Raw genomic sequence first — 121,896 nt, 5'->3', positions numbered from 1 at the left:
TATTATTATTGAATTAAATAATAATGGTAATAGAATTAATTGGTATTTTTGTATGAAGTTCATAAATGGTGTATTTTTTATTTGGTAAGATGTCATGTAATAAAGGCCATTGTTGTAAATATATTGTATATCATACATATGTTTGCATTATATATTATTACAAAGTAAATTTGTAATAATATAAAAAGTATTTTTTAAATAGGTCCATTTAAAATAAATGATTAAAAGGAACAAATTCTAATCAAATAAAAAAATGAATAAATTAAATTTAAAATGTATTTATTTATTATTTTTTTGCAAGTAGTCATGTCGATACATTTCCACTTCGTGCCAAGGTCCTGATAACCCTGTTGCTGGTTATTTTGGGATGATTTCAGCATGGTCTTTCAGTGCTGCATTCATACCATTTGCGAGTGATAGTCAAACATCTCACTGTCTAGATTAAAAATCTCACAGATTGGTTAAGAAAGCATGCGTGCGTCCTAAAGCGCCACTGCCAGGCTGCAGATGGAGGGTGAGGGTGGTAACAATTAACTACCCATATCAGTATCTATTTAGCCCTGCAGGATTACATCAGTACACACTGTCAAAGCAGTGACAGACACGCTAAAAAGGGGACAGCTGTGTTTCCACGCTGCAGGTGAGACAGGTGTGTGCCGTGTAGCTGCTAATTAGACTGCCTTTTCCTATTCAGTAATTCGGTGGAAGTAGCACAAGATCGATGGGCTAAAAGTGGCTCTTTGATCCTGGATAGAGGGATGCGGGGAGTCCTGAAATCAGCCTCAGGGGACCACACACAGCTTGAGGGACCCCATCAGCACCAGATTCTCATCTCCACCCTCTTGTAACGGCGTTAAGGAACAGCGCTCCACATGTCAGCGGGTTTATCTACTGCAAATGTGACTGTCTTTAGAAGTAGAAAGCTTGCAGAAGCGCTTCTCCTGCCTTGTTACTGGTGAAGCACTGTCTGATGAGGAGAAATGAGATGACAAAGGTGTTTTTTTTATTCAAAAATTCAGTATGAAGAAAAGAACAGCAAAACTAAAAGAACATTGATACAGAAGGCATTTACAACAGCAGTTTTTTGGTTTCGTGGAGAAATGAAAGATACAGAGACGACATGTTCGATGCTTACAGACACAAAGGTTGGGAACAACAGCTAAGGCACAGAGGTCCCCTCCGACTGAAGAGTTTAAATAAATTGTGCAACAGTTGCTCAACAAAACATTCCAGCACAGAGAACGGCAATCTGGCGTAAGATTCTCTGAAAGGCAAAAATGTTCATTAAGAGCCACACTCAAGACTTGTACAGCCCTTCACAAACCCTTCACGTGAAAATTTTGACGGTCTATACAGTGCCAATCAACACACCAAAACCTGACCCACTTAGACACTTCTTTTTAAAAACAAGGTTATTTACAACACTTTATGAACATCAGTCCAATACAAAAAAAAAAAAAAAACTTTACATTGTCATTCCTACCAAAATAGCTATAGTACAGAAGAGATGACAGAGATGTGGTAATAAATATCATTTCAATGTGAATGTCAGATTAGATATTTCTGTGAAGGTAATGTGAAAGAAAGAGGTATGTTGCTGTACTTGTGAGGTTAGATTCGCCCACTGCAGAGATCTTAAAACATTTATGAAGAAATGTTGTCTCCCCCCCCCCCATACAATGAAAGTCAATGGGGGCCAGTGCTATTTTGAAGCCTACTGACTTTAATTACATTTTTCAAAAAAATCTTCTTTTGTGTCCCACAGAAGATGGAACAACATGAGGGTGAGTAAATCATGACAGAATTTTCAGTGTTGGATGAACTATCCCTTTAAAGGTGAAGTGTGTAATTTGTATAGCAACAAGCAAATATTATTAGACGTATCTGACTTCATGAGGCGCTGCACAGGCCAATCAGCTTCTTGAAGTAGTGCATGCCAGTTAGAAAATATGTTCTTTGACTTATGCCATTAAGCACTATGAGAACAATTCATGAGCAGTGTTCACAGTCTGCGCAGCTTTGTTGATGACACAGCTGTTACAGAATGGGCTTAGATTCAGCAATGAGTGTTTATTCTTCAGACACCTTCAGTTGCTCAGAAATCTTTTTTCGTAACAGTAAAAACTCTTTATGTTATATTGTGGCATATTTATCAAAATAAAACTGTTTTTAATAGTATATGCTTATGTTGAACACAGGCTCTGTATTAAGCAGTACATATAAAGTATTGAATGAAAAATGTTTCTGTTTCTGCATGAAAATGACTGGAACGTCTATGTAATTGACTTCACTTCATCTGTAATAACGTACACAAACAGAGCAAGCAACATTACAGGAAGCAGAAAGTGTCTGACTTGACGTCTTTTTTAACTCATTCCCTGACGACAAGCGGCAAAACGGTTAAATCAAGCCGAAGTTGAACACATATCGTTTTAGGCCACGCTCCATCTCTCACCCTGCCCCAAACTAAAGCAAACAGAGCAGTTTTAGCAAAAACAGTGTTTGCACTCATTGGGAGGAATCTGCACACAGAACTGGAATAAGAGATTATTTGAACATGACACACTTCACCTTTAAGCGTAAAACGGTTCTTAACATTAACATTTAACTATCCAGTGGCTGAAACCTCACTTACAGCCAAGATCGTAAGTCAGAAGTCAATGAGATGTATGTGAATAGATAATTTCATATCGTTTCTCTTTTAAGAATATCAAATAATTTGCACTTTCACACGTACAGTACGGATGTAACACCACTTAGACAAGCATTAGACGCTCTATTGAAAAATTTAAATAACAATGCATTCCCATTTCGCACCCTGCTGGGAACATATGAATGACAAGAGTGCTTTATTGAAATTTTAAGGTCGCATCCTCCTTTGGATCACATGACAGCAATGACATTTCACTGTTTGCTCACCCCGGGCGGGACGCCACATCTCTGAGGACCAGATAACAATCAGATTGCATACAAAGTGATGTCTAGGCCAGGGTCACAGAGTCCCAGAGGAGACGTGCTCCTCAAATGAGAGAGTGCAACAAGCCACACTAGCCCAGTTTAAATATGGAGTCGTACATTTGCAATGTAGAAACATAAAAGGTTTGTAAAAATGGAGAAAATGTTGGTCCAATGCAAACTGTAGAGTCCAGCAAGCTTGCAATCTTCCTCACTAAAAATACATCTCAGTCAGATCTGAGAGGCCACCCTATCATTATTATGGATGTGAGTAATCCGGACGGCCCAATCTGGAAAATGTGACGTCCAAACGGCGTACGTGCAGAGAAGAGACTGAGCCCAGGAACTTTAGGAACCATGTTGAAATTGCATGGATGCTACCAACCAGTTTTTGTTCGTTTGAGCAATATATGGCGAAAGTACCAAACACTGGCTCGTATAAAAACACTAGAATAAAGAAAACGACAAGCAGCATGACTGGAATCTCAGTTCTTGAGGTCATTTAAGATCATTCATCCAGTTAGTTTCCCAATGAGCTCGACGTTTGTCAAGTGAACAGATGGACCTCAGGTGGAGGGGCAGGAAGGTCTTTTTACTAACGCCCGTACTAGTACCGCATCTTGTGTTTATAGTTGTAATATGTTTGGGATGATAGCCTTTGTAAATAAAGGCAGCTTGTTTACAAAAGGTATTGAATGAGCTGCAAAAACAGCATATAGACATTAGTCATTGACTAAAAAATATCTATTTCATTTATATAAACACATGAATAAATAGCCAACTTACAACCCAACTCAGCTACCCAGTACCTCTGTTCAGGGGAAAGGAAAAATTATAAACAATAAAAAGGCAAAGAAATTACATATTTTTCCGTGCTGCGCCAGCACAGCTGGCACCTTCCATTTCAAGTTTCGACAGTCTGAAGAGGAACGGCATACAAGCAGAACGACACTTCAGACCGTCTCACAAGATACTCGAGACTCTCTCGCTCACAGAATTGCAGCTCGGTATCGTGCAAGTTTTGACCTCTCCACAGAATCCTTTCCCTTTGGACCATAAAGCGAACTAATTGACTAAAACAACTTAATCCTGTATTGACGCCTGATTAGAAAAGTTAGTAAAACACAAAAACAAAATTGCTAGCTAAACAATTTTGCACTTCTGTTCATCAGTAAGATGTTTTTAAGACAATAATACTTGTATTAATCTAGGATGCATTAAATTGATTATAAGAGACAGTAAATACTTTTGTAATGTTATAAATTATTTATATTTTTAAAAAATGCATCAAGTTTAAAAAAATAAAAAATAAATTAAATAAAATAAAAAGCAGCACAGCTGTTTTCAACACTGATGGTAATAGGAAATGCATCTTGAGCACTAAATCAGCATATCAGAATGATTTCTGAAGGATCATGTGACACTGAAGACTGGAGGAATGATGCTGATAATTCAGCTTCACCATCAAAGGAATGAATGACATTTTAAAATATATTACAATAGAAAAAGTTATTTTAATTTGCAGTATTTCATACTATTACTGTTTTTACTGCATTGTTGATCAAATAAATGTATCCTTGGTGGGAATAAGAGACTTCTTTAAAAATATCACTGACATTAAACTTTTGAATGGTAGAATGCATCACCTATCACATTACATAACTAAAGCTAAAAATGCTCAAATAAAACCTTTCCTGTTCTGTTTTCCGTTAGCTTGCAAGCTCTCCAGCCTTCGCATATCTCTAGCCTATAAGCCTGTTAGTTTAGCATACCACTAAATATTTATCCTTCCAGATTAGCAACTGATCAATTATTTGTCCTTTTTTATTATTTGTAGCTACCCTCACTACAAAAGTATAACCAAAAAGGCCATTTTGATTATACAGAAGAGTGATACATTTTTGAACAGACTAACTAACTGCGACCTCTTTGCCTCCAAAGGTCATAGAATTCTGTGGAGGTTGGCATCTTGCACAACACTGGATCTCTTTTACTTGTCAAAAGCTCAGTTTTTATGAAAACCAGATGTTTTTCAACCAATAACTTATTAAAACTAAACAGGAGACTTTATTAGGGGAGTTTGAAGGCTTTAAATGCCTGTTTGACTGCATTTGATCCAATGAAAGCCTTATAAAAATGGAACTATTTTTCTAAAAACTAAAGAAACACACAATGTTGTGCTACAGACAGTTATATATGATCTCAAACATTGGTTTTAATAAGGTATAGGTCGAAAAACACTCCTTCTATCTATTCATTTATGTTAGGTGCAAGTGTGTTTGTTTTTAAATATAGAGGCTTACTATACAAACATACCTTTTGGTCTTACAACCAGTGTTAAGGTCCATTCTGTGCTTAAAATCCCAATCCCAGCATTCAGCTGTAACACCTACATTTAGGCATCACATGCTGCTTCCAGTTGACAAAGATTCAATCACAGTAATCAAAATAAATTAAATATAGAGAAGCCTGACAGCACTCACATCACTAGAGCACTCGGAGTTTGAGAGGGCACACATTTAAAAAATAAAATAAAATCATCAGAAACTTCCCAGCGTACACTTTCGAGGCCCTTTCTTGCGTTTGGGAGAGGGCCGTTTTGCTCATATTCACATGAGCGATGCTGGAAAATAAATAATAAAAACAAAATGGCCTAAGAAATGAAAAAAGGCGAGTCTTCAGGGCAGTGAATGCTGCTACCTGATTCGTCCGTTGGTTTTGGGTGGGCCCAGTTGGGACTTTGGGTCCGGGCTGAGAGAGCTCCACACCGTTTCCCTGCAAGTCTGCATGACCGGACAACCACTGGGGCCTGTTGAACACAAGTCCACAGCCGACCACACCTCGCCCACTAGACTGTCCACCCAGCGCTCCAGCTCGTTCCCTGTAAGCTCTGCGTTGTGTTCAGCCGCTTCGACCTGACCCAGGTGCACCGGGATGTTGAGGATGGGGTTCAGGCCGTGGAAGCTCTGCTCCATGTAGCTGTTCTTGGCCGGCCCGTTGTGCGTTCTCAAAGCATCCTCTGTGAGAGAGAGACGGAAAAAGAGGGTTTTTTTCCATGAGGATGCACGAGGACTTAATGCAAGCAAAGCAAAACTAGGATTATGACTGAATTCGCTGGAACATTTTTACACATGAAAAATAAAGAACAGTCCCACTGATTTCATTTAAAAAAAAAAAAAAAAAAAAAAAAGAGATGACTTTTTGCTTTTTCTTCAGCTATGGGAGTTATAAAACAATGTCATTCATGGATTTATATTTGCGCAATGAAATTTAAAGCTAATGTTTGTTAACTTAGGATAATGTATTTAAAATCCACATTAGCTTTATGTTTTGTTTGTGCTGAATTTGTGTGTTTAGCTGGTGGATGGAAGGCTATTGGTCATATGTCAACGAGATTATTATTTTTGTCTGGGTACAAATCTATATATGTAAACCAATGTTATATCAGAGTTATTTACACTGCTGTTCAAAGGTTTGGGATCAGCAAGGCTGTATTTATTTGATCAGAAAAAAATACAGAAAACCCCCCCCCAGCTATATTTTGAAATATTAATGCAATTTCTAATATTGGTTTCCTAACTGAATATACTCTAAAATATTTATGTTATTTAATAATTATGTTTTATGTTATTTTTATTAGATCTTCTTTTAAATATTTTGCAAAGATGCAATTAATTGATCAAAAGTGACAGTAAAGACATTTATGATGTTACAGAAGATTTCTAAGAAAATCTCCAGCCACAAGAAGCTTCATGCTGTAACTTAACTTTTACTAAGTTTTAATACATTAAGTCTCTTTTTGAGGGCATGAAAAAAAAGAGAGAAAAAAAAAACATGCAGATGGGATTTTACAAAATCTCTGTGAAAATGGCACAAAATATCTATACTTTGTTTTATTTTTAAACGCATCTAGACCACTAGTCTGCATCACATAATCTAACACCAGACGGCTAAAAACAGCTCATTTAACTGTTAGGACGGAGGTAAAGCTGTGAATTCCTCGGGCTCCTCACACTTCTCTCTCCAGCCGCCCTTCACAGATCACCCTCTGTGTCTCTTCCTGACCCCCCTCTCCAGGTTGGCCCACCTCCTTTCCAGAACATGCCATATTACACTCACAGGAAGTGCATGGATAGGATGGCGTCGTTGCTTACAGCGTGCCGCCCGACCTGGGCCGCATAAACACACTCCATAAACTTTTATTAGCTGTGGGTGCAGATGCACGGCGAGCAAAAGAACTCGGGTCCTGCCGTAGACATTAATCATACAACAGTCTGGTAAATCACGTGTGTTTATCACCCGCCCATTCCCACACCGAACCGCAATCACAAGCTCTTCCTCATTAGGAGCGTTTTGAGGACAGATCCGCTGATGACCGCACACCACTCTTATTTCGAAATGTCCCTAATGGGCTAGAGATAGCAATCGCAGCCCCTGCACTGTAATGTTTTGGAGTTTATTCCAATGAAAGGTGACCCGGCATGGTGTATTACTCATTCGTGACTGTGAGCCGGGGCTATATATAGGCAAGCAAGCGGCCCAGGCACAGAGCTAGACGTGAAGGCAGAAAGTGCCTTTGAAAGCAGGGGGGGTGGATGACCTGAAAGGTTGAAGCAGTTTAATATACAGTGTACCATAGTGTCAGACTATGGTCTTCAAAAAAAAAGCACCCGAAATGCAAGAGTATTAGTCATTACATCTGGAGGAAGGAGCATTTCTCATTCTGCTTTAAATATACGAGCCTGGAACAGCACATAAATCAAAGCTTCAAACGCGGAGCATTTTCTCCAGTGATATTCTATGCTACGATGGCCAGTTTAGTTGTTTGTTGTGGAAGTGATGTTTGTTAACTTGGACTGGAGAAGGTATTTTAACATCCACATTAGCTTTCAGTTTTGTTGGTAGGCCGTGTATGTCGTGCTGGCACAGGTGGATTGGAGGTTATCTATTTTTGGAAAAATATTTTTAATCCAGTGTTTATATACTATTATAGTTTAATTTATTACATATGTTAGATTTTGAATTAGCTATTTATTTTCATTTTAGTTATTTTATGTCATTTATATTATTTATATATTTTTTTATTTTTCTGTTTGGATTTAATTTAAATTTTATTTTAGTATCAGTAAATAATATTAGTCACCGAGGGAAACTTTCTAATTTAAATCTTCGGTCTCACTTTATTTTAAGGTCCAATTCTCGCTATTAACAAACCATTAACTACGACTTTTGCCTCAAACTCTTAATTTGCTGCTTATTAATATTTAGTAAGGTAGTTGATAAGTTTAGGTATTGGGTAGGATTAGAGATGTAGAATATGATCATGCAGAATATGGGCTTTATAAGTACTAATAAACAGCCAAAATGTTAATAATAAGCGTGCTAATAAGCAACTACTCTATACAAAAGTGTTACAAAATCTTTTTTTACATTCTGTCTACATTTTTCATCAAATATTTATGTCATTATATTTCAGCTTTATTTCATATGACAAAAACTATTTTTAATACATCCTTTTAAATTAAATAGTTTAATAGTTAATTTTAAATTAAATTAAACGGTTATAATATTAAATAGTTAATTTTAGTTAATTTAATAACAATAAGAACACTATTGTAAAGAGTAGCGTTAAGAAGTTTAATTAATTTTTAGGGAATTTTTTTGTTCATACAGTATGGTTTGTTTCAAAAAATAGGTTGTTTACATACAGTGTATTCTTGTCTTCCTTTTTTTGATGAAAAATGTTTTTAAATACATCTTTATTAGTGATTTCTTACACTGAAGATTCTCACACTTTGGAATCAGATAAACCGAAAAGAAAAAAAAGAAAAAGAACAATTAGTTTGTGAATCTTTGTGATCTTCAGTATGTAGTGCAACTCTCACCTTGGCGTATAGGCAGGTGTTTGTGGTGGGTCATGGGAGTGATGAGAAAGCGCGTCTCCGCCACAGGGCTCCAGTGGTGCAGCACGCGTACGGTCCACATGCCGGGCCGCAGGGGCAGGTTCAGCGGTGGCCTGTAGTGAGTGAACTCAGCACTGGCGTCGATCAGGATGTCGTAGGTGGCAGCGATGACATTGGTGGGGTCAATCCACACCACAGTCACAGTCACATTTGACCCTTTCCCCCATTTCTGCATTCCCACAGGCTCGTCCATGGGTCCCATCAGATTCCCATAGTTCCGGAATATCCTTTCCTTAGCATCCCAGTCTGTTCCAATCTGATGTTTGAGAGAAAATATCCCAAAACAGATATTTAATGTGAAAGTCAAGAGCAATCTTTTAGCCTAATAAACCTTCCCAGCCCCGTGATTAAGGTTCAAGTACCCCTTTATTGACACAAAACAATGTTCCCATTTGCTCTGGATATCATTTAACATGAAAATTAATTATATTTAAGTCACTTTTAAATCATTGATAAAACAATTCACATATAAATCACAAACACATAGAATACTGTTCAAAAGTTTGGGATCAGTGAAATGTTTTAATATTTTTAAAAGAAGTCTCTTAAGCTCTTAAGGCATTTATTTAATGAAAAATACATTAAACCAGTAATATTGCATAATAGTACTACAATGTAATGTTACTACATTGTTAATGTTACTACAATGCTGTTTTATTTGAATATATTTTAATATGTGATTTATCAGAAATCATTCTAATATGCTGATTTGCCACTCAAAAAATATTTATTATTATTGTGCTGCCTAATATTTTTGTAGAAACGTGATACTTTGATGGGTCACACTTTATATTAGGTGGCATTAACTACTATGTACTTACATCAAAAAATAAGTACAATGTATTATTATTGTATTGTACTGCAAAACACTTTTGCTGCTATTGAGGTGGGATATGGGTGAGGTTAGGGACAGGTTTGGTGGTGTGGGTGGGTTAAGGTGTAAGGGATGAGTCAACAGTGTAATTATAAATTTAATTTCAGAAATTAATTACAGATGTAATTACATATAGGTATTTTTAAAAATATAAGTACAATGTGAAAACATGTATGTACACAATAAGTGCATTGTATCAAATGATTAATTTAAATGTAAGTACATAGTAGTTAACGCCACCTAATATAAAGTGGGACCCTTTGATGAATATAAAACTTAAAAGAACACAAATTTATTTGAAATAGAAATCTTTTTTAACACTGTACATTATAATTTACTTAAAAAAGGAAACGAAAAATCATTAAACTCAACATAATCTGAAAATAATTGTTATGCTATTATATAAATATATTAATATTTATTTTATTGTTTCATTACATTTCTCATAATATTATATAGTTTTAACACAGTTTTCAACACGTTTGCATAGGTTTAAGTAACATCTCTTCAAGCACCCCCTGGAACCTGCCAGAGTACCCCTTGGGTTAACATACAACCCCAGCTGGGAATCACTGAACTAAAGAAAACTTGGAGAGGCAGAAACAGTAAAAGTGAGGCAGGAAGAGAACACAGTCCTGGGGGCTCTGAGACAGAGTGTGCCACTCTTGATGCAGAGATGTGTCAGTTCACTCCAGATACTGCCCAGGCCCTCATTGCTATGGAAGCTGTACAAACTTTCTGTATCCTTAAAATTCAGTCCCTGAGCTCTGTACATATCGGTGGCTCCCTAAGAGAGGCACATACAGCCAAATGAATTGCACAAGATCCCATCGAAAGTAAACAGATGGCACCAATTGGGACAGCCAGTACCAGCAGAGATGAGCATAATTGCATCAACCGATCAGCAGTGCCCAGTGTAATGTTTCTCCCACTGTGAGGTAATTTGACTTGTGGGATGGGGGGTGCTGGTGGCTTGGAGCCGTATAACGTTAGCTTCCTCTGGCCACTCTTAGAAACAACAGAAATTTCTACCGAGGACGTGACAGACAGCGGGAGTCTCTTACGGTTGACCTGTCCCATATTCCTCCTCGGCCGTGCCCTCACCTCAGTAAAACACAGCAAATCAATTTGATCATTCTAAGGGGAAGATGCCTGAGACCCAGCTGGACTTGGTTTAAGCACTTTACAGCTCTACTGTCTTGTCTATGGGTGTCCCCCAAGGACGGATGCTGGGAAATGACATCCAGGCAGGCTTCAAAATTAACTTTTTGCCACACAGATGAATTAGGAACATGTACTAGTCATACATTTTTATATATATAAAATACATGATATACACTACCATTCAAAAGTTTGGGGTCTTTAAGATTTTTGTCATGTTTTTGAAGAAGTCTCTTCTTCTCATAAAGCCTGAATCTACTTAATCAAAAATACAGTAATATTGTGAAATATCATTACAATGTATAATAACTGTTTGCTATTTTATTATACTTTAAAATGTAATTTATTCCTGTGATGGCAAAAATAAAATTTAAGCAGCCTTTACTCGAGTCTTCAAATGAAAAATATACATCTGAGAAATTGCATGCATCACAAAACAAAGATTTTTATATTTCTTTTTATTACTCAGATTATTATTATTATTAACACATTAAACATTAAATATTTTAATTTAAAATAGAGAAAAGTGATGGTTCACCTTTAATTTGAATTGTTTGTCAGTTTTATCAGCAGAGGAAGTGTATAATTATAATAAACATTTTTTTTTTTTTTTAACTAGTTAGAGATGTTCATATGCAGTTTAAAGTCATCTATCCACATCTATCTCCTGTGTCTGAAACCAAACATGTACCCTTGGCTTCCAACAGATAAACTGAGGGCAGTTCAGCGTGAAGTCATTATTTTATCCCCATACTCGTGGCAGACAAATCACTGATTACGCCAAAGGGCAAGATGACAGGTATGGCGCTGCCTGACAGCTAAATCAATGAAGAACGCCTGAATTATTGGTTGTTTAACGGAGTATGTCAAGCACAATGTGCAGCAGTGTAAGATTGCCAATAATATTCGGAGGTCAATTTTCTCAGCAATGCATACATTCTGAGGGTACCGCGGGGGCGATTCAGCACCTATAGACTGCCAAGACATTTTTACTGCAGTGAGCCGGAACAAAATACGCATTGTCTTAAAACTTTTATTTATGAAACACTGCATGATGGGATGACAGTTTCTGTTCATGAATAAAAATGACCAACAGAAAACACATAAATGTGCTACCCATCATCCGTGAACTATTGGCATAGACGAAAACATTTCCTCTACAGCGTGTGCGTTGTTATAAAGTGAGCTTACTAACCTCTGCAAACTGCAGTCTGTTGAAGGTATTGGGTGGATTAGTGAACTTGAAGAACTGTCTGGGCATGACCCAGGTCTCCAGGGTTTCCAGTTTGCTGGTTGCCAGGTTGGTGGCATGATGCCTGACCAGGTATCCCTGGAATTCATCAGACAGGAAGTAGATGTGGACAGACACAGGATGTCCCATGGCAAAATACCTAAAGACACAAAAGAAGTCATTTAACCCTCATTTAACAAATTCACAACACTAGCATTTAGGGTCCAAAATGAACTTTCAGCCACATTTGCCAAAGGGGCCTTCATTGGGGATTTACATTTTTTTTTTTTTTCTTACTGGTCATGTTATTAATTTATATGAGCATTTAGAATTTTTTCTGAAAATATATATTTTTGATGGCTTAACTTGAGGAATGTTCCACATTAGATATTTCCACATAGATCAGTTTACATTTTTCCTTGTATACACTACTTTTCATTAGCTCGAGGTCTTTTGAAAGAAAGTAATACTTTTAATCTTTAAGAATGCATTCAATTAATCAAAGTTAGAGTAAAAGGATGGTCCAAAAGAAAAAAAAGTTTCCCTTCCTAAAATAAACACTATTTTCACAAAAATATTAAGCAGTGCAACCATTTTCAACATTGTTCACAATGAGAATGTTTCATAAGCACCAAAGCAGCATATTATAATGATTTCTGAAAAATCATGTGACACTGAAGACTGAAGTACTGGCTGCAATTTTTTAAAAACTGTAATAATATTTCACAATATGACTGTTTTTACTGTATTTTTGATCAAATAAATGCTGTGGTGAGCATAAGAGACTTAAACGTTTAAAAATGTTTTGAATGGTTGTGTATATAAATATATATTTTTTTATAAAATGCTAGACCGTTTGCACTGTAAAAACAAATACAGGACTTCCTTAAGACCAGTTATTCGACCAGTAACTGTCAAAGTTTCTTCTGGCTTTGATAACAAGCTCTTCACTTGGAAAAAAAAGCTGAAAAAACTTCTGAGCAACAAAAACCAATCATTTTGTATTCTGAGTCAAGTTTATTTTCTCTAGACGTGGGGTTGTAGAGAGGTGAGTGAAGCGCTGGGCTGAGAGACACTGAGACAGACAGACAGAAGGAGGAGCAGCAGGAGCTGATAGAGACGCAGGCGGCCATGCGGAGCGGACGGCTGCTCTCACGGCGATCTCCACCCTGAGCTCCGTCGCCGCACTCTCATCAGTATTCCAGCACAGGCTGGAGGTGCTCCATCCCAGCACCGCTCGCCTGACAAGCAGAACAGCAAATATTTACACCGGTGCGGCCGCCCCCGCCTCCTCCCCGTCCTCTGTCACCGCAGGAGGTGGGCAGCACGCAGGGACTAACAGAGCAGCTATTGAAGCGGCCCACCTCAGCCTCTCACCGCTGATGTCACAGAGGGCTGCGAAAAACAGAGCGCTGCCTCACTCGTGGACCCCGAGCGCCACCACCCAACCCCCACCGGCCAGCAACAACCGCCTCCTTGTGTTGACGAGTCCCTCTGCAGGGTCCAAATACTGTGGCTCACTTGTCTGAACGCAGCGGCGCTCTCCTCGCACAGAACCAGCAGCGACGCCAGGCATTACTGCACTGATAAACACAAACACAGCAGCCAGACTGACAAACTCTCTGTCCGTCCGTCTCTCTCTCTCTCAGTAATGACAGATGTTTGGACAGCTGAGGAACTTTAGATCTGCTGCGAGTGAGATCAAACAAAGCTGCGCTTCCCTCGGCAGACAGCACAAATGAGTGTGCACTTCTTCAGCTTTCAGAATAGCCAGAGTGCCAATATACACAAAAGATAATTACTATGAAAAACCCACACTAACAAAAACATGGACACACACAAATGTTAGAGGAACAATTCATTTGAAAATGATGAAGTTTTAAACGATATAATTTATTTAGAGCGGTGATTGGTGGGATGTCAATCAGAAAGGATATTCGCAGAATCATTACACAACTGAAATTCATTCAAGTCAAAAGTAATCTGAAATATTTCTTAATGGAGAAATACAAATAATGGAGTACGACCGTAATAAAATCAACTAATTAAATTATTGCTAAAACAAAATGGACAGTAAATTAAACTAAATTCAAAACATATTAAAACACAGCGGGCTGAAAATGTATGAAACGAAATACCAATGATTTAATATATTTATTTAAATATAAATCAAAAGTAGGGTGTAGTACTGACACTTTTGATTAAATGAGAAGAAATCACTTTTAAAAATGATCGAAAATGTACTTTTCTATAGTATTTCACATATTTTTTTCTTGACAACGTTAAAAGATTCCTTGTAATTTTGGTGCAAATTCATCTGTCACTTGTTAGAAGCTAGCCAAATGAGATGTCATCTTGAAATCCTTGAAAATCACGAATAAACCGACTGAAGGTAAAACAAGTGAAACAGGTTCTCTTGCAATGAGGATTAAAAAACAGTTTGTGTTGACTATAATGTGGAATTATGAATTTCGATTGCAGAGCATGAAACCATCTTAATTCAATTACCATCAACCAGTTTAAGTCGTCTCGTGATTTTCAGTGTAAAATCTGGGTCCTGAAGCAAACCCACTGATTTTCAGAAAGGTGCAAGCTGCTCTCTTCCATACAACAAAAGCCAATGGCAAACCACAAGCAGGTCAAAACGATAGACTTGGAGTTTAGCTCCAACCCTAATCAAACACACCTGTGCAAGCTCAAAGTCTTTAGGATCCCAAGAAAATCACAGGTAGGTGAGTTTGATCAAGATTTGAGCTAAACTCTGCAGGGCATTGGCCCTCCTTGAGGAACACTGATCCAAACACAAACAGCACTTCAATGAATCGTACAATATACTGCGTACTGACCTGCAGCTGTTGTCACTGGTGTCACCCTGTAACGAGTTGGCAGTCCGTGCCAGACCCAATCGGGCGAAGGCATGATAGTAAGTGAGATGTGCGTCAGACAGGCTGTGAATACCATCCGCTTCATCAAAAACATTCTCCCAGTAGGTCTTGAGACCTGGCGCGCCCTGGGGCACACTCCCGAACAGGAAGGCATCCAGCTGATTCACTATCTCTTGATTTACACTGGCTTCAAACTTCCTTGCGAAGAATGTGGGCCTGGTGGTTTGCTGATGGAGACAAAGACAGAGAGAGAAAAAAATTGAGAGCGTGAGTGTGAAGACAAAGAGACGCTGATAGACAAGACAACCTGCTGAGACTGTGAGAAGCAGGAAGAGAAAGAGAGGTAGTGACAGAGCGAAGAGACGGAAAACCGAAAAGCGTGGCACACCATCCAGTGTGGTGTGCTAGAAAGGGGGAAAAGCTAAAAGAATCAGAAACGGAAATTCTCCAGAGATAATTGAAGGCAAAAAAAAATAAAAATCAAAGTGGCATATGTCTGGCATGAATCGGTGGTGTTGCTTTTTATTCACATCCACCTCGCCTCCCCGCAGACTAACATGTGTAACAGATAAGAAGAAGGACGACATCTGTGAAGAACCAAAAATATCAAAAATCTGCATGCTTGAAATAGTTTTCAGGCAACATCAGACCCCTGACAGACATCTTTCAGGAGAACGTCCTAGAAGATGGAAAAATCAAAACACGAGTCACGAAGGAACAAAAATTCCCAACAATTAAGATTCTGTCATCATTTACACATCCTCGTGGCTTTACAACCCCACATGGCTTTCTTTATTCCGTGCAACACCAAAGAAAAAGCTCAGAAAAACTAGAGCAGTATGATTTGTAAGCAAATCATTTAAACCGTTAATAGACCTTAGCCAGGGTAGCACCATAAGGAAAACAATACTGTGAGGGATAGAAATGCAGTGCGTTTAATAGATTGTACTGTTATTTAACAACATATTCAGCTGACAAAACATCTTTCCGAGAAAAAAAAAAAACTCCATAAAACAATACTGAAAGTTGTGAGTTATGCGATCTAGAACTTTATGTTTTAAAAACTGTTGTTAAATTCAATATAGCACTAAAGTCTACTGTGAGTGTGAACTACATTCAAATGATTCATTGGAAAGATCTGATTCAAAAGACTGATTCATAAACAAATCATTCAGACGGTTAAACTGGACTGATGTATTTATTTGAATATTGCTCATGGAATAGATATCGCAGCTCGTGATTCTTTTTATTATTATTATTGCACTGAAAAAAAGTGACCAGTACAATTGTTTAAAATATTTCCTTTCACGAGTTTTCATTTAATCAACTATTTTTTTTCTTTTTAAAGTCAAAAGATGTGAGAGAAAGAGAAAGCATAAAAAAAATATAATAAAGTGATTCGGAGAGGCATGTCGAGAAAGCTCTTTTATATGGGTTGGGCCTTTATAGGGTGAGGGGTGAGAAATGCTTGGATAAAAACTGAACTGCCATGACACATTTCAAGCCTCCCTTCCTCTCCCATTGTCTGTTTTCTTCAGAGCTGTCTGTGAGAAAGGAGGTATTGTCACAGAATAATAACTCAATACTCACTATGGGCATGCCTTCAGTGATAATGACCCACTAAACGCTCGCAGACCCTTCCCCCAGCACAGGCCTGAACGAGTTAACCGCAGGCTCCGTGAAAGGACTCCATTATGTAGAGCAGTTGTGGCTGTAAACATTTAGCGATGCTCGAAATATGCCGATGATGGTTCTGGGTTTCCAGCTCTTATTTAAAACAGGAAACGCTAGTTATAGATCAAACTGGGCCAAAATAACTTAAAAAAAAAAAATTGTACTTTAATTCAAATATATGAACATCAAGATCCACCATTGTGGATAAATGGAAAAATAAACGTGGTTTAATCATCTGGTTGGTTTTGAAAAAAGCAACAAGTGGCAAATCCGCCTGATGTGGCACACGGTGATGATGTCATGGTTTGGCACACAAGCTCGCAGTTGGGAGTTTATGAGGAAACGGCCTGCCGAACATGGTTTAATGTGAGACCATACCGCAAGCAACACGACATGGAGAAAAACAGGCAGAGAAAGAAAATGCAAAGTTGCAGTTCGGAATGGAAAAAATACAGCACAGCCAGCTATGTGAAAATCACCAGGCTGGGAATGACAACTTTAAAACTCATTTCGAGCTCCGTTTACAGTAGAGAGAGTGAGTCACCGGGGTCGGGCATGACCACGTTAGGATCGACTCTGTACTGGAGGCTAATGAGAGACTTCCAGACCAAAGGTAGGGGGGGAGAGAGAAGCGAATCGGCTGCTGCGGTCAAGCTCCACAGCCTCATTCCACTATATTAGACTCGCTACCAGAATCCTTTTGATGAGAGACCGCCTCGCGATTGATCCTTCATCGTCCTTTTCTGCCGGCCAGAGTTAATTACTGATCCCCTGTGTAGGCACGAGTTAGAAAGGCTTTCCTTTAGTTGAGTCTCATTGGATTTCTAATCACGATTGAAATCGCTACTGACTGGAGAGCTTGTCTCACGCTATTAGGTGTTTGTTTAAGGTAAATTAAAGGCCTATTGTGCTTATTCAGACTAAACAGGACGCGGCGTAGGTCTCCTTCGGGCGTGAGGTCAGCGCTGTCATGGAAAAGGCTTTAAAAGTGTTTAACTAATAATCGAGTTCATCGAACTGTTCCTGTTGGCTCCGGATGAGGGCTGAGAGCATCGTGGGAAAGGTACGAGACGCTCACCTGGAAACGGGGAAGGTCGGAGGGCTTGAAGTCGTTCGGCGAGCAGCCGCACCAGTCCACGATGTGCTTGTATTGACACTTGCAGCCCAGCTTTCGATTCCAGTTAGTGATGCGGAGGTTGTTGTCCACCATGCTCTCGCAGTGCGGACTGTTCTCCAGAACCGTGTGGAAGAACGACTGCGAAGACAGAGAGAGAATCGGGGAGGAGGGGGAGGGGGATGATAAATAGGAAGGGACGGTGAGAGGTGAAGAGAAAGAGAAGAAAATAGATGACTAAGAGGTTGAAACAGAATAATGACATCTGATAAAATGAAGATGGATGTCTAACAGAATGGCCCTGTCAGGAGGTCTAGTGTGTTAAATGTCTACATCAGTAAAAAAGGGCCAATTGCCTTCTCAAGCCACAATATCCAATATCTCAGCGGTGAATAACTAGCCCTAGACAGAGCGAAGAATCCAATTTCGCCGCGGCACAGCAAAAAGCCCTTCATTAAAACTAACACATTGACACAGTCATTTCAAATGAGCAAACACGCAATGCAAATGAGCAAATAAAACTATGCAAATTCATCTTGCTTTTTGGAAATTTACTCAATTTATCATCGTAAACTTCAAACTCATGAATAAGTGAGAAATATTAATGAAACGCCAATCTAGTGAATTAATGTAGCAGAATCCTTGGAATATTGTGCAATGCAAAGCCATTGTCTCGATCATTATTATTGTCTTGTTTTTGAAGGAAAAAACATCTAAATATCCTTAAAACAAGACGCATATAATTCACAATGAAAATTGTGCAAGATATTTGTTTTCAGAGTATATATATTATTATGAATATAAGAATAATATAGTTTTTCTTACCCCATTTTTTTTTACTCGTTTTAAACTTAAACTCCACTCACAAATTCATTTAGATTTATTCAAAATAAGAAAAAAAAAGCAATAATAAATGTAATGCAAAATATATTCTCTATATAGTGAATTTCCATTGTTTTAAAGGGATAGTTCACCCAAAAATGAAAATTTTGTCATTAATTACTCACCCTCATGTCGTTCCAAACCCATAAGACCTTCGTTCATCTTCAGAACACAAATTAAGATATTTTTGATGAAATCCGAGAGCTCTCCGACCCTCCATTGACAGCAACACAACTGACACATTCAAGGCTCATAAACGTAGTAAGGACTAGGGGTGGGCAATACAGCCTCAAAATTATATCACAATATTTCAAGAATATTTGCGATAATGATATTTCTGACAATATACAAATAAATATGGAACAACGTTTTATTGGTGATTGCAGCTGGCAGGCAGCAGCATTTATTAGTGCAAACACAATGAAGGGCAATTTCCATCCTTTTCCAATGAGCTACTGTCATTGATGACAGACTAACTAATTTGAAGTGTAAATCTGTCATAAGGTGGCAGAAGCAGCATTATAGTGCAATTGTAGTGACCAGTGTTGGGCAAGCTACTTTAAAAAAGTAATTAGTTATAGTTACTTCTCACAAATAGTAACTGAGTTAGTAACTGATTTACATTATAAAATTAACCAATTACCAGGGAAAGTAACTATTGCATTACTTAAAAAAAAAAAAAAAAGTTCAAATGTGTCAAATACCTTGGATGCCTCCAATATTAAATGTTAAATGAATGAAATGGACACTACATGGAATAAATTATTATTTTTAAACATCGTACACTAATACAAAACAACAATTTAAAAATACTTATTTAACTCTGAACATTTTTTAACATTCAAGCAGACATTATACCAATAAAGCACAATTTAACTTAAGTTAGTAAAATAATATTTTGTGGCCATTGTTGAGACCCCCTTCTTGAATCAGGCTTGCAAATAAATGCAGTCTTGCTGAACAGAAGGGAATTCTTTTAAAACATTAGAAAATATTACAGATCCCAATTTGAACATTATAACGTTATAATAAATGTATTAATAGAGCTGTTGTAATTATTATCATTATTATTGTCTTTTTAATTTTATTTAACAGAACAACAGTAATATTACAATACTAACATTTATGAATGTTGATGGAGCTTTTATTTTGACAGAAACCCGCAGGAAGTCCTCAGTGCTTTTTTTTGTTGACAGCAGCAGATTTATAAATTATTCTCATTACTAATTTGGGAAGATGAACGTATCACATTGTCACATGGCTTGTAAAAATTCATAGAAGTGTTACTGAGCAACTAACGAGTAACAGTTTCAGTGCAGATTTCCCTCGCGGTTTGTACTTTGAACCCTGGCTAACGAGACAGCGGTGCGAGCTCCTGCAGCGCTGTTTGAATGCAATTCATACATGTGTTACAAGACATAACGTTCTGCAGTGTATTTAATTGTTTAAGGCCATTTTGCAATTTTAATCATCATACAGAAACCAGCAACAACCACCCCTTCCTCGTCTCATCGGAGACATGAGATGCAGTACTAAACGGTCTCTCGCTGTCGGTGCTTGTAATGATTTTTGCATCTTTCTCAGACAGTTTTAAGACTTCCACACTGCCGTCATGTTTGCTGCATTAGTGCGTGCCTCTATTTGATCATGTCATTGTTCGGTACAATTTATTCAGTCTTTTTGCTTATTCGGCTGAACACCGAAAAAGCTCTTTTTTTTTTTGCTATTTTCGGCCGAATAATTATTCGGCTGCCGAACATTCGGTACATGCCTAGTAAATATGTAATCAAGTCGCTATATCATTGACACTTTTTTTATCATGTAAAAATTTATACCGGTATTGTCGTGGACGGTATGATATGGCACACCCCTAGTAAGGACATCATTAAAATAGTCTGTGGTTCAACCTTCATTTTATGAAGCTACGAGAATATTTTTTGTGTGCAAAGAAAACAATAAAAAACGACTTAATTCAACAATATGGTGTCACAGTCCACTGATGTCACATGGACTATTATATCGATGTCTTTACTACCTTTCTAGACCTTGAATGTGCCAGTTGCGTTGCCGTCTATGCAGGGCCAGAAAGCTCTCGGATTTCATCAGAAATATCTTAACTTGTGTTCAGAAGATGAACGAAGGTGAGTAATTATTGAAAGAATTAAAATTTTTGGGTGAACTATCCTTCAAGAATGTTTAGATATTTTTTTTTTTTTAAAAACACATTTTTACTTCTTTGACATTCATTTTACATAATTTTGGTGTCTCACCTCCGCAGGTAAGAGTGTGTATGCGTAGAAACGTTTCATGTTGGTCACAAGGTCATCTTGAGAGTTGATGACGTACTCCACGAACATTCGGTTGAGCAGAAACCAGTCAGAGCCTCCATCCACAGATATGCCTTCTGGAATTTTCCTGTCTCCAAGTCGCCACATATGGGTGTCACACTCGAAGAAAAGCCGGTCCAAACCTTGTTTTCTGATGAATCTGTTGGCGATAATCAACAATGCAAATTACAAATTTATTTTTGTCGGTTATAAAAGGCACCCTTCTGTGCGACTGGCACGCGTTTGAGTGTCTTGGGCACCATAAGCCATCAGCGTGATCACACGTCAGCACTCACCGAGCGTTATCTCTCCCGTGGGACTTGATGAAATTCATATCTCTGTATTTGGACAGGAAGGCCACCAGCTGATCATTGGTCCTGAGGAGACATTGAAAAAATGTTGGAAGGGAAACCAGAAAACAAGTGAAAGAGAGAAAGAGTAACAGAGAGTTTGCTAATCAGGCTAATGAGCCACAGTGTAAATGAGCGCGGAGCACGAGGGATTCTGGGTGAGTCCAAGCTCACATACAGAGCCAGATTCTGCCCCTGATGCCAGCTGCCCGGTTTCATTGCCTGTCGCAATGCATTGCCTGAACGTCTGTAGTCATTTTTCCCCATACACACTCCTCTCACATTCGTTTTTTTTCACTGCAGGCTTCTGCTACAGAGGAAAGAACTTCACACTGAAGATAAAAAGAATAATAAAATCTTTATTTATCGCAATACCAGGGAAAGTGGAATTTGAGAAATGGCTTGCTCAAAGGAACAGCAGTCATGGCTAACATTTCTGGGGATCAAACCAGCAACTTTCTGGTTACTAGCCTTGACTGTGAACAAGACCCGCTAGAAAGTATGCAAATTACTGTTAGATAATAATTGTGAACATTCTTAAAATGAAAGTCAACGAGAGACTATGTTACAGGTGCCGTTCCATTATATTTCACTTTTAAATTCTTATTATAACCTCATAATTGAAAAGCTTACAAATTTTAACCCATGTGCTGTGGTGAAAATCCTTTACCTAAGTTGGTGTTCCCAGTCAAAAATGGCCACCTTTAAAAATGACTTAAGTCTGCCATTATGCTTTATGATCACAAAATCTTGGATTAAATCTTTTTGTCAACTTGTTTTATTTCAATTAGCACTGGTTTTATATTTCTTTTTGGAACTGGTTGTGAAAAATGGTGTTTTTTTTTTTTGGGGATAATTTTGGCAATGTTCACCCCACAAATGTGGTGCATAAGCTCAGATCATAAGGCCATCCGTTCCAAAAAACAAATACAAAACTTTTGCTAATTGAAAGAAAACAAGTTGTTTGATTCCAATTTTTGGTAATAATATAGCAAAACAAGAAATTTGCAAGCGATTTTTTGAAGGCTGGTCATTTTTGACCAGGAACACCACAAGTGTAACAAGGTCAGGAAAAAAAATTAAAAATAGAAATTGTTATATCTTGTAAAAATAAGTGAAGAAGAAAACGGTCCCCTATTTTGAAGGTAGCAAATGTTTGTTTGCAACCAAACAGTTATAAATAGCTGAGGTGAATTTGTTGATGTTTGCATGTGATTTTAGCTCCATAGTAAACGCTCTGTCATCCCGTCATCACTTGTACGATGTCGTCTAAATATCTACAGCCGCACACGTCAATCACACACTTACTTCATCTCACACGTCTCTTAAGTTTCAGTCGCTTAAGGCGCTATATTATCCTGTTTGTTATACAGCTACGTTAAACGTTTAACTGCTGTGGTAAAAAGATCAACACATACAAATGCACTCTGACCTACAGTGTGTCTTCCTGTTTGCCAAAGATCAGCACGGGAAACCCAGTGTGGCATTTGAAATGAAACCCTGCTCCAGTTCTCAGTGCATGTACAGCTGCCAGTCACTCCCTGCGCTGGCTAAACTCAGACCTCAGGCTATTAGAGTGCTGTATTCTGTAACCGAGCTACCAGCGAGATTTGAAATCTGACTGCAGTGCCGTCAAAACTGTGCAATAATAATGAGCAACAGTCCTAGGGGGAGGGAGCAGGGGAAAGAGAGAGACGGAGGGGATGTGTATGCTTCATTTTTGAGGTCTCTTCATGGTGTGCAAATTTTCTCTAGGCATGGAATACTTGGATGACCTGCTACAATTGCACAGAATGCAACCACGAGGACACCATACTGTATACCATAATGCAATGTGCCCAACTGGATCTCGATAGTGATGAATAAACTGGAAGTAAATTATATCCGTTTTGTACCACTTTTGACTGTGAAAAGTGTGGAAGGAGTACCAAAAAAAAAAAAAAGTATTTATTTTCAATAACATGCAACATAGTGAGGTCATGTGCCAACAATGTAGCATAATACAATATGAAATATTTATTGCATACTGCATAGGCAAAAAATAATATAAAAATAATAAAATCGCATATAAGTATGCAAATAAATGCAAGATGACAAATCATAATACAGAAAACAAATTACAGGAAATGAAAGCCAATGGGAGTCTTAAATGTTTAAGTGACGCACCATTAAATTTTACTTTTAAATTCTCATTAACCTTACTTACATTTGTATTCGTTTTCAATAACTGAATTTGAAATGGTTCTTACTATTTTTCAGATAGTAACCTGAATATAGTATATATAATAAATACAGTATATACTGCATAGTACTTAGTAAGCTAGTATTTTATTCCGAAACGGTCTGTAGAGCTGCTCCATTCCAGAAGAGGGCATCATGGAGCCCATGTGACCACATGGGAAGAAGAGAACAACAGAGTCCAGACTCATTGTTTTCTCCTTTTCTCTCTTCATGAAAAGGCCATAAATACAGCTGCGCTGACTTAAAAACATGGCTGGAGAAAAAGAGCAAGATGGTGCGGATAAATGGAAGAAAAGAGCCTGGCGCTCCCAACAAAGCCACTGTGTAACAGAGCCCTCCGCCCCTGGCGTCCAGGCTCGCCTATAGAGCAGAGAGCTTTTTGTCAGCCCCTTTCACAGGCATCCATGCAGAAGGATGGACATCAGGAGGGAATTAGAGGGGAAAATAAGCAGCTAAGTCACTAGACACAGGTACCGCATGTCCCTCGGCACCGCAGTCACGTTTTGCGGACAAAGCGTTCTGCAAAAGGGCTGTGCACAGGTCTTTAGGAAGGCCAAGACTGAAGACGTCCCTCCAGGACCTCTAACACATGCTGTCATACGCAATTAGCCAGTAATGGGAGCAGCCCGCTATGAAGTTGAGCGAGGACCGCAGTGTCACTAAAGTCAATGTTCTGCAAACATGCTGAAGTCAGGCGTGCAGTTGAACACTGTCTGCGGCTTCGTCCCTCTGTCTCTCTCTGTCTGTCTCTCACCTCACTTCCTGTCTCACACTCACTTCCTCCGTCAAAGACCATTGGTGGCAAGAGTGGGAAAAACATTCAGTGTCAGGAAGATACCCCTTCAATTTTTCTAGCCAAATTTAGATTAGGTCTAACGGAGTCCAAACTTGACCTATCAGTCCGTGCTCACTTCTGTCCAATCAGAGGAGATCTTTCACCTACAGCACTGGAGTGCAACAGTCAGGCTCCAAGAGTAAAAATTCCATTGATTTTCTCCATAGGGGAACTGATGATAACTTATAAACCTTTACAGAGAGATGTACGGTGAGCTACAAGGTTGTTAATCGACGGTTAATCGATGCTTTTGTTGAAGGCATCAGCCTCCATTATTTCAACTTCTTTTTTAAACAACTGTATTCAACAGCAGAATACCCTGGTAAAAATCTACATTACCCATGATTATGCCAAGAAATCTCCACCAATCAGAGATTATATAACTACACAAAAAGTACACTTTAGAAACTAATGCCTAAACTATGCCAAAAGAGCTTTTTAGTGCCAGGCCACTCCCATGATGCACTGTGAATTATTTAAAGTCAGTTTCCTTACACTCTCAAACTACTTGCATGTATAATATGCATATTTTGCAATACACATAAAATATACAGTCATGGCCAAAAATATCGGCACCCTTGGTAAATACGATCAAAGAAGGCTGTGAAAATTAATCTGCATTGTTAATCATTTTGATCTTTTATTTAAAATAATCACAAAAATCTAATCTTTCATTGGATAATAAGAATTTAAAATGGGGGGAAATATCATTATGAAATAAATGTTTTTCTCTAATACACATTGGCCACAATTAACGGCACCCTTTTATTAAATACTTTTTGAAACCTCCATTTGCCAATTTAACAGCTCTAAATTTTCTCCTATAATGCCTGATGAGGTTAGAAAACACCTGACAAGAGATCAGAGACCATTCCTTCATCCAGAATCACTCCAGACCCTTTAGATTCCCAGCTCCATGTTGGTGCTTCTTCTCTTCAGTTCACCACTCATTTTCTACAGGGTTCAGGTCAGAGGACTGGAATGGCCAGCAGAAGCTTGGTTTTGTGCTCCGTGATGTTGTTTTTGAGGTTTGTGTTTGGATTATTGTATGGGTAGAAGATCCAAACATGGCCCATTATAAGATTTCTAACAGAGTCAGTCACTTATTGATTTTTTATCTGTTGGTATTTGATATAATCCATGATGCCATGTGTCTAAACAAGATGTCCAGGACCTCCAGCAGAAATATAGGCCCACAACATCAAAAATACAGCAGTATATTTCATTGTACACATGGGGTACTTTTTATCCCTGTGTTCACCAAACCCATCTTGAGTGTTTGCTGCTAAAAAGCTCATTTTTTAGTTTCATCTGACCATAGAAGCCAGTCCCATTTGAAGTTCCAGTCGTGTCTGATAACTGAATATGCTGGAGTTTGTTTTTGGATGAGCGAGGAGAATTTTTCTTGAAACCCTCCCAAACAACATTGACAATTTTTTTTTAAAGGTTTTCTGACCCCGAGACTCAGCTATTTTCTGCAATTCTCCAGCTGTGGTCCTTGGAGAGTCTTTAGCCACTCAAACTCTCCTTCTCACCGTGCATTAGGACGATATAGACACACATCCTCTTCCAGGCAGTTTCGTAACATTTTATGTTGATTGGAAATTCTTAATTATTACCCTGACGGTGGAAATGGGAATTTTCACTGCTCTAGCTCTTTTCTTAAAGCCACTTCACTAATTTGTGAAGCTCAGTTATCTTTTTCTGCACATCGGAAATATATTCTTTGTTTTCCCTCCTATTTATATTTCTGTGAAGCAGGAAGCCATGGCTGAATCATTTCATGTTCATTATCACCCTGAAGTGCTTAAAATTGTGAATATGAATGGGAATATACTTCAGAGATATTTTACTCATAATAATTTCTAGGGGTGGCAATAATTGTGTCCAATGTGTATTAGAGAAAAACATTTATTTCATAATGATATTTCCCCCCCATTTTAAATTCTTATTATCCAATGAAAGGTTAGATTTTTGTGAATTTTTTAAAGTCGGCATGAAACGGACGTTGCGACTGTCTTTTCTTCTCTACTGTGACGTATATCCGAGTGAAACGGCATCTGAAATGAGAGGGCGGGACTTGATTTCGTCCTTCGGAAATTGATTGGATCGATGGAAGTAGGGGCGTTACTAACAAAAGGGAGGCAGATCTGAAATGCCAGTTTGCAGGTAGTGGTAGGGGATTTCTCGCCACTGGATTCACCGCTGACACCCAAGCATTAATAAATGTTTTATTTATTAGAGATGACGACCACGATCAACAGCACAAAACATGCCTAAATAGCGCGCACGCGAGCGAGAGAGAGAGAGAGAGAGAGACTGCCTGAATATGAGCGCGTCCTCCATCAGGTTAAGTCATATTCATGAAACAAATTAGTTTGCGATGTCCTAAGAGTAATGTTGTCATAATATCCTAATACCTTTTCAGTGTTTAAGGGTAACGTACTCCCTCATGACTGGTGTCAGTGCTATAAAGTGAAGCATCAGCTTCAGCTTTTCCCCTGTCGTTTATCCCAGCATTTACCCGTCCCTCACATCACTACATATCGTAGACCTTGCGCCATCACTCGTGACCGGAAGAGTAGAGAAGTCGTTTTGAGGGGGAGGGGAGGTTAACATTTTTGATTAAAGATTACGAGGGCACATGAATTTTAAAAAAATAATGAAGTGCACGGATAAATTCTTTATAATAAACACTACAGTATTCCATCTAAAAATAAGAATAGTCAATTTTGATTTCATGCCGACTTTAAATAAAAGATCAAAAGGATTAACAATGCAGATTAATTTTCACAGCCTTCTTTGATCATATTTACCAAGGGTGCCGATATTTTTGGCCATGACTGTAGTTGTATATAAATATCTAAATATCTGGGGAAAAAACAATCACTCTGTGTGAGAAGCAAAATTGTACAAGATGTCATTTATTTAAAAAATTTAATTTACTTAAAATAGAATTTTAATTCTAAAATTCTAAATTCATATCTATTTTGTCTTTTGTCTATATAAATTAAAAGCAAATGGATATTCATATTTTTCAATATTCCCTCGTTAAATCCGTTAAATGCATTCATGCCAACTTTTGTACCCTTGTTTTTTGTACCAATTTTCATATATTTTTGCTTCAAATCAAAGTTTTGTAGCTTGATTTGATGCTGGTTGGTTTTGTTCATATAACTCTTAAAAGAAGACTTACAACTCGTAAAGATACTTCAGGAACCAAGGTCGCTAAACAAGTGGACAGGCACTCCTGCAATCTATACATTTTAATGCCACAGACAGACAGAAACAGAAGTTTGTGGTGGTAACTCTTGATTAAGGGTACATAAGCATATAAACATAAATGAACATACTTTTTCACGCTGTCTTCAACATTTCTTTTGTTTTGTATTTTCCTTACAGCTTCCTCTTTGCTGATCTGTGTTTCTGTTGTGATAGTGGACTGAGAAATAACTCTCCATCACCACGACCGGAGGAACCGGATCGGACTCCTTAATGGAGCGATTTGTCCTCATGTTTTAGAGAAATGGTGTTTCTGCACAGTATAATACAAATGATAGCAACTACATCACTGCACTACACACACACACACACACACACACTGACAGGCTACTTATAGCTCGCACCTGAACCTGACTCTGAGCTAGAGATGAAAAGAATCATTTTATTTTTCTTTGATGTTCCGCTTTAAAGGGGCTTTGGCTCATAGGTAACTTTCCTCTCCGGTCTGGAGGTGTGGCGTGCGACGGAGTGATAGAGAGGCAGGATTAACCTTGAACGGCAGCGCGGGACAGGCCAGAATCCATCACAGGGCTGTATCGATCTCTAACACCCTGATTTCTGAGGGCTGCAGAAAATGACATGGCTGTAATATTGATTGTAGCCGGGGGAGTAGCTGGGTTACTCAACCTCTCATCCTGCTCTCATTATGGACTGAAGAGTTATGCACGCTAATGGCATTTATCATGGTGATAATTCAAATCTTCAGACGCAGTTCGGCTTACAGACAGAAATGTCACATTGAGTTACAGGTAATGTGATGAGATACTGGAATACTGGGGTATTTTTTTTAAATGTGAAGAATATTTAGGAAATAAAAATCCTGGACTTAAAAAACTGATAAAAACAACTGAAAAAAAAAACTGATTATGAACAAATGCTTTCATATTATGTTATTATTTTATGCTTGATACACATTTTGTACCAATACGCAATTTTACCAATACACATAATAAAATAAAATAACAACAGCAACAACAATACCAGTAGTATTATATTAATACCAGTAGTAATTATTTGTATTACTTATGTAGAATTTCAAGATGACCGCAATGAGAATTCTGCTAATATAACATAAATAATAATAATAATAATAATAATATTACAAATAATATATATTTTTCCCTTTCTTTCTATCTCTCTATAAATAATTTTTAAAAAAAACCTATTTTAAAAACTATGCATCACTTTGCGGTGCAGCTCCTTTCTAATATTCATAATCTCTTTATTTTACATAAATAGTCCACAAGCTCTCATTTAATTACAGAGTCCCTCTAAAGAACTTCAACTTCCTTGGGTTTTTTGCACTGTCGATATTAAATTGAGCTAATTCTGAATAAACAAGTACAACCTCCACAAGATGTTTAAATGTAATCCCTTAACAGTTCTATGAACCATCAAGCTCGTTGACACCAGATCAAACAGCCAATGGTGATCACAATTACCCATAATCCCCTGCTAAACTAAATTGTGACATTGCTTGGAACTAATCTCCCAGCAGCCCACAGCTAAATGCTAGTCAGGTGTTAACTCAATTGTTCTCTGTGGCAACCAATAAACTTGAATCATTCCCTGAGAGAAAACAATGACAATCCAAGCAATGCAAATGATATCAACAGAATAATCAGTCAAAAGTGGAGTAATGCGAGATGATCATGACTCACCTGATTGGGTAATCAGCAGCACTCAGGTTGATGAAGAAATCCCAGGACCAATCTCGCATGGCCAGCAGGTCCTTCATGCTCTGCAGATACATGGTAAGCAGACTGGCACCGCCCCATATCGTAGACATGCGCCACGGTGTGACCCGGACGTTGGGATACTGGCGAGCCAGAGCCACCATCTGCCTGTGCAGGTAGTTGGATCGCTGCGGGGGGAAAAAAGACAGTCACTGGTTAATTTGGAACCTGAGAACTTTATCTGGGATCAGTCTGTCAAACGTGACCAGCGTTATTATGAGATAAACAAAGTCTGGCCATCCACTAAGGGCACCTTGTGGGGAAAAACCGATTGAATGAAGTGGATGAGGCTTTTTCAAACAGTCAGGTAAGGTTGCACAGAGTTTCATGGAATATGTGCACATGGCAACATTTTCTTGGTCAGTGTATTTGTCTGGTTTTCCAGACTTTTAGTTAAACAGCAAAATTGCACAATATAATATATAACTTAATGAGATCAACTAAATTTACTTTTCTCACCCCACTGGTAAAAACGTTTTAAACAAATCTAAGAACATTTCATAGGGATGCACAAGATACTAAAATTCAATCCAATAGCTAACAATTAGTTTGAAGTTATGACCAATAAATACGCAATATTAATATTCAATATTATTTTGTATATATAAAAAAAACACACTAAAAACTCAAATTAATGATTTTAAATGCTACAAGTGAATTTAGGCATCACAAGATTGTAATGTACAATATGAAATTGATAGTCATTTTAAAATTTTAGAGTTTTTAAAAGATTACCTTTGCCATCATCCAACTCTCACTTGAAGTTAATTTAAACACTATGCACAATTAAATAACCAAAATTGACTGATATTTTTATATTATTTAAATGCAGATGGTCACAGTAGTGAACATACACCTGGAGCAGTGGGCAGCCAATGCTGCGGTGCCCGGGGAGCAGTTGGGGGTTCGGTGCCTTGCTCAAGGGTCTCACCTCAGTCATGGTATTGAGGGTGGAGAGAGTGCTGGTTATTCACTCCCTCCACCTACAATCCCTTCCGGACCTGAGACTCGAACCCACGACCTTCGGGTTACAAGTCAGACTCTCTATCCATTAGGTCACGACTGCCCCTAATAATGGATATATATATCCATTATTAAATAAAAAAACATATATTGTGCATTCCTAAAATTTGGTAAATATTATGCTAAAAATAAGTCTATTTATCTAACACAATCTTATTTCTCAAGTTTACATATCTTGTTTTTGGGATGTCTAGATATTTCACTAAATACGAAAAAAAAAAAAAACGAACTTGGCAAGTGATTGCGAAGCACTGTGTTCTTCTTGAGATACACACATCACAGACTTCGATTCCCTGTGTGTTTTCTGTGTTATACCACCCCACCTTTAACTCCTCTCTTTTCCTCTGCTCGTTTTTATGGAGTCATAAAGCTTGTCTCTATGATGATGGACTGATTGAAAAGCAGCTCTTTATCCTACTCTTTAGAAATGACAAGACAGAGTACTCACCCTACGCATTCCTGCCATAAATTCAAGTGTCTCATTAAGTGTATTTTTGTATGTGTGTGTAATTAAGGGAGCATTACGTGTGTGTGTGTGAGAACGAACAGCCTTTCATGTTCACACTCTATCACTAGCCAAGCTGGGAGAGTAAATGGTGTGAAAGACACTGAAGTATGGCTCTTTAATAATCCTCCATCAGGCTTTTGAAACAGCTTACTCAATGAATGGAGGGGTTGGAGCCCACTGTTTACCCAGCATCCCCCTCTCTTTCCATCCCCCACTATTGCTCTTAGAGATGGTCAACTATTCACCCAACAACCGATTAGTTAATCAGTGAGTTCAAATAGTTATGTTTTATATATACACTTTATATAAATATTTTTCAATTTATTACATTTTGTATTTTATACAGTTGTTAACATATGAACACCACCACAACTTCTGCTGTTCAATCATTTCAGAATATTCCCATTATTATAGAAGATATTTATAAAACTCAATGGGTGCTGAAGACATACCTGGTCCACATGAATGTAGTAGAAATGGGATGTGTGGTATATGGCCTTGAAGAGACGCTGCACCTGGCGTGAGGCCCGTCCATGGACCACCAACACGAAGGCTATCCGCACCGGTACCACAGGCACAGTCTCCATAGAGTCGTCCTCCCACTGCACATTCATATTCACTTTGCCTGCACAAACACACAGACACACACATTAGCCACAATGAACTCGAGACTAAATTAGCCACATGTAAACTTGTCAGTTGCCAGAAATTAACTTAAGGGTAATATTTGCACCCTGTAGCTGAAGAGGCATTTTTAGGTTTATGAAGCCATGTTGTTTTCTAATCATACGAATGCACAGTTTGGCAAAAAGTGCAATTTATCCATTTCATTGATTCAAAAGTTTGGAATGAGTAATTTTTTTTTTCTTTTTTGAAAAAAAAAGAAAAAAAAGAAGAAGAATACTTTAAATTAGCATAGACACATTTAACTGATCAAAAGTGACAGCAAAAACACTTCTTTCAAACTTTCTAGAACCCTGAAAAACTGTTTTCAACATTGATAATAATAATAAATGTATCTTAATCACCAAATCAGCAATGATTTCTGAAAGATCATGTGACACTGAAAACTGGAGTAATGATTAAAAAAAAATCAGCTTTGCCATCACAAGAATAAATTATATTTTAAAATATAATAAAATAGCAAAAATATCTAATAATAATAATAATAATAATATTTAGTCTTGGTGAACATTAGAGACTTCTTTTATAAAATCTTACATACTCCAAGCTTTTAAACGGTAGTGTTCATTTTTTATTTGAACAATTATAGCTGTTATAAACAGTCATTTTCATTGGTTTTGGTGTTGATTTCAATGTAATTGCAGTGTACAATGTTAGAGGCTAAAGAGAGCTAAAATAAAGTTAAAATATCTAAAAACAATGCTTTGAATGATTTTAGTGTTCATTTTAGTCTATTAATAGAAAAAACCCCCACACACATTATTTTAGCTTCCAAGTCATTCTGAAGATCACCATCTTTTGCCAATATGGTCACAGACATTATTCACATCTCTGACTCCAGGAATATAAAATGAGCTTTGTTTATTGTAGGAACAGGACAATTCGGGACAGATTTCTATCAATAAATGCAGTCATCAATCTCAAAAACTGACTGTGTGATGCAGTCATTGAGATGGAGAGTATCCTGCAATGGTCCAGATGAAACAGATGAGCCTTTGTAAGACTTAAACGGAGCTGAGGATACCTCAATCCATCCGAGACACTGCTGTAACGCCGGAATCCAGAACCGCAGCGATCCACCACATGATCACCTATTGGCCTATAAGTGTTTCACTGATACCATCTCCACAATGGCTGTTATAAGACACCACCCCCGCCTTCCTTCAGACATACATTCAGCACTCATGAATAGCTTGGAGCAGACCACAAGGGCTGAGCCTTGGTCGTTTGTGGCTTTCTAAAAATGCCCACAGAATAAATACGTGGCAGACTGCCTCTCTCTCCATGTCATGATATAGCCTGCCACTTCTAAAGAAGGGCAAGCTGAATTACTCATTACAGGCCACGAGGTTAATTTTAAATGCTCATATGAAATTACACTGAAGGCACTATGTTTTGGCGCAAGGCCATGCTGACTGAAGACATGTGCCATGAGGGGGTAATGACTATAATCTGAGAGCTGAGCCTGTCGTTACTGTCTCAAAGTGCACCGGCCTCCCAGACCCTGTGATGGAGCCTGAACGGGGGCAGGAGAAGGCACCGCTCCTGGCCCTCAGGGAGAACCTGGCCGACCCTGGATGGGTGGAGGCTTTAAGGCATTAAGGTCCTTTATTAAAGGTAATTACACCATCTTAACCCTCAGTGTGCTCTGTCTTTATGGGGTGGACAGGCCTGACCATCATCTGTCTCTGCGCTACCTATGTGTTCTCAGTGAAACACTGGTCCTGCTATAAGAGCATGCTAACGTTTAGGAAGAGAAGCGGAGTTGTGTGATTTCGCCTGAAGCGATGAGCTTTTTCAAAGTTGGAGCATCTGTGTTGCCTCTCGCTACAAGATCTTTCCGATACCACTCTATCACGAGTGTGACATGACAACAACCCACAATGCAAGATTTCGCTGCAGGTTAAACACAGTCTTAACCAGACTTGGTTATAAAATTTACTACTGTCCAAAAGTTTGGGTTCACTATGACTTTTTGAAAATATTTTTGACAGAAGTCTCTTATGCTTTCCAAGACTGCATTTATTTGATCAAAAATACACCAAAAAATGTGACGGAAACAACTGTGCTGCTTAATACTTTTTATGGAAAAATGTGTGGTTTTTTTTATTTTTAGAATTCTTAGTAATAATAAGTAATGTTCATAAACCGCTTTGGAAATTGGAAGTAACAAGCAGCCAAGATGGGCCACTGAGTTTAGCACTCTCAGCTCTGTAAATCTATTCCGCAGATTTCCTTCAACAGTCAAAAGCACAGATTCCTTGTGGGACCTCATGACCGACAGCCTGGACCATATTTGAAACTCATTCATCCAACAATGTTCATTAAAAACCTGCCATTTGTTTCAAATTTATGTTGCTTCTGCGCTAATTGCCACCACTGAGGCAAAGCTCTCACGTGTTTGCCATCAAAGACTTTGTCTGTTCCTCCACAATGCAATTACAGTTTATAAATACATACAAACAGCATCCCTGTGGCTTGTTCGGTCTACTGTACTTGCTGAAAATAGATGCATTCATGGCCCGCCCCACCCCCTTACAACCTCTGCATGTCCCAGACTCATGTCTCTGTGGTGATGTCCCTGTCATATCTGTCAAAAGCCATTCTGGTTTCCGGAAGTTTCTTCGGGCAGAGGCTCTGAGCCCTGAGAAGATCTGTCACTGTTCTATTTGAACGTATCCACAGCCCTGATTTGTGTGCAGACGACTGAGCACTGCATAATTGCATGAATATGTTTTCTGTAGTCAGCTATGGGAGATGGAGACGGGGGAAAAAAAGACACCGTACAGCAATTACAGCCGTCTAACCTTGTGCGGAAATCCAGAATCTCATTTCCAGCCTGTCTCTGATTGTAATTACAAGTGCTGTGAATGTCTGTTACCAGCCCTGTGACTCTTAATGCGCTACTTCCATAAACCTCCAAAGACAGGATGGCAATTAATTCGGGAAAACCGTCATTATTTTGAGCATTATTTATCTTAAATTCCCATAAACTCCAGCTAATGTTTCCCTTCATTCCATTGCAGGCTGATGATTATAATCAGTCCTCATCCCAAGCGAAAACATTGTGCCATTGATTTAAAGACCTGACAAGTACAGTTTTCTCTCCTGTGGTGATATACTTCCTATTTAAACAGGAAGTTTGGTCAGTGAATTTCAAACGGCTTGTCCATTTAAAAAAAAAATTAAAATAGGCTTCAGTTACATCAAAGTAGGGCTTGGCAATTAAACGATAATGCTAATTATCGCGATATAATTTTCCTCAATAAAACAACAACAAGAGTTCGATAAATGTTCGATATAATGTTTATGCACCAAAAGCGGAACGAAACCGCTACTCGTGTAAAGCACGCCACACGGACCATTTATCCGCTCGGCTCAAAGTTCAAACGACAACGCAGCGTGAGCTATTAGAGCAGATGTGTTTACTCACCGCTGAGTCTCGGCCACTCGAGCACTAAACAGCGCTGTGAGACTCTGTGATTTAAACTAGTTTAAAGCCAGATGTAACAGCGCTGACAAACAGGAGAAACAGTGTGTGCAACGATACAGTCAGAAGACTTTTCAATCTTCAAATCACCATCATTTACCATGGATTTACTGTAGTAATCCTAACTGCACCATGGTATTGTGGCAGAAATATTATTAATGTAGACAAATTAAATGTTTTAAAGTCATAAGGGAATATAATTACAGTATTTTCTGATTAAGCTATAGCGTTTGTGCATTTATACTAAATGTATTTAGACTACTGTTTTTCATACAAATACCTAGAAACAATATAGATATATTTTTACCATGGTATTGAGGTGCTGTATGTGTGGTTATGATGATCTAAATGTATGCTACTATGGAAGACCAATGGTTAAAGCTAATAAAACTTAAACAGAAAAATAATTACATTTCACCATATAAAAATTAGGTAATAAAGATTTAAAATTTATTGTGATTATTATCGTTATCGACCGATGTTAAACATTTTATAGTGATATTTTTTTCAGCCATATCACCCAGCCCTACATCAAAGCCATGAACCATTTGCTATTGCTAGTCAGTCGCAGTGGGTGAGCCATTCTCTTTCTATAGGGCATCTGATTGGACAAAAATCTGTGTAGTGCAGGATGAGTCATCAATAATTTTGGTCCATTTTCCAGGAAAAGAAACACTTTTAAATGCATATATCTGAAATTCACAATGAAACTATAGTAGCGACAGATCTTTTTTTCTGTGTTGTGACATACATCCAAGTGTAACAGATAATTGAAAAAGTAAGAAAATGTAGGGCGAAGACTTTGTTCCATTCGTCATTTGTCGACTGGATTTTGAGAGATGTAGACAATGCACACAAAAAAGAATGCATGTTGCAGTCAATTGTGGAAGGGTGGGGTTATACTGACTAAATAAATGAAGTCTGGCATACATGACCAGAGAGAAGTAGATAGTAGAAGACGATAGTATCGTGTATTGATGATATTCAGAGATATCGACTTTGGCTGATGCCTTTGACGATAGCAAGACAATTATTATTATTATTATTATTATTATTAATAAGAACATTATTTTATTAATATTAGGGCTTATTTGTTCAATTTTTCCCTGTGTTTTTACAGTGTTGTGCATAATAACCAATCAATCGCACACGAGTCTGTTGAGTTAGGAACTTACAATGTTTCTATTAAATTGTTATCATGTTAAATACAAATTCAGTCATATTAAAAATATTTTATACATTTAGTTAATATTACACTAACATTAGGCTGCTCTAGTAAATAATTAAATAAATTAGCATGATAATATCGTGTATCAGCGATCTCACAGGCTGACGATATGACTATGGAGTATATCCCCCAACACTAGGGAGAAGTCTGTCGCTTTAAGTTTTAACATTTTGATTAATATTATAGATCAAATATAATTTGACGTTAAACAAATGAAAAAAATTGTTCACAATAAGCTGCTGTAGTTGTAAGCTGTAAAACAGCTGTAGTTTTTATTTCATGCAAACTTGAAGATAATTTCCCCACTAGTGAAGGTTTCAAAGCTAATAAACATGGACTAAAAATTTTGATTTTATGAGGTCTTTAACATCGAGTATGCAGTGTAAAGAGAGTCTAACTCACCCTCTACGGGGCAGTAACGGGTGACCTTCTCAGGCATGAGCTGGTGTTCTTTGTGGCGGCAGTAAACCTCCGCTATCTGCTGCCGGCACTCCTTGGTCTTGGCGCGAGAAAGGGCGGAGATCGCCTCTTTGCCGCTGATCTCGCATTTGGGCGGCTGATCGTACTTGATGTCAGCGGTGGGCGTGGGCGATCGCTTGGCCTGCTGAAGGTGGTGCCGGTGCTGCTGGGACTGCTGTGGACGGAGGGTGGGATTGGCCCTCCGCTGAAGGTCGGTGCGTGTCTGATTGAAGCCACCTTTATTCTGTGCATACTGAATGACTTCGTTGGAGTTCTTGCTCAGGCTTTGCTGCGCATGTGCCTTCTCCAGAAGACCTTGTTTGTGCTTACCGGGCGCGTGTCTCTGAGTCTGTGAACGCGCCCCGAAATTACTGTTGTCTATATTCTCAAAGTCTTTGGGAACGGAGTTTTCATTGTTGCTGTCCACGCGGACTTTCTCCTTGGGCCGATGCGAGTAGTAGCCGTCCTGAAACATGAAAACAGATGAAATCAGTAGCTGCTACCAACAAAACATCAATGTCACACCAGATAAAACACAACACCATCAAGTTTTATACTTCAATTAGTTTTATAAGTAATCAGACATACAATTTATTTTACTATTTTTTGGTTGAACAATATAATGGGTGAATAAAAATCTAATAGTTTTACATTAAAGGAGGCACACAGAATATCATAGAGACCTGGAGATGGGATCTTTTGACTTGTGTCACTATGCAACCTCCTATCAACCAAGTAGAACACACTAGAAAACGCATATCAACATCCTATCAGCCTCTCAGAACACCTTAGCAACCGCATACCAATGACCTGGCAACCACCCACAGCACTTCTCACAGTTTTACAATTCAGAAAACATCTAGTTCCTTGTGTGCTGTAAAAAAAAAAAAAAAAGGCATATTCACACAGGTGTCTGCCGGTATATGAGTAATATTATTAAGCAACAGTAAAACTATTCAAAAGAGTATGTAACCTTATCAGACTTTAACCACACAGTAATTCACAGGGAGAATGATGATATTTTGCAGTTTCCTGCAAGTGACACTGCTGATGGAATATTCCACTGGTAACAATGTGTGCAACAGGAAGGAGGTTGCAGCCATGCCCTGAGCGCTGATATGATTGCAGGAGACATCTCTGTAGCTGTGAAAGCTTTAGGGGAGGATATGATCTCTGACATGACAGGATGACTATGGTGTTTTGCAAATGAATGTGCAATATTTTAAATTTTATCTCTTTATATCTTTATATCTTTTTTTGATTCCATTAGCAAGCCATTCGCCCATTTCAGCTCAAACATACGCCAACTCAGTCTCATACTGAAACTGAAGATGTTGATAATTGTCAAATGATTTTTAAACTTTTTTTTATTTATTTATTTATTTTTTAAGTACACTGAAGTAAAAAACTAATTTTTTATTTGAAAGAAAGTAAAACTTTTTGTATTCTTTAAGCATGCATTAAATATCAAAAGTGACAACTGCTTTCAACATTGACAATAATAATTGTTTACTAAGCATCAAATCAGCATATTAGAGTGATTTCTGAAGGATCATGTGACAGTGAAAACTGAAGTAATGGCTACTGAAAATTCAGCTTTGCTATCACAGGAATAAATTACATTTTAAAACATATTAAATTTATGATAATGACATGATAATTAAATTTATATAGGCTAGTATCTTGGCAATAGTGTTCAAAGGTTGCAAAATGTAAAATAAAGCTCATCAGAATGTGTAAAATTAATAAAACTATGGTTAATATTTATAAAGAAAACAAATCACAGGTGTTACATCTTAAATTCCCTTTACTTCAAGTCAGTTCAGTCTACTGCCATTTACACTATCAGTGATTCTCAGCCATGCAAACACACTGCTCACAAATACTACGGGTCATAAATTGCAAATCAAAAATAAAATCTAACAACAGTGTTTAAAAAAAAACAAAAAAACACTTAAGCTAAAACCACCCCAAAAATATTCAGACATAAACATGCATATTTTAGAAGAACAAACAAACACGTGATTGGTTGTTTTAACTATAAGGCAGGACTACATAAGGGTCAATACATCATATTGAGAGTTTGGATGTCTCTGCCTTATAAAACGTGACAATAGCTAGCTTCTCAAAAACGTCCCAACATCCTGTCAACTGCTCTTACTTTTCTCCAACTCATTCTGTCCACCGATTACTGCGCCAGGCTTAAAGGATGCTATACATAAAGGACGACAGCAAAAAATACATTAATAGGAGGAAATAGAGACAAGCAAACAGAAAAAAAAAAAAAAAATCAAAGAGAAGGAGATGAGGACAGGAAGTAAGACAAGGCACTGCTGCAACTCTCATTTCCTTACTGTTATGGTGCAATTTGTCTACAAAGCATTTATTAAAGCTTGTTTGTGAACTCGCAGAGTGTATTATTTGTGAGGAAAAACTTTCGAAGACAAATCCCTGTCGCATCACCCGCACTTTGGCCCTCTAAAGGCTACCGTTTAGAGCAGACTCCACTCCCGTCTGCTCCTCCTCCTCCTCTTCAGGAGCTTTCAGGAGGAAATTACAGTGCCTGGGATTAATAGCCTGAGCAACCACAGGAGGTAAGTTAGGCTGCTGGAGAGAAGACTATCGATCGCTTGCAAAAATCTGTCATTTCCCAAGGTGCTCCGGGAGCCCTGCTCTGCACCGCTGAGCACCCTGGCAGTCGCAGGCCTTCTGTATTCTCTCTCAAGGGGAGGAGGCTCCCCTCTCTCTTGCATCATCCATCACAGGAATGGTGGGAGTTGCACACTCGTTTATCAAGCACACTTTTATCTGGCTCTTTTTCCGCCTCTCTGATGGCCAACAACATCACAGGCCACACACACACGAACACTAGAACTGGGCGGTATGATGGTATATACCGTAAAAATGTGTCAGCCGGCAGAGACTCTGCTATATCGTCAACACTGCCGCGCAATTTAAACAATCTGAAAGGAAACAGAAAAGTACAGACAGCGCAGCGCAGCGCAGAGAGGCACTTCTAGTGTTCACAGCTTTATTGATTACAATAGAAGCGATTTGGTTTTAGTTTCCAGTGCCGCGTTTCTGGGTAGTTATGATTGCTGATATAAATGACAAAATATTTGAGAGAAGCTTTCCCTGCAGTCATTGGCACGGCGGCGAGGAACGGTCCGACACTGGAATGCTGCTTTGCCTGTTCTCTCAAAGCCTCACGTCAGAGACTGTTTGACAACTATAGTTATATGTAATTGTACACCTTAATGGTTTAAATGAATGAATAAGGTTTGAGGGAGAGTGCACACATGAAACCTAAAACCAAACAACACTCCCTTAATCTGTCCTGATTTTCCTCCGCCTTGCCCTTCACAGTCCAGCAGCTAATACGCGGATACCGTGGGAATAATAAAATACTACTTATGTATCTGATCTCTTCTGATCCAGGCCAAATGCATCTCTCGATCTGAGCCCTGTGGAGTGAAAGTCATAAAACCTAAGAACATAATTTCACCTCAAATCTTTAAGAAAAAATTAAGAAAATGAAGAGGCTTTTTTGAATTGTAGCAATATTTTTATGACAATTAATAACATTTAGTACTGCCAAGCACACCAGGAAAATCAGGAAAAGATGGCCGTTTTTCTTATAATTAATCATAATGACATTTTTCTAGTTATGCCAAGCTCAAACATATTTTAAGAGGGTAGAAACTGTGAGAGAAAAATATTCATTCTTATTCAGTAAACCACAAAAAAACTGAAAAAGTCATGAGGCCTTTGACTGTTGTTGTGAACAAAGAGGGGCCCTGGAGACAAAAAGGCTGAGAACCACAACCCTAACCTCAAGTATGGACAATAATATGGATGTTTTTCTTTTAGAATGCACCACTACAAATGATAATTAAAGATCCACTCAAATTCAGCATGCACATAAAAAATGGTCATCCACAACTCCCGTAAGTCATGCAGTTCGGGAGTCGCCTGGATCCAAACGGGTGAACCGCATCTCAGCAGAAGCTTTTTGGACTAACAGCACTGGGATTGAATGGAAACACTGTTAGTCAACTATTAGGAGAGTCATAAATACTTCAGTCCTCTGTGAAGCTGACGCAAAAAGGACGTCAGGAAACATTACATGACTCAGCCTAAGGCTACAAGATATGAGCTTTGACTGTGCAAAAAATATGCAGGGGAATGGATGTGGAAGCTGGCGCACATATGGATATAGACATGAAAAGAGCATTCATGCAAAAAAAAACTAAAACAAAAAAAATGTGACTATGACTCAAGATAATGGGCCAGGAACTAAAATGTCTCTTTCCATGCGTAATCTCACAGTCTCTGACCAAATGTGACACCTCACAGTTTGCTTTCCTAAAAAAAAAAATTATAACAAATTTGATAATGCAATAAGCATGCACTAGGAAATGAAGGCCGCAAATCCAAAAGTCACTTCCAATCACTGCTCATGCTATTTTTGACCAAATGTAACACCTCACAGTTTGCTTCCCCCAGCAAAGGTCGGCAAAGTTTACCTCACCCTGTGCCCCAGGGTTGCAGGGGTCACCTTCCTAGAGGCTGCCCTCTCGCTGACCTCTCAGCCTGGGTGGCTGTGCAGGGTCAGTGCTGAATGAGTCACAGAGAGCTGGGGGTGGGGAGAAGGTCACATGTGCAGACTAGACACAGAAGGTGAGCTTGCGAGCTGGTTATAGCATGCTGGACGGGCGCTGAAACCCAACTCTGACCTTTCCTACACCACAGAGAGCAGCTCCATCAATCACTGTGACTGTCTACAAGCTACTCAATCAAACTGAACCGATGCCAGCGATCCACATCGAATCCTCATTCACAGAGTGTGTGTCTGAATCTTAATAAAAACAGCCACAGTTGACCTGCTCGTAAAGGTCAAACTCTGGACAAGTACAAAAGAACACTGGGGCTTTGTTCAGAATAGTAGCGTAGTTCATGTTGCACAGTTTATACTTAATACTTCCAAAAAATTGTAAAACCAATGTTAAATCAAGATTGTACCACAACAAACATTTAAAATAGTAGTATTCTTATTAGTTTTTTCAAATAATGATTCATGAAAGTAAGGTAGGGCTGATTTAAGTCACATGGAAATAAGGGGGTCAAATTGAGCACATTGCATTGTGAGACACAGAAGGTCATTATGATGATTGTGCGCTAGGAAAAAAAAATTAATTAAATGCCAAATTTTTTAATCAATTTGAATTAGGTAGCAAATAGGATGGGACATCGGGGGTTCAACCGTAATTTTATGAAGCTTCGAGAATACATTATGCAGCGCAAAGAAGAAAAAAAAAAAACGACTTTATTCAACTATATGTCAGCTGCACCACACGGATACGTTTTCTACGTTGTACGCACACTTTGATTTGACCGAAAACAACGTATCCGTGTGGCGCAGCTGACTCAGAAGAGCATACGCTGTTTGCCTTCAGTGGATACTCTCCAAAATGGTGCAATCATTATAATGACCGGAGGAGACTAATTTTAATAAAGTCGTTATTTTTTTTCTTTTGTGCACAAAAAGTATTCTCGCAACTTCGTAAAATCACAGTTGAACCCCTGATGTCACATGGATTATTTTACCGATCTCCTTGCTACGTTTTTGGACCTTGATCTTATAAGGACCCTTGCTGTTTATGGAGGGTCAGAGAGCTCTCAGATTCCATCAAAAATATCTTAATTTGTGTTCTGAAGATGAACGAAAGTCTTGCGGGTTTGGAACGACATGAGGGTGAGAAATTAATGACAGAATTTTCATTTTTGGGTGAACTATCCCTTTAAGTACAATTTGAATTTATGGAGGCATAATAAAATAAAATATAAAAAATTCTGAAATTCAAATGAACTGAACTACATTTTATAACTGTATTAAAAAGGTTTGACAAAGGAAAAATTTGGGGGAAAAAGTCTTGTCTACAGTTTAAATAGGTGTTAAGTTTACATTGTATGAATTATTGTAAAAGTTGTACAGGCATTAAAAAAAAAAATCAACCGTTTGAAATGTTTACTCATACATATATACTTTAAATTTTATTAAAAAAATATGCTCAATATACATTTATATACTTATATGTAAGAAATGTATGGATCAGATTGGAACAATGCTTTTTTTTCTAGACTGCCATTCCCTGATGAATTTATAAATGGATTTTTTTATGTAGTTCAATAAATACATAAAAAATAATGGCCAAAATAATTCACATTCATTCTTTTACCCAACATTATGCATTCATAAAATCTGCAAATTGTGCACAGTATTCAAGTTATTTACCACTGAAATGCTAAAAAGTAGTATGCTATTGGCCAAGTGATACCAAGAACTAGATGTTGGCTAATGGTATCATCCAAATATTCTGAAGTTGTTTATATCTTCTGCCATCACCTTGTGCTTTCTTGCTGGAGGTGGAGTCAAAGCTAAACCTAACTGAATGAAAAGTGATTCGGATATTTGGTAGATTGAGTGAAAATTGCCTCTGGGCTTTCATCACCTCTGCAAACAGAACAGTTGTTCCTAACAATGAAGCAGACACCAAGGACAGGCAGAAAGAAAGAACTCGATGCATAACCTGGCCTTTCTTTCGAGCAGCAGAAACCACAGAGGAAGCCGCTCATCGTTTGTCAAGCCAGACATGCAGTCCAACAAGCATGCATGCAACCACACTTAAGAAAACATAACCTAGCTGTACAGTATTTGCATACCTAGAGACGTCGCTCTACTTTTTCCTCTCTCTCTTACATGGTTTTGCTCTGAGCAATGCTCTTGTCCTGTGTGATTCAGTCTAATGAAGGGGCTCGTCCCATAGCCATTCTTGCTCACAGCTCTGAGTGGGCTACTGGGAAAAATAGTGAAAAGCGCTTCCACTAGAGATGACAAATAAGCCCAGCTCAGCCCCCCAAGCGGAGAAGAACAGGTCTGCATGAGACACTCAGCGGACTGTCAGAGCTACAACACCTTCTTCTACACGGCCAATATGAGTCAGAGAGACCACAGTAAAGCCAGAACAAGGATATTACATTAAAGAAGATAGTTTATCTCTGAGAAAAAGCAGACGAGACAGAAAGAAAAGGTTTATAAGAGGAGAAAAGATAACGAAAAGGCAAGAGGAGAAGAAAAATTAAGAGAATGAGCACAAGAGGAAAAGAGTTACTAGTGTGGTTCATGGTCAAGACTTGCAAACGTGTAGGTTTTTAAGCCTGCACGTGTTTTCGAAACACATTTGCTTCCATAATCTAACATTTCAGAGTGAAACAGGATGTTCAGTGTGGAAAAATTTGAAGTAGAACAATTCATGGCAATTACGAAAAGTGCCCATTACATTACAGAATGAAGCCAGACCAAATGAGAGTTTGCTAAAATAGTGCCCATCTCTATATTTGCCCATCGGTTAGCATTATCCAATTACCTACATTTCAAAGGGAGAGCAAGTTATTACAGATGGATTAAAGATTGAAGACAAAACGTTGCTATTTGGAAAATCGTGCACAATCAAACATTCACAATAACCAAGTAGCTCAGCTTCCATCATATTTCCACTCTCTATATGGTCTGTAATTGAAAGTCACTTCATTACTTTCCACTATGCACACCCAAAAACACTCAGATAAACCCATTTAGACCTCTGACAAACACTCGTGATGGATGGGGAACGTAAATAGTTCAAACAGTCTTTGATAACTAGTTACGAAACATGATCACGAGACTTCAAACGACGACTCCTCTGCATGACAACTTCAATGTTTATGAAGCCTCTGAACTTGAAAGCACATACAGCTTTCTTTTCCAGCACGTAAAGATAGAGGCGATCATCAGTCCTTGATCATGGCCTGCCACAACATGACTGATCATTTGTAGCACAAATCTACCTCACTATACCGAATATAGTCACCAAAAAGCACCCTGACCTACTTCCTTGCTACGCTTGCTTTATTAACTCCACTAACTGACAAATATTAACCTTATTTTAGGATTTATTATGATACAAAGCTACGGAAAAGGCTGTTTTACTGACAATAATGTGTTTAGTTTATGAAAAATGACATTGATTCAATTTAAAAGCTTTGTATCTGCTTTTAACTGTGATATATTTTTACAAAATTCACCATTAACAGATTAACATAACTAACACGAGGGCACGAGCTCTAATTGTTTGGGCATTAACAACAGTGCCTCAAGCATGAAGATTTACATTTGAACCTCTATCTGGTCTGTGATTTGTGCACTAAGCTGCCTTTCACAGCTGGTAGACCAAGCTCAGAATCATCAGTTTTGGATTCTCTGTGAAGAGCGCTGAGATTCCCCATAAGCCTCCGCTTGAGGCGCTTTGTGACGTTTTTCCTATTGAACGCAGCCCCAAGCTCTCTGAGCACCTGTTGGCATGAGGCCTGATTGGCATCATCCTCTTCCCTCTGAAGCACAAGGCCCACAGCTCTCACCAGTGCAAATGAGCAAACATTAAGCCAGGCTTAGCCCACTGCTTTAAGGTTTAAGGCCTCGGCTTTTGTATCAAGTGGTCAACAGTAATCCATTATGGTAGGGATTTCTGGCACTGTCTCAGTAAATGCTTTCCTAAGTCTGAGGGATACAGAGTCACGCAGCTCAACTAGTGAAAGCTGGCCCGTTTAAGAAGGTTTCCAGTTGCCAGCTCCACATCTCCTCAGTCTTGCACATTCTGTTCTTCTGTAGCAGGGCTGGGCAAAATTCACAACTGAAGAAATGGCTCCCTTTCAGTTCACGAGACAGATTTGAATAGAACTGGACAAAACTCACAGGAAGTTGAACTGGAATGACAGGAAGGGGTTTACTGAACTGTAATTCAAATAAAATAAAACAAACAATTCTTTCTGAGAAATAAAATGTCCTTCAACCCTGGCTGTAAAATTATTATTCCTTATTTCAAAGGAAATGTTTCAATCAAGAATCATGCCATTGCAAACCTGCATGCTTTTCTTTCTTCTGCAGAACACAAAAGAAAATATTTTGAAGAACGCCATTGACTTTTTCCACTATTTGGACAAAAGAAAAAACATATTTCAAAGTAACTTCTGAAAGAAAGAAAGTGGTTCGGAACGACATAAGGGTGACATCTATTCAACTATCTGGCCTATAAACCTTTTTTCCAAAGGTTCAATCAAGTCTTTGTGAAGTCAACATTTTAAGTTTTTCTTGATAATTTTACTTTCCAAAAGATAAAAATTCATGAAACATTCTTAAGAATAACATTTTTCTTAATTGCTATTTTCGTCTTATTTTCTAACTTAAAGGGATAGTTCACCCAAAAATGAAAATTCTGTCATTCATTTTTATTATGGATGCGCGCTGCTTTATTTGACGACTGTTGAACAAAAACACCCGCCCACTGCAATAATAACACTTGGAAAAGCCAGGACAATTTTTAATATAACTCAGATTGGATTAGTCTGAAAGACGACAGTCACATACAACTAGGATGCCTCGAGGGTGAGTAAATCACAGGCTAATTTTCATTTTTGGGTGAACTAACCCTTTAAGAAGAATTTGAATGTTTTAAAAATCTCTTAAGGTTAGGATAACCTCCAACTTAAAGGCAAGATGTTTAATGAATTTATTGGGTTGTCTCAAATATTAAGCATGACAGCATAAATCTATCTACAAATAGGCTAATACATATAAGCCCACTATTACTAGCTAGGTGATGTGCACAAGTACTCTGAAATGACACCAGTGATTGATAATGTACTGTAAACAATGATCAGTCATGATCATGTTTGATTTGAATTCGAAATTAAGTAACAACTTCACAAAAACTCAAACATGGACCTCGTTTCTAAGAATATATTTGTAAACATTTCAAGAATTGCATTTAGGAACATCATAAATTTCTTCGAATTTCTTTAAAGAAATGTCTTTACTTCTTTCTTAAGAAGATTTTCATGAATCCAGCCCCTCATCTGCATCAGAGAACAACATCATGTTCCATGCATCTTCTTTAGTTAAACCCGTTATATCAAAACAAACAAACAACCACCTTTCCGTCGACAGGAAACCGCCGTTAATGAGGGGGGCAAAGCCTTGTAGGCAGAGTGTTTAAAGAGGCATACAAATGAGGCAGCGCAGCAATTAGAGAGAATCCACAATGGATGCGGCCACTCTTGGCTAAGGATTTCTTAATGAATGCTCAAGGTGCTGCTTGTGAGACAGATTGCTCGACATGTGGCCTCCTCGCATACGAAGTGGTCTGGGACTCGGGCCCCAACGCCTTTACATAACCGCCCCTTTCAGTCAGTCAGCGTGGGAGAACTACAGCTTTGTGTGGGCGATGGGACCGCGGGGCATACGTGTAAAAAGCAGGTCTGTGTAGGAAGAACGATTACTCGTCCATTCCGCTTGTGTAAATATGCTGAAACCCACCATGCTCAGAAATACCCTTCCACGAACCAGGACCGAAAACAGCCCCACCCTGGCACGGTTCCTTTGGTTCTCTCAGCCACACGCACCACCAGCGGCACACTGGAACAGGGTGTATTTTGGGCTAATCTCTTCGCTGATTGCTAATAGTAAGGTATATGCATGGAACAACCCAGATTTGGACATAATGACAGCAGCAAGGTCAGTGCAAAAGGCGGTTTTTGAGGCCTGTTATTTGGGAGGCATCAACCAACAGTGAACTCAAACGTCCAGGCGGTAGTCTTTGGCCCATGTGGAGGAATAAGAACATCAAACAGACTCCCAGAAGCTGACTGGCAGAGCCCGTCTCGGGTCAGTGTACTCCTGCTTTGCTTTTACAACACATCCCCAGTGCCATGCAAACACGCCTAAACTTTGCAGATGTGCAGTTTGGCTCGATCAGGTTATATACACATGGAACTTGATGGATGGCTTCTTTGCCAGTACAGTCCAGTCGCATACAGAGTATCAATACACCATCTGTAACAGAAAACTTGAGAAGCACCGGAGCATTAATTGGCATACCATTCCATCCCAATTTCAAAGGCTCTGGCCAACGGCGCAACTCAGTAGGTCTCGATTTGATTTTTTGGTAATGCATTAGCATGCTGACCCACTACGAAAGGGCAATTTTGTCTGAATACAACGATCAAACTGCATTAATTTACATAGTTAGCAAAGGAATAAAATATATGGCAGCTGATAAGACCAATCCGGTCCTTTACTTTAATAGTTACTAATCTGGAGGAAACCAGCATGTGGGAAACTATAGTACCTTGTAAAATCTAATCACACAACAATGGCAGTCATTGTGTTGATTTCATAAAGTATGTTTCTATACAAATCATACAAACAAACCATTTCCCAATTATCCCCCATTAAGAGCTACTTTATAAAACGGTGCGCTGATACAAAACAAGCAAACAAACAGTAAAAAAAGAAGCAAACTGAAAGCCATATTATAATTAGAAGCTGTTGCAGTCATGAAAAAGAGAACAGAAGGTACATCCAAATTTCTTTGCTCCTCTGCGACAAGTCACTGTAGGCCTATATCTAAAAATATTTAATGACAATTATAGACTAGATGTGCGAGGAGGGAACCAATTTAGACAAACATTGGCAGCATGCGCGCTACATCATTTATCTGAGTGTGATGCAGAGTGGATGTCAATATGAGAAAATCAATGGCTAGAATAGTGATGCAACAGTCCTGTTCAGCATCGGGGTGCCCTTTCACGAGCAGCAGACCACTGCAATTGCATTCAATGCCAGCAGACGCTCAAAACACTCCCCTTCTGTTCATGACTCAGTACTTTTGCTGTTCACTCTGCTGTGCTGCAACTGCAAAACAAAAGAAGCTGTAAGAATATTCACACACCGTTCAATCTGACTGAGATTTCTGAGGTCTGTTGTTTGTCTGAAACAAAGCCATTTTTTCTTTTTCATTTTTCGTTAGTCTTCCTTGCCTCGGAGTTTAATAAATCCACAAGCAGGCCCTGAATAAATACCAATCACCTCTCTGCTTCATCTCACTTAACAGATCTCATTTACATCCATCCACCATGGTGCAATTCCATCAGCTGATATCCAATTCTGGTATTAACCCATGGCTGTTGTCCATGCATTAATGTGCCCTCAGTTTGGAAACCAAATAACAATATTATCCACATCTGACATCCCAGCTCTGCATTTAATCCGAAGCTCAGTCTGGCATTTGCTTAATTTATCTCTTTCAGGTCTCAGCAGTTTAATTCTCAGTAACCCCTCAAGAAGCCAGCTACCTCTTGGCAGGCCGTGCCTTTAATATTTTTGCAGAAACCTATATTCCTTTTTTCTTCTAAAAATGTAAAGTTCAAAAGAATAGCATTCTTTTTTCTTTAAAGGAATCTTTTGTAACATTATATATGTTGTTATTGCTATGCTTGATCAATTGAATGCATCCTTACAAACAACAACTTCGAATGGTAGTGTATTTTTAGGTCATATCAAATTGGTGTCATAGGCTACATTTGAAGTGGACACAATGCAACTTTTACAAACACTAACTTTATAATGTAATTGACCAGTTCCACCAGTACCAGACCAATACCCTGCAATTTATACACTCAGTTTTAACAAAACAGCCCAATCTGGTACTGTTTGTTCTGACTTCCCCACTCTTTACATGCCTGTTCTGGCCAGCCAGAGCTGTATAAATGTAGAAGGTAGCTGGAGGCTCCTATATGAACCTGCCCACCACTTGCCCACGCACATCCATCTTTCCAACATTCAACCAAGCACAACTAATCCTGATCTCTAACACCTTTGGCCTGAGACCATGAACAGTTACATGTATATGCAAATGTTGTTTAGCATTCTAGTATCTCCACATAGCATCTTAACCAATAAGACTTTATTGGTCGACCAGCTTGATCAAGAAATAGCACTGTTAAATGCATAATTGTGAATTTTATAGTATAAAAAATAAGTGATTTTATTTTTATTTTTTTATTTAATGCATGAATTTTATTATTATAGAATCTCTATATCTTCATTCATCAGTTATTGGCTAAAAACATGAAAATAATTATCACCAGAATATTAATACGCGCGCATCCGTAGTCCCACCATTGGACTCTTCAGACACACTTATCTTAAGAACTGTTTACACAGAGGTTTTCAATTTGACTGTGCAGTAAAAAAAAAAAAAAAAAAAATGAGAGGAGAGGCTGTGCAAAAACGCTGAGATGCAGGGAACTGCGCTATCTTTAAGCCCTTAATTTGAAACAATGATGGGACATGGAGTGGAGAACCCCACTTCAAAGACTCAATGCGCCCATGTGCCTATTAAAACTTGAAAAGAATCACATAAAAGGAGGGAAAGGCCTCACAAAATTTGGAAGAAGAGATTAGAACAACTCTTCACATGACACAGTCAGAGGGACTGCCAGGGTATGAGGAGGGCAAAAAAGCCACAGTTACTTTTCACAGTAAGAAAAAGAGAGAGAGAGAGAGAGCGAGAGAAAGATCTCTGAATGCAGAGGTGACGAATGACTGAAGAATTCGAGCAGAAAATGGATTCTCAGATTGGGGCTGAGCCTAACCCTTTGGCCCTCATATCAGACTTTTCCTGAGCTCTTCTGACAGCTCTTCAACATGCTGTCAGTCTACTTCCACCCTAACACAGGCCAGCGTCACGTCAGCATCATATCAGGAGAGTTATCGCTATGCGAGTGTGTGTGTGATGGTTCCTACCATTGATCTTGTTACACCTGAACCTCTCTGTCTCTCCCTACAAGTTGTAGACACAGATGCAGGATTCCCTGCCTGCCTGGGAGCTGTTATGAAGTATTGATTTCCTTTACAGTATGTGGCTGTGGTCAGGGCTATGTGCTGAATGTGGTTGCATTGTACATCACTGTGCTTGTGGGAGAAAGGAAAAAAAGAACACTGGGGTTTATGGATGAGTCTGACAGTGTGACTACAGATGCAATCCCACAATGCACTTTCCTGCTGGCGTGAGGGATTTGTCACTGTGAACAAAGTACTAAAAAGCAGAAAGATGGGCAGGCGCCATGGCAGTACCATGGTATGATTGGATGGCATATAAAAAAAATATGTTAATGGTTTAGTACCATCAGGTCATTTCTACTGGGGAAATGAAATTACAGAACAATGGCTGACATAGGACTTTGAAATCACATCCTCATCTATCGTGTCAGGAATTTTGGCAGCAAGAAGTTGGCAGCAAGCAAGGCGAATGTAAAGATGAAAAAGTTCCTGAAAGGATAAAACATGCATTTAACATGCAAGGAATGAGACATAAACAATTAAAAATAAAATGTATTCACAAAATTATGTTTATATATATATTTTTTTATTTCTCACTGCTGAAATGGCCGCAGCAGGCGCAGTGATATTACGCAGCGCCTGAAAGTAGTCCCCAGCTATATTATAACTAGTTACTTAGCTGGGGACTACTTTCAGGCGCCGCGTATCACTGCGCCTGCTGCGCCATGGTACGGCAGCAAAGTTCCTTGATTATTACGCGGAATGAGAGTATAGTTTCTAATCATATCAGCCTAGAAAATCGCAACTTTTCATTTTCCGCGGTCTTAGTACGATATAACTACAGAAGAGTCAAGTTTTAAATAGGACAAATATCGAAACTCTTTGGTCATTTTTGAACGCGATGCTACTGGTCTAATCGGATTCAATGATCTATGCTAAGCTATGCTAAAAGTGCTATCGCCAGACCCGGAGATCGGCTGAATGGATTCAAAAACGGTAAAACTCAACTTATTAACTCTGGGGGAGTTGGAGAATGAGCCTATTTCCAAAAAAAAGTGGAGTGTTCCTTTAAAGGTGTGGCTGTTTACAGAGTGCTGTATCAAAGCATATTAAATGCAAAGTTGACTGGAAGGAAGAATCTGGGTAGGAAAAGGTGCACAAGCAACAGGGATGACTGCAAGCTTGAGAATACTGTCAAGCAAAGCTGATTCAAACACTTGGGAGAGCTTCACAAGGAGTGGACTGAAGCTGGAGTCAGTGCATCAAGAGTCACCACACTCAGACGTCTTCAGGAAAAGGGCTACCAAGCCACTTCTGAACCAGAGACGTCAGAAGCATCTTACCTGGGCTGTGGAGAAAAAGAACTGACTGTTGCTCAGTGGTTCAAAGTCCTATTTTCAGATGAAAGTAAATTTTGCATTTCATTAGGAAATCAAGGTCCCAGAGTCTGGAGGAAGAGTGGAGAGGCACAGAATCCATGTTGCTTGAAGTCCAGTGTGAAGTTTCCACAGTCTGTGATGATTTGGGCTGCCATGTCATCTGCTGGTGTTGGTCCACTGCGTTTTCTGAAGTCCACAGTCAACGCAGCCATCTACCAGGAAATTTAGAGCACTTCATGCTTCCTTCTGCTGACAAGCTTTATGGAGATGCTGATTTCATTTTCCAGAAGGACTTGGCACCTGCACACACTGCCAAAGGTACCAAAAGCTGGTTCAATGACCATGGTGTTGGTGTGCTTGATTGGCCTGCAAACTCCCCAGACCCGAACCCCATAGAGAATCTATGGGGTATTGTCAAGAGGAAGATGAGAGTCACCAGACCCAACAATGCAGATGACCTGAAGGTCGCTATCAAAGAAACCTGGGCTTCCATACCACCTCAGCAGTGCCACAAACTGATCACCTTCATGCCACGCCGAATTGAGGCAGTAATTAAAGCAAAAGGAGCCCCTACCAAGTATTGAGTACATATACAGTAAATGAACATACTTTCCAGAAGGCCAACAATTCACTAAAAATGTTTTTTTTTTTTTATTGGTCTTATGAAGTATTCTAATTTGTTGAGATAGTGAATTGGTGGGTTTTTGTTAAATGTGAGCCTAAATTATCACAATTAAAAGAACCAAAGACTTAAACTACTTCAGTCTGTGTGCACTGAATTTATTTAATACACAAGTTTCGTAATTGGAGTTGAATTACTGAAATAAATTAACTTTTCCACGACATTCTAATTTATTGAGATGCACCTGTACATAATAGAAAATAATGCTGTTTTGTTCAAAAAATGCTATAAACATACTTAAAATATATAAAATTATTCATACAATTCCATGTAGATCTGCACATTTATTTCTAACTGAAATGCATTTTGCATTTAAGAGAAAATTAAAGGACTATTTATTTGCTGTATAGAACTATTTTATATGCTATCAAATTTCTGTAATATTGTAGACATTTTTTTATTGTAGTGCTATTTAAAAATAAAAAATATTCACAAAATTAAATTAAATTAAAATTAATTAAAGATTTTTTTTTCATTTCTTACCGTTAAAATGCATTTTGCAAATCTGAGAGAAAATGAAAAGACAAATGCAATTGCAAAATGCATTTTGTTCATTATCTGTGTAACACTATTTTACATGCCATAAAAAAATCTAGATAAATTAATAGATTAATTCAAACTGAAACTGAGCTGGAAAAAAACCCTCCTATTTGGAATAAATATAGCGTTACAACCTCACTTGAATGGGATCATCATATGAACATGATGAACATTAAAATGCCTGAAAACCCCCGCATTGTGAGATAAAATACTTTAAATTCCACAGAAGTAATTGCTTGAGGGTTTTGACGCTACTTGACGACAGTGAAGCCCAAAGGGCAGAACAGAGGACCTGTAAAAGAGAAGTAGCCTCCCTCTCTCAGCAGTAGAGCCTTGAAGTGGTGCAGCTGGAGGAGTGTGTGACCGCCATCATCAGATGATCTCTAGGGCTGTGGCCTTTTCTCTTGGCCAGAATCAGCATCCCTTCAGACCCTATGGGATCAGTTAGCCAGTGCAGTGCTATTCATCAGACGACTAAGTCCTTCCCATTACAGAGTGAGAGAGAGAAGAAGGATGAGCGATATAGGCAGAGACAGAATTAGAATGTAAGAGAGAGAGAGAGAGAGAGAGAGAGAAAGCACACCAGGGGGAAAAGAATGATTAGGGAACTTTGAGGCAGCCATAGACTTTAATTACACTAACTATGCTGGTTTGGAGGGGAAGTGTTTTAATACGTCCATAAACTGCCCTAAAATGTTTCGCAGGCCGTTCAGACACAGTCAGGCAGCCCACTGCGGGCACAGTGGCAGGCTGGCACAATCCTTCCACGTTACCTCGGTGTTGAAGAGCAATAACAGCGGGCCGAGGTAGATTAGCAGCAAGACTTACACACTCGGTGACGTCTTTTATGAGCAGCACTGCCTTAATGTCACGGAGGCTGTAACCAACACTTACACTAAATCAACCTAAATAGAAACTTAAATGGCAAAGTGACTGAAAACTAATGTCAGAGAAAAAGGACGCAAAGATATGCAAATAACAGCTCTCAGGATAATTACGGTCATTTATTTGCCCCCTCCTATTGGCTCAAGGGTGGATTACAGAAGCAAAGCTCGACTCTTAGAGCCAGTGCTTTGGCAGCCTTTCAGTCACCATTACTCAGTGGTGTGTCTCAATTGGATCTTTTCAGCGAGCTCAAGATCATCTGGGAGGCTCTTGCACGCACTCAAAGGCATCACTGTACATGCGGATCAGCATGTGCATGATGGTTTTGGTGGTGCCTGTGCTATTACTAAGTCTGAAATCTCCACTACACAATGGACAAAACCACTTTTTTTTTACCTTTATGATTCTGTAGCTTAAACAGTACAGCGTAATGCTGACAACATCAAAGTCTTGGGTTCGATTCCCAAGGATAATGTAATGTAAGCAATGTTATCACTGTTAACTATAACAATTAACAAAAATAATTAAATGAAAATTAAAAATAATTTATCAATTGAAATAAAGCTGAAGTAACAAACTATATTAGATGAGCAACTTACATATTAAAAACACAAGTTAACTGAAATACAAATAAAGTAGATATATTGCTAAAACAATTAAAATTAAAACATTTAAACTAAAATTAAAATATGAGAAAATGTATGAAAAAATAAAAGCTAATTCAATACATTAATAAATTTGATAATAGCACATAAATAACAGGCTGGACAAATGTGCTTGCAAAATGAATAAATGTACACGAAAATGTACTTAAATAGTAAATGTTCAAAACAATTAAACAAAAGATTTTTATTTAATGCATGATAAAACTAGCAAAAAAAAAAAAAAAAAGTCCTATATAGACTTTCACTGTATGAAGGACTGGAGCCAGATCTCAATATAGACTCTTTGCAGAGTATTCTACTAGACTACCAGGTGAACAAAACTAAAAATCTAGCTTCAAATTGTAATTGACCATAAAATGACACCTCTCAGTTCAGTGGCAACCTCCATCCGCTCTCAGCTATGGAGAAGAAGAGGGCACGAGCAAAGTCAGAATAAGCCAATTCCCTCTCTTCATTAGTATTCTTTTTATTCAGCTATTCAACCTTTTCAGGTTGTGAATTTGGCCTTAAATGGATACCCCATTTCTCTTCTCTGTAGTTTCTAAAAGGGCACCCCAAAGTGAAAAAGTCGAACTGAGAGCTGTGCTTCAGTGACTGGTCTGTCCCCATACACCAGACTCTTGACATTAAGCGATTCTTTCTCCACAGCTTAAAGCGAAGAAGCGCAGACCGTGTGGGAGGCTGATTCATAATCAGATGATTCACCTGTCCACCGAATCACACTCAAATCAAAAGACTGTCTCCCAAGAGCCGGACGCTTTACCAAACTACCAACCGCTCGCAGCCGGACCTTTGACTAAATGACAAAAGGTCTGGTCCAAGTTCTTGCTAAGAACCACCCACTTAGAAAGGACCAGTTGCGTAAAGTAGCCGATATCAATAAATATGCTACGCTGCTTTGTCTAAATTAATTTAAAAATAAAACTCTAAAAATGAAAATCACTCACTTTAAATGCCACAAGTGAATTCAGGCATCACAACATTATAATGTACAGCATGAAAAATGGATATTAATTCTGAAATTTGTTAATAATTAGTTTAAAAGTTTGAAATATTATTACAGTTTAAAGTAACTGTTTTCTATTTGAATATATTCTAGAATGTAATTTATTCCTGTGACGGCAAAGCTGAATTTTCAAATCCATAAATAGAAATCTTTCATAACATAAAATTATAAATGTCTTTACAGTCACTTTTGATCAATTTAATGCATACTTGCTGAATAAAATAAAAATTAATCTTATTGACCCCAAATATTCCCTAGTAAAAAAGTAATATATTTAAAATGCATTTATTTCATACTAAGTATGGTTCAAATCTAATAACATATTTACTGACATATCACTCGAGACTTACTGATATAAACATTATAATTAAACCTTATTCAGAGTACTTCTTGTGCACAATGCACATTTCTTAATATTAAGCCTAAAATGTGTTTTAATGTCACTATTGATGAGGACTGAATAATATCGGTCTTTAAATGCAAAATATTCAAAGATTGCAATAGTTCCACTCTAGCACAATCAAATATACTTCAGTGTATCTTTATTTGGACTTCCACACAATTAAAGTGCATTAAGCACAAAACTACTTCTTTCAATTTATCTGACTTTTAGGTATACCAGTTTAGTATACTAAATGTACAATTGCAGGGTATTTTTATTAAGTACATAATATGTCAATGTATTTGTAGTATACTTAGCATGAAATAAATATATTTCATATACATTTAAGTATATTTAGGGTTTATCAGTGTCATTTACAGTGTTGAAATGTAAAAACAGAGCAAATCAGCTCAATCACATATCCAATATGGAGCAAAACCGTTAACTTCAGATGATAGCCAACATGCTATATTATACATATACTGTGCATCACTAACTTCAGTCAGATTATAGCTTGCCAAATTGCTTTCTACGTTTGTATGAAATATGCATCAGTCGATCTGCAAACAAACGGCGAGTGGACTGTGGACGTGCTCTCTGAGGCACTCGCATAAGAAGCTCTAGTATCAGTGGTCTGGGCAGACAAAGAGTTAATAAAGACACACTAGCAACACACAAAGTATTCTCAAACCCTCTGGGATTGCTGAGGATTACGCCAGGGATTTGAGTAGACGCTGGATTAAGAGATTTTTTTTTTTTTTTTTTTAAAGGAGAAAATACACATAAATTGCTGTTTTCTCCTTGAACATGGAGCCTGCACTTAAATCACAGCTAGAGACTGAGCCTGGAAGCTCGAGAAGCTTCTCTGGCTGGCCTGTGACTGTATCTTCAACAGTGGGCTCGGGGGTCTCCAGATCCCTGTCAGAAATCAATCGCAACCTTTGCATTTGCTCCCACTGCTAGTGCAAACAGCGATCAGAAACACATAGACCAGCTGTTTAGAGGGATTCACAGGGGGTTCTTCTAAAAGAGTGCGAACGGGACCCTCTGTTCTGTTGGGGGAATCTAACCGTGGGTGGTAGAGGGAGTTTATTAGCATAACCTAGCCTGCAGACTAAAGGACATTCAGAGGCTCAGTGGGAATTCACACCAGCGTGTGATATACTCGCATTCGCTCGCTTGCCGCTAAAAAAGAGAGCGGAAGAGTCACGTGATCGGGGTTGTGAAAGAGTCTGCGTCTTGGTCACATGCAGCCGACATGATTCACAAGCCCCAGCAGGCATTGCCTAGAATTATGCCCTTCCAGCACACTTTAATTAGGTCTCCGTTGCGGGATGCATATTGTGTAATGGATTGGGTGAAATGGCATTTGTGGCTCGAAAAAGGTGGCGATTTGGGAGCGCCTGTTGGCTTGCAGACAAAGCTATTTGTGATTATAATATAACAAGATAATATTCTCCTCGTTTACCACGTTAAATTCATCGCTGACATTCACAGACATCCACAAAAGATTCTCCATCGGATACAGAAACGACAAGAGGATCATTAGCTTTGGCGTCAAAGGAGTTTACAAAACAAAACCGAGATATGAGAGGTCTCTCAAAGCAGAAGACGACCGCAAACGAGGCCTTGAAAATTCACGGAGTGATTTAAATTCTCTGAATTTCACACTCGAGCATAAAACAACACCAGGCCTTATTCCCAGGATGCCTCTCGCTATCTGCATAAGACAAAAACAAACAAACACAAAAACTAGTTTAAGATGCTTACCAATGGGATTTTTGTCTACTCTTGGGATTATGGATTTGAAGTATTTGTTATTGCATCTGCTAAAATCCGTGGCTGATATTAGGCCGTGTGTAATGAGGCTGTTGTTGAGTAGCGTGATTATCTGATGCTGGGTGGATTATGCTGGCTGCTCGCTGGCGATGGATACATGGACGAGCCGGTTTGGCCCACGTTCAGCGCAGGAATGCAGAGGACACAATATACACGGCGGACAGAAACAGACTGAGAGACCTATTCAGAGAGGAGACAGGAAGAGAGACAGAGACGGACAGACATAACAAACTCGTAGACCTTGTGTACTGAGACCCTTCAACCTGTTTGACTAAAGCTGATCTTCTCTAGTTGAGTGTGTGTGTGTGTGTGTATGGCATAGCTTTGAATGCCATGTGTGTGAATATAGTTGGACGTGTGGGAGTGCTACTGAGGGGGTGTGGGGAAATAGAGACAGACTTATAGAGATGGAAAACAGAAAAAGAGACAGAGAGAGAAGAGTGAGTAATTCCACTCAATATTGCCTTTTAAAACACATTGATGAAACTCAGATTGATATTTGCCGTTTAAAAATCTAAAATCATTTTTAAAGAAATAGATAAAAATCTAAAACATCATAAACTTGAATTCGATCCCCACAACAAACCTATATATTGCTGAAAATAAAGCTTAACTGTAAAAAATAAAAGACAGAAAACGCAATTACCATCATGTTATGCTGATAAATTCTGCTTAAATAAACCATAAAAAAAAACTAAAGACTAAAATCAATCAAAAAGTTAATGCACTATAATGGGCATGATGAAATTAAATGAGATTTTAAATATTACATTTCAGAGTGTTATTATTAAATTAACTTTAAGTGAGTTTTACATTAATGTATAAATTGGGGGAAAGTTTTCAATAAATAAATCAAACAAACTTTATTCATAAACAACCTTTCAAGCAATTCAATGCATTTCAAAGAGCTAAATGTGAGCAATGAATATAACAAAAACAAAAATTAGTAAAATAAGATGATTTAAGAATATCCATATTAAAATGTTGATTAATCACAATTAAATATATTGGTATGTTTGTTTTTGCAATATTTTCCCTATATGCTTCTCAGCTGCAAATGCATGTGCAATTATTTGTCATGCCAATAAAGCACATAGACAAAGGGACAGCCAGGAATACAGACAGAGAGAGAGAGAGAGACCGAAGCAGAGAGGGGTGAGCACTACCTGTCTGGATGGAGGTTGTAAAAGCAGTCGGTGAATGCCAGTTTATTTTCCTTCGGCCGTAGCTGTAACACAAGCCTCATTCATGTGACTAACACACGGCTACACAGTCACACTGACACACCTCGACACTCACAGTCACACACCCTGACCAACGCTTTCCACCGCTCACACTGAACGCATTCACATGAATACACAACCCCTCTCTTCATCTGCAGCGTCAACCGCTCGCCTCCACGACTCCTGCTCAACCGCCGTCTTCTTCAATCATCAACTTAACACATACAGCATTAATGCATTTACTGATGTGTTTGCATAGCAGTATATTTAACCAGTTAAGCTGTATTTATTACAGGGATATATAATATATCAGTACCATATTGGTTCTCAGCCTATATTACATATTGATTTTTTAAAAATCTATTTGTATCAGTCGATTTTGTATTTGCATAGTGTGCATGGCCGTGTTCTTTATATTCACATTCAAATTACCTTTGTCACAACCTAATTATGTAATAATTTAGCACATCTCCAAATGAATATGCATATTTTATACTGTACCTATAGTTTATTTTTTAATTAATTTAGACAAAATATTATAGAATTTATATTTTGGCCATAGCATGAAACTAATTATTGGCTTCAGAAATAATTTCAGTTCATCCCTAATGTTCTGCACAGAATTCATCAAAACATGACCGCACAGGTTTTAGAAAAGAAAGTCGATACACAAATGCCACTCCATCACCCCGCCCACTACTCACCAAGCATCCTTAAGCCCCGCCCCCTTCCATTTCCACACAAAGAGTGATAAGAAATAGACGCCAACAATGACAGGGGTGAGATGGAATTAAGGGCCTGTAGCAGCGTACTTAGCCAAGTATGAATAGCGACCGACCACAGTTATGTTAATGGTAGCATTACGGTGCACCAATTTGCTGTTTTTCCAATATCTGTGACAGGCCACTATTGTGCTGTCAAGCTTACATAACAATTAGCTCACTTTTTATGGACATGTTTACAAAAGACATAAAGCACTGCTAGCAAAATATTCTACCCTAACACAATAGACATTCAGCCTCTTGAAAGCATTTTCACGATGGTGGCTGAGCCAAGAAAAGAAAGTCTTTATCACGGCGCTGGGTGTAAACTATAAAATCGGCCCGAGTGCTTGCTTTCTTTTTAGTAGATGAAGTCATTGGCGAGGCAACGGGACCGAGCCCGCTCATTAAGAGAGCACATCATGGAATTGTTTCTGATAACCATCAGCTTAACACAGAGAAACAAATCAATAGGTGTTGGCTCGGTTCATTACGTAACAGTCAGAGAGAGATGAAAGTACTCTGTTCGGTCTTTTCTGCTCTTCTGGAACGAAGGTAGCCTTATGAAAAAACATTCGCCTCTAGCCTTCGAAAGCCATGCAAAAACAACCTGGCTCAACTTTGCCCATTCGCCATCATCAATCTTTACAAGGTCTGAGATATACTTCCCTCCCTGTTTAAGAGCTAATGGAGAGGAGGAAATGCTAACAGGGCAGCTGTCCAACTGAAGCTGGGGCAAACGAGCGCCCTGGGGCAACTTCTGATGATCAAGCAAAACAACGACCAGCCTGGATCAAATGTTGAGAGAGAGAGAGAGAGAGAGTGTAAGCACTCAGGCATACTGACGGAGTGTGAATCAGCACTGCACGGCGAGGAGAGGAGAGGATGGAACAACTCAATAACAGGAAAAGACTGAGAGAAAGACAATGTGTCCACTACAGAGCTTCTGCTAAGACAATTAGTTGCGTGACTGAGAATGACACAGCTGGCTGGGCAAAAGGGGAAAAATGCTGGTGTTTATTTTGTGTGTGGTAACATGATGGACTGTGTAGAGGTTGTATAACAAACAATCATTATCTACTATTCTGATTGAGTTGTAAAATTTCAGTCATGGACTGTTTTTATCTGTCATGTTATACTGATTTGTGCATTTACATTTGATATCGTCTTGTTATGGCCAGTATTTAATGTATCTTTTCAATAATTTAAAATTGCAATGTAATGCCAAAAAACAGGTTACCCAACAACTGTCTAACTCAAAAGCAGCTAGTTAATGCATAACGTGTGTTAAGTGTGTTATTCAGTGGTTCTCAACCAGGGGCCGGAGCCCACTAGGGTCAGTTATCTATGACACTATGAATCCTTGCTTTCCTAGTTTCTGTGAATCGAAATGTTTGAAAACAAGCAACTTTGTCATCACTACAGGAGAAGTACCAGTGGAAATATGTAGATGCAAACATGCAGATGGGAGCCTATGAATATTGTCTTGAATAAAGGGGGCCTCAGCATTAACAAAATATGATTGATAAGCATCAGTCTGGTGCAATGGGACAGTTCTATTTATTAATGCACAAAATTGCTTTATTATTGTGTTACTGATTACTAAAGTAATTAAGCTACATCATTACTTTGTACTGTGTTATTTTTGCTGTCACTTGGCTTGTTTCATTCTTTTTTTCTGTTAAAATGATGGACAACATTTGGTATTATCCATGAATGCTGTTAAAATTTAGTACATGGCCATTTTGTTTTAAGTTTAAACAACTGACACCTTCAGCAGGGAATTTACTTGAATAAAATAATATGATTTACATTCATAATTGGGAATTTAATACATCAAAAATCACAGAAACCCTGATCTACGCCAACAAACTTGCCTTTGTGATAAGGATGCAAGTGAGGACTAGGCTTCATTATTCCTAAGCTTTGTATGCCTAGTCACCAATGGGTGCGCTCTCTGAAGCTCTTCTTCTCAGCCCCACAGGTGTGTGTGTGTGTGTGTGTTTATGTGGACACTTATGTCATTGACTACGTTTACATGGACATTAATACTCAGATTTTAATACGATTAAGACAATACTCTGATTAAGAATCTACCATGTAAACAGAGATTTTTCATTACCTTAATCTGGCTAAAGTCATAATCGAAGTAAACACAAATCGAATTAAGACATGTGGACTATTCCTAGTTTAGTTGCATTACTGAAGTGCAGTACAGACATGTAAACACCTTAATCACACTATTACTGTCGTGTAGGACTTTTCGCCGCATTTTGCGACAGGATACACACACGGCAGCGGTCAACCGTTTGACGGCAAATAAAAGAGCTTGAACACCGCCGTCGTCTGTATGCACGTACAAATAATTAACTGCACTTGAAGCGTTCATAAAATTAAAGACGAAACACCCAAAACTGTATATGGCATCATCACGAAGACGAACTATATGTTTGTACGTGAAATTCTGGAGGGGACGTCGGATAGCGTCGCGTGGTGATGTAATGACATGCGCCATTAATCGATCTATGTACTATAACATGTAAAACGGGAACATGAAAGGATTATTCTAAAAGCAACTCATGTAAACACCTTAATCATAATATTGTCTTATTCAGAATAAGGTAAATAATTAGATTACTGATGTCCATGTAAACGTAGTCACTGTCGGTCCCCAGAGCCCCTCCCACTGGGAGGCCACTGCTAATTCAGGTGGCGACCGTTCGGCAGATAACGAGCACATTCACATTCAGCACACATGCTGAGCACGACATATGAGATTGATCACCATCAAACCCGACTCCCCTCGCATCAGGAACGTCCTGCGGCGACAGGACCCGAGTGGTGTTTGAGCATGTGGGACCGGCTGACCTGAGGAGAATCAGAACATGCAGTAACAAGACAAATGTGGCGTTCCACTCACCTGGTGCGCAGAGGCATCTGACTAATGAGAGCATGTTAAATCAAACGAAGGAAGTGCCGTTTACTGCTGCATTAACACAATCCCCAAACCATGCCAAGCACATGTGGACTTAACTTAATCGCTAACATCACAGCCCTTCACTGGCATGTTTCACCCAACCCTACATCTGCCCACAGAAATCTTTCAATTAGTGAGGGTGAACTTGGAAAACAAATTAAAATGTAAAATTAATATATAAAATATATAGCACACATATAGTAAAAATATATATTTTAATTTATAATATTTTTCTTACTGCATTATAGGATACATTTATACTATATATTATTATATATTGTATATATTTTTATATTTTGTAAATGTGTGTGTGTGTGTGTGTGTGTGTGTTTCTCTTTTTGACCCACAGAAACCTCAGGACAGGATTTCCTCAAGACCAGTTGGTCAACTAGTTATTGAGCCAAACCATCAACTAAGTGAGATATGTATGTGTGTAATAATAATAATAATAATAATAATAACAATAATAACAACAACATATCATTTATATATAATTTTCTTATTAATTATATATAAAACTGCATTATATCATATATTTATATATAATTTATACAAATGCATATATTATATGTAAATGTTTTATTTTATAAACAAGTTTGTTTATAAAACAATGATTTTTTCAGGGTCAAGTTAATGTAAATGCAACCTTATTATACAGCTTCTCCTCAAGACCAATTAGTCAAATAGTCACTGAACCAAGCCACCAACTAGTTGATTTTGAAAATATAAAATTTTGCACATCCATTTATAGTTTAATTTCAGTCCAGGCTTTAATGGCTGATTTTACATTTGGCCTTGGAAATTCTTTGCTTAGGTGGTACAAAAGTACTTATTCACAAAAGTAAAGTATCCCCAAAAAGTTGCAACTAAAATAGACCAATGATGAAAACGAGCCAATTTTGCCATTTACAGAAAATCCCACATATTTTTTGAGGTTTAATCCACTTCCCATTACGTACAGCCAACATCCCCATTTCCACAAGCAATGGAACTTCTAGTTTCAGTTTCAGGAAAGAATAAGCTCAAGAAACCAAACAAGAAATCCAGAACTGAATAACCAAATAATATGCAAATGGTGTGGCCCAACAGAAATCTTCTGACTCTTCTGCACCGATTTCATCAAATATGTTAATCAAGACAAATAAGTCAAAACACAAAAATGCAAGATACAGAAGATTCTACTTTCCTGCAGTGTTTCCGCTGGGCACAGATTGCGTGTGGGCTTGGGTTAATGCCATGTTTAAGAAGGCAGCGCAGTGGCCCACGAGAGGTGAGAGGTCATCTGTGTCTCACGTCTCTTTAATCAAAAAGGCTGAAGAGCAGACAATTTGAGCCGGCAGAGTTGTGACTGTGGTATTAAAGAGCAGTCGGCAGTTACACAAAGTGCAATACAAAAAGGGAATAGTCACACCTCCATCTATTTTGCTCTCTTTGAGTCAACACAGGCCAGGTAGAGTGCAGCACTACAGCCAAACACCCAGAAAACAAAGGCACACAATGCTTTTTAGACAGACACAAACACACTAGACACTAGATTATCCGCACCGGCGAAAGCCAGAACAGAAAAATGTGACCCCGGACCACAAAATCAGTCAAAAGGGTAAATTTATACATCATCTGAAAGCTGAATAAATAAGCTTTCCATTGATGTATGGCTGAGATACAACTATTTGAAAATCTGGAATCTGAGGGGCAAAAATCTAAATACTGAGGAAAAATGCCTTTAAAGTTGTCCAAATTAAGTACTTAGCAATGCATATTACTAACCAAAAATTAAGTTTTGATATATTTACAGCAGGCAATTTCCTAAATATCTTCATGGAACAGGATCTTTACTTAATATCCTAATACTTTTTGGCATAAAAGAAAAATCAATAATTTTGAGCCATACAATGTATTGTTGGCTATTGCTACAAATATACCTGAGCTACTTATGACTGGTTTTGTGCTCCAGGGTCACAAATGACTTGAAACAACAAATTAGCCACGAGCAATTCCAATAGCAATGCGACTTTAGGATGAACATTAATTTTGGACAATATCAAACCGATCTATTTCCTGTCTGTGGGACTCAGCAGGTTTGAGAGCCTTCAAGGGCTTCAGATGCATCTTCTGAAACAATCTCATGTTTCTAACACTCGCTCCAGACTTCCCACCTCACCGTCTCAGGTCGAGGATCGAGATAAACAGCTGAAACAATCGGGTGCCCATTTTAATCCTCTGCCAGTCCTGTTTGCCAGAATAAACAGCCCATCGAGGCCACAAACAAATCTGAGAGCAGAACAGATATGGAAGAGCAGAGAGTGCACAAAAAAAATAAAATAAAAAAGTGACCGGAGCTGGGGTCATCCAAGCCACACTCTATTATTATTGCAACCAGCTACATTCGAACGGATCGAGCGGCACAGGGCACTTCCTGCAGCAGAGCCGGCTTCAAGCAAGCTGATGGCTCTACAGGGAGCATTTCAGAGCAGACGACACCGAAAGACAGACACACTTCACACTGCCGAGGCAGGATGGCATCGAGCCACTCTGCTGACATGCACACATTTACTGGACATTAACACTCCTGCCAAACTGCGACAACTCGAAGGCAAAACTGTCTGAGAAGCAAGTCCTGCTGCAAATATCGGCCGTCGATTAGTGCTGGAGGGATTATAACGTGCACTTTAGACTGCGGGCTTAAACACGACCACAGAAGAATACAATTATCACATTAGACACAGATAGAGCAACAAGTCTGTGGGGATATTAGCGAGAGACTAAATGAGATGGAACGTCGCTCCAGGCTCGCTGTAGTTTACATTACACCTGGATTAGAAAGCTAAATTAACACCTCTGCAATTAAAAACAACCGTACCACATAGAAGCCAAATGGCGATGTTAGTATTAGCCTGCAGTGAAAATATGTTCCAGCCAGCATGTTTTTACATTATCCAGATATACATGAACACAATTAGGATGATTTCGTCTTCAACGAGGAGAAAGCTGTTCAAACACAGCTATTGATAACAGAGAGATTTCTAATTAGATTAGGCAAACCTATGTTTGAGAGAATTATGTTAATGAGATGACACGTGATAATTAGTATCAGTTAATCGTGAAAAATGAGGCAGACTGATGAGGGAGTGTAGCGCTTTCACCGAGGTGGGGCGTTTAAGGTATTGTGTGTGAATTAATTAGAAACACTTTAATGTTTTATACACTGTGACTGTGAGAGAGATGCCTATCTAGAAGGCATTCATAGATATGCACTTCATAAATTTTGAATAACATAAACATCAATACCAAAAAAATGCTGCCTAGGTATGGAGCCAACTAGATATTAAGACAAAATCATAGTGATCCATCCATCCAGTTTTGCTCTCAAGTGGTGCGAACAACTGTTTTTAAAAAAAAAAAGCTTTTTGACCAAATAGTTGATTTTTAGAAGCTGATAGTCCCTAAAAAGAGAAAACGTAACTATAAAGAGCTATTTTTAACTGATCTGACCCTACTCTCACTCATGTTACCTAATGTAGTCGGGTCACTGTCTGTAACGCATGGCATGCAGGGTCTGTCAGCAAAGCCGCAGGCAAAGACTCAGAGCTGGAGCATCGTGTCCAGATAGATAGCTCAGCATTTCCAGCTACAAACTGAATGGAGGATGTTACGAATCCACAAAATCAATAACAAAATGTTGATATTAAACTGCCACTAAAGTTTTTTTTTTTTTTTTTTTCTCCAAGGTGTCAGTGAGGACAAAATTCTTTGGTGTTTTTCGTGTCATGGTTTGGAAAATCTGCTTAAACCTTGTTAAATCAAGTCACATTTGACATATAAAAGGAATTTATACGAATTGACTCATATTAATGAAATAGTACCTAAATAAATCAAATCAACTGAGCTGTCATGAAAATTGATAAACCTAAGGGGTTAAGCAATATTGCAACCCAAGTTTAAATAATTAAATACAATTTAAGACATGTTGATTAGCAAGTGGACGTTTAAGTCCGGGTATTTCAGTCTATATTTTGACTTCAATTAGTTAATTTATGTTATCAAATAAAACGCATTTTAATTTACCCGACGAAAGATTTGTATAGTTTTTATTATAAAATTGCTCGATAAGAAGAAACACGGCGTATTTAATAAGAAAACAGACGCTTTTACACGATACCCATAGCGACGAAAACGAATTATAGATCATACATCCATTCACTCTTCATAAAGGTCATGAAGAGATCATTCTCACCAACAATGTGACATGAACATGATCTGAAAGCAACGCCTATTCCGCCGATATAGGCTACACAATTGCAATGACAACAACTTAATGGGAGTTTTAACAGACAGCGATCCGTCACACGAGATACATAAGTATCCAACAAAACTGCATCTCACGCGCCGCGCGCGATTGTCACATTCTCATCCCCGGAATACAGTCATGACAACAAGAGCTACATCTCAGCACATCGCGAACAAAACACCCAGCCCGCGTCTGTGAACGCAGAAACACCCCTAAACGCTGGGTCTGGGGATCAGGCATCATTTCCGACCGAGAACGGGCCCGTTATTACGGCGGACCGCGAGGAATGAATGGAGCGCGGTGAACGGGGAAATTCCGCCTTACCGGTTGCTGTTTGTGTCGATTGGACGCTTTCCCCAGCGGCGGCTGCTGATGCCTCCTCTGGAAGCCGCTCTTCTGGTACTCGCTGTAGGCTTTGTTGATGCCGATCTGGTCCCTCTTCTCTCTTCCGTTGTCTTTTCGCTCTTCTCCGGTGTCCAGACTGCTGAAGTTCCACACGATGAGCGTTTGGACCAGCAGCACCGTCAGCGCGGCGATTAACGCTGACCGCGACCGGCGAGCCAGCTTACGGGCGCACAGACCGCCGTACATCTTCACCCTGAAGCGGCGAGGTGCCTCTGCCGTGCGCCGACGGTCCGCTTTGTGGCTCCGCGTCGCGAGAGAAGCGTGGAGAGGGAGGGAGAGAGGGGCGGTTGGCAAGGGCTCCGCTGGAGGAGAGAGAGAGAGTGGGGATGAGATACGGTCTGCGCCCCCTCGTGGTGACACAGGTCAACTACACGGGGGTCATCCACGAAATGGGCGCCTTTCCATTTTGGAAAGGTGATTTTTTTATCATGTTTAGTAAACATTTTTTTTCTGGCAAACAGTGACTTAATTGTTGTGTTAGTTCATTTGGACATTTAGATTTTTGCTGAGGCATAGCCGTGGCTTTAAAGAAGCAACTGGCTGAGGAGAACAAGGTTGGCAAATTTACAGTTCATTACCAGTCCTGTGCTCAAGGCAAGGTCATGATACTACAGGGTAATTATTAGAAATAGAATTTATATATATTTATTTTAATTGAATCATATTTGGTTTGACTGTATATATAAAAATATGTAAACACCTTCAACATTTCTCACATTATCACTTTTAAAAAAAATGTTTTATTCGCTATAGTTTAGAAAATGGTAATACAATATGACAAGAACTCAGAGTTAGAACAAATTCATCGTGTCAGAACAAATTAATCTTGATAATGTCAGATAACTTTTATAGAAAGGTATGTAATGAATTAGGCTGAATAGTTATCAACTGTTAAATTTAAAGGGATAGTTCACCCAAAAATGAAAATTATGTCATCATTTACTCACCCTCAAGTAATTCCAAACCTGTATGAATGTCTTTGTTCTGCCGAACACAAAGGAAGATATTCTGAAGAATGTGGGAAACAGGGCAGTTCTGGGGCACCATTGACTTCCATAGTATTTTTTTTTCTTACTATGGAAGTCAATGGTGCCCAAAACAGCCTGGTTACAAACTTTATTCAAAATATCTTCCTTTGTGTTCGGCAGAACAAAGAAATTCATACAGGTTTGGAACTACTTGAGGGTGAGTAAATGACGACAGAATTTTCATTTTTGGGTGAACTATCCCTTTAAGTACACAATCAGATAATACCAATTTAGGTCAACCAATTACCAAGCAATGCTTAATTTTGTTCAGTCTGTGGTGTATAAAGGTTGCATTAGCAATTAAAGAAAAAACACTTGAGCAAAGCATGGTCAGGTCAAAGTGTCTGAATAATTTTTGGTCCCAAATTTGATCAGTTTTACTGGTAGTCCACTGTATGAAGAATTTTTGGGTATAATGTGTCACAGTTTACTTTATTTTGCTATCCTCACTTACATAAATGAACTATAGTGTCCTGCACCCACTAGTAAAAAAAAAAAAAAATATCTAGTGTCTGTACAATTTTTGGTTTAACAGTGTACATTTATTTATATTTATTTATTATTATTGCATTTTTTCTTCTCACCCAGATCAGTCAACCACAGGAAACATGATAAAAACAGGCTATAATAAGACTCTATATGCGCAGTACTTTTTTGTTTGTTTTTTCTTTTCTGTTTTCAACAATGGTAGCTTACCTTCCTCTCTAGACAAACCTAAGAAAATATATGATAAAGTGATAAAACCTGATGGTGTTTTAATGGTCATTTATATGGTTAATATTTTAAAGAGAAGTTATGATGATGACAGTGTTGACGCATTAAATACATGTAAATTTGGTGTTTTTATTAAAATATGTCCACCAAATCTTATTTGTAGCAATATAGAGAGTAAATGAAAATAATAGCTTTTGTTTTGATTTTAGTTTCAAATGAAAAGTGCCATTGCTAATAAAGTAAAGTAAAGAGAAAGAAAGACATACTAAATCACATCAAATAAAGTTTTTTTTTTTTTTTCCTGGATTTTTGTAGATGTGTTATAAAAAAAAAATGCTTATAAAAACTGACATCAGATATGCACTATATCTGATGCCAGTAAAATATCTGATATTCATTAAAAGTCTATTTTTACAGGGAGGAACATAAAAAACACCCATTTAGTGGAATGACCCATGTAAAGTTTTCGGAAGGGACCAGAAAAACCTTGCTTGCTCAGGAATAAATCTTTGTAAGACCACAAAATACTGTAAACATCTGCAAGTTTCAAAACTCCGAGGTTCCCCTTTTTGGTAAGTGGCTTCAAACTGTAGTGTGTGCAGCTGTATGAGCGGAGTACAGCCTCGAGGGAGAAGGTGAACAGCTACATCATCTTTCAACCAGCCTTTGTTATTGTTCACCGATCAATGGCTGCTAATTGACAGAGTTAACCTGTCAGATTTAGAAAAAGAGCGATAACCCCGGGGAGCCATCAAGATGACTTCCCAATACAATGGACCCAGGTGAAACATCGCCTACAGTTTTTAATCAAGACTGAGACCATCTTTCACCTCGCATATAGCGACTCGCACGATGGGGAGACATGGTTTCCATGGGGATACCCTCCGTGTCCCTCTTCAGTTCCTCTAGAAGTTCAGGAGACAGAGAAATAAAGAGAGAGATACGTGAGAATGCAATTCTGCTTAGAGCTAAGCGAGCACTGCTGTTTGTTCACAGCATTCTTGACATCATTAAAGTTGAATCAGCTACTCCGATGCTGCTGCTCTATAATTCACAACTCTCTCATTGAGATGGAGATCACAGGGCTTTGATGAATTTGAAAGAAAGCACGGGGCACAGTAACACTCCATTCCCCTCAACTCCCTCGGGCAGAAGACGCTGAGGTGTGCATGTACGAAGGGGCTACGCATGTCGACATTCGCTGTCAGTATAAGCACGTATGGGTCATTAGATCTAGCAGAAGGGGAACCGGAGTGAGAAGTCAGGGAACATGTGCCCTTGGGCAGACATTCTCTCCATATGCCTCCTCTGCAAGAACTTCTCACGGTCTCTACACCAATCTAACTAGATGCTCTTAGAACTGATGGAATCAGTTTGCATGGCTTTCTAATTAAATATCTGTCAAGTTGACATGGCTAAAGTCTGTCATCACTGTAACATTAACCTATTTAGGTTAAATACAGTGCATGTTTTCTTAAGCTCACTATTAGGCTGCATTTATTTGAACAGTAATATTTTTAAATATAGTCGCAATTTAAAATCTCTTCTTTCTATTTAAATATATTTTAAAATGTAGTTTATTCATGTGATGCAAAGCTCCAGTCTTCAGTGTCACATGATTCTTCAGAAATCGTTCTGATATGCTGATTTGATGCGTAAGAAACATTTCTTATTACTATCAATGTTAAAAACAGTTGTGCTGTTTAAAATATTTGTGGAAACCATGAAGAATCTTAAAGATTCCTTTTCCAATATAGAAAGCTCAGATGATCATCACTTATTTGAAGTAGAAGTATTTTGTAACAATGTATTGTCACAAAAACATGCATGAAATACCTTAAACTTGTGTACATGAAACACCATTCTCCTCTGCTCCAGGGTTCACATCTGCAAAAAGACAATGTCAACTGTATTAAGTAAATAAAAAAGATGCTTATGCTAAACTGTCAGCTTGCCAAGACTTAAAATCTACCATCAATGTAACAATAATCTATTTAAATTACATACCTGTGAAAAGATTTCTTAAGAATCAGTTTAAAAGGAAATTTATTCACATTGCCTTTATTTACATGATTTCAAACTGCTATAAAAAGTGTTTCATTACACGCTGTAAACATCATGCAGAGCAAAGTGTTTGCAGGCTTAAACGACTGACAGCATCACAAGAATATCCAACACATCAAGACAAAAAAACTGAAATACTTTGAAATGTCACCCACACAGACTTCAAGACTTGTTACATGAAACACAAGAAGCATGACATTTACCTGATCACTTTTAGTAGAGATTCAAACTCATTCTGAAATCACAAGACGACAAGTTACTATAGTGACACCAAGATCAAAAACGTTGTAAACAAAACTAGCAAACAGCCAAACAATACACCATTTTAAATATTCATATCCTAGTGTATTCTGGGAAGAGGGCAGTAGGGACTGGATATTACTCTCTGTGGGCATATTTTAACTCAAAAAATGCATTAATTCAAATAATCTGCTATGCATTTTTGTTTGACTTCTGAGTATAGCAATTAGATGTTGTATTTCTGTTCCGGAAAGTAAACGCACAAAATAACTATAAAAATTAGGTAAATCCTTGACTATTTGTGCATTATTTGCTTGATCTAAAAATCATTTTTAAAGAAACGCTGTCTCTTTTTTTGTCCGCCTTTCTGTTGATTGTCCTCCTTGTATATTGACAGGCTGATCATCTGGGCCTGCTGGGTTGTAAAGCACATCTGTTTCAGTTTCACCAGCGGTTAGCAAATTCTCTGAGCTCTGAGGGTCTGCAGTATACACAGTTAGCACACATCCTCAGACCTCCACTTCATTCACTCTCTTAAGACCGTGGAGAGCATTTGAATTGGTCACGCCGATAAGAGCGCCGCTGTGAATGAATCCATGGATCAGTGAATCCTCTCTGAAAAGGACATCAATAGTTTTGCATACTAAATCAATCACATTTAATTTTCACCACCATCATCAGAATAAAAAACATAAAGAGCAAAAGATCTAAGATTCAAGTACGGCTAGATAACAGATATCTCCAAGCGAGCACGATTGGGGTTTGTTTCTTGTTCTATCTCTGCGCCATTTCAAGTATGACATCTTTGAATCCTCCCACTATGGTTTAGCCTCGGCTGACTCATTCACGATTTTAATTCCATACATCAGACCCACCGCTGAGCCACATCAGGACGAGCTGAGGCGAGTGACACATCATCAGGTTGAACCTCTGACCCCTAGCACAGTCCCAGGGGAAAGAAACAGTGACACACTCATCACAGTCAACCATGAAACCCTCAAGCATTCCCAAGCATGACATTTACTAGTTAAATTGCCGTATTACGCAGAAATTAAGAGTAAATGGAAAAAGGCCCATCGCAGCTCGGTCTGCCTGTTTTTGCACCTTCCTCTCATGCAGGCTTTGATTTATGGTATAGCTCATTGAAAGTGGGAGATTGAAGTCACAGAGTGCTTCCCATCACGGCCCCACCACTGACCTTGACCTCAGACACCGCTGGGCTCTCATCTGTCACAGCACTCGCATCTGTCAGTATCCAGGCTGCTGATACGGATCCTGTGCTTATAGACAGGGATCTTTTTTTATCCCGATTCATTGATTTGCTGAATAATTTATCATTGTTAATTTTCCCTGACAAATTGTTTCCTCTCTTGCTCACGTTTCCTGTGACGGTGAGGCCTGAGTTCCTTCTGTTTTTGTTTGCATTCGTTCTGACATTGTGGGTTATGAGGCGGTGATGTTTTCAGCTCCTGGAAGAGATGCTTTTGTATTACAGTAGTCAACTCTATTGCATGCAAATGGCACCAAAATGAAAGGTTTTTTTTTCATCATGTCAATCATACAGGTCAAATGTTTCAATGTTTTTTCACCATAGCAGTCAGTCCTGGAAATGTTTGGTATGTATATAAATTAAACTGACTGCTTACTACTATACAAGAATGCTACTGTGTTTTCAGATACAGATTTTAACAGTAGGCAAAATTTACTGGGAAGAGTCAGTTGATTGGAAAAATTATAATTCCTGTTTAATAACTATGGCACGTAATTTGCCAATAAAGCATGATAACATAAACATTCAATGTCATAGATGTTATGGGATATACATGTACGTCTGACAGATTTTTATAAATGAATGGATCATTTTGCATGTGATGGCTCACATGATGAAAGAAAGTTTTGATCAATAAGTCATGTGCATTAGTTTTTGTGCAAATTGTAGACAATTGTACTTTTTTGAACGTTCTAAAAAATGCTGGTTAAATACAACCCAGTGCTGGGTAAATATTGGACAGAACACATGCTGGGTTCAACAATTGGGTTAAATGTTTAACCCAACCTTCTGGGAAGTAACCCAACCCAAACAATCGCTGGGTTTGTCCATATTTTACCCAGCACTGGGCTGTATTTAACAGCAATTTTTAGAGTGTAGATGTGTAAAAACATGCATTTTTGTAAACAATCGCTAGGACATATTTCTTAATACTTGGGTCAGTTTTTCAAAACTCTTCACACAGTTCTCATTTTTCAGCTTGGCACAGTAGCAACTCTCAGATCCAAAATGCAATAAAACTACCAAAACTCTTTATACTGTACATGTCTCAAATCAAATCATTCTTCCATAATACTAGCAAAGACTGTCACCCAACAAACACACTTTGTCACTTATAAAACAATGATGTTGTACTGTTGCACTGTATATGTAACATGTTCCATGTTTGCATTGCAGAACAAAATTACAAGTTGTCTATTAAAAGTAAGAATTAAAAATCTTACTTGGGTTTGGTGTTATAAAAACACTTCTTGTTTTCTACACTTTCATTATTCTTATATACCTTCTCCTAGTTTGTACTACTCTGAACAATGTTTGATGACCACCTTATGATAAATTGCTTGTTGTATTCCTCCTTCGAATGTTGCTTTGAATAAAAGAGTCTACTAAAAGAATAAACATAAATGTAAACGTTAATTAAAATGCTAACACCTGTGTAGGTGTTCAGCTGCATCTAACTGTTTTGATATTATTGCATTGTTGTATTCTGTTATGTTTTGAACTTTGTAGGTTAACAGTTTTGAAAAAAATAAAAAAATAACATATGTAAATGTGCAAATCGACTTGTAGGCACATAAAGTTTTGGTTAATGTTAGTCAGGAAAATGTTCCACAGTTTAGCCCACAGACTGTTTTTGTTACACTGTGAAGAGTATCGAAAAATGGTTTAAAAAACAGTTGTTTATCCTTAAAAACCTTTAGTTTAACAGTTTTGAAAATGTAAACATGCAAATTGGCCAGTAGGTCCATAGAATTTTGGTTGTGGTTGTTTCTGAGTGTTAAAACAATTAATGTAATTTGACATAATATGAAGAGTTCAGATGCAAAAACCTCTAAATGCCATCTGAAAATTTCTTCTAAAATGAGCATTTTTATCAGGCTCCTATATTTAGGTTCAGTAATTTTACTCTAATGGCAATATATAGGTCCTTTTCTATGCAATTAAAGTGAAATAACTGAACATAAATATTTTAGAAGAAAATTTCAGATGGCATTTAGAGGCTTTTGCATCTGAACTCTTCATATGTAGTCACTGAATATATATTTTTTGACAGTTTAGCCCACATAAACGGCTGTTGTGTTGTGTGAATAGTTTAGAAATGGGTCCTGAAGACTGTAAAAAAAAAAAAACTAAGTGAGTAAGAAATTGAAATCTGTTGTGAGCAAGAAACTGTTCACAGAACTAAATGTTTTGAGAAAAACTTCTCATTCGAGAATTGAGCCAAAGCGATTGAGAAAAACTGGAAGCTGCATACTGAGTTCACGGCAGTGAAGGTCAGGTCTGTCAGATGTGTCACTCAGTCTCTTTCCATTGTGAGCCACCTGTGTCTCCTCACGCTTCTTTGACCTTCCACAGCTGCCACTGCTCCTTGGGGCAACACCTCTCACGCTCCACTGGGGGCTCCAGTCGTGACGAGGCCATCCATTTCCCACGATGCACCTGCAGCCCTCCTGCACGCCTTGCCCGGAACCTTGTTAGAGCAATAAAAATAGTAGCATGGAACAGAATGGATGGAGAATAGGATAGGGACAAAAACCTAGCGCACCAGCCAAGATACTCTCATAGGACTGCCACAGTTCAGCAAAGCAGGTTAGACCAATTAAACAAGCGTCAGCTGCTTTCGCTGATTAGCATTCACACCTCACACTGTGCGGGAGAGAGAGAGAGAGAGAGAGAGAAAGAGATGATTTCATATGGAACATGTTTCATATGGAGCGGCTTCTTAGGCTCAAACATAAGCTAATTTATTGAGCCAGTTAAGCAAAGCAGCCAGGGATAGATAGTGGGTCGGAGAGCGAGTATTATGTGGCGATGTTATGGCTTGTTGCACAAAGTTTAATCACGGTTGGATGTCCCCGCACACATTCATCTGAAGGATTACACCTCTGACAGGAAGACGATGCTTCACATACTGATAAGAGTTTGCTTTTGTTTTTCCCCCCGTCGTCATCACAGCTCTGTTGCTCTTCACTGCACTCGGCCGTCTAATTCTCCCCAGGCAGAGGTCATTACATTTCCTATCTAAGCGAGAGTATTTGGGCTACACAGATCGATGGTCTTGGTAAATGCCAGTTGAGACTTTGTGTTGGGTCCATTTCAAGACTAGTCAATTGCGGCATGCGCTGGATTTAGGCGGCCAGATTTACAGGACATGCTCGACAGAGGTGATTGTGGAAGGAGATCAATGTCTCCAATGGCTTGCTTTTGTCACTCTGGGAGCATTTGCAGTTCACAGGAGGGAAAAAAGGATAGTTGTTGTTGTGGGTCGCCCTCAGTATCTTCTATGAAAGAGTGAATCTCACACAACCTGGCAGAAAGATGGCATCATGCTCGTAGATCAGCTCTAAAATAAAAAGAAAGAAATTATTTTGTATTTACATTATTTTTTATCAAATGTAAGTACATTTGCACTCAATTCTCATTATGGTAAAGGAAAAAATACATCGGTTACACTTTATTTTAAGGTTCAATACTCACCATTAACAAACCATTAACTACAACTATTTGCCTCAATAAACTCCTAATTTGCTGTTTATTAATAGATAGTAAGGTAGCTGTTAAATTTAGGTATTGGGTAGGATTAGGGATTAAGAATAAGTACTAATAAACAGCCAATATGTTAATAATAGGCATTCTAATAAACAACTAGTTAATAGTGAGATTGATCCCTACTAAAGTGTTACAAAAACATCTTATGAGTATAATGTGTAGTTAATAATAACTAGGATAGGCAATATTTAATCACAATACAAATATATAATCCTAGGAAAATATAATTCCTTATTTCTTAATTTTTTGGGGGTGAAATGAGTATCTCATGTTAGCTATGAAATCCAGTATTAAATACAGTAACATTTGCCTTTTGTACTGAAAACTCTATTAGTTACCAAGTAGGTTAACAACCAAGAATTATTCAACTGAGATTATTCAGTGCCAAGGAGACGACTCAGAGCTGAATCACAGATCTCCTGCAGTTCAAAGTACGAGAAGACAAAGAATGCTAAATCTTTTATTTCACTTTAAATCTGACACATCAGAGGAGAGTTTGGGGAATTGCCTGTTCCATTATGTGGTTAGTCTGAATAATGTAAAAGTGGATGTCTCTCTCTCAGTCTTTCTCTCTCTTTCAGCTGAAAAGAGAAACAGCGGAGGAAGCCCCAGGCAGTTTGAGAGCTGGATCGGAGGAAGCAAGTGTTGCAGCCTATAAGATTCCTCCTTCACCTTTGTGTAACCATACTGTGACAGGTATGTGCATGATCTTCACCTTCTCTACGTGTCTGACCCCCTGTGAGGCTCTCTTGGACTCCTCTTCAAAGCCTGTATAGATTCTGTTCTGAATTTCTGTATAGAATTCTGTTCTAGTTCTGTTCCAAAAACTAGTGAGATGTCAACAGAGTCAGCATAGAAAGGCATTCTCATGACTATTTTATATCAAAGGCAACTTAATTATGACACCTTCAGGCCCCTTAGACAGCAAAACATATCAATGCACTGCAATGAGCTTTCATCTCAGTTAAAAAATATTCCAAAAAGACAAACAAAAGAAATATTTATAATACACAAACTTGGATTTCATTCAATATTTTTATTGACCATACTCTATAGACAACCCAGGCTCATCGTGCAGCTTTTTGCAGATTTAGCGACACTTTCAAGGTGAAATGTCTGGTAAGTGGCTCTAAAAATTGCGTTCAGAAATGAAACATCTGGTGAGTGCCGCTAATAGGTTAATCGTGTTTGAAAACAATGTAACACCTACACTAAACCATACAATAAACATAACTGAGTGTGAGCAAAAGCACATGCCAGATAAAATGTATTTCTATCATGACAACTCTTGGAAGATTTTAGCAGGGTAATAGATACAGTATGACAATGTTAATTTATTTGGTCTTGGCAGAATAGATCTGCCACACTGCTGAATTGCTGCTGCTGTTGGTTATTGCCAATTATTGCTGCTGCTGCAGAGCATGTACAGGAACGTGTTATTGCCAATACATATGCCAATCTGGTGCTGAGAGTTTTAATACATACTGCTGCTGAACAAATAGCATATATAATAACCTGTAGCAGATCTATACAGGTGGAGATGGGGAAGGTGGAGGGTTTCAGAGGAACACAGAAAGCACGTTGCGAACTGCTCTAGTGGATGCTAACCAACTGTTTAAATGTGTAGCAGCAAGCTCATTGGCTGCGTATGCAACATGAACAGATCAGCTTGTGCCAAGTAATTTAACGCTGTGAATATCATCAGTTTGCGTCCACGACCCATCAGCCTGTGCCATCTGGAGTTTCATGACAGAAATTGGCATTTGTATTTTATGCATTACAATGCATTATATGATATAGATAAATTGTGACTTGTGTTTCACTAAACTTGAACTGAGCACTCCGCTTTTCAAGTGCAACGCTGTACCAGGTGAGCGACTGGGCAAGTTTACTACACACATAAAAATAAAGGTACTTTATTGGCATCAATGATTCAACAAAGAACCTTTACCATCCATGGAACCGTTTCATTCCACGAAAGGTTCTTTAAAATGGAAAAAGGTTCTTTAGATTATTAAAATGTTCATCACACTAAGAAAAAAATGGTTCTTTTAAGAACTGATCACAGGCATCGTTGTGAAACTGATTCTATGGCATCGTTGTGAAAGCCCCCTTTTGAAACCTTTATTTTCAAGAGTGTATGTTAGAAAAGACATACATATGTAGTTGGTTATGTGATGCAAACATTAAAATGTATTGGTTTACAAAGTATCTGTTAAATGTATATGTTAATGTCTTGTCACTTTAATTTTATGTTGCTAGATTTTTTGTTACACATGAAGTGTATTCATGAAAAAAGTTTGAGTACAAGTACCCCAACTGTAGTGAAAAGGAATAAAAGTTGTTGGTGTTTAACTGCCAATAGTGTTAATTTAATTTGGAAACTGCAGTATAGAGTAATTAAAAAGTTGCTATTTCACACTTATTTTATCCACCTTTTTCTTGCTGTACAAATGGGCGGGGCCATTTGTAAATTCTATGGGTCTAGCTTCCGTCTCATCCTCATCTCATCTCTGCTGCTTGATATTGAAAATTTGTGTCTTACGATATTATTTTAATGTATGCAAACAGTTTTACCGTTTATTGCACGTTGTTATTCTTCTCATTATATATCTATAATGGCTAATGAACCAGAAGTCTCACCCATAGGCTTACTTCCGCGTTAAAGAAAAAGGTAGATATGGTTTGTATGCTTATTAGAGTATTGTGCCATTAGCTTAGTCATACGCTTGCATATCTGAAAATGATTGCTATTTGTGTGGCGCTCACATTTGATATTTTAGTGTATGTAGAGTGTTGGTTATGATGGTTAGGATCCCAGCTAACAGGCAATGTTATCAGAACATTCTGGAAAGGTTCTCTCAAAGAAATAACATTAATTTTCATAACTCAATGTGAATGTAAGCAAAATACTCTTAGAACATATTTTTGTTGGCTGGTTAGCTTAGAATGTAGCAGACTATGAAGGCAGTAGGCATCTCGCTAGGTTTTGGAACAACAATAGAAATACCAGCCTCTGCAATGATGTAAAACTATATTAAGCATCTTTCTTTAGATATAGAAATATTCAAGCACTTAGCTGGGTTAAGCGGCTCCTCCGCATCTGCTTGGGTGATTCAGAATAGCCCTGTGGGATCCGCGCAGTGGGTCCATCTTGTCTGTTGCAGTGCATTTTTCATTGACACTGTTTGTGCTTATTTGCAAAGGCCACATATTTTCTGCCCCATGTAGAACTGTTTAATATGCTTATTATGCAGTGTGTCCAAAGCTATGTCACAGTAAGAGAGGTGAATAAAGCTCTTTAAAGAGCAATCTTAGAGCAGAGGAAGCCCAGTGAGAGGTCGCTCACGGCAACGCTCATTTCAGCCCGGGGCAGCTGCTCTGTCCAATCCGCTTCAGCACTGAGATACTGTTCAACGACAGGCTGCTCCTAGAATCCCAACAACTTCAATAGGCCCAACAGCATGCATAAGAACACAATAAGACAAGGCATGTCCTCAGGCCTAATAGAGTAGAGAGAGTGCACACTGTCAGAACCTTTACAAGTAATGCGAGTTTGATTACTCCACCGGAAAATGCGTTATCAAAAAAGGCTGAAAGTCAATTTATAATTTGTGATCGCATAGATACAATTTATGAGTTGTGTCAGTGTGTGCTGTGCTATATATTATGGCTTATCAGATAGGAAAATTGGTGTAAAATAAGGAAAAGGGTTCATAAGTGTGCTGTGGTGGAGACCGTCATGCAGGCCTAATTGATTATGTAGGTAGAACATCCATCAGCGGTCAGCATTTTATATCGGGTGGAAATGCTTTCAACTCATCATCAAACCACAAGCTCTCTGGATTTTGTGTTTCAGAGGCACAAATCAGGCTCTGGTCACAAGTTTAAATGTCATTTATAGGATTAAATGACATCCTCCTTTAAAAAAAAAGCAGTTAGGGCTGGGCTTTTTTTATATGCAAAGGACCCTCATATATGATGAACCCCTCACACTGTATGATGACCCCTGTCTAAATATAGGGCAGCTATATATATAAGCTTTAGAGTTTAGAAAAATCTATAATTTTATATATATAATGTTAACACATTATTGCAATAAACACATTTATTTATTTATTTTAAAGAAATTAATACTTTTATTCAGCAAGCTTGCAACAGTTTGATAAAATGTGACAGTTAAGACTTTTACATTGCTGGAAAACAAAATATTTTAAATAAATGATGTTCTGGTGTTCTATTTCATCAAAAATGTTATATTCGTCAAAAAATCCTGAAAAAATTATCACACAGTTTCAAAAATGATAATAATAAGAAATGTTTCCTCAGCACCAAATCAGCATATCAGAATGATTTCTGAAGGATCGCGTGACACTGAAAACTGAAGTAATTATGCTGAAAATTCAGCTTTGGCTTCAAAGGAATAAATTACATTTTAAAGTTATTTTAAATTGTAATAACATTTTACTGTATTTTTGATCAAATAAATGCAGCCTTGGTGAGCATAAGATACCTTTTTTAAAAACATTTTTAAAAAATCTTACTGACCCCAAACTTTCAACCGGTAATGTATATTTTATATATATAAAAAATATTTTCTCTCTCTCTCAGATTTTCCACCAACCCCTCTTGCAATCTGAAAAGCCTTGAGTTGGGATGAAGGTCAAATAACATAATTAATATTAATGATCTAAGAAATGCCTGGAGCTGTTTGTGTGCTAAACCTCTGACAAAAAAATCAATTGCCTGTGTAGTGTCTATAACAAAAGTTTTTTGACAAAAATGTAAAAAAAAATTTATTGATGGCTGTTGCGAACATATTTCAGGCCTCATTTCCTATAACTTTACAAAATGCTAGCATGACTTGATGTTTCTGGAAAGTTCAGTTTTTAAACAAAACAAGTGTTAAACTAAGCAACCTTTTTTAGATCACCCATAAGCCCCTAATTATTGCTATTATAAGAAGTGAATGTTGTTGGAACAGTGTCCCATGACTATAGGTAAATGCTTGCATGTGATATCAAATGACACAGATTTACACCTCTGCTTATCGTATTTTGTGACAGGGTCAGGTGTTCGTGCCCTCAGCACAGCTTATGAACTCATTTGACTGTCACTACAACCATTAGAGTACAAGCTATGTGGCAGAGATCCTGTGAGCTCAACTAAGATAAAATTCATTCCAGCCCTGATGTATATTTAGGTCTACCAAGGTCCCCGTGTCCTTAGTCTAATGCCACTAGATATCCCCCAGCCCAGCTGTCTGAGCAGATTAATATTGTTATCTGTACAGATTTCCTCCAGCTAGTCCATGACTACACACCGTGTTCAGCAGAAGAGTTCAAAGCAGCTAGGCAGCTCCTGCCACAGACGCTCCTACAATCTAAGCCACCGTTCAGGGCCGAGGTATCAAGTCATTGTCCTAGTAAGACCTGATGCTGTTTTTTTAGTGAGAATGTGTCTCGGCTGGTTATTTTCAGTTTAGGAGGTGTGTCGAGTTAAAGACAAAAACAGCTTTCCATTATAGACAGCGGTGCCTGGGTGAAACAAAGTGTCCTCAGAGACACAAAGGAAGACAAAAGGTAAAGTAGCAAGGGGAAAGACACAAATAGACTCAAACAATACAAACATCACAAGCCTCCTAACTTTGTGCTTACTTTGGTTATTAGTCGGTTGGCAGATGATTTCTTATCCAATTTCTAAACAATGTTTAGTTCATTTACAAACAGGATCAGTTACCTGAAGCAACTAGAGGTCAAGGGCCCAATGGTAATTGGGTAATCCAGTAATTGTGCAGTTCAATGGATTGAACTTTGACCTATGACACTTCCAACATCACCTGCACATTCCTATATATATTTAATGTTTTTTAAAGAATTCTCTCTGTTCACGACAAGACACAACAAATCCCCGACAATACACTGATGCCTCATTTTATTTATGCCGTACTGACACAAAGTTCAAATGAGTTGCAACGGTCGCTTTGTCACGTCCAATGTAGACATGATGTGACAGCAAAAACATAGCGAATGTGAAGAAAAGAAAAGTGGACACGGAAAATAGACCATTCAAAGATGAGTGGACTTAACAATTTTGAGTAAGTGAGTGACTTATACCATCTTTGTTATGGAATGCACGTGCTGGTTCACACAGAGTTCACAATTTTAACTTACCACAAGTTTGTTGAATTTATTTTCAGGATCTGAGGTAAAATATCTATTGTTGCTTTCATTATGGCTATAAAGGTCATGCAAAATAATATTCAAACTCACATTAGACACTTTTAACATTGAATAAAGCGATCGTTAACTGAGATTATCACTGTCATATTTTATATGTTGTTCCAGCCGCGACATCGTGGAAAATAAGAACAGTTTCGACAGTAGAGTTCCCTTTCACTTGTCGCGTGTCGCTGTCATGGGTGGTTTGGACAAAAACTACATGGAAAAGAGAACTTTTATCGGGACAGGCAAAGTTCTTTAGTTTTCTGTATCAAAAAATTTTCATAATTGTTTGAATAAAACAGACTACTGGGAAAAAAGTTACAAATTTTATTTTGTGCACTTTTAACAAAAAACAACAATAAAAACAAAAACAGCAGCAGCAACAATAATAATAGGAGCAAACATTTTGGTCGTAACATTGCGGTCAGTGGGCCTTGGCTTGGTATTGTTGACAAAATTTGGCCCTTAGTGAAAACTTATTGAGGAACCTTGATTTAGAGTGACACTTCACATTTGATATTTTGTAACGGTTTCTTCTTAGTTATTTCTTATCAGTTACGTAGGCTGCATTAGGGTTTTATGATACATCTAATGTTGTTAAATGTTTATTGCATTACTTTACTTTTTTGTGTTGTGTGTTACCATGATGCTGTTTAGTGTTTGTGTGAATGACACTGTGCACCTTTTATATATTAGTATTTATGTCCTCAGCTTGTGGAAGAGCTGATACGCTTTGATTCATTACATGTCTTTCTCATTACCACCTGTTTTTGGTGGTTGTCATTGTATTACAAAGGTACAATACATATATTAGCATTTGAATAGGTTGCTATATAACATATATTACATATAAAATACAGTTTTTACTGTAAATTGTACAGTAAAGTTCTGGCAACCATAACTTTGCATTACTTTTTTTACTGTAAATTTCCAGGTACATCTATAGTGTTTTCAGTTGCTGGTCCTGTATGACAGAAAAGCAGAAGAGGTGCATTTCAAGAGTTGAAAAATATACAGGCATCATACATAGCTCTAACATCCCATCTCTCCATCCTCACCCGCTCAACCTGTTTAACAGATGTTAATGCTTTTGTTATGGAGGAAAGGCAAAAAGGGTGAGTGTGAATGAAAGCGAGAGTAGAGGGGGTCTCTCAAACTGGCCCCCGCAGACTGGCAAAGGCAGCAGCAATAATAGAGCACATCATTGTTATTGTACTGATCAGATCATTGAATTATATCCAGCAGAAGGACAGAACAGCCCAGCAGGGGACATGCTGCTATCATCTGGACCATGTTAAAGAGTGATGCCTCCCTATTGTTTCGAAATTACCATTTAATAGAGAAAGTTGTGATCCCGGCTCCATCACCTCCATTGGCCATGACTGTTGTCCAAATGCTGTCTTCACTGAAGGAGCTCAGCGGAGGGTCTGGACCACTTCGAATCCACTACAATATGAGCTGACACACTGGAAACCCAGGAAAGCTGGGGACAATTTAGAAAGAGCACACATAATTAGACACACAATATGTTCTTTGTTTGTTAATCCATGTAAACAACGCTATTGATTACACAAATGGCATAGGACATCACAAACAATCAATGCACAAGTTATGCAAGTCTCACACAGTAATTTGGGTTTATGTGAGGACCAGCTTGGCACTTTTGCTAAAAGTTTTCTGAGGACAGCAAATTTTAATTTCCCAGCAAATTTTCAGTGTTTCCCAGTTTGGTGAGTCTTGAGTCTGCTTTATGCATTTAATTCTGCCATCAAAATTGTTCCTACATAAGTATGTGGTCTAAATCAGGGCAAGACTTCCGGTTCATTAGCCACTATAGGGAAATAACGAGAAGAATAACAACATGCAGAAAATGGTAAAACTGTTTGCACTACAAACCACACTCTTATCCCTGAAATTGTTTTAATTCAAACCACTTAGGTACAATAAACATAAACTCCAAAATGTTTGCACAATTACTCCATGTTTTTAGTTTATTGTACGATTTGCATGATACTTTTTATTCTATTGAAGTGTTTAAATTTAATGTACTTAACTTAGCTTGTTTTAGTCTGTTGTCAATGCAACGCAATGCAAGGAAGATGTTGATTGGCTCTTTGAACTGACGTCAGACTCAGACATGGATGCAGCGCGCATTTTCATCAACGTTTGCTGGTGAGTAAGTTAGGACTTTATATTTTGGTCTGAAACAGCGAATACAATATAAAACATCGATAAATGAAATATATAACATTTAGACAGTGAAACTAAATGTAAGTTTAGGCTGTGTTTACATGTTAACGTTCACCATCGTATTGTATCGATCAATCGCAACCGACACTTTTATATAAAGGTTAGTTCTATGTTACGACATGCTCTTTGGGGTCGTCACATTTAAAATCTAATGCTTAACCTTTTTTGATCAATAATTCTCATTAAACAAATGAACAAAAACGTCGTCTGTTGTGTAAAATGATATATTTTTTCAATGGTGTTTTTGCATCTTGGCGGTTTGCCATATTATAAATGTTCAGCATGGCTTAAATACAGCGCAACTTTATCATTAACCTTTTAGAAGTTTTTATATTTCTTTGTGAGTGAAGTATTAAACAAAATAGCTTAAATTGAAATTCGACTGCCCGCAAGAAATACTAGCCTATGTAGTTGTCTTAAAGAAATGTAACCTCGTGCTCATCAGCGTGGTGTTAGCTACATTTCAGTTAATGCGAGTCTATTGTATCATGACATGCTAAATACATAAATGAATAGCTAGATAGTACTTTATTTTTGATATACATTTTGTAGATATCAGATCAAGATATTTTTTTCTTGTTATCATGTAAAAAGCAATCTAATGTTTTTTTGTTACTCTGCAGATTCAAGTTCAAACAAAGGCTAATCAAGATGATCTGGAAATGTAAGTTTTGCATATTTGCTTGTGACAAAAGGGGATACTTGTTAAAGCATTACAGACTTAAACATGGGAGCTATGCAAGAAGCCAGCCTTTTCCATGCCTATATCAAGAATGTTTATGTAGTTTTAAGTCTTTCAATAGCCTTAAAATACACTTATCCCGTTTTCATACAGCAACTGAAAAACAACAATTGGAGGGAAAATTTGAAGCTAAGTTTCGCTGTCAACTTTGTGATTTTCTTGAACCCTGTCAGATTACTGAATATTTTGCCCACCTTCGGCGTAGACATCTCAGAGACCACCAAAAAGTTCAATGTCCATTTCAAGGCTGTAGCTTTGAAAGCAGTGTATATTCCACGTTCAGTGCACACAAAAGTAAGCATCACCAAGATCAAAATGAGAGAATGTTTAAACCAGAGTTAATAGTAAGAATAGAGAGTAATGAGAATGAAACTGATGACAGTGCAATTGATGAACAAAGGTCTTACAGGTGTGGAACAAAATGAGGGTGAGTAATTAATGACAGAATTTTAATTTTGGGGTAAACTAACCCTTTAAGATTGTTAAGTAACAGTCAAAAGTATGAATAATAGAAATTGCCTTCCTTTCATGTTGACAAATGATACAATGTTTTCTCTGCAACCACCAGACCTCTGATCTCGTTGACATGCGATCTGTTGCCTTGAGAGGGCTTCCAGTACTTCTTGGTGATGACCCAACTGAGTTCTTCAAAGCATGCTTTGTAAGTATTATTAATGCATTTTTACTGTCATAGATTTATTATAATATTTTCAGCTGGAAATATGTAAACCTTACTGTGCATTTATGTTAGTAAGAACAATTAAAAAAAACACCAAAAACAATGTTATATTTTACATAAATTTAAATTTCTCCTGAATGATTTAAAATGAACTTCCTCACTCATTTCATTCAACATTTATGTCATGACACCTTTGAAACACTAAAATACAATCAAGGTTAATCTCATAACGTTTTATTTTAATCAGTAATTCATATCATATGCAAAGACTTGTATACAAAAGAAAAACATACTTAATGTTTAAATATAACTGAACTCCTGGATGCACTTGTGTACATAATTAACAAAAAATTATGCTTGCATACAACTAAACAAAAAAATGTCCAATAAAATTAATATCTAGCAAAAAACTGTACACTGCTAAAATGTATTTTAGTAATCTCCAATCTCTTGTCCAGGCTTCTGATGACTCGTACCAACATGTGCCAGTTGGAATCCTCAGCTTAGAAAATGAAGATGTGGCTCTGCAACCCTGTCCATCCACCTCCACCCATCCTCGGTGGGAATCATCTTGGAGGGAATGTTGTAATGGACAATTTAGACAACATACCCCAGGCCATGTGTCTTCTTTTTGGTTTAACTTACGCACTGCACCTAGACTACCCAAAGTGCATGGGCAACACCTTTCTTTTCATTCAGCAAGTTTTGCTAGGTTTAGGCAAGAAGGAGTTGAAGGGCAAGATTCTGGCTGTTACAAATCAGCTTACCATGTAAACAGGTACAGTAAATGCATGTTTCTTATGGTTCTCTTTCAGAATCAAACACTGTGCTTGTTAAATATTGGAAAAGTGATTTTGATAAGTGAATTCAAATAAATTCTAAGTTCAAATTAATGATTGTTACCCTTTGTCCTTATTTGTAATGCAGGTGTATTTTTATTAAATCATTTACAGCAAATAGCTATATTTAAATTAAAGTTTTGGGTTCTCTCTATCACAACATTCATCCAGATTGTAGGTTTCACATATGTTTTCTCTGCATAATTGTAAGCCTTTACAGGTTGATTGAACTTAAAAAATTTATGGAAACTCGTTGCCCTAAAAAAGTTAATTTTGTATTGTTGAAAAAACAGCACATTTTAAGTTTAATGTACCTAAAATCTCGATTGCGCTGCATTAAAAACTGTTAGTTCAATGAACTAAAAGTTTTCAATGAAATGCATTTGAAATCTTAAGTACATTAAACTTAAAATGTGCTGTTTTTTCAACAATACAAAATTAACTTTTTTAGGGCAACGAGTTTCCATGAATTTTTTAAGTTCAATCAACCTGTAAGGGCTTACAGTGCAGTGTGTTCATAATCAAGACAATAAATTAAAATAATATTATAAATATCAAGCAGCAAAGCGAATTATTTTGCACAGCTAAATATAGCTGGACGTGGATGAGACTGGAAGCTAGACCCATAGAATTTACAAATAACCACACCTTACGGGAAGAAAAAGGTGGATAAGAGTAAATATAAATATGTTTACATGATACACTACAAATAAAAGTTTGGGGTTGGTAAGATTATTTTATGTTTTTTAAAGAAAGAAGGCTGCATTTACTTGATCAAAGATACAGTAAAAACTGTAATATTGTGAAACATTACAACAATTTATAATAGCTGTTTTCTTTTTGAATATACAATAAAGTATCATTCCTGTGATCTGAAAACTGAATTTTCAGCATCATTACTCCAGTCTTCAGTGTCAAATGATTCTTCAGAAATCCTTCTAATATTCTGATTTGATGCTCAAAATACATTTCTTATTATTATCAATGTTAAAAACAGTTGCGCTGTTTAGCATTTTTGTGGAAACAAACACTTAGGATTCTTTGAGGAAAATAAAGTTCATGATAACAGTATTTATTTGAAATAGAAATCTTTTGTAATATTATAAATATCACTTTTAATAATTAAATTCAGCCTTGCTTTTTTTTTTTAAATTAAGGTTTTAATTGGTTGTTTACACAATTCAAATCCATAAAACTTTTTATAACATTTTGTAAAATACATTTTCTATTTCCGTAATAAGAATCAGGAAAATAATGAGATTAATTTTTCTGTTTTATCGGTTTTTAATTAAGGGGGAAAAAACAAAAAACAAAACAAAATGAAATCTATGCAAATACAGGGACTATTAAAATGGTTTAAGAACCCCCAGGTTGGGAATCACTGGTCTAATGACCACAGGCAGTGGCCTTTTATAGGTCCTGCACTGAAGGGAAGTGAGACAGTGATCACCCATGAGGCTCATCAAAATCCATTTAGACACAAAGACCATTTATATCTCTCATGAGAAAGAAAAAAAACTATTCTGGTGTAGCTAGTTAAGGTGCCAGGGTCACAATAAACACTGAAATCTCTTCATTATACTTTCGTATCGGCATCATTTGCCACAGTTTTGCAGAGGTGTGAAAAGCAGGTGGTCATTCTCCTTTCTGCCCACACAAAACCTCCCTATTACAAAGGCAATAATTGTGGCTTTTTAACACGATCGCAAACAGTGTGGCTGAGTGCGGAAACAAAGGTCTCGCTGATCTCTGAGTAGGGCATGGTTTCACTAACCTGTCGCTGCGGAGCTGCAGGCTTGCGATTGGCTGTCATGGCAACTGACTCCTGAAAGCAGTGAACAGAGGCTGACGCACAGTAGCCTCAAATTCATTTGACACACATGAGGTCTCCAGCCTTTCAGATGCTTAATTGAATTCAGAGTGGCCCACTGAGATGGTGTTCAACCAGTAGTGCCACTTTTACCTAACATGAGATGCATGATATGATAAAGTGTGAAGGGATGTGACACAATTCAGAAACGTCCAGATGTGAGCCCACAGGACAGAAAAATACCCAGTGAGATCAGTTGTTTTTCATACACAATTCATTAAAATACACAGCATACTGAGATATCTTCTGGAAAAATCTATAAATCTATAAATCTCACGAGTGTCTCCTCTAGAGAAAGTTTTTTATTTGTATTTATTTATTTTTAATGCCAAGGACCCTCAAATATGATTCCATAGCAATTATATTTGATATATTATTTGAGATACTCTTACAGTTTTGATTAATATTTTAAATTATTTTTTATTTGTGAAAATGAATGAGATGTGTTGCCTTGGGAACTAGCTGAAAAAAAAAATCAAATAAAGAAAAGAAAATTCTGTCATCATTTATTCATTTTGTATTCATTTGTTTGTTCTGTTGAGCACAAAAGAAGATATTAGGTGTGTTTGACTTGAAGCGGCTCTGCGCAGAATGATCAGTGTATGACATCAAAGTACCGCGAGAGTGATTCGAAAGCTTAAGGATCTGTCTGCTCTCTTATCGCTCTCGTGGTACTTTGATGTCATACACTGATCATTCTGCGCAAAGCCGCTTCAAGTCGAACAAGCCTATTGTCACACCCCAGAACTGTTTGTTGTGGTTTCTCCCTCTTGTGCCATATTTGGTTATGTTCCTGTTCTCGTTGTGTCATTATTAGTTGATCCTCCTCACCTGTCTGTCCCTGATTAGCACCCCTACTTAGTCAAGTCTGTTCATTTTGCCTGTCTGGTATTGTTAGCATTACCTCGTGTATGCGTGTGTGTGTGTGTGTTCCTGTGCTGTTCGGATTACCCTTGTTGTGGAATCATTAAAGATTAATGTATTATTCATCTTCCATTATTCAAGCCGTGACAGAATACCAGACCCAAAAGAATCTACCCAGTTTATTTTCCCGTTTTTCCCAGTCTTTGTTTTATGGATTATGCCGCTAAATTCAAGAGCCACGATGTGGCTTTTTTTTTTTGTGTTTACATTTCATTTCTGCCGTCTTGCCATCACCTGCCCCTATGATGATGAGACATTAAAGTCTCTTTTCTTGATCGGGGCAAATTTCCATCACCCCGTTGACCTCCCAGACACCACAGGACTGAGCTGGAGGGAGGCTATCATCCGGTGTCTGGAGAGAGTCCGCCCCCGATCCAGAACAAAGCCCCACCCAGAGCCCAGCCCACCATCACCCTGCAGCGCGGAGCACAAGCCTGAGCCCACCGCTGACAGAGAGCCAAAGCCCGCCAAGACCAACGAGCCATCACCTATAGGAGTGACAGTGACTCACCCTCAGCCCACCATCTGTGCAGTGGGATCGCCGTGGGTCTGCCAGTCTCCATCAGCGTTGTGGCTCTCCGCCGTGGCCTGTCAGTCCACCAGCTCCGCCGGGTTCCCTCGTCCCACCAGCTCCACCTTGGTCTGTCGTCAACCATCCTCCACCTCGGGACTCCACTCCTCCGGCTGCACCTCGTCCTTTCGTCCCTCTGGCTCTGTCAGGCTCCTCCTTCCCTCCGGCTCCACCTCGGTCCTCTGTCGCTCCACCTCGGTGCCATCTGCTCCTCGGATCCTCCTTGTCGCCCTGGCTCACCGGCTCTCCGTCTCCACCTCGGGCTTCTCCACCACCTGTTCCGACCGCCGTCGGTAGGCCCCCTGGAGTCGGCAGCCCTTCCTCCACCATGGCGCCTCCCTCTGTTGCCTCCACTGTGGGTCGCCTTCTTGGCTGTGGCCTGGGTCCCGCCTGGCTCCTCCTGCTCCAAGTCCCTCCTATCTCCTCCCTGCCTCCTCCCTCCATCATCTCCACCCTGGATTCTGTTTGTCGTCCTCCTCCTGGATGTCCGTCCTCCGCCCAAACCTCCACCTGTACTGTTTGCCTTCCTTCCTGCCAGCCCTTTGCCATCCTGTCACCACCCCACATCCTCTCCTTTGTCCTCCTCCTAAGTCCCCCTCCGTCTCTCCCTTTGTTGTTAAGTCGCGCGAGGCCGCGCTTTCCGGGAGTGGGGCGAACTGTCACACAGTTATGTTCCTGTTCATGTTGTGTCATTATTATTTGATCCTCTCACCTGTCTGTCCCTGATTAGCACCCCTACTTAGTCATGTCTGTTCATTCTGTCTTCGTCCGGTTAGTGTTGTCAAAAGTACCGACCATGATACCATTATACTGAAATTTTAAAAACGTCCATTTCTCACTAAGATTTGAGTACTGTTGAACGGATTCTTTAAAGCCAATCACAGATGTATCTGTTGAGCGTGTGAACACAATGACCAATCAGCGCTGTTAAAGAATCCGCTCAACAGCGCTCAAATCTTAGCGGGAAATGGATGTTTTTAAAATTTCAGTACCGATTGTTATCTCGGTCGGTACTTTTGACAACACTACATCCGGTATTGTTAAAGATTATTGTGGTAACACTTTACTTGAAGGGGTTTTTATGACAACTGTCATGAAGTGTCCTTCGCTCAGTTATGTCATTTTTAATGCAAAGATGACATTATTTGACCTAACCCTACCCCTACCCTTACCCTAGCCCATAACAAAGACATCTCAAACAATGTCATCTTTGCACTGACTGAGCGAATGTCACTTAATGACAGTTGTCATAAACATGCATAAAAACCCTTCATATTCATGACATGTGTCATGTCAGTCTTATGCACACCCCTTCAAGTAAAGTGTAACCATTATTGTATTATTCATCTTCATCGTCGTCCTGCCTCATTCCACACACCGAGCCGTGACAGATATTTTGAAGAATGTTGGTAACCAAACAGTTAACGGTCTCTATTCACTCCCATAGTTTGGAATAAAATGCTATAGAAGTTAATGGGGACCAGCAACTGTTATTACATAACCCTTATTAATATAAAAACCTGTTTTTTTCACATGATGAAAGTGATCTGTTTATTATCTGTTGTTTCTCAATTCGTTTAAATGAGAGCATACTAGGATTTTTGTAGCAAAAACAAACTTTTTTTTTTTTTATTCCAAGGGACGGGTAACTCATTAACATTCCATTTACATTTAGTCATTTTGCAGACGCTTTTATCCAAATCAACTTACAATTGGGGAAGCGATTCATCTTTATTTCGGGTTGTATTACGTTTACAGTTCATCTGAGATTGACACCTTTTATTTTTATTCATAAAACTATATGCGGATTAGTATTTTCTGGCTTACTTTCAGGAAGTAAGAGAGTAAAATAATCAAACTCATTGTTTCACTCGTAGCAGAAAATAAAAATCAATCAAAAATCCCCTTGTGGGAAAAAAACTGCTGTAGAGTATCTTGTCAAAAAATGTTAAGATTTATCAAGAAACCTTTTATCTAAAGATTTGAAAAGATATCCGAGAGCTCCATTATGTTCCCTGATCTATGAAAGACAATCTCTGAGCATTCCTTAGGGGACACACAAGTACAGACATTAAATGTACATACACAGCCATATTTAAACGACATTGTATCATATATTAAATCTTGTGCAGTTTGTGTACAGAAAGCAGCGCTTTCACTCAGATTTAATGAGTGCGGCAGTAAAGCTGTCTAAAAGGTCTTCGCAGTGCTGTAGATTCTGCGGCCACATTAAGAGCAGAACAAATTGTGTTTGTGAGGAACGGCCTATCACTGCTGTGCCGCGTGACACATGGAGGCCAAACTTAAACGGCTCCTTAGAAGTTCAGTGACAGATTATCAGCTAACACCTCAAGAATGTTTAATCAAGCCTGGCCTATCGGTGTCTGTCTTGTGTGCGTTTGTGTGTACTTGTGTTATATTAAGACAGCTGGAGGCAGACATTTAGAAACATCAATGGAAGCCTCCCTTGAGCACACAAAGATGGTGAGTTACCTCGGCGAGGCCTCAAAGGCTACAAGTGTCTCGCTGAGAGCTGGGAATATAGAGCAGAATCACATTTTAACTACACTGCTGGCTTTCACTTTTGGTTTGGAAATTTTTCTTTGGGTGTAAATGAAACAAAATATCCTGTAACCCCACTTTACCTCAAGGACTGAGTGTTAGGGAGCATCTAACTAAAAGTACTGAAGCAACACTGCTAACTACATTTTTTAGCAGCAAAACAGCAGCTCAGCTTTTTCCAAAACAGAGTTTCCAAGTAGAAAGTAACCTTAAAAAAAAGGAAAAAGTGTATCGCTACTTTTAGCCTCATTAACAACCAAGTGGACTGATTATAATGAAATAATCAATAATCTGCTTAATTTTAAATATATTGGTAACATTTTACAATAAGGTTCATTAGTTAACATTAATTAACAACAAGTTAAATTAGTTAATTTGAGATGTCTCTTATGCTCACAAAGGCTACATTTATTTGATCAAAAATATATTAACTAATTATATATTAAATATATAAACTACATATTTTTACATAAATAAAACAGTAATCATATTTTTTTTAAATCATTCAAATATGCTGAATTGGTGCTCAGTAATTATCAATTATTGGTGCTCAAATAAAAATAATGAATCTTAAAAATATCAGTGGTGAAGTATTTGATACTTAATATTTTGGTAGATTTAAAAATAAATAAACAAATAAAGTTTAAAGGAACATCATTTATTTGAAATCAAAATCTTTTGTAACAATATAAATGCACTTACTGTCAGTTTTTAATGTGTCCTTGCTAAATAAAAGTATTAATTTCTTGTACTTTTGAATGGTAGTGCATCACGGTATTAAGAAGCAAAATCTGTTTTCAGTATTGATAATAATATGAAATGTTTACTGCCCAACAAATTAGCATATTAGAATGATTTCTGAAGGATCATGTGACACTAAAGGCTATAGTAAAGATGCTGAAAATACAGTTTTGCCATCACAGAAATAAATGACATTTTATAATACAAAAAAAAAAAAAAACCTGTAATATTATTTTTTTGTATTTTGCTGTGCCTTGGTGAGCATAAGAGACTTCTTTCAAAAACATTTAAAAATCTTAAAGGGTTAGTTCACCCAAAAATGTAAATTCTGCAATTAATTATTCACCCTCATGTTGTTCCAAACCCAAATTACACTCAAAAAAATTATTCTTGGCAAAAAAATTTTATTAAAAAAATATCACCTATTTGACTTTATTTAAATAATCGTTTTTTAAAAATTGATGCACTCCGATTACTTAGAATCAATATAAATCTATTAACTTTCAAAACTATTAGATTTAATCAGTTAAAAATTATGAATAGGGTTTAAATAAAGCTGGCTCTGAAACAAGTCAGGTCCAATTAGTTAAATTGCAAGAGATTGGTTTACATACAAATGGAATCGTTGACCATCCTCCAGTCGGTAGGTGGCGGTACTGCACAATGATGTGTCTAAAGCGGCTTTAGTCTTGCAAATTTTAAAAAGCAGCGCCAGAAGAAACGTTCTCCTGAATCTCCTCACCATTTTGCATTGGAGCAGCCTGGATCATAATCTATTTGTAAGGTAAGATATATCTTATCTGTACTCAGTGTATATTATCTGACATATTTAATTGTATATACATGTATTATTAGTGCGGTTGATATTGTATTACACTAATATCAATGTACAGGCTATAATTTATTTCATTAGCTAGCTAATGGTACTAATTAGGGCTGGGTTGAAATCTGTTTTTCGATTTTAATCGTTTCTCATTGTGACCTCATTGTAAATCCTAAGAATCAATAGATGCTGTTTAGCTTCATAAAATTAAGGTTGAACCACTGATGTCACATGGACTATTTAAACGATGTCCTTACTATGTTTCTGGGCCTTGAACGTGGTAGTACCCTTTCTGTCTATGGAGGGTCAGAAAGCTCTCAGATTTCATCAAAGATATCTTAATTTGAGTTCTGAAAATGAAGGTCTTACGGGTTTGGAACGACACGAGGGTGAGTAATTAATGACATAATTTTCATTTTTGAGTGAACTAACACTTTAATTATCCCAAACGTTTGACTGGTAAAATGCAGAGTTCCAGATCCTTTCTGGATTTCTGATAAATACTGACCAGATTGTAAAAACTGCTAAAAATAAATGATGTAAAAATAGATTCAGTGTAGTTAGCATCTTATGCTAATAGCTTGTAGTGTAGCTAACAGCCTTACAAAAGAGCAGCTTTAGTCTCACAACTTTAAAATATGAATAGCTTGTAACTTGATAAGCTTGAGTTTCAAAGTAGCTTCCACATCACTACCAGGACTGCAGTCCTGAAGGTGAGCGAGAGGCACATGGTATTTATGAGACAGGGTGTTTATGTCCCAGAGGTTCAAAATAACTGAGGCACCTCAGCGGGGTAGAGCATTAGAGCAGAAAAACAAACCAATGTTTACCATCCTCACACCTCCAACTTTTCTCGTTGCTTCTGTTTTCCAGGGGTCTATTTGTGCAGTCTATGGACCACTGCTTTTTCCTGTTTGTCTTTACCAACTTTAAATGAGAAGCAGCGAGAAGCTAAGTTTGGGAATAGCATAGACACACACACACACACACATATATATATATATATCCATACACTAAGGGGTTTGAAGGGTTATGGGCTGAGAAAAAAAGACCAGATTAGATGCTTCTCCAAAGTCCTATCAGACTGGCTGTTTTGAAGGTCAGAACGAGTTGGGGGAGCAGTCTGGATCAGGCACCTCAAATGGCAATTATTGCTCTGCCAACTTTCAGGGCAATTGAACATCTCTTTCTGTAAAATGAACTTACTTTCTTGTTCTCTCGCCCTCTTTGTCTCTTTTGATCTCTTCACTTTTTTGCCACTCCCCATCTATTCGTTCCCTATAATCATTACATTTAAATTCACACATTTTATGTGACACCAGCCTTGGGTTTCGTCTCACACAGGTGACAGTCTACCATGTGCTCTTTGCTGAAAGGCCACGAAGACGTACATCTCTGACCGGTTCTATATAATAAGAAACCAAAATGTCTAAAAATAGACTGTGAAAAATCATTTCTTCTTGGTTCCTCCCTCTCTATCCATTTTACTGACCAGAAAGATTCAGTTCATGAGGGAGGCATAATGAGAACCTCGGCTTGGTGGATCAAAGTAGAAGCCCTTGAGGCTTTTCTCAAAAAAAAAAAACCTACCATCAATCAGTGGGGACGATACCAATTTGGGCTTTGACAGGCACCAGAGGAACTTTAAAAGAAACTGAAAATGTAAAAAAGCTCAAATCAGTGACATTTACAGACGCCTGTACTAATTCATTAAACCGCTGCCCTTTATTGAATGAGATTTCTATTAATAAAGCAAGTCAAGCAGAATTACGTTCATTGGGATGAATGGCTGAGTTTACTGCAGCTGTCGCATGAATCGCACCTCTTTATTAGATGTGAGGTCGGCATCCCCCTGGGCAACCGCAACTGAACAAACATGATGGGGTGGGGTAATCGGAAACACCTGGACCTCATTACCTATCAACAAAGTAGTAAGGTAAGCAAAAACACCTCTGAGGCTCACACTGTTGTGTCTAGATCAGTGGTTCCCAACCACGTTCCTGGAGTCCCCTCAACACTGCATGTTTTCCATGTCACCTTAATCAAACACACCTGTTTCAGATCATCAGCTCATTAGTAGAGACTCCAGGACCTGAATTGGGTGTGTCAGACAAAGGTGAGATGCAAAATGTGCAGTGTAGGGGGGACTCCAGGAACGTGGTTGGGAACCACTGGTCTAGATCAGTGGTTTTCAAACTTGTTCCTGGGGACCCACAGCTCTGCACATTTTGCATGTCTCTCTAATTTACACACCTGATTCAGATCATCAGCTCACTAGGAAAGGGCTCCATGAACTCAGATGAGTGTGTCAGATAAGGGAGACATGCAAAATGTGCAAAGCAGTGGGTCCCGAGGAACAGGATTGAAAATCACTGGTCTAGATGGTAGATCTCATTGTGTCAAACTAGTTAAATGTGGGATAAATGTAGGATGTGAGATATTCTTTCCTGAAATTTCTGACTGAAGCCTGAGACACTGCACAATTTTAGCAATCCAATTTAGCATTACAAGATGATTGCATATTACACATACTGTGCGAGATGGATCTAATAAACTTGGGTACAACATGCATCGTCACAGTTGCTTCACGATACAAAGCTTTCGTCTGGGACAGCCAAAAATCATGCAGTGTGTCTCTATAAACGCACTCCATTGCCTGCCACTTGGAAGATGAAACAAGTGGCTGTTCTGTAAAATTCGGAATTAAAGAAGTGTAAATATGAAGAAAATTTGCCACTCCCCGAAATCTATCTGTCTATCTGTCTGTCTGTCTGTCTATCTGTCTATCTATGTCTCTGTTTCTCTATTTATCTATCTATCTGTCAGTCCATTCATCTTTCTGTCCCTTAATTCTTAGGATCCCTTAGTTTTTCAGGGAGCATTGTCTCTGAAGTGGTCGATTCAAGTCTACAGTATCTCTAAAATAAGAATATTTTAAAATGAATATGTGCTGGGAAGGATTATCTTGGTCTTCCATTATATTTTTTTCAAAACAGGCCCTCAGAGATGAGGCGAAAAGGTGAGTAGCTTTGAAAGTATATCTCTCGTATTTGTGCAGTATTGGCTCTACAGGCTCCAATTTACACACACCCCCAGCTGGTTTATTGTCGACCTTGTCTTTCAATACGGCCTCTGCGGCTGAATTTATAGAGCATTATAAAATCATACAAACAGAAAGCGAGGGAGAGAGAGAGAGAGAAAGAAGCTGCAGATGAGTGTCCTCACTGAGTTCACAGAAAGCAAGGCCAATGCCCTCCTCCTTTAACAGAGCTGGAATGAGAAGAGGGCATTTCATAACAGATGAAAGCCAAAATAAACATTGTGATCTCATTGGGCCGTGAAAAGACTGTCTGGGACCAATAAGAGGCCATCGCTGAGACAAGGGTTGGGTTCTTCTTTCCAGCCAACATGACAACATCCACTCCATTTATTATCCTAAATTAGATGCACCTGTTTGAGGTCGTTAGCTGCATAAAGACACCTGTCCACCCCATACAATCAGTAAGAATCCAACTACTAACATGGCTAAGACCAAAGAGCTGTCCAAAGACACTAGAGACAAAATTGTACACCTCCACAAGGCTGGAAAGGGCTACGGGAAATTGCCAAGCAGCTTGGTGAAAAAGGTCCACTGTTGGAGCAATCATTAGAAAATGGAAGAAGCTAAACATGACTGTCAATCTCCCTCGGACTGGGGCTCCATGCAAGATCTCACCTCGTGGGGTCTCAATGATCCTAAGAAAGGTGAGAAATCAGCCCAGAACTACACGGGAGGAGCTGGTCAATGACCTGAAAAGAGCTGGGACCACCGCTTCCAAGGTTACTGTTGGTAATACACTAAGACGTCATGGTTTGAAATCATGCATGGCACGGAAGGTTCCCCTGCTTAAACCAGCACATGTCCAGGCCCGACTTAAGTTTGCCAATGACCATTTGGATGATCCAGAGGAGTCATGGGAGAAAGTCATGTGGTCAGATGAGACCAAAATAGAACTTTTGGTCATAATTCCACTAAACGTGTTTGGAGGAAGAAGAATGATGAGTACCATCCCAAGAACACCATCCCTACTGTGAAGCATGGGGTGGTAGCATCATGCTTTGGGGTGTTTTTCTGCACATGGGACAGGGCGACTGCACTGTATTAAGGAGAGGATGACCGGGGCCATGTATTGCGAGATTTTGGGAACAACCTCCTTCCCTCAGTTAGAGCATTGAAGATGGGTCGAGGCTGGGTCTTCCAACATGACAATGACCAAGCACACAGCCAGGATAACCAAGGAGTGGCTCTGTAAGAAGCATATCAAGGTTCTGGCGTGGCCTAGCCAGTCTCCAGACCTAAACCCAATAGAGAATCTTTGAGGGAGCTCAAACTCCGTGTTTCTCAGCGACAGGCCAGAAACCTGACTGATCTAGAGAAGATCTGTGTGGAGGTGGGCCAAAATCCCTCCTGCAGTGTGTGCAAACCTGGTGAAAAACTACAGGAAACGTTTGACCTCTGTAATTGCAAACAAAGGCTACTGTACCAAATATTAACATTGATTTTCTCAGGTGTTCAAATACTTATTTGCAGCTGTATCATACAAATAAATAGTTAAAAAATCATACGTTGTGATTTCAGGATTTTTTTTTTAGATTATGTCTCTCACAGTGGACATGCACCTACGATGACAATTTCAGACCCCTCCATGATTTCTAAGTGGGAGAACTTGCAAAATAGCAGGGTGTTCAAATACTTATTTTCCTCACTGTATGAAGAAAATTTGCCACTCCCCGAAATCTATCTGTCTATCTGTCTGTCTGTCTATCTGTCTATCTATGTCTCTGTTTCTCTATTTATCTATCTATCTGTCAGTCCATTCATCTTTCTGTCCCTTAATTCTTAGGATCCCTTAGTTTTTCAGGGAGCATTGTCTCTGAAGTGGTCGATTCAAGTCTACAGTATCTCTAAAATAAGAATATTTTAAAATGAATATGTGCTGGGAAGGATTATCTTGGTCTTCCATTATATTTTTTTCAAAACAGGCCCTCAGAGATGAGGCGAAAAGGTGAGTAGCTTTGAAAGTATATCTCTCGTATTTGTGCAGTATTGGCTCTACAGGCTCCAATTTACACACACCCCCAGCTGGTTTATTGTCGACCTTGTCTTTCAATACGGCCTCTGCGGCTGAATTTATAGAGCATTATAAAATCATACAAACAGAAAGCGAGGGAGAGAGAGAGAGAGAAAGAAGCTGCAGATGAGTGTCCTCACTGAGTTCACAGAAAGCAAGGCCAATGCCCTCCTCCTTTAACAGAGCTGGAATGAGAAGAGGGCATTTCATAACAGATGAAAGCCAAAATAAACATTGTGATCTCATTGGGCCGTGAAAAGACTGTCTGGGACCAATAAGAGGCCATCGCTGAGACAAGGGTTGGGTTCTTCTTTCCAGCCAACATGACAACATCACACCCAAACATGCCTAATGTCTAGCAACAGAAGCCAATGACTTTGGCGGGTTAGTACGACCCCGTTGGCCCCTGGTAGATGCCATAACTACATCATCTCCAGGGTTCTGTGCCAGTCAAACAACTGCAATTGAGATTAATGGGAATGCTAACAGATAGCTATTTTAGACCTCTGTGATAGATAGAAAAAATCCAATGTCCCACAGCAGGTCTGAATCACAGTAGGGGTGATCCATGAACTTGAGCAAGGCATTTAGTCCCAGGTTAGTCCATTAGAAAGTGAATTTTGTGGATAAATATCAGAACATTATCATAATCATCAGTCTGCCAAATCACAAGTGTTACTTGTGCACTTTCATGCTGGGCCAGAGTTCTTGAATTTAACTTGGTTCTCTTTGCACATTCTTTCTTGTTTTTTTTTCCTGAGTGGAAGAAATGTATTAATAATGTAAACAGAGAACAATGTATATTTAAATAAGTCACATTAAGTGGTGTTAAGGTAAATATTTAACTCTAGACCCAAATGTATGAAGAAAAAAACTGAACATAGCCCTATTTTACCCGCTACACATATTTTAAGTAGTAGTGGAATTGGCCTAGAATGAGGCTTATCCTCTGTTACCCACAATCAATCACAGTGGCTTATTCTGCCATAAAACCCACCTAAAGTCTTTTGTCTCTTATTATTAGTTTTTATTATTATTTGCTTTTTTCTGTAACATAAAATACCACAGCTGTGTGCACAGATTTCCACAGATTTTCCAATTCAAATGATGCCACTCAATACATTCCACACATTAACCACCCCTTGAATGTTTCTTAATTAAATAGTGACTGATTTGACTGTGATTTCAGCTGCTAATAAGTGTGTTGTACTCCTAACATACTTTATCATGCTGATTTCTCAAAATCAGAGCAGAAAACACAAAAAAAAGTACAAACAAAAGACATCAGCTTTAACATGTTTCAGTGTATTCAGTATTGCAGCTGAATGGAGTTTATATGCATAAACTGTACATGTTTGCCAATTATCCTACGCTAATTTAACAATGGTCATGATTTATTAACCAGACTATAGGGGATGAAGGGATATTAATAAAAAAAATAAAGAAAAAACAGAAAAAAATAGTCTAAATATGGTGTGAAAACTATTTTTTTTTCTTCTATTAATTTGTTGCTTTGCGCAATTAACTATTATCTACTACTATTTTCATTTTGCATTTTTTGCATATTTGTATGCATAGTCAACTAAAACTAAAACTACAAAAAAGTAGCAAAAAATGTAATAAAATGAATGGAAACATAAAACTAAAAAAAAAAAAAAATTAATAAAAACAATGTAATCTCAATACAAAAATGACACTGTGTGTGTATATATGTATTTAAAAGTGTGTGTGTGTGGGTGGGGGGGGGTCAAAAATTGCGCTCCTTGTGAATCCAGTAAATACACACCCCAACAAATCCAGCGGGGAGTTGCAGTGCTGAAATTGCCACCAATATCCTTCTAAAAGAATGGGGCTGAAACCCAAAATCCTGCACAGAGAGTGGGCTTGAGCAAGTGAGAGAAGAAGAGATGTGAAATATGTGCCTAATAAGAGGTGAAGGTGGCACGTTGCACACCAGCTGCCAGGGCACTGACGCGGCACAAATAACTGCAGGGGAAAGTCAAATAAACGGATAGAGTCATCGCCCAGAGCTCAGGAGAGCAGAGAGTGAGATGGGTGTGGATGCTTCAGACCAGAGCTGCAGTCTGGTGCACAGCAGCGTCGGCCTCTTAGGTTAGAGGTCACATTAATGCTCTCTGACAACACATTCCCTTTGGTATCAGCCTGTTTGTACAGTTAGTCACGCCAGGAATGTCAGAAGAACAGGTAGAACAGAGGGAGCCCTGCTGGAAAAGGCAACATTATCACTGCTAGGATGAGCTCATCCACCATCTAAATGCAGTGTCGCGCACTACAGCATCACTAAAATGAGAAATTTAGTTTGACAGTATGCTCTTCATCACTGTTTAGAACACAAACAATGTCAGAATTAGTATTAAATGTCTCTTCCGAACCAGTTCTTTTCAATGAATCAGTCAAATCTGTCAAGAAAAACATTTACCGTATTAGACTATATTTTAGCTATAAAAAATCTGTTTACAGTATTCTCTCTTGGCTGTTTAGAATCAGAACAAGCATTGGGAATTACTGACTCTTTTGGCTCTTTTCAATGAATCAGTTGATTTGATAAAGAAAAACATGACAATATTTCAACAATAAAGATGTGTATACAGTATTCTGACAGACAGGGGCAACATTGGGGGAATCCCAGATGTAACCCACTCTGCAATTTGGAGCAGTTAGCCAAGCCCAGGCCTGGTTCTACTGGGGTGCTACCAACAAACAAAAGCAAAAGCACCCTCAATTAAAGATCTGGCAAACTATCCAGTGCGTATTTCTGTTTGCACGCTGAAGAGCATCAAAAGTTACTATTTACAATGTGTTTTTGCAGTGTTGAGAAATGTAGCCAATCACAGACATATCTGATGGTTTCTTGAACACAATGGCCAATCAGAGGCATTTTAGTTGGACAGAATTCACTCACCGCTGAAAATGCTATATTCACTGTGCAATTTAGAGAGCTTCATTGATTATAATGGAACTGTGTGAGATTGTTATGAACTAAGATGAGTGACAGCTTTTTAGTGAAACCAGTAATTTCGGACAATAGAAAGCTCGGGAATGGTATGTGATTTATGACTGGCTTGAATATAGTCCCACAACTGATCAGTTGTTCGTTTGTTTGTTTATTTATTTATTTACGTGTCTCACTTTTGGTGGCAATGAGTCCAAATTCCACGCATTTCAAGTTATTGTATTTGGCGACTGAAAAAAAGACATGGAAACATTCAATGAACATCAGAAAAGTAGCATGCACATTTCTGGTTAAAAATGAAAAGTCATCAAAAGACACTTAAAACGGGAGGAATCGCCATACAAATCAGCAGCAAGAGTCAAAGGTAGTCCACAGTTTAGTAAACATTGGCAACCTCTTTAAGCAATTCTTGACTGAGCTGCAGTAAAAAACACACAAAAAACACGTGTTTACAGTATTCTCTATCAGCTGTTTAGATTTAACACAAACAGTGCTTGAATCAAGGAGTGACTCACTCATCTAAATCATAAATTGGGCAGTTCATCTTTTGTACTTTCTTTAAAGGGTAACTTTCAGCTTACCTTAGCTAATATTTACAGAGTAGCTGGTAGCTTAGCTAGCTACATTTCATCACAGTTTAAATGCCAAAACATGGCACAGGATTATAAATGTTGCCTTACCTCATTTTGCAAGTGATGTATCAGCATTCACTGGTCCCTTTAAGACAAGGTGGAGCCCATTTGGTGATTTAAAGGTGTAGTTTTACTCTGCGAGGAGGACTGTGGCGCCTTCCATCCATCCCATGAGGCTCCAACGAGGTGAATTAGAGAAAAAGGCACAAGGCAGAAGAGTCGCTAGGGGCAAAGGGTCAGTTAAAAATTGCTCAGACGTGTAAGAGGCAGGGATGTTCATGAACAGACCGCATTGATTTAGGTCTCTATGGCATTCTGTCATAGTGGCACACAGACTCAACCCACCTACAGGTGTTTGTCAGTGCGACTTCTCTTGCTAGCAAGTAATGGCCCTTATTTTCTCCCCGCGAGCTGCACATACCAGCAAAACAAAAGCCTGCACACTCCAATGACATACTCCAATAGAGCTGGAGTTAGATGGATGACTTTTACAGTCCTTCTCTGACAGTCAGGTTGGGAAAATGAGGAGACGTGATGTATGAATATGAGCGAAGCATTTTGTGAATGCGTGGGCGTGCATGCATTTGTGTCTGCTCGTGCAGCGTCAGTGAGCACCGCCATCACAGATTCTCCAACTGGCAGCGCGCCACCATTGCGTGAGCTGCCATCGGTGCTCTGACTCAGCCCCGTCATGAGGAGAGAGAGAAAAACAAACTTCAGGCCATCTGCAAGCCCGTCAGGAGGCCAGCAGGTCCCTGTGAAGCCATTTACCCGCTGCAGGAGCTCCAGCCTGGGCTGGCACACGCCGCTAATGCTGCCCTCCATACCGTTGCCATCTTGGTGGGTGGGGTCGGCTGTTGCTTTAGTCGCTTTCTATTCATTTCTGTGGAATCGATCCCAGGCTTCGAGGTGACCTAGTGGGTAGAATTAAGCTAGACCTAAAGAGACAGAAAGAGTTCATTACAGACTTTACACATTATAGTTGATCATTATTCAGTGAAAGCTGAAACTACGAGCTTCAATTCAACTTGAAACTACAAGCACCATATACTCAGGTTTTCATTTTGATTCATTGGTTTAATTTTTTTTTTCCACTGTTCTCTTCATTTTATTACTGTCCAAGACATTTTTTCTTTTATGATTAATTTAAAAACATGCTTTATTTAAATAAGATATTTATTTGTTTTAAATATATTATTATTAATGAAATATACAATTTTTTCTAATAAATTAGTGTTTAATATACAGTACCATTTAAAGGTTTTGAGTCGGTAAGAGTCTCTTAAGGCTGCATTTATTTGATCAAAAATACAGTAATATTGTGAAATATTATTACAATATAAAATGACTGTTTTCTATATGAATTTTTAAATTTATTCATGTGATGGTAAAACAGAATTTTCAGCATCATTACTCCAGTCTTCAGTGTCACATGATCCTTCAGAAATCATTCTGATATGCTGATTTGCTGCTCAAGAAGCATTTCTTATTATTATCAATATTGAAAACAGTTGCACTGCTTAATGTTTTTGTGTAAACTGCAGAGGTGGGGGACTCGAGTCACATGACTTGACTCGAGTCTGACTCGAGTCACAAATTTAAGGACTTGTGACTTGCTTGACTAAATAAAGAAAATGACTTGACTTGACTTGGACTTGAGATCCAGTGACTTGAGACTTGACTTGACTTGACCTTCATGACTCGGCAGGACTTGACTTAATAACAACTCTAATTATTATTATAAATCATTACGACAAAATTTGGTAAACACAACGCAAGCCACTGAACCCGCGGCAGAAGTGATCCGAGTCTGCAGCTGACACTGCACGAGCGCAGGAACACAGCGCGCCAAATACACGGAGCAAGAGAAGCTCGCGATGTTTGGATTAACGCTTCATAACTGTATGCATTTGCAAAGCCAGGACGTCACCACTTCATAAAGGAAAGGTATGTAAGTTTGTTCGTTAGTTGAAAACAGCATTGGTCTTAAATTCAGTTTAGGTCTGTCATTAAATTAAAGTGATTATAAATTATTAATCTCGTGTTTATAATTAACGACGTCAAACTTTAATTTCGCTGGCGTTTGCCTCTCAAAACAGTGCTTCAGTGTCGAGTATCCCTCTGTGTAAATCAATAGGCTATATGGAATTGCACCACGGAAACCACAGTTTTTTATCGATTAGTGATATTTCTCTTGAACCCAAAATCCAAGATATGTTGTCAAAATGGCCCTAGTGTGAGTTTTTATATTTATAACATATAACATGATATTTAGTAATATTTTCAGCGCGGCTGCCAACAGTTACGCGCGTCTCTAAGCAACACACTGAATACTGAACGAATCCAGGGATTCGAACGAATCGGTTCAGTGATTCAGTGGCCCATTCTTGCTTGTTCATGAACGAATCAACTGTTTTGAATGAATCGGTTCAGTGAACACTTCTGTGATAAAGCTGTGATTTGCCACCACTTACTGGCGGCATTAATGTCATAGAGTTGGTCTATCAGTTAATTTCATATTTCTATATTCAGTTTTTTTTAATTAATTATTTTTTCCTACAGAACAAACAGAAAACAAAAACGAAACCAAACAAAAAGCTTAAGCAGACCTTAAATGCACAGCTGTCAATTTAGTTCTTATTAAGATAAAATCAAAGAAATGGATAAGCTACAGGGGAAGATACATAAACATTAACAGCAATAGGCTTCTTGTTTTGAGCCATGATGACAATAGTTTTCAAGAACAATGTAGGCAATCATGTAAAGTGAAAGAAACAGTCCAAATAGGGTGTCTATATCTGATGACAATTTTGGGTCCATTTTATTTCTGATATAAGGGGTGATTTGTAGTCAGCATATTATTTAAAATTGAATAGCATGTTTTGTTACACACTGAAATTCTTTAGCGTGCTCCCAGACTGAATCCCAGTCTTCACTGGAGATATTTAGTGCGAAATCATTTTCAAACATCTATTATCTTTGACTCCTAGGATGGTCAAACTCAATATAACATAAATATGAGATACATATTTTTATCTTGTATTTTTATCTATATTTTCTCAATTACAGACTTATCGGTATACAAAGTAGTATTTTGCCTATTTTCAAAATGTTATATTTAAAACATTATTATTTAAAATGTATAATTAAAAAAGTAAATTTCTGAGGAAAAATGAATAAGATCGTGTGGCAAAAATATATTTGTTCCTGTTTGATACTGTGACTTGACTTGACTTGACCCTTATCAGGACTTGACTTGACTTGCTTGAGGTGAGCCACTGACTTGACTTGACTTGCTTGATTTGTTTGTACTGTGACTTTAGACTTGCTTGAGACTTGATGGTAGGGACTTGGGACTTGCTTGAGACTTGAACATGTGTGACTTGCCCCCATCTCTGGTAAACTGTGATACATTTTTTCAGAATTTATGTTCAAAGTTCAAAAGAACAAATTTTTTTTGAAACAGAAATCTTTTATAACATTGTAAATGTCTTCACTGTCTGTTTTGATCAATTTAATTTATCCTTGCTGTATTTATTTCTCAAATATCTTTGGTATTTAAACATATTTCCTTGGTTTAATATACCAACTTCTAAATATCACACACTATGACTACAATTCAGTATTTATTTACACTAAACACATAATGTAATAAAAACCCTATGAACTGTTGTGAGCTGGGTTAAACTAATCATCACATAACATACCATTAGTACTTATCTAGTACTATTAAGAGATGAGGAACTGCAACCCTACATTACGAACTGTTAACAGACATCAGCATGTAGATACAAGGCTAGAATTTGCTTTCAGTGGGTTTGGAGGGGCTATTTCCTGCTCAGGTGCAGCATTGCCATGGTTACCGTGGTGCGTTTCGAAGGAGACAGCAGGCAAAGATTACAGGAACGTGGGGAGGAGAATTTCTGGAGAAGACAAAAGGCAAGAGGCTGAGACAAACAGAAGCAAATTAGATACATGGAACATGCTAAAATGTGATATAAACATGTGTGACTTCAATTACAGCACATGCGCATGAACGCAGATACTACATCACCCACCCTCACACACACACACACTCATGCTGATGCATAGGCCTGAGTGCTGAGCTGTAAAGTCTAGCAGATGATCTACTGCAGCATCTGTGCTAACCTCCTCACCGCCCGGCGCTCCATCACTCAGCCCAGATGAGGAGTTATAGAAGATGGCTTTGCCTCCCTGCATGGCCCTGCGGTTGGAGCTGCAGATAAGATGAGAGGCCCTCCAGAGAGTCATACAATAACAGCAGAGAGGACAAGAGGAAAATTGTGAGTGCTGATCGCTGCCCTGGGCTCCTCCGCAGGCGACGCGGCCACTTTCATCTGATTCCAGGAGAAATGACAGCCATTTGGAGTCTCATCACCCTAGCAAGCAATCTCATTTTCCCCATACAAACACAGAAAGAAGGAGAAATCCGTAAAGAATGCAAAGATTTCAGCCGGTCGAGAGCGATCAATTTGCCTCAAGTAGCTCAGGGAAACCAGACTTAGAGCTTCGGGGTGAAATTATTCACATCCTCGCTCTATTTCAAAAGGACGTTTCTGAAAAGGCGTCAGAGATGCAAAACACTTCATTACGATTCTGGGAGGGGATAAATTGCGAAAATACTCCGTCTATCAAAGTAATTCACTGGGAGTAAAAAGAGAAAAACAGTTAACAACACAGCGATAAGTGATTATTTATTTTGAAAAGCACAACAAAATATGTCCCTCGCCTCCTAAAGATATGAACCAGACGCACAGAGCAATCGTTGAAGTCCTCATCCGTTTGCAGCACCTGTCAAGCGGCGGAAAGCAGCCAGTGATGATTTTAGCATGGGAAGGGAACTCGCCATACACCTGCCAGATAAGAACTAGCGCTTTCCACCGAGAGGCCTAATCCACCATCATGGAGAGTGACGTGAACACTGGTGTGGGGTTGAATTGACGGATGGGAAGGCTCCTTGCTGCGAAAGCCGTCCACATTGAGCCTGATTGCACTGGATGAAAGTACAGAACCTGCAGCGCCGCACTTCATCACCTGGGCCAACATGTCTCCAAAAGCACAACCGGCCTAGACACCTTTCTTGTGAGCTGACAGCCCATCTCACAACAGATTCCCACCCGTGGGATGCCGCAGGCCTTCAAAAGTGGGATTAAAGCGAGAAATAGCAGTTTATTCGCTGTACCTCACAGAGACATAACGCTTTGATGATGCCTACGTCATATTAAAGTGTCATGCTAGTGTTGCAATTAAGTCAAATATACTACCTGAAAGTGAATGCAGCTAGAGATGGTTGGGTTAGCTTAGCCCTGAGAATGAAATACAGCCGTGAATTTAGGCGCTATCAGCGTTCCCATCCTTTCTATGCTTTAATTCAGTTTGATTAAAGCAGATGGATTTTATGAGCTCATCAGTAACTTAAATTAATTTACGATGTAATTCAATCAGCTGTTGTTTCAAATATCTGATTAAAACCGATTAAGTGAGAGCCGGAATTGGTTACATCCTGGAATTGAGTAACAAGGAGAGAGTGTAAAGTCAGAATTGTTAAAAGCCTCGAAACATTAAGTGGTAGGAAATTACCAGAATTATCAGAAATGTTGCCTTAATATATTAATTCAAAGACACAGGTAATAATTAAGGATCATTTTCTATGAAAATAATCAAAGAAAGGAGAAATGTCAAAGTGATGTGGCAATATGATTTGAAGACATGAAAGACATGACGTATTGCCATTGCAAAAATCCTCAGTATGCGAGTGTTTCTTCAACTTTGGGCACTTTTATGTCCCAGGGGACATAATTTTTTTTTTTATATATATTAAAACAACAGGCTTCTATTTCCTTTTTTGTTATATGAAAGTCACATTAAAGCTGCCATTATTTTTTTACATTTAGTAATAAAATATATTTTGCTTAATAAAATTTTACTTATTTTTATGGACATTGTTTATTTTTGCTTTTTAATGTTTTTTTAAAAGGTATATTGTCACCCAATTTTTTGTTGTGAAAAAAAAGTATTTTAAAAAAGTATTAATACATCATAGTAGAATTTGTTTCACTACCTTTAATTTATTCTTTTTTTATGAATGAAAATGTGTAATGTTTGTTAAAAAAGAATTTTATACATATAAAACATGCTTGACATCAAGATGACGTCCAAGTAAAATATAACTCAGAAACAGAACATTACTAGAACATTATATATAGCCAGATATACCATTTTCCTGTAATTTTTTCAATTTTAAAAAATGTGTTAAAATGTTATATAATATTGTATATTTAGGATATATAAAATTATCCTTAGTATATAATGCATTGTTTTCCTAAATGTTAAAATGCGAATTCCAACAGTCATTTCCATCAAAGACTGCCATGAAATGCTATTAAAATCCACAACTTCAGAAACAAAGACTATACTGTCATTTTCCACAGAGCCCAGCATCTTCAGATATTACAGTACATATACATTGACCTGACTCATAGCAGACATGCAGTGAGACATGGCGTCTCCTGCCTCTAACAGCTTCTATTCAACACTTCCAAACCCAGTGAGACAAACAGTGAGAGCTCAAGAGCATCTCAATGAGATTTGAATTGAGCGAATGAGGAATGAAAAAGACCCAGAAATTACTTTTCATTTTATCAGTGATTTTAAATGTATGAATTAGCTCTGTTGAACAAGAGCTTTCACACAGGGGAAGTTTCTGAGGCGTGAGAGTTTTGCGAGATTACAAAACGGAGCTCATGAGGGACACAAATGGCTTCAGGCTATCGATATAATGAATTTAAGGACTTTAGCACCTCCTTTTGATGCACTTAAAGTAATCTTGCTTGAAGATAGCCAGTGATATCTATCAGTGGCGAGCGGTGACTTTTTTAACCGGGTATGCTGAGTGCTAAGATTAAGACCCCCCTCTCCTCCTGTCGCTTTTAGGACACACTCAAAGAGGAAAACACCGTGGCAGGTGTCGATTTAAAAGTATGCACATTCCTACCTTAGGCTATTTGTAAATGAAATTCATCTCCAATTCTTCTTCTATCGTTTCAGGTTTATCCATAGTTACTCGAATGCTAGAAAACAGCTGATTTTCCAAGTAAAAACCGCCAAATAACGTTTACACGTAGTTACGTTATGATAGGTAATATTCAGAGTGTGGGGACTATACGTCTCTGCATCAACTGAATGATTTTTTTTTATTATTTTTTTTTTTCCCAGTGAATTGGAGTTAAAACTCCCACCCGGATGACAATAGACCATGCAAAATACCAAAAATAAATAAATAAATAATAATAATAATATCTTTAAAATATTGCCAAGTAACGTTGCAAACAACAATAAAATCACAGAAGGACTTTAACAGTAAGCGACACAAGTATAAGGAAAATATACAGTTATGATGTTCTTCTTCATATGATTTCGTCGGGTTAGTTTTGCATCAAACACAATGTAATTTTCGGCAATCGAGATCTGGCAGCAACAGCGCATTTTTCCGCTTGCGCGAGCGCTTCGCGGACAGCTTACCTCGAGCATGAAATCAGCCGCATGCCAACAAAACACTGAGAACGCGCTACAATCCCGTCACTGACGTAGATTTACAGAAAATTACCGCTGTTTTTCAGAAATAGTTTTACGTACTTATTCCCAACGCTTTATTAAGCTTTAAGTCACATCTCAAATGATAAGTTATCAACTTATAATCATGTTTATATTAATTATCCCGTGAACTCATTCTCTCACAGACAGCCTGGGTATGCGGCACATTCGCAGTTTATATGGACAGAACGCCACTGAATGTTTTAGGTTTCTTGTTTGTATGAGATGCAGTATCCTACCACACTGCCAATTCTACTCATCTCTCCCTTAGTAACATTCACACCTGTGGGTATAAAATTATACATTCAAGTCAGACCACATCAGAGGCCGTTGGGGTTGTAGTATCTATGTGAATTCAATGCCCAGCCTCACATAAAAAATGACACACCCACACACACACACGCACACACTCTTCCTGGTCTTGCAGAGTAAACAGGGGGAGGTCAGTCAGGGATCGGATTGCCTCAGGCAGCAGTCAAACTCTCATGTTGACAACTTGGTATCATCTAACTGAGTTTGACTTCTGTCTTTCGCGTGGCATATCACTAATGGATATGGGGCATAAAATTACCGCCTCCCATCTGGGACCCTGGCAAGAAACAACAAAAGCCAGTGTCCCGACGTCCTCCACCAACCGGCTACCGGAGACACATAGAAGCTAATTAGCAGATCAACCCACAGCTCATCTATCATGTATTAGGGGAGGGAAGGTGAAAGAATGTTGAAAAGAAGGACGAAAATCCTGTGTTTGCAGTTTTCCGCCCCAGTTCGAACAGAGGCGCACAGAGAGAGAACTGTTGATGCTTTTGTAATCAAAATTACAGCCAACAGAAACTAGAGATGCACAACATTTTGGTACCATGTTAACACCCGATATTATAATTTTCTTTTAATTATCAGTATAGGTAGTAGTATAGAATACATTAACTGATACTGGATGTGTAATTATCCAAAATCAACCTATTTTTGCATAGTTTAATCTATTTTTACATTTTTACATTTTCTGGCATCACATGCTCACTCAAAGTTATCTTATTAAAAATATAAATATAAATATTTTTTTAATTTTAATAATGTCTTACTTTCAGTTATAATGTTATGATGCTAAATTCACTAATATTCTGTGATAAATTAAAAAATTCCGAACAAAGACTTGCAATTTTATTCCAAAAATATTTACCATAATAATTTTCACCATATAATTTTAAATGTGATGGAACTGAAATTGGTCAATTCAAAGTTGTATTAATAATTGCATGAATTGCTTTTATTTTTATTGTTTTATTTTTTAAATAATTGATTGTGTTAATTATTTATTAATGATTAAATATTATAATTATTATGTCTGTCCTAAAAATAACATAAAATTATACTGCCGTTATATCTGCCATTTCACAAATAACAGTTTATTGGTATCGATAGGGTCATTTGAATATTAAATGAAAAATTACTAACTGAATATTAATATTTAATATATAACAATAAATAATAAAATACTGAATGATGATTAAAATCAGTCATTTTAAAGTTGGTCTGAAATGGAATTTCACTATATCTATTTTCTAAATGCATGTTATTGATCTTAATGTGAACAATACATACATGCATACACATACCTTTAATAAAAATATAAATCTTCCAGTAAAATGACAGACTTCTCTGTGGTGATGTATAGGGGACTTCTTCACTTATTTATTCCAGTTAAAACCCTCCATCCAATCAACAACCAACAGACAAATCAAGTCAAGTCCCAAGTCTACATTTTTTTCTTTTTGATAATCCATATAATTTTGGATATTCGTCACAAGACATAAAGATCTGTTTTATTTCAGTTACATTGGGACATTAAAAGGACAGTTCACACAAAAATTAAAACTGACGGTAACATTTGACAGCAGCCATTGGAAATACCATATAGGAAAAAAAAATATTATGAAAGTCAAATTATGCCATCGACTGTTCCAAAATTGTCTGTTATTGTGGCGACATTTCCACACCCTGAAAGGTGGTGATGAACGAAACGGACTGTTTTTTTGACATGTCGGTCAAACAGCCTCATGGCCAATGAAAGCTGCCATGGATTCCAGACCTTCAGCCGTCAGTCTGAAGGTCTGGCTACCCGAGACTAGTAACAATATTATGGTGAGTAAATGATGACAGAATTTTCATTTTTGAGTGAACTGGCCCTTTAATATAAGGTGTATCCCTAATGGCAATGTCACTCAAAAAAAAAAAAATGGTGCTATATAGCACTAAAAGTGGTTCTTGGCTCGTAATCATAGGGGAAACACTTTTGGTGCTATATAGCACCATATCTTTAAAGGTGCCATATTGCATTGTATTTCTTCAACAAAAATGGTGCTAAACAGCACCAACAGTGGTTCTATGGCTCGTAAAGAACCTTTAAAGGGGCTTAACAGGTTCTTTGTACGGCAGTGGTGCTATATAGCACCTTAATCACCCCAAAGAACCACTGAAGAACCATACAGGAGCTTAACAGTTTCTGTATATGGTAGCGGTGCTATATAGCCCCTCAGTCATGCCAAGCAACCGGCGAAGAACCGCTATACACCACCAAAAGTGGTTCCCCTATGATTACGAGCCAAATAACCACTTTTAGTGCTATATAGCACAATTTTCTTTTTTTAGAGTATACTTCCACACTTCGCCTCCTCATTTCAGAAGCCCAACACATGCACTGTTGTACAGAGTGGGGAGCAGGGATTTATCTTCTTCATCCTGAAGTGACCTTTACTGCTCTGGAGGGGGATCTATTGATTGGCAGCGGCAAAACATTTGGCTGGTCCTCTGTAGTCTTTTTCCACGGAGGCCAAAGTGCTAGAACAACAGCAGTGGTGGTTGATATTCATGGAGTCTGTTTTAATTGACATCTTACAAACGCAACCTGACAGCTTTCTCACACGAGAGCAGAAGACAGCGGGTGTCCTCTCATCAGTCGCTTCCTCCTGGCCTCGTCTGGCTGGTTTGATGCTGACTGAACGTGTGTGTGGGTGTGTATGTGTGTGCGCGCCTACCAAATGTACTCTTTTGAAAATCTTAGTGTTGTTTTGATCTCAGAATGAGTGAAATGTAAGCATAGATGTACGGGAGCTGTTCTTCTAACACTAGACGAGGCACGATAAAACAAGCGATTTGCTTCCATGTAAATCTGAGTTGTATCTGTGTCCTAGTCAGCCATGACATTTTTAAACAGCTTGATTGAGCTGGTAGCCCCGCCCACAGTGAAATTTCATTGGTGCATAATCTGCAGTATATAAACCAACATAAAAGTCAACATAAAATGACAACTGACTGTATTTACTTTCCTTAATACTTGATTCTAGTCTTATTGTGATCGATTTATAATTTAGTTTTTTCAAAGGAAAAAAAGGGCTCATAATCTTTGATCAAATACTGTTTGAACTTGCTCTTCCTCTGAAATGACTTTCCTTTTCTGTTGACATCACTTAGGATGTGTGTGCTACTGTATAATGTTAACAAATAGCCACTTTTCATGGTTTAATCAATAATTCTCAATGGAAAAAATAACAAGTCATTATGGAGGATTTCATGGGTAAAGAAATACATTTGGCAACAGCATAAAGAAAAGCAATTGAATTTTATATAATAATGAATTTTAAAGGGTTAGTTTAACCAAAAAATGAAAATTCTGTCATTAAAGACACAAATGAAGATATTTTTGATGAGATCCAAGAGCTTTCAGATCCTCCATAGACAGCAACACAACTACAATGTTCCCAGACCCAGAAACGTAGCAAGGACACTGGTAAAACTATTTTTATTTTTCTATTTTTATTTCTGTAAAAGTTTGTGTTTTTAGTTATTTTTTAAATGTCTATGTAGTTCTTTTTTTTAGTTTTAGTTTTATTTTAAAATGAGAAATGGTACCTTAGCAACTACCTGAAATAGAATAAGTTTGAGATTTTTATATTTTATTTCACTTAACATTTGTTTTAAGTAATGAAAATGTTTGTAGTTTTAGTTTTAGTTAACAATAATAGCCCTGCTTCAAGCATGTTCTGAATGGCTTTAACTGTGTCACATTGCGCAGCAGTTTCACGTTCACAGTCTACAGACAAATTGCTTGTTGCTTGCACAGTGTTAGGCCAGAGTGTGCGTGTTCATTATCAACAGTGTCAGGCGCATTGGGGTGCATCTGTCTGCTGTTATCTCAGTACTGCTGGGGCAGCAGAGCTTGGTGAACCCTTCTGTTCTGGGAACAGGCGCTGCAGACGCTCACACTCTGATCTCTGAACATCTGATGCTGGCAGGAGGACCATGGCCACCACATATCACAACACCCTCCCCCATAATGCCCTTATCAACTGGCATGACAGCCCATGGGTAAGAGGCTGGAGCCAATGTCAGTTTAATTAGCGGGCCACTGGAGCCCTCGAGGAACAGAAATGTGAGGGAGTATCACGCAGAGCCAAACACAAGAGTGCAGGTGAAACAATGGTGACAAGTCTCTGTGGAGGATGTACAAAACGTTTACACAAACCTGCAGTTTTTACTATTTTACATCCTATTTTAATTTCTCACTATCACATATCACCTCTCTTTCTACCAAATTCTCTCCCGCATTACATGTTTTAAAGTAGAACTTGATCCTGGATCAATATCCTTTGTTGGTACTGGAATAACCAAAGACCTTATCTTACTTATAAGCCCAAGGATGGACTGCAACTAAAAAAAACTACCTACACTTGGTGTTGTTTAGGAAAGTAAAACCTTTTATAATGTTACCAAAAAAATTAATAAATAACCTGCTGAAAATTCAGCTTTGCAATCAAACTTAAATTAAATGTTATAAATTTAAATATATTCAAAAATTCAACTACATTCAACTTGAAACAGATATTGTATATTATTTTACAATATTAATATTTTTACTGTGCTTTTATACTTTTTGAACAAAGGCTTAAATTTCACCTTGTTCATCATACAAAGTAACTGTGATGCTTACAGTATAGCAGTCAAGTCTTTTGCATCAGTTTCATGCTACAGTACTTTAGTTTATATCCTTTTTAGAACATTTTTCAGCGACTTTCATAATATGAAAAATAAAACAAAAAACTGAAATATTCTTCTAAATATCATCTTTTGTCTTTGTCAGAAAAAGGAAAGCCATCTCGATTTGAGGAAATTATGACAAAATTTTAATTTTAGGGTGAGATCGCTGCTTTGCAAAATTTCGCATGCAAATTCCATGAATTTCAATAAGAATCTGTCTGATTAGTTTTGCGTAAAGTTGGCAAAAAAGTTCAAGTTGTTCGCGAAAATTCACTGCACTGACCAACAGAAAGCTGCTTGGTCTGAAATGGACTTCTGTGTTAGCTGTGCGTCATACATACTACCAACAATGGAAAATGGACCATTTTTATTCGCAAAATTTTGCCTATAAATTTCACTAATGTGACTGCACCTTAAAGAGATGGTTCACCCAAAAATGAAAATTCTGGGCTCATTTATGGAATACTGTGGAAGTCAGTGGCTCAACTGTTTGATTACCCACATTCTTCAAAATACCTTCTTTTGTGTTCAACATAAGAAAAGAAAAACACTTTTGGACCAACATGAGGGTTAGTAAATGATGACAGAATTTTAATTTTTTGGGAGAACTATTCCTTTAAGCCCAAACCACCCCCAAAAATCAGATAAACTGTAAGAGGTTGATAAGAATGTGGTAGACCTCAGATCTGAGCTTAACCCTATCCATAACTCTAATCTTATCCTGAAAATCTGATTGGTTGATACAAATGTTGTTCCAGGACCAACAAGGATGTCCTACTCAGGTAAATCATGTTAAGCACTCTCTCATTCTCAGTTTCCATCCACTTGTTCACTCAAACTGCATTTATATCCCGTCTCCATGCTTATTTACCTCTCCTGATCTTCCTGTCTTCTGTAATCCGACACCTAAAGTAACAAGTAACAAGAACTTATGAGTAAATATTGCTTGCTGTACAGTCATGTCACTATGAGAGCTTATGGGCGTATATACACGTGCACCCAGATGTCAAGATGTTTGATCAATGCCTTTGCGCACATTTCTTTTGTGTATGAGCGAGTGGATATCTCAGTGTGAATAAGTGTGTAGGTGTGTGTAAAATAACTCAGGCTCACTTGGGATTCTGCCATGGGTATCAATCACACACCACTGTGCTGATCCCAAGACACAACAGTGAGGCCTCCATCAACATCTATCTGTTCCTGAAGAAGAACGAGTGTAGGGGAAAAGCATGAGTGTAGGATGAAAGAGCAGCTGTGAGGTTGATGGTTCTCAGGGATCACGCAAAATGAATAAAGATTTTGCTCACCTGGTGTTTCTTTGCCTCCTTTCACGTGTTAAATGTGAACACACAAGGATGCTGAATAAAAGATGATGCTCTTTCCTACGGCCAAGGATACATGCCTGTATCCTTCAGAAGTGAAAACCTGTCCAGATGAAACAAAAGGGGGAAGATCTCGAGCAGCACGGATCAAGAAGGGCTCTTGAGAAGGAATAGATGCATGAACTCTCAAAAGTAAAAAAAAAAAAATTACTATAGTCCAGTAAAATATCTAAACACACACTTAAACTAAATAATTCTACTTTATAAGACACTATTTTAAACGATAAAAAAAGATTTAAAATTGAAGTCAACTTTATTTATAATGCACTTTGAAAAAAATACATCATAGACAACTAAACAATTACTACTGTTTATGTCTTTAAAATAAGTCTCTTATGCTCGCCAAGGCTGCATTTATTTGAACAAAGATACAACACAGTAATATTGTGAAATATTATTACAGTTTTAAAATAACATACATACCAGAATAGGGCCACATTTTTTTCACTTGGAACAACATGCACAGATAAATCATGCAAAAGCAAGATATATTAATACAGTAAGTAAAGATAAACAGGGTCAATTTTTGATTTCATGCTGATAAATTCATAAATTATTAAATGAATGTCTAAAGAAGCTCTCCACCTTGTAAAACATGCACAACAGACCACTGTACAGCTCTCTATATAAAACAAAAAGCAGATCTTTTTAGTTCCAGCCTTCCTCTCATTCAGTTAAAGCAGTGATGAAGTATCATTATGAATTCTCCATTGACTAACAGCTGCTGAGAGGCTCCTTCACATACAATAAATCAACAATAAATGAATGCCATTCTTCACAGAGCACTGCACTAGCGCTATTCTCTCCTGAAATGATCATTCACATGTTAATATGCATGTGTATAGCTCAATGATGCTACTGTCATTCATGACCTTCATGCAGTGCAGCAAACAGCTCCCGTATCCTCCCTGTGTTTTTCCCCACCTCACTGCATGTTTACATCTATTCATCTCTGCACACACAAGCATAAGGTGAAACTTTACCACAGAGTCTTTGCACAAAACAGCAACTTCTTGAGATCGGTATATAAAGGCAGCCAGGGTCAACGTTAATTACAGAGAGTGCAAGTTTTATGCGGCTAGTATTAATAAGTGCTTGCTTGCTCATATCCAGTCTAACCTCAAGCAACACATTTTTAATTGATGCAGTGGGACCGTGTCGACACGGCACTCACGCTGCCTGGGAGAGTGTGAAATAAAAGACTCTTTCTTTGGGAGAAATCCATATCTCAGCACATCAACAACCTCACTGTGGCTACATAAGCATCGGTGGACATTTAAAAGGGATAGTTCAGACAAAAACGAAAATTCTGTCATCGTTTACACACCTCACGTTGTTACAAATGACTTCCTTCAGAAAATATTGTGGAAAATGTTTCAATTTTTTCAGTGTTATTTATTTTAGTATCATTATATTATATTAAAATATATAGTATACACATAATATTGTAGATTTTATTAGTGTTTTGAATATTTATTTTTATATTTTTTTTCCATTTTAATTTCGGTTAAAGATTTAGTAATTTTGTTGTTGTTTTTTTAAATGATGTCTTGAAGAGTTTTTATTCATTTTCATTTCAGTTTTAGTTTTATTTCTTTTAGTACATGAAGTTGAGCTAAATCAAAATGAGATATGTTACCTTGAGAACTAGCTGAAAGTTTTATTTCAAGTTTATTTTGTTGAAAGCAACAAAACTATTTTTTATGGTTTTAGTTAATATTTTAGTTTTAAATGAAATATTATTAGTGTATTATATTAATATATTAAATTAGTATATTTGAATACATTTTAGTTTTAGCCCTGAAGAAGGCTATTTGTGCTTTTATAGTTTCTAATATGAAATAGCCAGTAAAATAAAGGCTTTTTAAATAATTTTGAAGAAGAGTGCCTTGGATTTTCCTTTTTTATGTAATTTTAGTTTTAGCTTTAGTTAACTATAATAAACCTTACGTTTTTGTCATACAATGAAAGCCAGTTGTTCACTACATGCAGTTCAAACATTTGGGGTCGCTGCATTTTTTAATTTTTTAATGTTTTTGAAAAAAGGTCTTTTATACTCAGAAAGGCTGCATTTATTTGAAAATGATATTATATTATATTATAAAAATATAAAATATATTATTATATCATTTATTACAATTTAAAATAATATAAATATTATTATTTAAAATGTAATATATTTTAAAATGTAATTTATTCTTGTGATGTCAAGCATCATTACTCCAGTCTTCAGTGTCACATGATCCTTCAGAAATCATTCTAATATGCTGATTTGCTGCTCAAGAAACATTTCTTCTTATTATCAATGTTGAAAAGAGTCGTGCTGCTTAATATTTTTGTGGAAACGGTGATATTTTTTTATTCTTTGAAAGTAGAAAATTTGAAAGAGTAGCATTTTTCAAAATATTTCACGTTCCACAGAAGTTAGTCATACAGTTTTGAAACGAAACGAGGGTGAGTAAACAATATCAGATTTTCATTTTTTGGGTGAACTATTTCTTACCATGCTGTATGTCATTTCACCCAAGACTGTTTAATAGATGACAAAACCCTTGTAAACAACAAAACATGTCAAAAAGATCAGAGCTTGTGTTGCACGGTAACCACATCTCAAACGGCTTGTTCTATTTTCACCCCGTTGCGATTTGACTGCATCTTGTGCGAGCGCTGCTATCTTTCCCAGGCAAGCGTCAGTTACAGCGACAGGAGGGTCAGCGGGGACAACAAGGATCCAAGAACTCATTTGTTTCCAGAGTGCCGGGTTCTCCATTTCAGGCCTTTGGGGAATGTCGAAGGCACCTTGAAGCATCGGTGGAACAGATGTCCCTGCATGCAAGCAGCTGAGGACACAAAAACATAACGCCTCTGACGTGCGGCAGAATGTACTCCTGAAAGGGGTCTGCCATCGGGACATGAGTCAAACACGCCCCTCCCTGTCAGACCAACCATTAAACTTTCATTTAAGAAATCGGAGCAGCTGTTCTGGCTGTATCCTTTGAATTTCTTGACATTTGTAATGACATTACAGCGCTGCTCTTACATAAATGTCTCTGACAGACCTAATAGTAGCTTGCTTTCTAGCTCTGACATCACAGTGGGTTACAGCAGGACAGTGTGAGCGCGGTACGCAGCAGACTCTCCAGCGTGACGGATGATAAATCCATCCACTTGTCCAACAGAAAGCACTCCTGCTACCCCAAGAGGAGCACATCCATTAAGATATCAGAGCCAAACTAGCCCATAAACATTCATCCATCATAAACGAGAGGAGCCCGCGGCCAGACGTGTCTGAGAGCGGTTAGGGAGCTGGAGTGCCCCGGTGCTGACTCAATCACTGCCAGGGAACCCGGCTGTCATCAGTGACCTCTGGGTGTCTGACTGGGTGACCCTTACGGTAATAGACAAATCGCTTGCTGCACAGAGGACCGCAGGACAATCCAACCTGGGACTACTGCAAATAGATGAAAACACTCTATGAGCATGCTTTCAAAAATTGATTTCGGCTCAATTTACTTAATTAAAATGAGGTAAGGCAACACAATTCTTGATTTTTATCACCTGCAATAAAGTTGAAGTAATAAAATGCAAATACTTCATGATGTTGCATCACGTACTGATTCAGGTAATTGTTGAGTCAGTAAATAATAGCTTAAATAACAGTCTAATTACCATTATAAGTACCATAAGAAACATTCTGTTTTCTTTACACTGTTTCCACTTGTAATCTGTTTCAAATGAAGCTTCTCTCATTTGTTAACTGACTCTGTGTTTGTCTCAATTTTGTTTCACAGTTTTTGTCTTGATTCTATCACATTACTGCATATTTTGAATATTTCATTACAGAAAAACAGCAGATTAAACCGCATTGTGATACCATGTGTCATTCCAGTCCACGTAAGAATAATATCCAACAATGTTCACAGAAAATCTCTAGCTTGTTCCTATAGGATGTTCTAGTGAAGGGAAACTGGAACAATTTATTGACTCTTTTGGTTTCTTTCAGCAAATTTAGCAAATCAGTTTGAACCTTAAGATGTCAGTAACACTTTTCAAAAAGGTTTTATTTGTAAATTACATTAGTTAACATGAACTAACAATGAACAATACTTCTATGGCGTTTATTAGTCTCAGTTAATGTTAATCTCAGCTTACCCTAGTGAAAAATAAATATACTAAAATGTATTTTAAATACATTTAATTCATGCTACTTATACTACAAATAAATTTACATGTTTACATACTTAATAAAAGTACCATGCAATTGTACTTTTAGTATGCTAAACTGGTATATTTTAAGTCTGCTAAATTGGAACAACTAATTTTGTAATTAATGCACTTTAATTGTGCGGAAGTAGTGCTGAAGTCCAACTAAAGACATACTGAAGTATATTTGATTGTGCTAAACTGG

The 121,896-nt window shown here is 38.1% G+C and overlaps 2 protein-coding genes and 1 long non-coding RNA gene across 6 annotated transcripts; all 3 read right to left on the bottom strand.

Annotated features, from left to right (window-relative positions):
- Positions 1-981: 981 nt before the first annotated feature.
- xylt1 (xylosyltransferase I) lies at positions 982-68,445 on the bottom strand. Its single transcript, XM_058770331.1, has 11 exons — positions 67,571-68,445; positions 36,846-37,368; positions 31,494-31,666; positions 29,436-29,638; positions 21,363-21,443; positions 21,010-21,226; positions 17,822-17,998; positions 15,031-15,296; positions 12,149-12,344; positions 8,841-9,174; positions 982-5,974 (listed from the first exon to the last, which is right to left on the bottom strand). Exons 1-11 carry the CDS (start codon positions 67,835-67,837, stop codon positions 5,652-5,654), a joined length of 2,760 nt encoding a protein of 919 aa, XP_058626314.1. The 5' UTR covers positions 67,838-68,445; the 3' UTR covers positions 982-5,651.
- A 6,872-nt stretch (positions 68,446-75,317) lies between these two features.
- On the bottom strand, positions 75,318-91,426 carry LOC131538125 (PE-PGRS family protein PE_PGRS16-like). Of its 4 annotated transcripts, none has more exons than XM_058771989.1 (3): positions 90,556-91,426; positions 84,071-84,223; positions 75,318-75,437 (listed from the first exon to the last, which is right to left on the bottom strand). In XM_058771989.1, exon 1 carries the CDS (start codon positions 91,306-91,308, stop codon positions 90,607-90,609), a length of 702 nt encoding a protein of 233 aa, XP_058627972.1. In that variant the 5' UTR covers positions 91,309-91,426; the 3' UTR covers positions 75,318-75,437; positions 84,071-84,223; positions 90,556-90,606. The 4 variants fall into 4 exon arrangements, with proteins under 4 accessions (XP_058627972.1, XP_058627971.1, XP_058627970.1 ...); XM_058771988.1 differs by lacking the exon at positions 75,318-75,437 and adding an exon at positions 76,288-76,310; XM_058771987.1 differs by lacking the exon at positions 75,318-75,437 and adding an exon at positions 83,138-83,704.
- An 11,534-nt stretch (positions 91,427-102,960) lies between these two features.
- Positions 102,961-109,346, bottom strand: LOC131538127 (uncharacterized). The gene is made up of 4 exons (XR_009270478.1): positions 107,608-109,346; positions 107,322-107,381; positions 103,507-104,396; positions 102,961-103,244 (listed from the first exon to the last, which is right to left on the bottom strand). It is a non-coding gene; the product is annotated as an uncharacterized LOC131538127 (long non-coding RNA).
- Positions 109,347-121,896: the final 12,550 nt, after the last annotated feature.

Source organism: Onychostoma macrolepis, chromosome 03 (assembly GCF_012432095.1).
Source record: "Onychostoma macrolepis isolate SWU-2019 chromosome 03, ASM1243209v1, whole genome shotgun sequence".
Lineage (NCBI taxonomy): Eukaryota > Metazoa > Chordata > Actinopteri > Cypriniformes > Cyprinidae > Onychostoma > Onychostoma macrolepis.
The sequence above is the reverse complement of the archived record's forward strand: the minus strand, read 5'-3'. Positions and strand labels throughout refer to the sequence as shown.

Bases quoted from the DNA above. Each gene is read 5' to 3' on its own strand.
- xylt1 (XM_058770331.1), bottom strand. From the start codon at position 67,837: ATGTACGGCGGTCTGTGCGCCCGTAAGCTGGCTCGCCGGTCGCGGTCA. The intron at 17,999-21,009 runs GTGAGACACCAA...CTGTCTTCGCAG, and splicing joins ACACACTCTTACCTGCGGAG to TCGTTCTTCCACACGGTTCT. The intron at 5,975-8,840 runs GTGAGAGTTGCA...TCTCTCTCACAG, and splicing joins ACACCTGCCTATACGCCAAG to AGGATGCTTTGAGAACGCAC.
- LOC131538125 (XM_058771989.1), bottom strand. From the start codon at position 91,308: ATGACACAACATGAACAGGAACATAACTGTGTGACAGTTCGCCCCACT.